At 41.2% G+C, this 143,188-nt stretch overlaps 4 protein-coding genes and 1 non-coding gene across 6 annotated transcripts; 2 read left to right on the forward strand and 3 right to left on the reverse strand.

The window, feature by feature from the left end:
• Nucleotides 1–16,891: 16,891 nt before the first annotated feature.
• Nucleotides 16,892–20,123, forward strand: LOC129116380 (Krueppel-like factor 2). The gene is made up of 3 exons (XM_054627297.1): nucleotides 16,892–17,383; nucleotides 17,724–18,792; nucleotides 19,037–20,123. Exons 1-3 carry the CDS (start codon nucleotides 17,306–17,308, stop codon nucleotides 19,210–19,212), a joined length of 1,323 nt encoding a protein of 440 aa, XP_054483272.1. The 5' UTR covers nucleotides 16,892–17,305; the 3' UTR covers nucleotides 19,213–20,123.
• Nucleotides 20,124–35,099: 14,976 nt separating this feature from the next.
• On the reverse strand, nucleotides 35,100–72,146 carry LOC129088784 (epidermal growth factor receptor substrate 15-like 1). The gene is given in 26 exon segments (XM_054596016.1): nucleotides 35,100–35,751; nucleotides 36,926–36,942; nucleotides 40,254–40,415; nucleotides 45,573–45,666; nucleotides 45,891–46,036; nucleotides 47,577–47,640; nucleotides 47,938–48,074; nucleotides 50,138–50,188; nucleotides 50,415–50,520; nucleotides 53,161–53,340; nucleotides 55,185–55,382; nucleotides 56,177–56,338; nucleotides 56,428–56,500; nucleotides 60,616–60,701; nucleotides 61,951–62,013; nucleotides 62,093–62,122; nucleotides 62,124–62,250; nucleotides 63,270–63,427; nucleotides 64,201–64,443; nucleotides 65,007–65,066; nucleotides 65,333–65,458; nucleotides 66,050–66,118; nucleotides 66,364–66,459; nucleotides 66,820–66,867; nucleotides 71,917–72,006; nucleotides 72,096–72,146. Coding segments are annotated over 26 exon segments (2,784 nt in total). The 3' UTR covers nucleotides 35,100–35,604.
• Nucleotides 72,147–73,719: 1,573 nt separating this feature from the next.
• Nucleotides 73,720–90,881, reverse strand: rad23ab (RAD23 homolog A, nucleotide excision repair protein b). 2 transcript variants are annotated; one of them, XM_054596360.1, is made up of 10 exons: nucleotides 90,692–90,881; nucleotides 88,875–88,956; nucleotides 88,094–88,173; nucleotides 84,948–85,393; nucleotides 84,448–84,494; nucleotides 82,688–82,815; nucleotides 82,490–82,607; nucleotides 80,532–80,713; nucleotides 78,926–79,072; nucleotides 73,720–76,279 (listed from the first exon to the last, which is right to left on the reverse strand). In XM_054596360.1, the coding sequence occupies exons 1-10, from the start codon at nucleotides 90,758–90,760 to the stop codon at nucleotides 76,166–76,168; spliced, it is 1,413 nt and encodes a 470-aa protein (XP_054452335.1). In that variant the 5' UTR covers nucleotides 90,761–90,881; the 3' UTR covers nucleotides 73,720–76,165. The 2 variants fall into 2 exon arrangements, with proteins under 2 accessions (XP_054452335.1, XP_054452334.1); XM_054596359.1 differs by having other exon boundaries at nucleotides 80,532–80,716.
• A 2,040-nt stretch (nucleotides 90,882–92,921) lies between these two features.
• LOC129089039 (calreticulin-like) lies at nucleotides 92,922–98,053 on the reverse strand. Its single transcript, XM_054596361.1, is given in 10 exon segments — nucleotides 92,922–93,130; nucleotides 93,133–93,261; nucleotides 94,222–94,314; nucleotides 94,445–94,588; nucleotides 94,774–94,887; nucleotides 95,688–95,897; nucleotides 96,001–96,095; nucleotides 96,284–96,487; nucleotides 96,955–97,056; nucleotides 97,852–98,053. Coding segments are annotated over 10 exon segments (1,311 nt in total). The 5' UTR covers nucleotides 97,946–98,053; the 3' UTR covers nucleotides 92,922–93,004.
• Nucleotides 98,054–98,769: 716 nt separating this feature from the next.
• trnah-gug (transfer RNA histidin (anticodon GUG)) lies at nucleotides 98,770–98,841 on the forward strand. The gene has a single exon. It is a non-coding gene; the product is annotated as a tRNA-His (tRNA).
• The last annotated feature ends 44,347 nt before the right edge of the window (nucleotides 98,842–143,188 follow it).

Raw genomic sequence — 143,188 nt, forward strand, 5'->3', positions numbered from 1 at the left:
TTTAAAAGTTGTTTATATGGGGAAAAGAGCAGGAGCTTGTGTGTACTGTATGTGTGTGGCCTTTTAAAAAGTTTTGCACAGGAAAAACTCAACACACCAATGATCCCAGGGAGATAAAGGTTAGAACACAGTCATTCAGAGTTTTCCTTTAAGGAAACTTTCTCAACACAGACACACACACACACACACACACACACACACACACACACACACACACACACACACACACACACACACACACACACACACACACACACACACACACACACACACACAGACACAGGGTATGTATGTGAAAATGAGAAACATGGCTTCCTTAGGAATCCCATTAGGAAATAATGGAAGATCCCAACCACTTTTTATACCTTCCAGACTCACAAATGCTTAGTAGGACTTAATAGTTTCACAAAATATTCTTACAAGGTAAAGGGTCAGTATAGTCCATCAGAAGTGCTTGTTGGATGCATTAATATCTTTGGAAACATGTGCGAGAGACAGCGGGAGAAAAAGAGTGAGACAAATGCTGCCCAGGTAAGGGGATGTGAGAAATTATAGGAAAATGAAGGCAAAGTAGTCACAATATTTCTCATTTTGCACCCCTGCACGTGATATTAATTTCTTAATAGCTTATGATAGTGGAATAGCCAGTGACATTAAAGAGCAAGTTCTCTCCACGCAGCCTAAATGTGTCAGAATTTGTCCAACGTTAAGTGCTGGAAGACCAAGTTATGTAGACTTAATGTTTCAGTTTTTATTTCTGAATTTAATGTTCGATTAAAAACTGTTTTTAGGCGAACCCTATTTTTTTTATTTCTGATTTTCCAATTTAATGATTCAGCAAGGCTGCCTTGGTTCCAATTAAACTGAATATATATATATATATATATATATATATATATATATATATATATATATATATATACATAAAATAAGAAGAAGAATTTACTTCAAATCTTTTATAATGATAATGAGGCAAAATTTAAAGTGCAGCGCAGGAATGCTTCAGTAATGTGTGGTATAATATATAAATACTCTGGGTCTGAGAATGCTAGAGAGCAGCACGGACAATGTTGGTACAGCCCGGAGTTCAAAGTGGGAGTACAGTGGCGAACCTGTCCTGCAGCCAGGACAGACTATTTGGACAGCTGGCACAGTTTAAGGAGACATGTTAGAGTGTGACTGAGTTTGTGGTTTAAGAGTTGCGCATGAAAATCCTGTGGGCCTAGCAATCTCTGTCTGTCTCCATCCTGATTTGTTTGATAGCTCCTCATTCTGTATTTCCCCGATTCCTCTTTTTCCTTTCTTTTTATCCGCACTCTTTTCTTCTCTTTGCCAAAAAAGACAGCCCTGCATTGTAAGCATTCACTCTGCAATTCCTGTCCGTCGTTTTTTTTAAAAAGGGAGCCTGGGTCTCTGGCAGGCCATCCCGACAGCAATCCTGTGGCTTTGGCATCTTCGGAAAGAGAGAGGGAATGAAAGGGTGGGAGAGAAGGAAGAAAGAAAGAGAAAGAGGGAGAGAGATTGTCTAGGATGTAAGAGTTTACCCAAATGCTTCCAACCGAGGTTCAGCTCCAGAAAAGTTCAACTCAACCTTATAATCACCTCTTCTAACAGCCTCTGGACACTGTTCCCTCCAGCTCTCCAACTCCACCGGTCTGCCCGGTACAATCAAAACCAGGCTCAGAAACTCTGTGTGTATATACTGCCTGTGTTACTGCCTTAGTGTTCAGCATAAGTCTTACTGTCTGTCTGTCCGTTTGGGTAGAGCCATAGACTGTATATAAGAAGTTTGGCCAAATTTCTCCATTGCCATCTTGGAATACGTCCATCGCCATGTTTTTTTTGCAACCAATGAACAAAATTTACCATATATGGAATGTGGAGGAGTGACGTAGAGACGGCGTATATGGCTCTGGTAGCGGCAGCGACCTGTCAATCACTGTGTAGCCCCGCCCTAAAGCATACCCTGCTTTATGGTCTTTTTTACTCTAAATGGACCATCATTTACTAAATGAACATCATGCTGTATTGAAGAAGACTTGAAACTAGAGATTGAGACCATAAACTCATGTAATGTAATGTAATGTAATAAACTCATGTTTACAATGTTTACTGAGGGAATAAATCAAGAGAGAAGTAGAGTCATTTTCTCATAGACTTCTATACAATCTGACTCCTTTTTGCAACTGGAGGATTCACACCCTGCTGGTCAGAATAAAGAATGCAAATTTTAAGACACTTCCGCATTATTCCTGTCTCCTGCATGCTCTAACTATTAAAGCATGCAGGAGACAGGAATAATGTAAAACACCCAGGTCATAAAGCCGATTGGCATAAACAATCTCAGAATCCCTCAGCTATCGGTCTGATGACGGATAAGCCTCTAGCACGGGGCTATATTTCTGGGGTTCTTGTGTTGCCAGCAGATGTTGGAGCCAAGACCTCCTTTACCATATGGTGTGTTATTGTTTACATTCCGAATAGCAACTTGAGATGTAAAATCGGAGTTGGAGTTGAGAGACAACATGGGGTTGAATCTGGACAGGGACCTTTGTTGAATCTCTTCTTTTTTCCTGTCATCCCTCCATGGTCATTCTCCTCTAAATCCCCCACAAAATATGTACGAATGACAAAGCATAACATTTATCAAAATAGTTCCCACAAGAATAATGGGACGGTTCAACCCAAAATCAAAAATATATTTTTTTCTATATGCTATATATATTTTTTTATATGTACTATGTATCAATCTAGATGTTTTGGCGTAAGTTACTTGGGAGACGACAGGTAAAATTGTCTGTCTTTGCTCTATTATAGTGGTACTAGGTGGCACTTGGCTTGGGGTGCTAAAAACGACCCAGAAAATTACATTTAAAAAAACTCAAAAGCAATGTCTCTTTCTAGAAATCAAAACCCAGATACTCAAGATAATCCACAGACCTTGTGAGCAATTTCATGTTGGAACTACAACCGCCAACTGTATCACCGCGTACAAAGAAATGGGAATTTAGTCAGCTAGCAAGCTTTACAGCTAAAAGGGGGAGGAAGCCATACAATTGTTTCCACACAAAACTGGTCAGAACAAGGATTATCTTGAGTAATCGGGTCATGATTTCTAGAAAGAGCCGTTGTTTTTCAAATGTGTTATTTCAAAGGTTTGAGCACACAAGCAGAGTGCCATATAATCCCATTATATCAGAGATAAGGTAGACATCCCTATTGTCAATGTCTCCAACGCTGGACAATTCACACCAGAACTATCTAGTGTGATAAATGGCACAAAAGGTAAACACATAATTAATTTTAGATTTTGGGGTGAAATGTAACTTTAACAATCAATTCTGCAGCACACTATTTCCATCCAATGACAACATTCCATGCTTTGGCAGGTAGTGGAGTTTGCTTCTCCACTACAAACTACAAAACTGACATATTCTCACTGAATTAAGTTGTCATAAGGAAAATGTCAGCGAACCTTACATCCAGCAGACACATTAGCATGGTTCGTGTTCCTCTCACCTGCCATCCCAATTCAAGAAGAGAGCACATGATTTCTACTGAGTGGCCCTGTATCACACAGTGACTCATTAAAGCCATTATGGCAAGGTGTGCTGCAATAGTTTGTTATCAAAAGATATTAAAAAAATAATTTATATTTTACTTATATAATAACTTATTATCATGAAACAACAGGTGCATATTGCACTCTAATGCAAAACAAGACAGCCATGTTAAATTTGCATGAATGTTTCTTTCCAAAAGTTTCTTCCACAATGCGGAGCTCTGTTTTAGTTACATGTTTTCATGCAACCAGAAGTAGTTGTTACTCATCTTTAGTTGAAAAATGAAAACATTCAGTTACACACAAACCTGCAGTATTATGGACTTTTGTAGAAAAAAAAGTTCCTTATAGAAATCTTGGGATTCGGGTCTTGGGCACGATGCCCCCGTTGCCCAGCTGGTAAATGCACACAAATATACAGATATGTTGAAACAGTATCCAGGTGATGTCGAGAGCCAAGAGCCTCTCTGCTGCTTACACAAACACACACGCTAATTATCAACTAGCTGTGTAGCAATGACCTCACAGCTTTTCACTGCCTTAAGTGCTTTCATTATTTCCCTCATAAAAACTCTTTTAAACGCATTATATTGTAAAACTCCCCTTTAACATGGCCACCAACTGCTACAAGAGGTGTTTGTGTAATTTTTTTAAGTGACTTCAGACTTCAAGAAGCAACTGATAATGACTAAGTTTACGGGTATTAAGGTCAGGTTAACTGTTGCTTTGAAGTGTTCCGCGCCGCTTCGTTTCAGACTTCAACACATTTGAACGCTAGTACAGCCAGTTTAGTTTATGAATACAGCTTTTATCAGTTAGTTGTAATTGGCTTATGGAACGCCCACAGCCATTAAAAGGCTAATCACAGACATATGAACAATATTGACTTTAATAAAAGCAAAACTCACGTTCATGCATGTCCTCAGAGCTAGAGGAATTATTGTGGTTATGGTTGAAAAACTGGTTAAGGTGTGATTAGATTAGAGGCAACTGGCACTAAATGCCAAAGAATGAATTACCATTTTTAGAGCAAGTCAAAGTCTCAAGTCTTTGGTCACAAGTCTAAGTCAAGTCTTAAGTCTTTGGGCACATGTCCAAGTCCAAGTCTTTCAGCTGGAGACCAAGTCCAAGTCTTAAGTCTTTGGGCACATGTCACATTCAAGTCATTGTATCTCTGCTCATAAGTCCAGGTCCAAGTCTTTGAGCTAGAGACCAAGTCCAAGACTCAAGTCTTTGGTCAGGAGTCAAGTCTCAAGTCTTTGAGCCAGAGTCCAACTCACAAGTCCCTTACGGTTGTGATAAGCGTTCCATCATCTGCTGAATGCCATCCAGTCTTCTTAGAACACTGCATAGCTATGTCTAAATAATTCAAAGCATGTGGGCAGTGACAGTAGTGAAATAAGATATAAAGGGGATGCACGTTTTACTGAACTCAGTCATTTCCCCCCTCAGGGTAAATTTAACTTTTCTAGTTTTAAATTGGAACATGACATCTCTCAGCCTTTTGACAGAACTTGGGTTTAGGAGTATCTAGTTATACACCATAAGATGCATTTTAATTGTTTTTATATATGGTTTTATTGTATGGGTATTTCTTATTTAATATTATTGTTATTACTATAGTCTCAATGTTTTTATGGATGAATAAATGGGATCTTCGCATAAATTTGTAAGAAATGTGTACTTTTTAGGATGATTTTTTTTACTTCAGCAAACCATCCTATTCTGTTCTTCAACTGAGCCATCTAAGACCCTGAAATTCAAACTAGACATTTGATTTATGGAGCTAGTTGGGTGCCAAATTCCACACTATTTTCCGTAGGCTAGGCTATGAATGCTTGGTAAGACCAGCCCGAACAATTATACATAACAAGCGTAAAGTCAACATTGGTTTTCAATTTTACACAGGACACGAACAGCGGTCTCCTGGGTGAAAGTCTTGTTTGTCTGCACACATTATCCTTCTGCTATAAGGGGATAAAAACTCGCTTATTTTAATTTTTTAAACCAATAACGAAGGCTTGGATGGCGCTAAGCATAGGATGCAGCATCCTGTGCCCACACCCACAGTGTGCTTGCAAAATGGATTGCACAGACAGGCTTATACCCACAGTCTACATCCAGTGAGCCAGACTAGGCTGCTCCTACAATAACCTGGTATGAGGGACTGATGTGTTTTCAGGTGTCAGTTTAAACACAGAAAACAGTAGTGTCAATATGCAGTTTCAACTTCATTTTGTTTTTAAAAGTATGCGTCTTTATAATTCTTTGTTTTTAACTGTACTGTTTTCTCCAGATTCCGTGCAAGCTCCGGCTCTCATTGTTACAGAAGTGCAGCTCGGTCCAACTAGGCCCACAGCTATGCATGGAATCCTCCCCCTTCTTTTCCAACCAGAGTTCTTCTGAACTCTGTTTTCTCATCCATTCCCTTTACAACTACAGATTCCACGCTCAGTCATCACTTGACATTCTGCTCACTTAAGGTGTTACAATCCTCCTTTAGGACTGTTTTATAATCATCTTAAGTACAATGGTGGAACATGTGAAAATGACAACAATGTCATGATACATCAGTATCAGATTCACGCACATTGTGCTATTCAGGCTTTATGCTGATGTGATTCAAGAAGTATGATGTAATAAAATGCAATAGTGTGCACTCTATGGCAAGGATGTGTTGCTTTATGGTGCATTGTGGGTGCACTTTACTTTTAATGTTGCCACAAAGGAAATAGTAGATATACATTGTAGCTAATGCAGAGTGCACCAGACACACACACACACGCACACACACACACACGCACACACACACACACACACACACACACACACACACACACACACACACACACACACACACACACACACACACAGAGCTGAAGACTGGGGTTGAACAGGCAGCTTCTCAGTGGATCATATGGATGTATGTGTATGTATTCAAAGCAGGGTGCTGCAGGAAAAGCAAGAAAGTGTTACATTATCATTTGTACTCTCATAAGCAAAGCTAATCAAAGGCGGAGATTGGGAGCGTTTCTATTGCCTCCAACAGCTCTGAACATGGGGACAGCTGAGCAGTAAACAGCGCTAACAGTGCAAACAACAGCAAAAGTGCTGACAATGCTAACACTGTATACCTGAGAGGGAACCCGGTGGTGGGCGCTACGCTTCCACGATGACGCCGACGGTCGTTACAGCATTATCACTGTATGAGCGCAGTGCAAAGTATCTGCCAGGGCCTAGCCAGTTGGGCACGCTCACATGCACTAAGATGCACTTAAAGGCACCTGCGGCCTCCATTTAACACTGGAAGGTGTAACTATAGTTCTGTATAATTAACTCACAAATCCCGTCTAATAATAAATAATAAATAAATAACCAAAATAGTGTTATTTTGCTTTCCAAAACATTTAATTAAAACATGGAACATTTATTTTTCAGTAATATTTGTCATGGTACATGTTAGTTCACGAAAAGACTTTCTCATTGTCAAGAACAATCCTGTCAATCTGCTGAATTCATCAGTCTGTAGAATTTAAGGAACTTTCTGTTGTCCTTTAAAGTCACCTTTAGCCAGCATTACAGGTATACATTAGAATAGGTTAAGAGATATTTCGCTTTCTAATAGCATAATTCAAGAATTGCAAAGAGAAAATAGTCAACATGAGCAGATATCTTAGCTTTCTCTCATTTACTTACCACATGAGTTGCAAAATGGGAAGTCTTTTGTGCCACATTTTGCAGATGATACCGTCCTATGTATGTCTGTTGAACTATGACGCTCAGGCCAAACAAGTTTAAATTTAAAGATAAAGCTGGAAGTATTCAACGTCAGCAAATCCCATGAAAGGACTAAAGGCAACAATGTGTTTTTCCGTCTCTCAATACTTTGATACAGTTTGTGTATATCATTGATATGTGTCTTATCATTTTTGGACATCAATTGAGCACCATTACACAGAGGAATTATGTTTTCATGGGGTTTTGCTAACAGCAAGAAAAATATAGGTTAAATTAATTCAACTACATCTATAAATATAAGAAGGCAATTTTATTTTGGGCATGGGTAAAAAAGACATTTACAAGCAAAATTGCTGTTTGTGTTTGTGACTGTTGAGATGATAGTGCAGCTACAATTGAAAAGTAATAAAAGTAATAATGAAAAAAAGAGCCCAAGTAAAAAAATAAATAAAGGAGGAAATACTACACATGGCAGAAAGGTATTTGATTATTTCATGTGCAAAGGTCCAGATATAGGCCAGAATTGTATTTTGGCTCCTTGTTACACAGGCAAATGGCTTCCTGAATAACAACGCTAATATCAAATATAATATCAGTGTCACAGGGGCAAAGACAAGACAGGGGTCTGTTCTTGGACCTATTTTATTTACCTTATATATGCTTCCCTTGGGGAATATTATCAGAAAACACTCAGTAAACTTTCATTGTTATGCAGATGATACCCAGTTATATCTATCAATTAAGCCAGACGAAACTAACCAGTTCTCTAAACTTCAAGCATGTCTTACGGACATAAAAACCTGGATGACCTGTAACTTCTTAATGTTAAACTCTGAAAAAACAGAAGTTATCCTACTAGGCCCAGATCACCTTCGAAATCAATTATCTAACGATATAGTTTCTCTAGATGGCATTGCTCTAGCATCCAGCACTACCGTTAGGAACCTTGGAGTTATCTTTGATCAGGATCTGTCTTTTAACTCTTATATAAAACAGATCTCAAGGACAGCCTTTTTTCATTTACGTAACATTACGAAAATCAGGCAAATCCTGTCTCAAAGCGATGCAGAAAAACTAGTTCATGCATTTGTTACCTCTAGACTAGATTACTGTAACTCCTTATTATCAGGCTGTTCTAATAGGTCTCTTAGATCTTTACAGTTGATCCAGAATGCTGCAGCACGTGTTCTAACAAAAACTAAGAAAAGAGATCATATTACTCCAGTATTAGCTTCTCTGCACTGGCTCCCTGTTAAATCAAGAATAGAATTTATAATTCTTTTACTTACCTACAAAGCTCTAACTGGCCAGGCACCGTCTTATCTTAAGGAACTTATAGTTCCATATTACCCAACTAGAAAGCTGCGCTCAATCAATGCAGGATTACTTGTGGTTCCTAGAGTATATAAAAGTAGGATGGGAGCCAGAGCCTTCAGTTATCAGGCTCCTCTTCTGTGGAACCAGGTTCCAGTTTCAGTCCGGGGGGCAGACACACTCACCACTTTCAAGAGCAGGCTTAAGACCTTCCTTTTTGATAGCGCTTATAGTTAGGGCTGGTTCAGGTTCGCCTTGGTCCAGCCCCTAGATATGCTGCTATATGCCTAGACAGCCGGGGACTACCTAGGATACGCTGAGCTCCTCTCTCCTCTTCTCTCCCTCCATCTTTATGTATTAATCTCCTATTTATGCACATTACTGATTTTGCTTCTTCCCCGGAGTTCTTGTGCTTTCTCGCCTCGCAGGTTCCCAGGAATCGGGGTTATATTTGGACTGTCATCATGCCACCTACTGAGGCCCTGCTGATACCCACTACTACGACCACTATCATTATTAGTCACATTACTATTATTATTGCCTGTACTATTACGCTTATTGACTTGCTTGTACCCTAGAGTCTTTGTGCTTTCTCGCTTCGCAGGCTTCTATAAATCGTGGCTGTACCTGGACCGTGGTCGTGCATCCTGCTACGGCCCTGCTGACACCGACTGCTACCACCATTATTATTACTAGTCACATTACTATTACTATTACCTGTACCATTAAGCATTTTAGCTTTACTTCCACCCTGAAGCCCTTTTGCTTTCTCGCTCTGCAGGTTTCCATGAATCGTTGGTACCTGGACCTTAGTCGTGCCTCCTGCTGTGAGCCGACTGACACCCATTGCTACTTCGATTATTATTATTAATCACATTACTATCCCTATTTTCATAATTATAATTCTACTGTAATAATTGCTGCTGTTATTATAAGTAGTCTTATTATATGAATCATTTATGTCATATACATTGAATGTGTTGTATCTCTGTTATGCTGTTCATTCTGTACACATGACATCTATTGCATTCTGTCCATCCTGGGAGAAGGATCCCTCCTCTGTCGTTCTCCCATAGGTTTCTTCCTTTTTTCTCCCTGTTAAAGGGATTTTTTAGGGGAGTTTTTCCTGTGCCGATGTGAGGGAAGGACAGAGGATGTCGCATGTGCACAGATTGTAAAGCCCTCTGAGGCAAATTTGTAATTTGTGATTCTGGGCTATACAAAATAAACTGAATTGAATTGAACAAGGTATATGAACCCAAATGGAATCAACAGGACCAAAAGGAACAGTTTACTGATTTATTGCAAAGATGAACGTATATAAACTTACTGGCATGTCCTTACAGAGGTAGTATAGAGTCCAGAAGATAGCAGGAATGTGGCAGCGAGAAGAGAGAAGCTGACGATCTGTCAGTGAGTGAATATGGACCTCTTATAAACTCCAGGTCTGACGAGGGAAAGTGCAAACAGGTGAGCAGGTGGACGAGGGATTCAGGTGACTGGGGCAGGTGGGAAACTCCTAGGGCATCTGGTGGTCCGGCGTAGAATGGCAATGAACGGGTTTGGGGATGTGGGAATGTGGCTGAAGGGGGAAGAGAGGTGGAATGTTAACTTTCTCTCAAAAAAACTGATGTCAGCAGGTTTGTCCAAAAATCTATAAATCAAGTCATTGTTTGGTAGATATCACTGCTTCACATCTCTGTCAGTGCTGACCTGTGTCTGTCTCTATGCGTTTCTCTCTTTGTGTTCATTGCTCTCTTGCTCTTTCTTTCTGAGGTATTCCAGCGGGACACTTTTTAACAAGGGCTGGAAGAGGCCCAGGCCTTCGCATGTCAGACTCTGAACAAATGCCAGCTTCCCCCCTCCCCCTTTCTCTCTCTCTCTCGCTCTTTCCCTGTTTTTATACGTCTCTCGTCCCCCCCAGAGCCTGACCCTCTCAGCGCTATCGCTCCCTCGGTTCCATCCGAGTCGGCACGGCGTGCCGGCAGGAAACTCGGCCAAGAGGGCTTCCTGAGCCGAGCGGGAGAGGAAGTACAGTAATAAGGAATAGAGGAAGGGGGTGTGGGGTTTAAAAATAACCGGCCTATATAAGCCGAGGCAGGAGCCCACTCTCTGTCTCAAACTCTCACTCTCCGCTCTAACACAGCTCTAACACAGGTCTGCTGCGGCCAGAGGCTGGCCTCCGCTCTCTCGTACTCTCGCACACACACACACACACACACAGGACATGGCTTTCCTGCCGTGCAGAGGAAAGTGGAGAAGTCAAAGCAGGTGTTTCCAAGAAGTTTAACAAAGACATAAACTATGTGTGCCGAGGAGAGCCACTTTATCCCCAAAACAGTCTGCAATAACTTTGACAGAGGGAGAAAGTCCCGTCTGTTTCCAATAAGAAATCGAGGGCAGAAACACATTACTCCAATAAGCCTCGGACAACTGATACTTTTCCCTCGGCCCAACGTAAGCCAGGCTGAATTGATTGCACGCTGATATTAGATTTGTACAGTGCTGTGTATGCAGCATGAAGTTTTAAGGTGTTTTAGCCCAGCTTAAAGACTTAAAGAGTGGTGTATCACTGCCTTCAGCATGTTTTAACCCCTTACAAAAGACCGGCTATGCACTCAATGTGAGGAACATTTATGGAGAATCTGAAAACTGATTATTTGCTCTTTGTGACTAGTGGATGATCTTGTTGTTACTGCTGAAACTATACTCAACACCATGGTTATTTGATTAAGTCAAGAACTTGTCTTATGTCTGATGCCGGCGCACAGGGCATCCTTTCACGTCTGTATGGGACGCATGGGACTTTCAACCAGGAAACTGGTGTTTGTGTCTCAAAGTGTTTGTAAGTTTGTGACGTGTTTTCTGTGCTTATGTTTCATTATTTACGTTTTATTTCGTTAACGTACTTATTTTAAGCCCAAACTTTATTTTACTAAATTTACAGATTTTTGTTTTGTTTCTTAAACCCTAATGTTCATTTTGTTCACTTTTAAATTGTTTCCGTAGTGTCAACATGTAACTTACATGCCCCTCAACACTTAATACGCTGTCAAGAGATCTTGGTCATTTCACATATTTCTGTAAAACCAGGCTGGAAAGCAGATTAATATGCCTATATTTAAATTAGAGAAATCAATAAAAAAAATGACAGGGAGCATGGCCCCGAAACCCGCTGGCAAGCTCAATTTTCAGACCTCTGTATCTCTAAAATCCTGTGTACAGCCCTTCTTGGAAGAATGCTTCGCACAGTTTGTTCTGCCATTCCATCACAAACTGTGTCAAAGCACAGATCCTGTCCCTAACTGCAGGGTACAGCCAGTCCTGTAGCACCTGCTGAGATCACATTACAAAGTTATTAGCTCCACCCGTTTAGTGTGTTGGCAGACAATACAGTCAAACGTGTTATAGCTAACATCATGAGACGCTGTCAATCAGAAAATATGATTTCAGAAAAATCAAGTATGTACTTGCTTTGCTGTTACCGATGCTGTAACAGGGCTGGAATGGTTTAGAATTTAAATAAAAGACAGCTAAAAGGCTTAAAATCCCTAATGGCACTCAGGTTGTGGTGCTCAAAGTGCCAAAATAAATGTCTTTGAAAAACTCTTTTTACAGAAATCATGACCTGGTTTCCTTCAGACAATCCACAGACCTTGTTGTAGTCATGACCCGGTTGCTGTTGAGTTTTTTAAAATATATTTATTTGGCGCTTTGAGCACTACAAGCCGAGTGCCATATAATCCCACTGTAATGGAGAGGAGGAGGAGGACCTCTCTAGGGGCTGATAACTCCAAAACTAGTCACTTAATCCATACAATTGAATGATATTTATCATGTTAGAGCAAATCATGATTAAAACCATAAATTTAAACCATAAACCTTTTGATACATATACATACAGTGGATCCCAGGATCAAGTCACATGACCACAGTACTTGCACCATTTCCCCAAACAATGTTTCCTAAACTAAAAATGAGAGACCTCAATTCACTGCAGCCTTTCAAATGTCTGCATCTATCAGTATATGCCAACTTGGAACTTAATGTTTTCATTTGGGAATGCGTCTCAAAGAGTCGCAATCTTTGTGTACAGCGAGGCTTGGACTCCTCTAAAGGTCACGTGTTTGAAGTCCATCAGCCTTTATTTTGCCCAAGCCCAAACAATGACACGGAGCCAGATGAGCACATGTGAGAAAACCTCTGAGCCTCGCACAGAGAAACACCCAGCCAGGCAGCCAGCCAGCCAGGACTCACTTCCACATGGAAATGTACACCATCATGGTGTGACAACAGGCCAACACACACACAGACTTAATCCTCTCGAACACAAATGTGTGCATACATTTCCATGTCAGATCTAATACCTTCGCCATGTGGAGTACAGCTGCCACTGGTGGCTGAGGGAGCGCAAACAACAAGCGGCACAGGTCCACTGTTTGCTGTTCACTTGTCAATTAAAGGGTCAGATTGCCTTAGGACCGTTGGAAAAAGCAACTGGGAGCAACGGAGTAAACAGTGCTGCCATGTGTATGCGTCCAATATTCATTGAGTTGTCGCCACGGTCACAGGTGACTCCAGGCCATGGCCCATCGGCAATCACTGAGCCATGAATCAAATGAAGTGGATGAGTCATTGGAGACGGGTAGGGTGGAGGACAATATAGAGACAAGCATCCAGCTGAGAGGAGAGCGCCAGAGCCGCTGCTTTACATCTGGTGAACAACTGTGGAGCGTGTAGCAGCATGCTATCATTATCAAAGTGAGAGCAGAGCGCTGTGCTGGCTGTGGCCTGCAGTGGCTTCTGGGGTGATGGGAGCAATTGGGCACCTTCTGTTCGTGAAAACGGCCTTGAGGGACACGGATATAAATCCTGAGGATGGGGTTTTGCATTGTTTGATATGAAAAACTTTTTATACAAAGCTGCAACACTTCAGATGCTTGCCAAAGAAACATTCTGACATTTCTGGTCATGATGCCCATAGGAGAGGAATGACATGTGTGTATCAAACAGAGGCTAGCTTTGGTGAGAGTGTAAAACACAGGAGGGTTCTGACTCCTTAAAGGAAAATTCCAGTATTTTTCAACCTGGGTCTCAGGTTGCATTGTTGTTAAACAATGATTTATAAGAATCGCAGGATCCCACATCAAATGAAAATCCATCTTCATCAGGCTTCAAATCATGCATGTGTCGAGTAAGACAGAGTGCGGATCAATCATCGTCCTGTGATTGTGGCTCCTGAAGAGGTTTGGCGTAATGCTGCAACAGCATCAGCTTTATCAGAAAAAGAACAACACTGAAGGCTTTCCTCCATGAACAAACTCTCTTCTCCCTACTGGCTTCTGTCAGAGTTTGATTGACAGATGGTTCATCCAATCAGCTGCAAATACATTTTTGCCTTCCCTTTATAGTTCCCAACAAATGCTTCTCAGATGGTTACGTGAATCAAACCATCTGGCTGGTCAGGTTAGACGATTGTAGCGCACTTATAACATTGAGACAAATATGAAAGAAAGAAAACAACAAGATCCTGTTAACTATAAAGTCTATAAATGCAATTGTTTGGTCTCATTTACAAAGTATTTAACATAAAGCAAAGTTGTAATTTATCAAATGTATTTATTTTTTTAAATGATTGGTTTACCTATTCAAGATAATATGAGGTGATGCTGAAACGGCTAAATATGTTTAGGAACGTTCACTTATGCTCAAATTTGTTCAAATTAGCTCAAATGAATAAATAAGTCCTATTGTGAATAGGGTAGCGATGGTTTGTTATTTTTAAAAACTGGGTCAACACAGGAAACACAGGATATAGATTTCACAAAGTGTTAAAGAGTTCTGAGAACTTATGCCAGTGGTTTCTCCAGTCTCATAAGAGCAGATCACAGATCAGCAGCTGGAGGGATGAATGGATCACAGGATCAAAAGGTCATATCTGACTCATCCTCTGCAGCACCATCAACACAATACTGGGAATTAACGCTGTCAATCATATTACTCACTGTGCTACTTGTTAAGCTCTGCCTCGGCTGCTCGTAATATGAATCACTGAATATTTTGTGCATTCAATTCCCATAAAGTAAATGCAATATATTTAGATAGTTTTGGTGCTACATACCACCAGCTGAATTTGGAAGTAAAAACCACAGAACAAGGAGTCTCGTAGTCAGCACTTCTAGTGTGAAAATCCGCCCAACTGTCTATCAGAAGTATTCAGACGCACACACTTTGCTAATGCACTCTCACACATACACGTACAGTATCATCCTGGAAAACATGACTAAGTGATTCACTCAGAATATGAAGGCTGGGTTACCATATTCACTTTTTCTCATTACATCCGATCAGGTGTGTCTAAATCAAGAAAATGCATCACATGGGAATGGTCCAAAGTCCAAAAAGTATTTTTCACCTGTTGTTTCTCAGGTGATAAATTCCTTTTATAAGGCGGATGTAAATGGAAATCTGTTTGTGGCTCTATTAGAGTTGAAAAACAGCATTTAAATAAAAAAATGCAGACCTTTCTGTAAAAACCTTTAATAAGGACTTTCTACTGAAGGGATCACCAATACCTGGAAACAGTAAAGGTGTGTACAGGGGCTCGCTTGGTTGGTAAATGAATCTTCCCTATGCAGTGCATGCACTCTGAGGAACTACAATGGAATGTCACCAGTCACAAAAGGCTGCCAAGCCTCCAAAAGTAACTGGCTGACTATCAAAGGCAAGTCAGCCTTTAATTAGCTTCTCAAATCTGTGTTCGCCAGTGAGCGAAACAATGTAAAAGTACAGTATGTTCATGTCTGCTGCCAACTGAGAAACACTGTCTGTTCTGGAATGATATGCAAATTAGCACATTTTTGATAGGTCATATCATATTTAAATATGATATGACCTAGGGTTTCTTCTCTTAATTCAACGATCAAACTAAAAATAAATACAGCAAGAAAAAATTAACAAATACTAATACAGCATCGGGCCTGAATTATTACCTATTTTTCCAACTGCGTCCAAATGTACATGCTGTATATCTTATGACAAAACTTACCACAGGTATAGAGGTCGGCCCCTCAGCTCTGTTTCCATGGGACCCTAGCTGGTTATTACAGTTATGGGGAGAGAATCAGAATGAGCAGCAAAAAACAAACTGGGTTCCTGTTCTCATATAGAACACAAAATAAGTCAACAGTACCTGGGTGATGGTGTCCAATATGTTTTTTTCTGCCACCTTATTTCGACAGCTGTGCAGTTATTATTATTTACGCTGTAGATTAAGATTTCAAAAACCTATGTGACACATGAAGGTCTGTTTGTTTGTATTTCTGCTTGTTTTATACATTCATTGACATTTTCAGTGTGCAGTTCTACCTGCAATAGAGTGTTTTTACATTGTGCTGATACATCTTTTGATTGGATGTGAACACTTATTCCACTACTGGGACAATCACAAACAGACACAATGAAATCTCAAATGTGCAGTCAAAACTCTGATGGTTTGATATTTTTGTGCCAGAGCCCCTTTTCATTGGCCAATGGGCGCAGTAACAGTCCCCCCGTGTTCAGATTGGAACCAGCAACTCTCACTGTTCACAAGTTCCGTGCTGTCAGATTACATATTAATGAATGGATGTAATGCCTTTTTATAATGTTATCGCCTGATTGATGCTTCCCTGTGAAGCGCTGTGAAGAAGAGGGAGAAGAGCCGTGGTGTAGCTGGCGCCTAGTGGCGGAAGCCTGCAGCACTTCCCCCCCCCCCCCGTGCTGCTTCGGGCATGACGGGGAAGAAGCGAGGAGTTCTTGGTGCGCATAGAGTCTCTCTCTTTCTGCTCATGTTCTGACAGAAACACGCTCCCCCTCTCTCTGACAAATATATTTGTCAAAATTTAAGAAAGATATATATATATATTTGGGGGGGACAAAGTGAACAGATACAGAGAGAAGCAAACCGTTTTGGAACATGACCATTGCCTCATTCTTTGTGCGCGTAAGAGCGCACCGTCCCCAGATGCGCACATTACGCATGGCACCTGTGGCGTTGCTCTCTGTGGAAAAAAAAACCCTGTGTGCCTGCTTTAGTGTCTGGGTTTTTCTGTTACTCTTTTTGACAACAACTTGTTAATTGCTTATTATTCTTTTAGCGGTGCACGGTCTAGGGGCGGTCTCGTTCTCTCTGCCCTGCCAGTTGTTGGCCAGGTTTGCTGGAGGAGGGCGGGTTCTTCCCTCAGGAGGTTAAGTAGCTGCCCGCAGCGGAGCAGAGAGAGCATTCCGCCTCAGTCCTCCTCCTCCTCCTCCTCCTCCTCCTCCGACTCTCTCGCCACCTCTCTGTGCCTGACTCGCAGGGAAACGCGGACTTTTATACCGTGGCTAAATTTAGGGGGCTTGGCCGGTTGCGCAGCTTCCCCATCCTGGACGCTCTTCCTTCCCGCGGCCTCGCATTGGTCCGACTTGTGCTGTGAAGAATATTTATAAGAAAAAGCTGCTCCCTCCAGACGGCACAGCTTGCACATGAGTGAAGAGAGCAGCAGCTCATCGGACCGCAGAAGAAGCAACGCGCTCTGAAGCCTTTTTTTTTTTCTTCTTCTTCTTCTTCTGGAGACTCATCGGACTCGGACTGGTGATTTACTTTAAAAACAGAGAAAGTGCATTTTCTCATTATTTAAGGACTTTTTAAACTTTTTGGTTTAACAACGCATGGAAATGGCCTTGAATGGGACCATTTTACCATCAATCTCTACATTTGCCAACCACAAGGAGAAATGTTGGGAAGATGTAAGTTGCGCTTTTTCTATATATTTCAGTCACAGAACTTAGTCCCTTTTTTTCAGTCTGTCATATCAGAAATCATACACGATATTTGATGGTTTTTGAAACTTTTTTTAAAAGTTTAGAATTATGCTTAAGTTTCCAGGCACTACAAAGTTAAATGAAAATATGTTTTTATACTGTGTCTTGGTATTATTCAGCCTTTTCCCTCTGCACTTGGTTGGCTTTTTTTCGAGCAACTTTATCGAGGTGAATGACCTGTCTGAAGGTGTGTGTGGGGGGTGGGGGGGAAGTTATGTTGTAAATTTGGAAACAAACTAATTATTCTCTTTACTCTTTGCTCCAGAGGTGGAAGTGTGACATGAGCGGCGTTGCGCTCAACATGGACAGCAGCTGCCTCGGCAGGAAAGACGAAGAGGAACTGGATAAGTTCTTGGATCTTGAGTTTATTCTCGCTAACACCACCGTCACCGACAGCGCGCCGGCCGCGGGGACGGGGGCAGAGTCCTATCGGCTCCAGGAGTCCGGGGTGTCCGTGTATCACCAGCAGCCAGGGCAGCAGCAGCAGCAGCAGCAGCAGCAGCACACCGGGATGCCCCAGCAGCCGGCCAACTACACCTCTGTCCCAGACATGAGCAGCCCTCCGCCGCCCTACAACAGCCTGATGGCAGAACTCCTTCGCTCTGACGTGGATGCCAGCTTCCTCCCCGGGAGCGGCCCCAGCATCCACGGGAGGTTCCTGATCAGCTCCGCGCCTTTCCCGACCACTCAGGATTTATTCCCCGAGCATCCGAACATTAAAGTGGAGCCCGCCTCCATGGACACTTACGGACCCGTCATGGGTCTGGTGCCGCAGAGCTGCGCCAAAGTCAAGCACGAGGGCAGCGTCTCGTGCATGATGTCGTACGAGCAGCAGCCGCGGCTGGCCAATTCCCCGCAGACCGCGCTGGGCAGCATGACGCCGCCTTTGAGTCCGGACGACCTGATGAGCTCCGAGTGCCACCAGCCCCAGATGTGCAACTCCGCCTCGCTGACGTTCCCGCAGAGCTTCCACCACGGGCAACAACGCTGCGCGTCAGGGGGGTTCCCTCACGGTCACGCTGGGGTGCAGATACCTTTCCCCATGGCGCAACACAGCCACCACCACCACCACCACCACCAGTTCCCCGGCATGTTCGGGGAGGACGCGGCCATGGGCATGCAGCAGCAGCAGCAGCAGCAGCAGCCGGTGGCCGGCCAGCGGGTCCTGCTCACCCCGCCGTCCTCACCGCTGGATATGATGGATGCCAAGCCGAAGAGGGGACGCCGGTCCTGGCCGAGGAAACGGACGGCGTCGCACACCTGCACGTTCGCCGGCTGTGGGAAGACCTACACCAAGAGCTCCCACCTGAAGGCGCATCACAGGACGCACACAGGTAAGAGCAGCACGTTGAATGTAGCGGACGATTGACATTTTTTTTTTTTTTTATTGTATTTATTTATTATTATTATTATTATTATTATTATTATTATTATTATATTTTTTTTAACCGATCTTCTGTTCGTTTTATTGACACTATTTAATACACAAAGAATTCAGGAAAACATCACATAAGACACGTGCACACGAAAATAAACTGTGACGTCACTCACGGCTGTTGTTGCTGTTGTTGTCCACAGGAGAGAAACCGTACCACTGCAGCTGGGAGGGCTGCGGCTGGAAGTTCGCCCGTTCCGACGAGCTCACGCGTCACTTCCGGAAGCACACCGGACACCGGCCGTTCCAGTGTCACTTGTGTGAGCGCGCCTTCTCCCGGTCCGACCACCTCGCCCTGCACATGAAGAGGCACATGTGAGGAAGGACAAGGACTGCTATGCACCGCATGGACCCGATTCAAAGAGCTATAATACTCCTATGATGAGTTATAGACGGATGCTGTGTATAGACCTCAACTATAGTGATACCACGACAGCATAAACTGCCATACAGCACGATGACTAAACTGTAATACCTATAGGAATATTATAGTGATTTTTTTATTGGGACAAAAGGAGCATCGAGATGAGATGCTCTGAAATTATATTTTGCAAAAAGATTTATTTAAATGTTTGGGTTTTTTTGAGACAAACAAACCACAAATCAACGAGGAAATACAGCCAGATATGACAGAAACAGATTAATTCTGTTCAATTTTTTTATGTAGCTGGTACTACTTTTTTTTTTGAATGGAATGCTGTTTATAGATACAACAAATTAAAGGAACATTCCACTGAACATGTCAGGCACATGTGCCACTGAAACAACTGGAAGCAGACAATCCTTTTAGAAGAACATTGATTTATATCTTTGTACCTTCACCTATAGTGCCTTTTATAACACGTTATTATACATCCTTACGAGTGCCATATTCTCCACTGGCTAAATAAGACAATCAAAGTCTGATCCTGTGTGTTATATCGTGAGTGTATAGGTGCGCGTGAGATGAGCTTTGAGACAATGTTTTGTTCTGAAACTGCCGTTCATTCTGTCCTCCCTGAAGGCTTGAATAGGACGTCACGTCTGTGAGTCAGTAGGAAGTCTCACAGAAGTGCGATGCCATCTCAGCGCCACCTGATTGACAAAGGGCTACCCAGTCTTTAGCAAAAAATACAAACCCAAAAAGACTTCTTTGTTTGTGTCTTGAAGAAATGTACTGCCTTGTAAATTGAATCTTTTTTTATATATAATGTAAATAGTTTATTTTAATGTACATATTAAACTAAATGAACATGATTTCTGAGTCCTGAGTGTGATTGTCAAAGATGATATAAAACGTGGTTTTTATGTGAATGAAGGCTACACAAAGCACAGATTTCCCTGAAAACAGTGGTTCCCAGCCTGGAGGTCTGGACCCCCTAAAGACAAAACCTAGCGGTCACAAGATGAGTTTTCTTTTCCTCTTCTCTTTCAAGATTAAAAACTATTAACACATCTGAGAATGGACCATAACGCTGGTTGAACTGTGATGCATTCTAATACGGGGGTCTGCCTCTCTGTAATGAGTAGCAAGCCTAAAACAAAGCTATGTCTACTACTGCTTGTGTCCACATCAACTTACAAATGATTCTATCCTGTATGATAGTTTTCACTTGAATAATTTTACATGCCTTCGAAAGTATGTAGAAAAAAAGACAAAAATTTGAACAAAACTTGACCGTATTGCAATAAAAAATAGTTTTTTAAATTTAAGTTAATTTGAAAATTCCACATACACCAACAGGTTGGGCTCAATTTTGTGGTGTGTTTATAAAATAATGGTTTAGAGGGTTAGCATCAGGTAGGCCATCCTCAGAAGCTGCTTCCATCCAGCGCCCCTAGACCAATGCTTCCCAGCTGGGCTGACAAAGTGGCTGCCAGAGCGCTGTGGCAGCCGCCTATAAATACAAACATTACATTGACATAATTACAGAGGCCCGATATAGATAGAGGCTGCATCGGGGCAATGCAGGCGAACCGCAATGAGTGGGAGGGATGGAGGGGTGAAAGGAAAAGAGAAAACCTTGTCTCAAATCAACCCAGAAGACCTGACTGGGACAAAGTGTTGTCAGGCCGCTCATGGGGATGAACGCTGGAGAGAATATGTTATCATCACTGCATGCAAAGGAGGATGTCCTATCCTGTCTTTATTGGAACAGTCACGGTTTGAGAGAATGAGTTTCATGGTGGCACACTGTCCTGTCTGCTGAGCAATCTATTAATTCCACGTGCATTTTTATATTTCAAAGAAAGACATAAAACATACTGATTCCTGCGAGTTGGCAGGTTTTTTTCTTTTCACCCTCCTAGAAAGCAGGTGTTTGGATGAATAGATAATGTCAGGGGCTGTGGGTTGGATCGCTGCTGTGTTACATCAGGATAGCCTCAATATGGAAATCATTTCTATGAAAATGACATCCAGCGGACCATGCAGAGGCAATCGAGGGGGGAGATAGAGAGTTTGATCAACAGCTGACTTTTCACCTCCACTATAATGTGGCCACTCAGCAAGTTGATGCATAGTTTTTGCTGTCATTCCTATCTGGCATAACAACAATCACATCACTCATGTTTAACTGATACAAATCATGGTCAAAATCAGGAAAGATCAAATTATAATAAACTTGAATGATCCTTTAAAATTGAGTTTGACCCATTATAAGTAGCATGAAGGTACAAAGAGTAGTTCATTGGTGTTGACAACTCATGAAACTCTTTCCCCACCTCGCCGTTTCACACTTGCACTGGTGCAGCAGTGTCTATTTTTGGGTTGTGAAAGGCCTCACATCTCGGAGCCATCTCCAGGGTGGCCCCATGCCAGCCCTGAGAAAAGAGGAACCCCCCTGCTGCTATCATTAGTACATTTACTCAAGTGAGAAATCAAGCATTTTCATTTCACTTTTTCTGCTGGGTATACAGGGTGGCTGCTGCAGCAGAGCGTGGGAAGCAAAACCTAGGGGAGGTCAGATGGTGGACATGTTGGCAGCTGGCAGTGTACGACGGCTCCGAAACACTCCTGTGCACTCTGGTCTGATGGTACGACCTGTTGTCTGGCTAAACCTTATTTTAAACTCGAGCAGAGACCCCAATGTTTCTGAAGATACTAAATATGTCCGGTTGAATTTGGAGTGCAAAATGCACAAGGCATCCAGAACATTTCCATTTGCAAGGAAAAGGTGCTTTTAATCAGTGAAGCATTGGAACAAGCTGTTAAATAGACCCTTTTTACAACCAACGCCATGATTATGTCACAGTTAGCAGTTTTCTGGAGGCAAAAACTATCTAGCCAGCTCTGGAGAGGGACAAGCTAACTAGCTAACTAGCCAGCTGTCCTCTCCGGGGCTCCTGTCATGCTTTCTTCCCGGCGAAGCGTTCTCCCAGCAGCGTAATGGTCAGCTGATGTGGTCCCTTTGGTCAAGGTTAAATAAAAAAACAAGCCTCGCTTGTAAGCATTTAGTATTCAGAGACTTGTTTCATCTAAATCACCCCAAAACATTTTTCTCATTAACTCCAATTGTATCTCAGCATGTAGAAAGTTTTTATGTCCAGGTTTTGACAGATGTCTTTCATATTTCTGCCTCCATTCAAACGCAATGGAAGTTCATAGAATGTCTAGAACCCGCTCCCTCACTTCAATGACACACAAAAACAGTTCGATGGGCTTTTATTTGATCTGTGAACCGTTTCGCACACGTTCAGCGACGGACACACCAAAAGCTCACCTCCGCCTTCGAGTCTATAAACCTGAGGGATAAAACTCAAACATGTGACATTCCTGCAGCATTCCTCCCTATCCCGATGACTGACTCTCCCACCCACCTCGCTATCCAATGCTAATATTTTCAGTTGGCAAGAGGCTGTAAACGAGCTCACAAGATCTTGTGCAACAGATTATCTCAGAGGAACTCCCCTCTGGAGTGTTTAATAGCATATTCTTCCCCAACTCCAACATAACAGACTCATAAAACCATAAGTGTGTGGACAAAACTGATACCAGAGATGTGGAGATAAACAGTGTTTTCCAGTCGGTGGGGTCAAAAGACCATGGAGGATTGCAGTAAAAACATTTCCAGTTAAATTCAGTGGATCAGGGAACTTTATCAGCTGTTTGAAAATAATCTTATCTGAATGGATTCACAGAGCGACTGGTGTCCGGCACCTTCTGAAGAAAAGTGGGAATTCTATTCATGGGAAGAGGATGCCATCTACTGGGACAGCAGCACCACTGTGAGAAGCAGGAAACACCTGCTGGAATCCAAGTCCCTGAACGCCTCCTCACACCTCTACTGACAGCAGCAATTTATCAGTATGCAGTAAGGTTCAGTAGGATTTTGGTTTTTCTGTTTTATCTACTCATTTCTCTCTGGTTGAGATGGTTGGGGAGGAGGGTTTGGAGGTCATTAGGGGGAGAAAGGAGTGAAATGGGGGTAGAGGGAACACAGTCAGAGGGAAGGTATATGGCGTCCGTCCCAGCTAAACTAGTTCATTAAGCACCCAGGGACATGACACTGAAAGAATGTTTTTGTTTTCAAATGAGTTTTTATTTTATTTTTAGCAGTTGAATAAACAAAGAGTATTATCTGTGTATGCGAATTACTTCATTTGATACATTTTAAATCCACTGAATTGTCTTGTTTTGTTAAGTCGGTAAATTAATATATATATGTAGATATATAGATAGATATTGATAGAAACACCTCTCCGGAAAACAAAATATATAATTCAACATCAGTGTTCCAAACTACCTAAAATGAACATAAAGTTGAATCACCAGAAACACTTTTGACTTAAACTTCCTTCATGAAGGTATTATTTATTTGTTTCAGGGCTGTTGGATGAGACTGACTTTGTGTAAAGTGTAAATTACCCTTCTTGCAGCATACCAATCTAAATTAGTTAAAACCTGTTGCTATATTGTGCAGAACTAGGATGCATTACTTAACATAACAGATCAGGTTTTTCTTTTACAAGTCTCAAGAATTAAGTAGACTATGATTTGTGATGTAGTGCTGTTGTCAGACAAACACAGCCTCAACTTCCACATGTAAACATCTCTGCAGATCTCAGTAGAAGGGGGTTATGGGTTATTGTTGGTAGCAGAGACTTGAAGACAATGACCTGGCCCATTGGGAGGAAAGCTGGAGTGGATATGCTGTGGAGTTGATGAGGAGACAGCTGACAGATGTGTGAGGAGCAGAGAGAGGTGACGAGCCGAGTGACAGCAGGTGTGCAGGTTGGAATGGGCCCAGGTGGACGGCAGGACGGGACTCACACACACGCACACACGCACACAGTGGCAAGCTGGGGACATGGAAGAAGACGGGTCACAAAAGCACGAGACACTTGGAGAAAAAACTAACAAAAACTAGCCTTGTCTCTAAATAACACCCATGCACATCTGCCTATGTACAGACAGAGAGGCGTCAAAAAGACGTCTGAGTCCTCTAGCTTTTTTTTGGTACTTTAATTGAGGCGAAGATCCTTTAAAGTAACGCCAAACATTGCAATAAAAATGTAGCTTTTCATTTGTACTTCAAAAAACCTCTATGAAGAAACGGAATATTGATTGCCAGAAATAAGCAAGCAGCTCAGAACACATGGAAAGAGTAATTCCACACACACACACCCCCTTCATTTTTGCATCCGTTGACTGTCCGTCAGTATATCCATCCTGCTCTCATGACGTCCCTCCCTCCAAGCGAAACACGTCCTCCAGGCTGCGATCCCAACTGCTTTCAATCAGCTCAAGTCAGGAAAGATTTCCTCCTGTTGCATTTGTGTGTGTGTGTGTGTGTGTGTGTGTGTGTGTGTGTGTGTGTGTGACTTCAGGTGAATACCCACCATCTAGTCTGGTTTCAGCTCACTTTACAAACTGGTTTCTTTCTGCATTTAAATTGCTAACAGACGTGTTGCTTCCAGCCAGTTCTGGTTCTTCTTGATACTGTAGGTTGTAACACACTCACACTCTCACACACACACACAACACACACACACACACACACACACACACACACACACACACACACACACACACACACACACACACACACACACACACACACACACACACACACACACACACACACACACACACACACACACCTTTTGGTGTGTGTGAAAATAAATTAGTTTTATGCAGCCTGCCCACGGAAAGGTTTTTATTCAGACTCTTGTTACAAAAACAGTGGGATTCAGATGAAATCAGATATTTTTCAAGTCAGATTTGCATGTTTCTCACAACTCAAACAGATCGACTATTTGGGCAGCTGATTTCTGTTTGGACAGCCAGATCGGATTTTCGCAGACTTTGCAGAGAAAAGCTAGACTACGTTAGAAAGAACAAGAGTCTGCAGCCATGCAAGCAGCTCTGTGAGGTAAATCCTAATGACAGAATGCTAACAAGCTCACGGGACAATGTTAACATGCTGAGCATTTAAAGGTACAAGGAGAGTATAAATTAAAGGTAAAGTCACCTTATACTAACAACTGAAAAACCTTTGACAAACACGTGTTTTTAATGATAGTATTTGTATTAAAATATTTGTCTACAGACTAAGACCTTTCTTTGTTAATAATGTAAAAAGGTTTATTTTGTTTTCTGTACAGAAAACACTATATGACCTCCATGGTCTAGTTCGATATAGATTATTGTCTGTATAGTGAATTCAAATTTAAAACTATCCACCACATTATTAGACGCTCTGATAAAATTCTCCAGGAATAAAGACCGAAAAAACCCACACAGGGAGGGAAGGGTTGGGGATGGCTCAAACAAACCCTGGACTTTCAACCAGGAGACAAGTGTTCATGCCCCCAAAGTGTTTTGAAGTGTCTTGTTTTCCGTTCTTATGTTGCCTTGTTACGTTTCACTTTCAAGTCCTATCATAATGTTTCTCCAAAACATAACAGGACTAGTTTTAACTTGGGGACCTATAGGGATTTGTTATATTTGCTAAAGAGGTCTGTGATCTTAATCTTGCGTGATTTGACATCATTTGTCAAGAAAAATTATTCCATATTTCCCCAAACACTATGGTCACGTGATGATATTAGTGCTGTGCGAGTTGGCAGTTTTTTTTTTTTTTTGGGGGGGGGGGGGATTGTTTGCAAAGTGTTTTGTTTCTCCGTGCCTTTTTACTAAGGCTGTATTGAATGTCAATTTTTTGCATTGGGTAATTTGATTGAAGTTTACGAATGAAGCTTTGAATGTCTGTTGGGTGAAATATGATTTTGTATCATCGTGGTTTTAACTATATTTTAAGCTGCTGTTAGATTGCTGCTAGACTGCCCAGTTAATACAGGTGCGTAAGTTATTAATATTAATAAAATGTGTTACATAACATTACAATATCACACCAGAAAGGTGCACTCAGAGTGGCAGACCACCACTTGTGTATTATGGGTGTGAATAAATACAACTCACAGTTGGCTAACCCTCCATCTAGTCACCAATGGCTTGTAAGACATCATAAAACATACTTCATTCAAACTTAAAACAAGCATTGATGAATGCAGTAAATGGGGCACACAAAATATCATGCAGTTTGCTGCAGCAGAATGCGACAATAGCCATGGAAAAACAAAGAGATGCACACTCACTCATAGACACAGAGATGCAAGGGATCTATCGCACGATCTTTCCGGCAGAGATACAACAAACATAAGATGTAATGCATGCAACTCAAAACACTGCAACCCAAAAGATAACTACAATAAATTCACCCCTTTTTGACACCCAGCGCTGCAGCACCTGAGCTCATGTTCAGCTGTGAGGTTTTTTGGGGGATGAGTTCACTGAATATGTGAGCTCACATGACTGCTGGTGGCTGATTCATGACAAACACAGGCTAACTAACTGCTCTACAGCTGGCATTACTTTCAGTCGTGCGTGCATGTTCCTGGTCCTCAGGCAGTAAGGGATATCCCACTACTTCCAGGAATTCCCCTTTCACAATTTATGTGTTTTCAAGTTGAAAATAATGGAGCAAGAAATTGTAGCAGTGCTGATGAGGCTGAAAAAGTGAAAGCACACTGGTCAGAGGATAGAAGCAGAAGAGAGATACAGAACTATTGTGAGGGAAAACCAACATTTATCCTCTAATTCTCTCTGACCCACATTCCCGGTTAAAAGCCAATAGGCTTTTCATTTCCTCCTCTCCATTACCATAGGGTAAACACAAACCGAGCGAGGAATTTCCTGTTATTCCATACGGAGACAGTTAGCATTCGCTAACATAGCAGATTGCTTGGGTTTCAGCTAATATGTCCAGAAATGGCCGCTGTGTTTGCACAGCATTCATTTCACACTACACAGCTGTATCCTTGAAAATGTAGCTGAGCGTAATTCACTGCACATTGTGGCCGTCTGGGAGCGACGGAGTTGTTACTGCAGGTGGTGTTTGAGATCTTTGCAAGGCCCTTTCTGCAAGGAGTCTGCCAGAGAACAAATAAATACAATGTTAAGTTGCAAAATGGAGTTAAAAGTAATAAAAAAAAAAAGCACATTTAAAAACTAACCAATAACTTTGGAAATGAAAGCATGTGTGGATGTGTGAAGCAAATAGAACAGCAGCCATGTCAGCAAAGTAAAACTCAGTGAGAAGGTGGTGAGCTTTTATAACAGGGACAACCACGACTGAACCAGGTGTGGCTCATCAGCTGATGACCCAGATCCTGCTAGACAAAGAGCAGCCAGGTCAAAGACAGAGACCCCAAGTGGATTGGAGGGGGTCCTCACAGTAAGCACAAGGAACATCAAGACAGTGCCTAATATTAGGTGATTAAGTACCATCTACATGGACGCCTATTCATGCCAGTTAATACTGTTCTTTAATGATGCATGTGCACAAACAAATTTATATTTAAAGCTACTATGAGGCACTTTAATTTTGTGTTGATTTTGGTAGACCCTGTGGACAAAAGCGGTATTGTTCCCCAGCGCCAGATTCCTTTTAGAAAACCTCTCATTTTACTGCAGCAGGGGTTCTGACGGTCTGCCCCGTCAAGTCCTGGTTCTGGTTCTCCCGTGCCTCCTTTCGCTCCAGCGCGTCCAGCAATACGGACTGGAAATCCAGCAGCGTGGTCATTTTGACATAGTTATCTTGAGGGCTGTGGTCAAGATCAAGTTAAGACCCAGAAAGACATGCTGAGCTGGAAAAAAAGGCATGAATGAAGCAGGGGAACCGGATTGCTTTGTGGCACAAAACAGGAATGGGAACTGGTCCAGAGCAAAGGCTTTAAGAGTTTCTTGGAATGACAGATACAGGGGGGAGTGTATGGACCTTACTAAAGTAAAGAGTTTAACTGTGGGACACACTTGCCATCATAAGTATAATCTATAAAATCCTAAAAAAACAAACTAACTACTTCAGCCATCATTCATTTGATTAGTTACACCTGTACTTTTCCTCCTGTGACATGTCAGTATTGTCAATCGACAGTTAAGAAGTGCAGGTAGTCACCGTGACATCCCTCATTGGCTGCTTCACCCCCGGTGTGTGAAGGAGAGGTACCGCAGGTCCTTCCTTCCTGCTGCTGTCAGGTTGCACAACCAGCTCTGCTCCCAGCAGACCACATGACACATGACAATAAAAACCTGTGCAATACATTACACTGTGCAATAATAGTTAAAATAGTTAGTTCTGTCTGTAAATATAATATTTCAGTTATTGTTGATTTTCTACTGTTTTTTTATTGCTTATTTATAATACGTTTTTTTTATTTTTATCTTGTCTTTCTTCTACTATGTCTCTTGTGTGCACTTTACTCTATGCTGCTGTAAGCCTGCAAATTTCCCCGCTGCGGGACTAATAAAGGATTATCTTATCTTATCTTATCTTATCTTTGTGGACTGCAACTTTGAAGCCTCCAGTTTGGCATTTTGTTAAAGTTGTATGACAAAAACAGGGACAAATACAAGACCGGACAACATAGTGGGTGCAAACTGTCAATCACGGGGTAGCCCCGCCCTAAAGCATACCCTGCTTTATGGTCTATTTGACTCTAAATGGACCATAATTTACTAAATGAACATCATGCTGTATTGAAGAAGACTTGAAACTAGAGATTGAGACCATAAACTCATGTTTACAATGTTTACTGAGGAAATAAATCAAGTGACTTCTATACAATCTGACTTCTTTTAGCAACCAGAGGAGTCGCCCCCTTCTGGCCTGTTTACTGAGATTTTAATGCACTTTACCATTGGCTTCAGTCTTCCGACCCAGAGGTTGATACCTGGTACTGTCACAGTTAAAAAGTCCTACAGGGTTGTTAAAAAGGGGCACTCCACCAACTTTACATAAATAGTTTACTGGTCACTGTTGTTACCCATCTTCTGAAAACAGTTGCTCTGAAAGTAGCTTTGTCAAATATTAGAAAAATAACCCTGATGATGCTTTTGGAGACTCCCACAACTTATAGAAGTGAAATATTGAATTACAGAAGTACTTGACTCAAAATCTTTCACTCTTTTAAAGTTGAGCCCTGCTGGTCTTACAGTCTCAAACTTGTCACCTGTAACAAATCAAGCAGCAGTCCATTCTGATTTAACTGAAATGTTTTATTCTAGTAAACAGCACAGACCATGTGGAGAGGATCACTGTTCAGAACAAACCAGCGTCTGGTCTCTCCACAGCTATTAGTGTAACTGTAAGCAATCCTCCCAATGGTTCCTCATCAAGTTTACTTTTTCTTCTTCATCTTCACTTTTTTATAAGACAAATATAACAGACATGATACTATACACACTGTATACACATCGTATGCATCTTGATAAAGACAGCTCAGAGTAGTTCGCCTACATTGGAGGAAGGGCAGTTGAAGGCAGAAAAAAAAATCCACCAAATCCATCAAAATCTGTTTGTGCTGCTTACTATCAAGCATCAGTCAGACAGAATTCAAAGGATTATTGACCTAAAGGAAATCTCCACACTTTGGAGAGAGAAAAAAAAATTAGTATTAAAACTGGGGAATAATTAAGTTGTACATTTTTACATTTCCTTAGCCGTCATCCTATAAATACTTATTTTCTTAAACACTAAAATTGCTGTTATTCAAACATATTGAGTCAGGAACATTGCATGACCATTTTCTTTCCCCAAAATAGATAAAAAGTTTTTTGAACTGAAAGGTTTGTAGATTGCAATCAAAGCAGGAACTTCCTCCACAAAGTGGGGGCAGAGGAGTGGGCGTTGCCTGGTGCATAAATAATCATAATAAAAACATACGCTACGTATCAAAAGAAAAGAAAAAAATCATCAGACTGGTTTCACAGGATACACAAAAACAACAATAAAAAATAAACATCATCTATTGCACAATGGAGGTATCAGACGACAGTTTAAATGACAGTACCGGTCTGGAATTTGCCACTCTAAGCAGTACACAGCAGACGGGCTGAGGTCAGAGGGAGGTCGGACAAAAATAACACATGAAGAACAGATGGAGGGTCACAGTTCGCGGTGGGCTGAGTGTCAAGTATCAATAGTTTGGTACCAACTGAAATGTGCAAGTGTGGAATAAAAGTACCGTGAGCTGGCATCAAATATCTGGTCAGATTTGTAAAATTGTAACTTACTCTTTGATTATAAAAAAGTACAAATTTACATTTGTACATACATTTACCATTTCAGAGCTTTGTCTTTTGTCTGGAGTAATGTTTTGGTGTTCATACCGAGACTCGGGTATCTTATCGCCACTAGAATCAAAAAGGTCCAAATGACATCCAGCACTAGTTCTCAGTGAGTGTTGAGCATTGAGGTCACTCTTGAACTTGGAAACAGTAGTTTGACAACAAAAGTATTAAAAATAAATTCTTGAACTTACAAACGTGAGTTGTGGTTGAAAGCTCCAGAAAAGCCAGCAAGTCCATCTTGAATTAATAGTATGTTTTCTAATATTCAAGTATTGTTCCTTGCTACTAGAAGGTAGGCAGCATTTGCCATTTTTACATGAGGACCGCCACATTTTCTATGCAGCCCTCTGCTTCCTGGATGTTGCTATTTATACCATGTGAGAATATCACATCGGGGCCTGTTGATGCATATAGAAATAGCCACTACCACAGAATGTCACAGTTGACACAGAATAGCCCTATATCTCCTCCCAGAGCAGTGGGCACCATTGCATACTGTGACACTCTGATCTTTTCTACATTATAGATTTCTTTTCTCCCAAAAATGCAGCTGAGCCATTTATCTGTGACCAAAAGACCACAGACACCAAATTTTAAGGGGACACTTTTGAATATTAGTCTTCTTTTTTTGCAGTGCAAGTTTCACGTCACACTGTTGTGAAGTTTAGACCTCTGAAACCCGCGTTGTTAGCCGTGTACAGCTTAGAGAAGCTCACTATCCAGGGACACTGCTATCCTATGGGTACACACACTGTAACAGCTACAGCAAAGAAAACATTCATGATATGTAAACAAGACAAAAAATGGCAGGGCAGAGGCAGTTCACATTTCTATCTGGCAGAATCAGTGGCTGCACATTAACATTTCTGTCCAATTTGGGTAATTTCACATTATAACCATTTTTAGCCCCCAGAAAGGTAGTTCAACACATGTATCATATTTCAGGGATTTAACCCCCCCCCCCCAAAAAAACCAGTTGTTTGATATTTCAGTCATACTATTGACCTTCCATCATCTTGTTCAATGTGCTGACTGGAGAGGTAAATGTAACACTGAATATCGTGGGGTTATCTCGTTGTACCAGTCAGTGCAAAGCCATCTTCGGAGGCTGCTTCGACCCGACACCAAGACTAATTTGACATAATATCTAAGTAGTTACAAATTATGTTTCATCCCAATGCACTTGTTGGATTAAAAATGACTTAGTTTGTCCCGGAGATCCATTAAAAATACAGCTTGTTAACATTATACAGAGAACCTAGCCCTGAGGACCATCGTATTACGTATCACAGTTGATTCCCAATTAGACATTCATTAAGTTAGCTATGGGAAGAATATTGAAATTACAAACTCCGCCTAACATCTGGCAATCAATTCAGCGTAATTTAAAGGAACAGTGTGTAGCATTTAGAAGGGAAAAGCTAGCTAAGAATGAGCTGTATTTTTATCTCCTTCACGGAGCTGACTGCCATGTTTCTAAGGTAGCCCAGAACAGACAATATAGATAGGGCCATTCACGCTTTGGCGTTACATTCTTGGCACGCAGTAGAAGTTTCAGTTAGTTTGCAATCTGCAACCTTGCAGCTAGATGCCGCCAGATCCTACACACTGCATCTTTAAGGCAAAATACAATGAAGTTGACAGGTGGTGAATAAAGAAAAAAACTGCAAAGGAAAGAGGTTAACGTCCTTTAAAGTCAATTCAAACTGTAATTCTGCGGATACGGCAGGAATCTACTCAGCGGCAGCACGCTCAGTGCTGCCAATGGTGGTGAGAAGCTATATTAAATAAGACGAGTGACTAAAATAATAGTATATTCGCACTGAGTGCACTTCTGTTGGATTCAACAAAATGCTATCACCTTTAGAAATCATTAAGGGGAGTTTATATTTCAAAATTCTTCCATTCCTAAAAATTTAAATAAACTGATTGAAATGTTCGAGTTCCATCAGAAGACATCCAGCACTGTATTACAACGGTCCTAAAACCAAGTTACTGCTCGTGGTTACAACTGGTCTCAACATTGTACTCTAACAATCTCAACAAGCTATGCTTTAACTAAGATCTCTTTCTCCCTTTGTTTGAAAAGTTATGGTAATGAAAAATGAAAAATCCCATATGTCATCCCTTAAAGTTAACGTTTAGGATAACGTAAGTGCTCTGAGCAGAGTCCGACTGCTGGGCACGCAAGCATATGACTGGTCATGGACCAATACAGACTGGCATAAATATATATTTATGAAACACAACGTGATATTTGAAGCTACAACGGAGGAGCTCTGAGTGAGACAGAAAGTCTTCAGTGACTCAGTACAGCAGAATCTGTTCTAGGTTAAAAGTTAACTTCCGCCCGTCTCACTCAAACACGAGTCACCGCTTCAAGTAAAAGGGACAACTCAGAGCAAAACAGAGTGAGTGGCTAAGCCCACGATGAAACATCAAACTATGACACATCTGAAATAGCAAATAGTTTTCAATTCCCAGCCTAATGACACCTGATTAGACCCACTTTCACACCTTTCCAAAACACTCTGCAGCTTGTGCTCACCGGTCTGTGGAGCACTGGAGTGACAAAACATTTTTTCATTTGGATGTTCTTTTAAAACAAAAACACGTCAAAATAATAATCCGGCTCGCAAAAACTGTGTTAAAAATCCTCAATCTCTAAAAAGAAAACAAGGTCAAACATAGAAAAAAAAAGTGATTCCCTCATCTTGTCTTTCCTGTGTTGAATGTGGTGTGACATCACAGCATTGGGATCGAGAGTACAGCATAGTTAGATCTGTTAATATAATATATACACTGGACAGAGGTGGAGGTGAGGGTGGGGGTGGGGAGTACTGCGGCGTAGTCACAGCAAACTCCACACAGTACAGTCTCATACTCACAGACAAAGAAAATAGATCTGTACAATTTGTTTCTGTCACTCAAAAGAATATGTTGACATTTGAAGCTGTTAATTTCATTCGTCAGGGATTTGTCACATTAGAGGGAAACAGTGTAATGGATCTTTATCAGGTATTTTATATATATATATATATGCAGTTGCTTTTTCTTTCCTCCCATTATGTGAAATGACTGAAATTGTTGGTTAAAAGTTTTCCCTTTTCCCTCACAGGAGGACCCACTGAGCCAGAGAAGGGAGTCTCTCTCCTGAAAGAGAAAAGCATATGTACTGGACTAGAGACCCAGATTAACCCACTAGGGGTCTTCAGGGCAAAAAGCAGGCTTCCCCCCCCCCCAAGTTTGTGGTTAATTGTATAACAACACATTTATTTAGGAATATGCACTACGTAAACACAATATGAACCGGAAAGATGCACTAAGTTGAGCGTGGATCTACGTGGGTTGTGTCTGCGACGACCACAGCTGTATTGTTTGATTGAATGAATCAACAACACACAATTGTCTAGTTTTGTTAACTCTTAGCTGCGGCGATGCAATCAGCAATATGTGTTCTGGTAGTTCCGTTAGTCGTTAGCCAAACACACCGTCCAAAACAGAAAAACTGTTTCCCCACTATGTCTCACTTGGGGCCCCGTTACAGGAGTCTACAGTTAATTAACGGCAGGTTCAAATTGGCAATAAAAGGTATTATGAGTAATCCGAGTCACTGCAACCACGAGAGGTCCCTGAGCATGCAGCCATAATCTGCTGACCACAATATTATGCAGTTTGCTGCAGCAGAATGCGAGGTAAAATGTGGACAGACTCAGAGAAAGGCGGGCACACACTCACTCACGGACAATCTCATTATCTCCTGGCAGAGATAATAGAAAATAATAGAGGCCTTAAAAGAACATAGTCACGCTCAGTATTGCCTCCCATATCATATCAGCGTATATTGGTAGGTGCATATTCCTTAACAAATGTGCGATTAAATAAATGACCAACCTCTAAGTGCCACACAGTGAACCTGGGAGTTGGTCGTAATCCAGCCTCGTCTGGACTTGAGGCCAGTTTTCATAGTAGATCCCAGTGTAGTATCAAATAAAAAGGAAAACTGATATTTGGAGAAATATGCTTCAACCCAACCAGCGTCATGATGAGATCAAAATCAATCATCATTTCTGTACATCCAGTACAGAGTTTAGCCTATCTCAGCACAAAGCAGGGGGGCATGTTAAGCCTCCAGCGGAAGTGAAAAAACTATACTAATCATGGAGCTCTTCACTTCTCAACTCAGTCCGGCTTAGTGACAGAATTTCCTGAGAGAAAAAATATGTGAGAAAAGAGAGAAATTGAGGCGCGTCAAATCCAGTCTTCTCTCTAGAAACAAATACTTATGTAACACCGCATCCCGTAGCGTTTCCATACCGGCAACACATCCGTGTTGCCCCTACATATCTATACATATCTATATATATATATAGATATATATATAGATATATATGTAGGGGCAACACGGATTTATCATCAAGCTACTGATGGTATAAACCGTGTCTGCGTTTAGTGTTGAGTTGTGTTGCCGGTATGGAAACGCTACGGGATGCGGTGTTACATAAGTCAGGAAAAAATAAAATCCCTTTAAGAAAACACCCTAAATAGTTATTTTTCCATACAGCTGCTACTGATATTAGCCATATGCCCACATTGTGAGAGAAGCTGGAGGAGGAAAAACAACAAGCTGAAAAATTCAAACCGTCAGGGTGTTCTGTCAGCAATAGTCTGCTGGGGCCAAGTGAATGGATCCGTCTCATCACTGTCCAGCCACTTTAGTGCATAAACACAGTGCATCTGTTTGTTTCCATCAGGCCCCTCTTTCTCCTTCATCCTTCAGTTCTCTGTCTCTTCATGTCATCAGGAGAGATTTTAATATTAAATGCAGGGTCAGTGTCCAGACTTGCCTGGAAGTTCTTTCTGTTCCATTCATTGAGTCATTGCGCGTGGGGGGAATGTAAAATAGTGGAGGTGCAGGTCCTGTGTATGTGTGTGGACCACAGTTTGTATGAACACTTGGGAGAGTTAGTCCAGTGAGTTGCTTTGTGTCTGCATGTTTAGATAGTCAGTCATGTTAGCTTGTCTATGCGCTGTGTGTGTGTGTGTGTGTGTGTGTGTGTGTGTGTGTGTGTGTGTAAGTGCGGTCTGGGTTCCAGGTCATGCGTTGGACATCTCGGCCTTGCTGAGGGCGATGGCCAGCTCCAGGTCTTCCTGCTCCTGCTGCCTGAGCCTCTTCAGCCGCTCGCGCTCGGCTCGCTCGCTCTCTCTCTTGGCCCACTCCAGCTGCTGAGCCTCGTTCCCAAACTACAGAGAGAAAGAGAAACAGAGAAACATGTTGAATAAATGTCCAAAATTGTCTTTATTCACATAAAATATCACCTGCTGCGTGAGAGGGAGCACAAAACCCCCCTTCTTCCCAGTGTTGATTTCGTTAAGGAAAAAGATGCCGACATTATGTTCATCGACCTATTGTTCCCTTGACTAAGACAAACAGAACTTACGTCATTAAACGCTAATGCTGACCATATCAGACATGCAATATGGTAGATGGAAAATGACTAAAATGTAGTTTGAAAAATAAAACTTTCTTGCCTGAGCTCTCATTTCCTGACACTGTATTTTATAGTTGGCGGTTTGCATTACAGGTGGTTTATTAACACGTGTTGCATGTTGGGGCGGGTCGGCTCTCATAACGGGCCAATGGGCTCGACTGAACCGAGCATCACTAATGAGAACAGTGAGGAGTAAAGTTTCAATCTGAATCCTTTAGCCTGATAAGATAAACTCTAATGTGAAATAACTTAAAATGCAACTAAAATGCAAAACGATTGGTTTGGTTACACTAGAGTGACTAAAATAAACAATATAATCTGAGGACTAAAAAAGGGTATTTCACACAGGACTAAGAATAGATAAAAAGAATAGCTGAACAAAATTAAGAGAAATTTGTTTTTGTCGTGACTAGAACGAGACTAAATCTATAAAGGAAGGATAAAAATGATTAAAAAAAGTTTTTGGTCTGAATCTAAAATAGCTGCTTCCTACTTACCACAATGACAACAGTGATGAACAGCAGTGAGTTGGAAAATAATATCAAATGTTGGATCTTAAATGTAATTTGCAGTTGAAGAGCTACACAGATGCATTTAATATCAATGTATAGACTCTGTGGCCTCTTTATTAAGTAAACATAGGATTTCCCGTATCCATACAGATTCAGATTTATAAACATATTGTTAATATATCTTTATGTGTAACTTCTTAAACATTTTCCTCTATAATGTTGATGACTGTTAAGAAGGATGAGCAGGAGAAAAAACAAATAGAATTACCACCGCTAAGCTTCATTTCCATTTTTTAAGCAACACATGATGGAATCTATCAAACAAATGTTTCAACCTTCATCTAAATTGCTCTGCCTTCACAATCATTCATTAACATCAGTTAAGTGAAGTTCACCGTGTGTTCGATCTCTTACCTTGACTTTGTCCGGTCCTGTCAGAGAGGTGGATTACAGAACAGAGGTATTATAAACCAGATGTCCCTGAACTAGCCTACTGTATAGGACATCACACCACAGCACACAGACACTGTGAAGGGATACCGGCACTGTTTCTGCTCCGTCCACTTTTTATTGTGAAACAAGTGATTCTGCTAGCTTCAAACTGCAGCCTCGTTAGTGTTATTGAAGTGACTAACAATGCTCAAACGTTACTGAAGTTGAAGTTGAAATTTAGTGTCAGAGATGAGACAAATGGACTGAGGGTAAACAGATGTCAGTGATCCCTTCACTTAGTGACAAACAACACTGGGAGTTAAAGGAAAGAGCAGCTACACAACAACAGGAGATGTGACATGCAGAGAAAAGATATCATTGAAATGTAGTATGAATGAAGAGTTAAATAAGGAATCCTATTCAATCTGACTACTCAAGGATAAGCCTTGTTTTCCTACTTAATGTCATTAGGACAATAGATTGTGCTCATAGCTGATGGAATTACTGTTTCATCAAAGCTATTGAAATATTTATTTTACTGTAGTGGGATTAATGTTGGACTGAACTGACAATGGAGCCTAGATCTACATTTTAAAATGTCACATAATTTCACCATGAATAGGTTCACATTATGTCAAGTCAGTTTTGGATTTTGTCCCCATCAATTCCACTGGAAGCCATTATATTTACCAAATCTCAGTGTGTTCAGACGGTCAAAGACCATGAGCTTAAAATAATCAAATGTATGTTTGTGTGAGTTAGATTCAGCAGCTTGTGTGCGTAGTGTAGTAAATGTATTATTAAATAATAATTGTAAAAGCTGCAAGAGCCTTAAACTGGTGACGCAGGACGTTAAGGGGCTTTATGGCTCAAAGGACGTCTCTGAATGGCTGACATATATGTTCTAAAAGACATGCTTCATCATTATTATGAATAATTAGAAATAAGGGTTTCAAAAGGGTTGTTCCTGAAGGGCTGAGGTTCTACCCAGAACCACTTCTGAAGAACCATTTTCTAAAGAAAGTGTTTTTGGGAGGTCTTTGTGACACTTAGGGTTCCATTAAGAACCTTTTCATAAAAAAAATAAAAAAAACATTTTGAAAGAAAAAGTTCTTTAAGTATTGTGGAAAGCAGTGGTGTTAAAAGATGGTGGAGAAAGAGCTATGGGATTAAAGGGCTCTCGGGAAAACCCCTTTGGTGGGTTCTGAATGGAACCACTACACTACAGGAGGGTTCTCTGGAGAACTTTTCATTGGGGGTTCTGGGTGGAACCTTCCAAATACAACCCTTTATGTTGAGTTCTAGGTGCAACGATCTGAAAGGTTCCGGCTGGAACCTTTATAAAAGGTTCTGCCCGGAACCTACCGTGAGAACAATTTGAAGAACCCTATTTGGTTCTAGCTTGCACCTTAATTTCTAAGAGTGTGGTGGTGAGAAAATGCAAACTACAGAAACTTAATAAGACATGCAGATTAAGAACAGACAGCAAGTTAAACACCGATCAAAGAACAACAGCAAATGAACATCACACACACACACACACACACACACACACACACACACACACACACACACACACACACACACACACACACACACACACACACACACACACACACACACACACACACACACAGGTCATGCAGGGCAGACAGACTCAAGAGCTGAGAGTTGAGTAGTGATACTGTTGTGTCTCATGTTAATATAATCAGACTAATAGTCGGACCAGGGAAACCCTGACAAATTTTTGATATTCTTCCCAACAAAATCAAAAAATGTACAGCTCGGGTTATCTACCCAGCTTTAATAAAAGGTCATTTCAAGGCTCCAGGAAACTATGCAGTCACAGCACCAGGCTGTTGTACTCTTGTAGCAAGAATTCCCTGTGTCAGAGCTGTGATGGGGTATTTACAGTGTGAAATGTGTGTTATTAACAAACAGGGGAGCTTGTTAGCATGGAGAACAGAGAATCATTAGAGAATCTAAAGCAGAGAGTGCCTTAGCTGTGTGTTGTCCTGCCTTGTTCACTACCTCCATTGTTAAACTCATATTGTAGCTCAGTGAACGGAGCTGTGTGAGCGTAATGTATTATATTATTATTTTTTTAACTTTACCACAACAGATGATGTATCCATTCTTGTGCTGTGTTATGAATACAGAATTAAACGCAGCTTACTGCATTGAACACAGGGCTGAACTGTATGGCTGAGAGCAATATAACAGTGTTAACTGTCTAACATACATACATATATATATATGTATATATATATATATATATATATATATATATACACATATACACACATATATATACATATATATATATATACACACATATATATACATATATATATATATATATATACATATATATATATATATATATATATACATATATATACATATATATATATATATATATATATATATAGCTATAGCAAAACTGATTCAGTTCAATGACTTGTGTTCCACTGTTATGGGTTCCAAACACTTGTCCTGTGTAGCGCAAAAATCTTATTATAGTTTATAATCACAGTTTGTTTGCCATCATTAATTCAGGCAATATGATTCTGTAAAAGTAAGTCAATTATATATTCATAATGTCACAAAATGATTTGATGAACATTCAATATTCAGTATTATTATGTAATTACCCAGCCTTTTCTGTGTAAATAAATAAGTGTGTTTTCTAGAAAACATCTAGCAACAAGGTACTATTTGCACTTGGTATCAGCTGGTATTAATGCAAGCTGTATCTGGATAAATTATCTTCAATTGAATAAAATTAATGCATTAAGTCAATAAAATGAGCTGATTATTAGAACATTATTTGGCATAATTTATTTGGCATTTAAGTAGGCAAAAAAATAAATATTTTCTGGTTAGTTTAAGAAAATAAGTAATTAATCCTGAGTAAAGATCGATAAATAAAACAATTGATAGTTGCAGCAATATTCTGGATATCTGATCCTCTGTATGTGTAAATAAGCACAGGACCATGTGGTTCTGCCCACATTGGGATCAGATATCAATATGCAAACAACAAACATGCCTTTCTTAACTGATCCAGATACCAAGTGGAGATGAGGTCACGGTTGTAAAATCAGCATTCATACTACTGATGCATCCCATGAGCACTGTCAGCACTTGTGGCATGCTAAGTTCACTAGAACTTATATCTGAACCGTGCTGGTGTCTGTGCTTAGCGGCGGGGCCTGGTCTAGACACTGACAGTTTTAACAGTATCACCCATCTCAACTTACAGAACTGAAGTCTGCGAAACCCGAGGCGGGCTCTTTGGGGTCTTTACTTGATGCCGAGGACGGGGCGAAGGGATCTTTGCCGCTGAACGGGTCTCCCAGGGCCTTTTTACTCTGAAACGGGTCGATGGCTTCGCCGCCGAACGGTTGGAAGGGGTCGCATGGTTTGGAAGGGTCCGCTGTGCCAGACGTGCTCACTGGTGTGCTCTTACCTGAGGACATAAGAGAAAAAAGGTAAGCATCGTCCCAGGGGAAGAGTTTTCATGCGTTTTTGTTTTTTTTCCCAACCAATAAAACAGTAACATGTTCAGAGCACTTATGTGACAAACCAATCGAAAACAAGACTAAAATCGTAAAAGCTACCGGGCTGTTAAATTTATTTTGCGCCCCGAAAATCCATTGTTGTCAATGCATACGTGTGGAAGATGCTCTCAAAACAGAGGGAGACACCTTAAAAGGTGTGCAATTGTTCCCATGCGCCTATTATTTAATAGCACATCATCATAATCACAGCGTGCAGGTTTCAGTTGCTTGGTCACCGCAAGCAGCGTAGCCTCCCAAGCATCTTTGATTAAATTATTAAAAGTGGCACGGCTGGTGTTTTCCATGCGTTTTAACGTGTGGAGATGTTTCTTAAAAAGATCTTTGGAGGGAATAAGGACACACAGAAAAGGTGCTTATGGTAATAGTAGAGAAATATTCTGCTTTGCGGTGAGGAGGACATGCTGAGAAAAAAAGAAAAACAAGTCATATCACAGGCTTCAGGTCTCACATATCTCAAGAGGAGGAAGTAAAGTAAGTAAAAAGCATGTGTTCACTGATAGCTGAGAGATATAATGACTCAGCTCTACAGCCTGCATGAACAATTCTCACCTTACTGAACTATGTTGATAACACAGGACCTGATTTGATCTGTTCTGGATTAAACACTCACACAAACATTACATGTTTTAGTTCTCACAGCTGTGCCCACGCCCTGCTTCCCCTCCGCTGTTACCTCAAAGATAGCTCCCAGCTTTTGAAAGCCACACAAGTTTCACCTCCACCCGCGGCAATACCAAAGCAATTCACATCAAGTTCCAACACGACGTCTTTCACATGCGGTGCTGACCTCCTCCGCAGGCGGAGGAAATAACACAGAGAAAGAAAGCAGCCAGAGGACCCGAAACAAAAAACATACCCCACAAACCCACGGAGCCACTCTCAACGGTTTCCTCGTGAAACACTTGGTTGGGTTACTGCCCACACTACCAACCGTTGGTTCACCAGTATACCAACTAGACAAACACTTATGTTGTTCATGATCTTAGACCACACATTAACATTCATGGTAAAAGTCCACGTAGATTTATCAATGCTTTATTTGTAATGGTATATGTCAGGATTTATGCATTTAAAACTAGGGCCTGCAATTCACGGTTTGGTCATTAGAAAATAAAAAAGATAAATGACAATCACAGTTTCCCCACACCTCAAAGCGACCCCAAACCCCTAAATATTCCTTTTACAATTTAAAAAAACAAGAAAAGCAGGAATTTCTCAGTGGAGATGATAGAACCCGAGACTGTTCAGCTTTTGGTTTGAGAAATGACACAAACAATGAATTCATTATCAAAATAGTTGCTGATTTGTCAATCAACTAATTGCTTCAGCTCTATATAAAACATTTTTGGATCAACTCTTTTCAGTGTAAAGAGAGAAAGATTTTTTTGTAAAAGCTATTTCTCGACTTGGAATTAATTTGTCACATTTTAGGATATCTTATAATGCATTTAAGACTCTTATAGAGGCAATTCTAAAACAAAACATTATCATGTTATCACTGGTAATGGTAGTTTCTGTCATTAACAGGGAGTTGAAGCTGGCCATGGCAGAGGATCGTGGGAAAGTTAAGAGCACACCATGTTATGTTGTATAGGTGTGAAAAACCACAGTACCAGTCAAGCCGTTGTCATACAACACACACATACATATTTAGTTCTATTACCCAGATACCTCGGCTGATCGGGGTGAGCAGTTCATTTCACACTCCACGCCGAGCAAAACTGCATGCCTGGCAATCAGTTTTTTCCTTTCCGTAAACTGCTCGCACACACACACCGATACACACACACACTGATACACACACGCTCACACTTGAGAAACCACAAACGAGCTCCACCCTGTTCTAAAATAATCCACTACATCAGTGGCATGAAATTTTAATGTCTATCTCAGGATTGTATATGCATTATTTCAGCTGCTGAAAAACAATACAGCTACAGCAATGTGCCTTTTATTATGACTTTTATTTATTTGTAGCACTGTGACTGCAGCCGCGACCCACTCACACCCCGTCAGGTGATGGGGAAAAAGTGACAGAGCATGCATATATATGTACATGTGCGTGTGAAGAAGAGTAAAATAAAAGACAGAGAATATAGTTGAATAAATGAAAAGAAGGACTATTGCTACAGTGGTTACAATGCTGGCATTGGCCCGCTGCACACAGCCTGCAGCCTGACCTTCTCTGAACCACTCAGCCTTGTAAAAACACACAAACACACATGCACACAAAGGGAAGAGAGAGGAAGCAAGTTAGGGTGTGTCTGCAAACAACAGGCCAAGCAAACCGCACATCATCGCTCTTACAACATCACCTTCACGTGTGCCCACACACAAACATCTGAGCAGCGCTTTGTGAACAATCATGATATGAAAATCCATATAAAAACATTTGAAAAAGAATCAACATGAATTTGAGCCGTTCCCGTGAGAACAGTGGAGATGAACTGTCACCTGAGTGACAGTTGCTGGAGTTTAACTGGCATCAACACTGTAACAGACTACTCTCTACTTTCTGACTCAGCAAAACGTGTGGGGTAGTGTAGTGGCAGCAGGCGTGAACACAGTTTAGGTTCAAACACAGAGAAGGGGATTGTGTCGTGCTGTCCCCAAAAATACTTTTTGATCCTTTGTGGTCATGGCGTCCATTCGTAAAGGATTCAGCACAGATGGAAGCATTAAATCCAAAAAGTTCCCTCAAAGCCCCGCTGTTTGGTAGATCTTTCCTCTTTAGCCTCTGTAGTAAAAAGGGGGGTTGTCTTTTGCATTGGTAGCTTGTTTGGGATAATCATAGCAAGAACTGAGTGTTTGGCAATGGCAGTGTTAGCCACCGTGGCTGAAGAAACAAAGAAAAAAAACTAAAATCACCGCCTCACGGTTGTATCCCTCTGCCAATTAGTCAAGTTGCAGTTCACATCCACGTCTTTTCAAAATGTCATCACGTGATCATTTCCTCCCATCATAAAAACATATATTCCCCCCCTCCCCCGTGAATGGGGGTGGAGCATGAAGATGGGCATGCCAATGTCTTTTGCCTAATCAAGAATGCAGACTTCCATACCGAAACAGTTGAGGCCGGGTATACCAACTAGATAGAAACTGATGGTCGCCGACGACAAACGGGAACAGACGAAAGAAAAAATTATTATCATCTTAATTCTTGACCTGTTTTGTGAAGTCACAGTGACCTTTGACCACCAAAATCTAATCATCCTTTAGACCAGGTGGATGTTTGCCCCAAATCTGAAGAAATTCCCTCCAGGCAACTCTGAGATGTCGTATTAATGAGAACCGGACGGACGTCGTTAGCTACCGTGTATTTTATATGTTTTTAATGTGTTGTGTCGTGTGTATTGTATGTACCTTGCTTTCCGCTGAGGTAGACAAATAAAGTCAGTGAATCTATCTAAATATAACTTGTGAAGGAAATGAAGTGATGCGATAGTTGATTAAAGTCAAAAACACCATCTGACTTGAGAGAAATGCAAACTTCAAAACTCACAAGAGTCACTAAAGTCAGTATTACAGGATATAACAGCCTCAAGAAGACATGCCACAGTGTGCTGCTGGTTGAAGAAAGAGTATACATGGCTTTTATCTTCTCTGTGCCCATAATGGGTCTTTCCTGTTTACAGAGTACAGCACGGTTGGAAACTGTGCTTCCCGTGTTGGAGGAAAAAAAATATTTTCTATGGTTACAGAAAAGGCCACACTATACACTACATTAAAGTGTCCATTCAAAAAGGTATTTTACTCTTGGTGGAGATTGTTTTTTTTGTATTTAGTCTTGCCTTTTGCATTGGGTTATCAAACTTGTTTCAAGATTAGTGGGTTTTTTTCATAGTGAGATATCTATTTTTTCATATCTGAAAAGAAACAAATAAAATAAAAACTAAACTAATTTCCTAGATATCCGTTAAAGGCACAGTGAGTAGGGGTTTCCTAGAAGACAATATACAGATATGAAGTACAAACAAAAGTCAACTTTGAATGTTGTGTTCACAAACCGCAACTCTCCTCGTTCCTTTAAAGGTCCCATATTGTAAAAAGTGAGATTTTCATTTCTTTTTAATCATAAAGCAGGTCTAAGTGCTATATATAATGTGAAAGTGTTGAAACATGAAATTGAACACCAAACCAGGTAAAGATGTATAAACCTCATTTTGTTGAATCACAAGAAAAAAAATTTACATCTAAGGAAGCAGAATATATCTTATTTTGAATTGAAACTTATTCTATCAATATTTTTGTGTCACCCTGAACTCATAGAGAGAATTATCACAAATTCCACCAAGTATTACATTTTAACTGTTTTCTCCCCACCCCATCTTTTATTTCATTAGTTTTACTATTTATTTTAGACGTTCTTGTCATTTCTACCCAAGTCTTTTATTCATTATGGTTTTTTTTCTGCTTACAGTCCATGAACACACACACACACACACACCACACACACACACACGCACACGCACACATGCACGCACGCACAAACACCCTTCCTCTTCAGCATTATTGTAAAACCCAGCAGGGCGGTGACTATGGGCAAGAAAGTGATGTGGTAATTAGACACATAAAAAAATCATGTATGTTGCTTTTTCATGAAACCAATGATCCACTTCCTTTTTCCACTAGCCTTTGGATCACACGAGTCGGAAACAAATTAAATTCTACACATAGTCTATTGCAAATAATATTAGTATGGCATGATCTCTATTTGCAAATGGGCAGAAATGAACAGAATGTTTTGAGTTAGAGTGAGGACAAAAAAATATATCTTTTTTAAAGTTGATGTATAGATAAATATATGTAATATATGTATAGATATAATCTATCCAGCGAGTGTGTTATTATGATTTTAGTTATACATTTTTTTTTTTTAATTTTTACTACCTCAGACAAAATCTGGAGCACCCCCTGTAATCTTTGGGGTGCCCAGACCCCAAGTTTGGAACCACCGTACTAGACAATGTAATACCAAAGACAGTCTAAGTGGAAAACCTCATTATTTCAGAAAGGTTCAAACGCCTGTAGAGTGTGACACTCACCACTGGGTGGTTTGGGTCTTGGGGGAACACTTTTCTTCGGAGGCAGAGCTGGCGTGTCGTTCTTCCTGCTGAATGGGTCGTCCACAAACACCGACTGAAAAGAAAGAGGGAGAGGAGGAACGTGTGGGTGATAAGCAGTGAGCTGTAATTTTAATATACTAGAATCTGACAGTCAGTGACGCAACTGAAGAAATGATGGCATCAGGAAACACTTTAACTTATTTGTTTTGTTAAAAAGAAAGTGTGTGCCAATACAGATTTTTACAGTACATATCTGCCCCTGAAAGTGTTTTTAAGATGAATGTCGGACTTTGGTACCTTCTGGTAGTCTGGCAGCCAGCTGGCCCTCCCTTCAAAAGGGTCTCTGGGCTTCGACATGATGCTGAAATCTGCAAATCCAGCAGAGCTGTTGCTGCTGCTGTTGAACGAGCTGCTGCCGAACGGGTCCAATGTGCCAAACAGGTCTGAAAAAAGAACAAGCACATTTACACTTAGTGAGCACAATTACTAGCCAACTTAAAATGTTCAATATTGTTGAGTCTACTTCTCTTCTAAATGCAACATTTTAAGAAATTCCCTCCAGGCACGAGCATTGGACGGAGGTGAGGTCACAGTGACCTTTGACCAACAAAATCTAATCAATTCATCCTCGAGTCCAGGTGGACGTTTGAGCCACAGTTGCAGAAGTCCCCCCCAGGCGTTCCTGAGATATAGCGTTCACGAGAATGGACCGGACGGACGTGGACTGACAACCTGAACAAATAATGCATGTGGCCACGGCAGAAAAAAAATGGGGTATCTTTTTAGCCAAACTAACAATGTGGCTCTAAAAATGGGGATTTTGGTCAGTCAAGCCACAACTTTGGTCCAGATTTGACTATCTCAACAACGACTGAATGATATGAACATTTTATACAGATATTAATGGTTCCCATTTAATGAAACTTACTTAATTTGGTGAATCACTGACTTTTGTTCTCAACAATTATTGGACAGATTGCCATGAGTTGTGGTACACCTCAGGAATTAGCAAATGTTGGCATGGAAACACACTAAACTAAGATGGTGAGCATTGTAAACATTAATCCTGCTCAACCTCAGCTTGTTAACATTGTCATAGTGGGCATGCTAGCATCTGTAATTGGCATTTAGCTCTTCCTTTAGCATTTAAAATAATGTTTCTTATCCATTTGTTATGATGGTGTTTCTGTAAGCAGCAACCAGCCTGCTCACAGAATATACAAAATAAGATGCTATGTTACTGTTCTGATTTTAATAAGGAATTTAAGTAAGAAACATTTAGATTATTTGGTCCTAAATGACAGACCAAACCATAGCCAGTGTGGGTGATTTGCAGCTGTATGGACATTCTGAGTGGGAAAGTGAGTAAGCAAACGTAACACCTTCCCTCTCCAGACACGGTTTTAATAGGCAAACCAACACGGTAACCTCAGGCTGAGCAAACAGAGGCCCACGCTGTGGTGACAGGCTCCGGTTTCCTCCAATCACTGAGGCATTCAAGCCGTCCCACAGTGTGTATGTGTTTGTACGGGCTACATTGATATCTTGGAGGAAATGAAAGCGCTTTTCTCCTGCCGAGGTGAACAAACAGCTGAGCGAAGGGCTCCGATGCACTGACTGACGGCAGGTATTCATTCGTTTAAGAGTTATGCCACCACAAAACCAACTAAACCGCTGCCAGAGACAGAATGGAAGATGTCATTGAACTGACTCCAATCTAACCTCAAAATAGGGTTTTGAAAATGTTCAGTTATCTAAACTGCTGTACCAAGGTTTACCAAGGTCACTATAGCTTTAATATCTATGCTTGCATTAAGCCATTGCAGGAAATGCTGTAAAACAATAAGCATGACTGTTTTATGGCAATATTAGATATTGGAGAGCACAAAGAGTGACAGATTCCATTCATTTTTTGAATTTCAAAGAAAACTCATGATGTCCACAGCCACTGTAGATGTGAGGGAATACAGAATGAAACCATACCTGGTCCTTTGGGTTTTGGGTTGCTTGAAGAGAATGGGTCATTGCTTGTGAAGTGACCGCTTTGCTGCTGGAAGCATAAGAAGAGTGAACAAATCAAATTATAAATTCAGAAATTATGTCTTGAGTGTGTTTTTATCAACTATGTTAAATCTTAGATTTCCCACATTTAGATTTTATACTGTTTGAGTGAACTGCAGAATAAGCGGTACCAGAAATGAATCCAAAGAAAGAACAAAACTCAGCAGTTTTGTTGGTGATTCAAAGGGGCCAACAATCAGCAGTCATCTTAAAATACATGGGGATTTAATATAATTGTATATATTCAATTTCCATGTTCTGGCCTTTGATCTTGAACAAGTACCTTGGAAGGTAATGTGGCACTTTTACTGAAGGGGTCCGGTGTGGAGAAGGGATCCATCTTTGTGGTCTTCTTGAAGAAATCTTCTGACGAGGTCTTGAACGGATCGGTCTCTTTAAACGGGTCTCCTCCGAAAGGATCTGCAACGGAAAATGATGGACAACTTCAGCTATTGGAGAGTCTCACTGCAGCTTTTCTTAAACCTTTCATTCACCTGAAAACAGGACCAGGCATTGCAAAGGCATTTTCAAGGCCAGATGCCAGTTTATAAAACGCTTTGTGACAGTGTGAGCCAAGATAAATACTGAAGCAGCTCTACAAAGAGCGCTGGACACAGCTTGGATGTTACGCCTTAATTTAGCTCTGGGTCCAACCTTGTGATGAGCTCAGCTTACACTGCTGAATATATGTAGAGGCATTGTTTTCAAAGTCTAGGTTGATATCCACCTATGAATTGTGGAAGATTTGATTGAATGAGAAGTAACCAATTTAAAATTCTCAGCAGCACTTAATAACTAAAGATTTTATTCCAGTGACAGCTCGAGCACACAAAAGTGACTTTTTTGGGGGTTTTTTGTACAGTGAGTTTAAAAATGAGTATCATGAAATGTAAAACTTGTTTATCTGCTGATGTTACGGATCTGTTTTGGAATGCACTTGTGCATGCATCAGTTGTCTGCACACCTCCCTTTGATATCTAGTCTTAAAATATCTGACGGTCTATTCTTTGCAGTATTGCAATCATAACAAAATAAGTAATTTGGTCAGAGCTTTTCTATGGAACTTAATAGATGATTATGATAAGAGGCACCCTGTAGGTCATGAACCCGGAGGAGAGCACACTCGGGTGGGTTGTGCGTTTGGGCTGCGGGGGGAGGGATGCTGTAAAAAAAAAAAAAAAAAAAAAAAAAAGGAAAAAACAAGTAATGACTGTATACTGTGGAGTAGTTTCACTGCTGTGTGAAAAAGGGTGATTTATATCACGGATCTCCCTCTATGGAGCAGAGAAGTGAAACTCCAAAATATCGTCGAAGTGGGAAGTGTGACAGAAGTCACGGTTACACACACCGTCGTTTCACATATGTGGATGGAGGTCGGCTAAAGACAAGGCTGCCACCACGAGCAGGGGCCACTATTGTGTTGTGTATGAGTGTTATTTGAGGGTTAAGGCACCATTTATTAAGGAACTGTACTGTTTGTGTGTATTTCTTTTAGTGGACCTTCGGAATATTTGTTGTTTTCTAAGCTTAAATGATTTACTGATTTAACTCATCAAAAAAGCATCATCATATCATAACCCGTACAAAATCTAACAACATATATTGTATTATCTGTTTGAATTGATCTTATTCCCTTCACATTAACCAACATGTGAGCGCTGACTGAGAAAACTCCCGCTGAATATATTTATTTTCAAAGGGCAGGGGGGGATTGTTGCACTGGTGCTTTATTAAACCATATTTTAGCAACAATATTGACATTTTGTTCCAGTCATTTTAAAGTCTCAGACTCAGGTACGTGCTTTTCTATATGTTAAAGCAGTGGTTCTCAACCTTTTTTCAGTGATGTACCCCCTGTGAAATATTTTTTCAGCCAAGTACCCCCTAACCAGTGCAAAGCATTTTTGGTTGAAAAAAAGATGTAATACACAGCGCTCTGCCATCAGTGTCTGATTTATTAAACTGTCAACACTGAAGATTGCATTGTTGCATTGAATTCAGTTTATGAACTTACACTTATATTTTATTGAATATTTATTAAATAACTATCTTTAAAGGATTTTTGAATGGATGCCAATTTAAATATATATTTTTAAAATCTCACGTACCCCCTGGAGTGCCTTCACGTACCCCCAGGGGTACACGTACCCCCATTTGAGAACCACTGTGTTAAAGCACCGACATGTATTAAAAAAAGTGGACTGGTGGAGCATAATACTTTGTGTCAATAAAGGTAATTTCTGGAATACTAATACAATACATATTATGCATTGAACCCTGTTTGCAGCAGCAGACAACACTTACTGTTCCGTTTATGTGCGACAATATAATCTTAACTCAAGGGCCACTTACTAGCTTTACTTTGCCCGAGTGAGTCAACAGGCTGACTGCAATGATTCCATTGAAATGAACAGATTTTTTAAATACTGGTGTGAGCGCGTTTTAAAGCAAGAAATCTGAGCTCCTTTTCCCAAGGTAAATACCTGTAGATGTCGGTGGCTGCTTTGCAAAAGGGTCATGTTGGAAAGGGTCACCTACAGGAGAGGAATGCAGCAGAGAGGAAAGAGCAGGAGGACAACAAAGAGGAAAACACAAGAAGACAGTCAGAGAGCAGCTCAAGCTAAAACAATATAAGATGCCCGGAGGAAAGAGAACTGAAGACAAACGGAGCGGTAAACACAGGACGAAGGAGCGCAGAATAAATGAAGGATGGAGAGTCAAGAAAGAGAAGAGAAGATTATTTTGAAGGGGAATGATCACCTTTAAAGGGGTCTGTTTTGAAGGGGTCTTCAGAGTGGAAGGGGTCAGTGTGGAGCTCCTGAGGCTGGCTGTTGAACACAGATGGCTTCACTTTGAATGGATCCTCCTGTGGTGAGGAGAACGAGGAGGGAAGAAACAGACATTTTACTCAGCCTTATAAAACACACACATACACAAAACATCATTCAGTAATGATCAAGTTGCGTTCACACAGGGCCAGATTCTCTAAGACTTCTGTACCTGTTTAAAGGCATGCTTCCTCAAAGACGTGCTTTATCAAACAGGAGTAGCAGTGTCGATTTAGTGACTATTTGCTCTTTATTGCATAAGCGTGCTGCATTAAGAGTGAGTTCGGGCTTTTAGGGAGCAGTGCTTCCCACAGGGTTTTGTGCGCCGGTGGTGTGTGGAGCTTGAACCCTACTAAAAGTGTCCCGGGGAGCGCTCCACCAAAAGAAAGTTTTGTACATTTCAAAGTTAAACGCATCTAGTGATGAGCTCACACTATGAGCACACAGGGGGTCTGGTGGACAGCTGTGCACACTGAAGGCCCCTTGGCGTTTAACTTCCTTTGGAAGTCTTGGGTACAAGTCCTGAGGTTTGGAGGCCACCGAGGCCCCGGAGCACTGGCCCCAGGTCAGGTAGGATTCATGCAGAAAGTGTTGTGTTAGCCAGCATTAGCTGTAGCGAGGTGTAAAGACCTAATAAATTAGATGGAGAACAGATCCTTAGACATATAAATTAAGTAATAATTATTATTAGAATATGCATAAAATCACAACATAAAATGGGGTTTCTTATGGTTTGTGTACTGGACTGATTTTGAGCTTGACGATAAGTAAACTGTCAAATCAACGTCTTCTATATTTGACAACATCTCAACAGAAAACGTTTGGGTGCATGTAGCTCAGTATTCTAGTATTCTACCCCTCTCATTGACTTGAGTGATACACCGCCACGGCTTTAGTGTAATGACGTCCCTATGCACAGTTCTGGGATCAAATACTATGTTATCATAACTTGTACATATAATATGGACTCGACTATAAGTCGACCCAGGTTGTAAAAAAACACAACATTTTCTTTAATAATTTTCCACTTATAGCCAGAAGTGCAGGAATCAACCTCAAGAGCCCTTTATAAGAATGTCTAGCGAGAGCCCTAATTACACCACATGACAGCACACACAGCACACACACACACACACACACACACACACACACACACACACACACACACACAGTGCACACACACACACACACACACACACACACACACGCACACACACACACACACACACACACACACACACACACACACACACTTTCCCCAAAGATTAAATTTCACTTTAAAAACAGAGGCAATTTTCTTTTTTTGCAGTTTCTCTGTGTGCACTCTGCTACTCTGACTGAAAGACTTGTGGAGAGGACGCCCAAGTCTGGACTGAAACATTCCTCAGAGTGTGAGGGTGTGTTTTGATACATTTCTTCACGTGCCATCCCGACTCAGCGCACGCTCTACCTTGTTATGGTTCATTAGAAAACCTGCACCAGCGATTTCGTAGGTAAACCCTGAGTCTGATCCAGCCGCTGATCCCTAGAGCTATCTGCCAGGTGTGAGCGGGACGGAGCCGAGGTCATTGTGTTATTATAAGTAAAGTGAATGGATTCTGGGATTGGATCAGTGCAGTCTCCAGGGAACATGGTGGAGAGTCAGGGAGAACAAAATAATAACCAAGGTTTTAGCAAAAACACGGTTCAAATGACAGAAATGACGGCTAAGATCTGGGCGTGTTGCGGTTTGCAGACTGCTGCTAATCTCTAGTCTAGATGATAATAGGCCTGGACAAAGAGGAGGATGAGGCAGAGGAGGATTAGGAAAGAGGAATAATGGACCCCTAAAAAAGCCTGAAATCAAATTTGGAGAAGGAAATTTTACTCTTTTAGTATTCTAAGTAAACTAACACTGTTGGCTGACATAAATAGTTTGACAGACTAGAATTACCGTCTGCCAGTTGTATCCCCCCCGCCAACCAGTCAGGTTGCAGTTTACATTCATGTCCATCCAAACTGTCATCATTATTTTATCATGCGAGACATTTGTGTCAACATTTTCATAATTAGTACATGTTTTCTTGAGTTATGGTCCAAAATGTGTTTTAAATTCAAATGAAATATAAAGATTGCATTCTTAGTTATAGAACCGATCTTGGTGTTAGAAGATTTAATTACAATCTGTTTAGAGCTAGTGTTAGGAAGTTAAACAGGTAGTTATTCCCTTGTTTTAAATGTATTTGTATAATGCTGTGAACTGTATTCAAGTATGGATTATGGATCAGCTACGCTCCGATACACCTCTACCCCTTACAGTCACTTTTTGGTGGCACGCTTTGCAAAGTGGATATCCATCTTCTACAAACAACTCCCTGGTCATTTTGCACATATCCAAAATGCTCACACTGCAGATTCAAGACAATTGTTTGGCAGATATGAGGCTGGAATGTCCGTTAACTGTGACATTTTTTTTAAAGCTCTTCTTCACATGCTTCAGGGATAGGAGATTCTCACACTCACGCACACGCGCACATGCACGCACGCGATTTCTTTTCACAGGGCAACGACGCAGGAATCATGACTTCATAGATGGATGCTATTTAATTAAACTGTTGAAAGCGGTTGGAGTCAGTTGGAGGCCTGTGCCATCAGACCACGCTGGTGGGGTGAAAGCAGCGCTCTCTGGAGATCCTGACCTGTGGCGCTCTCACCATGGCCGGGAATCCCCCGTTCTCTCTGTCGCCGAAGCCCTCGCTCATGTCGGCCAGGTTGGTCATGCTTCCTCCGTGGGTTCCGTTCAAGGTGCTGTTGTACTGCTCGATGCTTTTGGACACTTCCTGTTGGCTGTCCTGAATCTGGGACAACTTGCTACGAGCCTGAGGGAACACACACACACACACACGAACAGTTCAGGGACAGCGGGGCGTTTGGATACTACGCTGCATGGTCTTCATTGTGGCAGCTTGCTTCTTAAACACCTGCTGGAGTTAAACTTCAGTTTTTCATTTAATTTAATTAATTGAATAATAAGTTTAAAAAGCCAACCAGCACATACTTGGTGGGAGGTGAATGCTGAAGTCTGTTCTAATTTTAGTCTATATTATAAATACAGGGCCATTTTAATTCTTTGCAGCAATCAATTTAAAGGACAAACACTACAGGTGAATAGGGTACAAATGATAACTAATATATATCATCATGAAACTCCTGATTGCTTACATTAAGGTTATTATTTTTTGTGTTACAAGTTTTCTGAGATTTTATGTTGAATTATGGAAATTATTTATTTATTTTGTTGACATATTGGACAAAAAAGGTTTTTATAGAGGGGATTTTGGATATCTCTTTGAATCACTCCATAAATCAGGAAATACTGTCAATAGCCATAAATAAATACATTTTCGCCATGTTTTTAAAAATAAAATGTTGTATAAATCAGGCTATGAATGATATATGAACAAACCACTCTGTAAAAACCCTCAGAATACAGATAGGAATGGAACTGGAACGTTTGGTGTATGTAAGTGCTACTGAAGTGGGGATTTCTTTGTAAAAATGACATACATTTTGAAGTAACTAATAGATATCACCATGAAACTTCTCCAGTTAATTACTTACATTACTCATTTCCAAAAGTTTTATGTTTAAATATGCAAATTAGGCTTTGTCTAATGGTAACTTTTGATGAATTTAGGAGAAATCTACAGAAGCAAATAGACACAGTAGTAAAATAAACACCAGAATGTGCATCTTGGATGTTTTCTTTCCTCTAGTCTGAAAAGAAATGCATGAAAACAATGCTTCTGCATGCATCATCTCACCTTAAAAACAACTAATTTGGTAATTTAACAATGAGCCCAATTTCTCATTCACCTCTCAGTGACGACTTCTTTTTGGGAAAATGATTAACCTGTAGTCTAAAATTGCAATTATCTGCAGAAAACAATTGTCCATATGGTTATCTTGATTGTCCTGAGTACAGTGTCACACAGTGTCTTGAAAGAAAAAAACAAGTTTTCAGTTCTGTGAGCAGCACAGATAAATTTCCTTTCACCCTTTACCATTTTTTTTTTCTTTGCTACTTCATTCAGTGGCTTCCACTATAAACACAGGACATTTTGAACATGCACTACTCATTCTGAACTGATGAATACCAACATTTGGCCTTAATGTGAGGCATAATAAATGGCAGAGCATGAATGATTTTTTGGGGGGGTTATGACATGATCTGCTGGTACTTCCCTGGGCGGCAGACTGCATGTGGGGTTTTATGAAAACTAAAAAGGGGACTGTCATTAAAACCAACATGACTGTTCCCAGAAGCAATAACTGAGTATTATTGCAGGGCGGTGAGAGGAAATGATCAACTGCTGAGACATCTTTTACTCTCTGTGTGACCTTCTGACTAGAGGAGGGAGCAGCGGCAGAGAACAGGTGACACAGCGCAGCAGCTGAGGTTAAATGAAACACCAGTTCCTCTAGTGGTACAAGAGGGACCAAGTACTTGCTTTAGTGGTAATACAGAAGTAGATTATACAGTGCAACGATGCCCCCTGCTGACACTTCTCTCTCACACTCACACACACACACACACACACACACACACACACACACACACACACACACACACACACACACACACACACACACACACACACACACACACACACACACACACACACACACACACACACACACACACACACACACAGTTTCCTACCTGGTTGATCTCATCCTGCGTGGCCTTCAGGGACTTGATGATGGTCTCCAGTTGGATCTTGCCGGCCGCCAGGCTCTGCTCCAGCTGGTTCTCCTCTTGCTGCAGCCGGCCCAGGTCGGCCTTCGCCCGGCTCAGCTCCTCCTCCTGGCTCTGCAGGTCCGACTCCTGCGAGTGGATCTGACTCTGGAGGGTCGAGATCTGGAGGCGGAGGAGAGCGAAATGAACGAGTGACAGTGGCCCAGCACAAATCCATTCTGTGTCTGGTGACTTATTGAAAACTGCACACCACACTTGAACACTGTAGCAACACTACCGCAATGTGTCACACGGCTGGAAACTTCCACCTTATTTTCAGTTGCTCCTGCATCCCCAAGTTCTTCCTCCTCACGTGCTTTTTGAGGTACACCTATTGTATTAAACGGATGAACGCACAGCAGGTCGGAGTCTGAGACGCCTACGTTTTATTACGTATTAAGAAGAAGAAGAGAAAAAGAAGAACAAGAAGAATAGCCTACTGCTGTCGCTCTTACAGGTTGAAATGACAAACGTCGCCTTCTGTAGGTTACATCAGCTGGAACTACTTATCCTAAATTCTGTTTGTAACTTGATGACCGGTTTGTTTGCTCTCTGCAGGACAGTGTATGTACTCATGAACAACCAAAGATTGTTTATGAGGCAAGAGAAGCTTCTCTCTTTAAATTGTAGAATTGCGATTGGATTCAACAGTTGTCATGCAGTCTTGATACAATAAGTGATGCATTATCCATCTAGCAGGTCTTGTGGCATCAATTCCACATTATTTGGTTAAAGTTACATCTATCTTATCTAATTTACAGTTAAGAACAAGGATCTTCATTATTTGGATCTAGTTAAAAAAACATTGCCTAAATACTGATCTTTTTATAAAGGTTGGCATCTTAAATCTGATCCCCGCAGTGCGCCATTGGAGCATCAGTTGACGTGCTTTCAGTGCGTTGGGGACCTTCACTCACCATCTGAGACTCTTCCTGGCACTTTATCCGGACTTCGTTCAGCATGTCCTCTAGTTTGTGTTTCTGCTGGTCCATCTCTTCCAGGCGGTCCTGGGCATCTTGTTTCTGAGCCTCCAGCTCCTGCAGGCTGGCTGTCTCTCTATCCAGATCATTCTGCATCTCCTGAGGGGACATGAATAAAAATAATTAAAACCTACGAGTGACAAGCAAGTATCATGTGCTATGCTTTACCAATGAGCAAATGCCCTCACCTGAACCTCTGCACTCTTATGTCTGATGGCCTCCTCTGTGTCTCTGATGTCCTGCTCCAGAGTATACTTCTCCCTGACACACACACACACACACACACACACACACACACACACACACACACACACACACACACACACACACACACACACACACACACACACACACACACACACACACACACACACACACACACACACACACACACACACACACACACGTAATTAGAACAGAGACAGAATCATGAACAACCAGCCTCCTGCTGTGTACACACATGGACATGTAAAGAGTGATGAGACACTGGACTGCGTTTCTATCAAATCCACCATGTCAGAGAATAAAAGACCGACGAGCTGTTGGGGACTGTGTGATTGCGTGTGTGTGTGTGTGTGTGTGTGTGTGTGTGTGTGTGTGTGTGTGTGTGTGTGTGTGTGTGTGAGAACTTATAAAGAAATGAGACTCCCTTTCTAAAAAAACTTAAATCATTTGTAAATGAAAGTGGCAAAGGGCTATTTTAAAAAGGAAAAGGCGAACGCATATCCTGTGTGTGTGTGTATATATATATATATCATTATTTTTAGGACAATCCAGTGTACAATATTTTTTGTTATGACTCAGTAAAATGACCTAAGATCCATCCAACCATCCTCTACACACACGTTCAAGCTGGATTTTATATTTTTTTTGGGTGTCAGATGGATTTATGTTATGAAGTTTGTCTAAAAACTAAAAAGATAATCAGGTGCTGAATATATTATTTTGAGACAGGATTTGCTTGCTGTAATCATTGCTGCTCCTTTTTTATATTGGATATTTAAAGACTTCCAATATAAGGGATGGGGGATAATAAGTCATAATCCTCCTTCTGTGCAAAAATTCATAACAAACCATGTACTTGATTTCAAATAAACTGTGGGATATTTGCACAGAACAAGGACCGCAGATTTTGTGCCCCATCACTAACATTCAAATTGATTTGGGAACTGATCTTGTTTGGTGCCAGCATGGAAATCAGGAATGATTACAGCAAGTCAATTTTGTTTCATCCTGGTGATACAAATCTGAATGCATGTGAATCCCACTGATAACTGCTATGCAAATACAAAAGTAGGAGGCGGAGCCTGTGCTCCTTTTGAGTGTGTGTCACAGTAGATTAGACAGAAGGCCAGCCCAGTAGCTGAGGTGTTTACCTGAGAGTATTCCACTGGGTAAAGGCAAGAGTGCTGACGCAGCATGGAGGATAAGTGGTGAACAAACAAAAAGTTGATAAAATACACACATTAAAAGAAGAGTGGGCGGTGTGCTGGATGGATGGATGGATGGATGGATGGATGGATGACGAGAGCAGTAGGATGAGACAAAGCCAAGATGAGTAGTGAAGCTCATACATGGGGTGGGCGATATGATTTCAAATGTATATTACGGTAATTCCTTTTCTTTGAATGCAGTGACAGTATTATAACACGGTATCACAAAATTAAAGAGGGATACTCTCTAAACATGAATCTCAATCAATGTTCACACTATGGGCAATGTAAGGGAACATATATTAGGTAGAAAAAAAATGTTTAAGAAAAACAGATGTGTTTGTTGGCTCCAAACAAAAATGAAAATGAGGTTTAGACCTACACGTGTTTTTGGAGGAGGAGCGTTCCCCATGATCTAAATGTCATGTGATTTATTAATAACAGCCATGCTGTTGTTTGGAGTTGTGACTGCAGATCACAACAAAAAAGAATATTGGTGAAAAACTATTTTCATTCCACCTATTTTCACCACAACCCAAATGGAAAGTATATTACACTTAATAGAATCTTTGAAGAAAACAAAAGTCTGACATTTTCTTTTTCTTTATGTGAAGAGTTTTTCTGAGATAACGTCTACGTAACCATGGACAGTATAAACTGTGTGGGTGTGACGTAGTTCATAGGGAACTATGTCACACCTCCCTCGTCCTCGTGTGTGTGTGCTAAAACCAAAACGTGTGTTCATCACGGTAAAGACAGTATTGCAAAAATCCAGGTCATGACCGAGCGTGACCCCCAGTGCCGGTGATGATCCAGTATACCGCCCACTCCTAGCTCATCAGCACTTGATGCCGCATGAGTCTTTTTCAAGTGTGCATTTTATCCCAGTAAAACGGTTCGACCATAGGTCATACAGAGTAACTTCTGCAGCTGTGTCCACCATCTTTGCATGCTGACACCCTTTTTTAAAGGGACATTCCACTTAAATGCAAACACTAATCCATCAGTCTACTTAGTGTAACAGACAGTGAGATTCCTACTCAAGTTACACTGGGACGTGCTTTGCTAATGAGGCCATCCTGACAATAAAAACCTGTGCAATACATTACACTGTGCAATAATAGTTCAAATAGTTTTTTTCTGTCTGTAAATATAATATTTCAGTTATTGTTGATTTTCTACTGTTTTTTATTGCTTATTTATAATACTTGTTTTTTTTATTTTCACTTTTTATTTTTATCTTGTCTTTCTTCTACTATGTCTCTTGTGTGCACTTTACTCTACGCTGCTGTAAGCCTGCAAATTCCCCGCTGCGGGACTAATAAAGGATTATCTTATCTTATCTTATCTTATCCCACAGCTAGCGCTAATACACAGCTCAGTGGAGCTCGGATAATTGGTTCGTTGGATTTCTACTTAAAAAACTAAGTAGGATCAACCATACAGCATTACAGTAAAATCAAAAGCCATTTATGAGCTACATAAATACAATTATTACGGCAATTAGATCAAGTCTTCTAAAGCAGGCAGGGCTACTCTGCTTAAAAGAGACATGACACGATTTTTTGAGTGGTCGATTTTGATGGTCTTTATCAGTCTCTTTGAGAAGGACAGATTTGAAATCTCTTGCCTTTATTGCATTGAGTTTGTACATATTAACATGACAATGAGATGGTGCATCTCAAGCAGCTAATGCTGAAAACAATACTTGTGTTCAGTTAAAGACTGAAGCTGACATTTCTTCTTCGTGTCTTCTTTTGTCAGTGGTACAGCCAGGTTACAGGTGCTGTACTGCCAACAGCTGGACTTGTGTGGCACATTAGGGCGTAACGAATTTTGGGATAAACTTACCAGGATTTAGGTAAAAATGTGCATTAAGTGTGGTTTACGTATACTGGGTGTTGAAGTTAATGAGATTTCAAATGAACACATTTTAAAAGACTCTGAGACACTGAAATGTAGCTGTTTTACAAACAAACAACTTCATAATGAAAAAAAGGCTGAGGGGTAACAGTTTTCTGTTACACTGAAGTTAAGGACTGGCAATGACATCCACCTTTTACGGCTATGTCAAGTCTTGGAGGTGTAACGCAACATGGGAAGCTCTCATTTTATAAAACGTACGGACAACGATAGTAAATTTAAAAAGCTGACTAAATAGACACATAGTTCGACCATAGTTGCACTTTGTGTTTACCCACCTTAGTGGACGACTTCAGTAGGATTCTTATCTCGGCATGATAAGCCCCTATTGAAAGAGTACGGTACTGCCCAAGTAAAAAAAAAAAGTGCTGTGGTAGTTTGTTTTAAAAGAGAGCGCAGAGGCAGAATAGCAAAGTAAGTTTGCCCTGTAGTTTTGGTTATTGGATTTTCAAATGCTTTTTAAGGTTGACTAATCTTCCTTATTTAATGATTCTCTAGATAATATAAGAGCTTTAATATATAATATATATGTAAAGATATGGTGATGTAACAAAGAAGATTCAGGGTGCAATAAACCAGGATCATAGTAGTTAAGATGATGTGGTCTGTGTCTTAATATTACTGTGGAAAGTGATAAGAAAAGCCTGGACGTGGATGAAGACAATGGATTAGAGAGAAAGTTTATGTTAAGAGGTTAACAGAGAATGTGAGTTGACAGTTTTGGCAAAACTCAAAGCTTTGACACAGACCAAAAGCATTCATCATAGTGAAACAAAAATGAAACTGCATCTTGTAAATGTCGAGGCAATTACTATTTGATAAAAAACATGGAAAGGCCTACACTGTTGCTATGGTTACTGCATTAAGTATTCGCTTAATGAGGTGTTCTACAAAATATAAGCTTTACTTAAAGAAAAGCGTTACTCTGATGCTTAAAATAAACCAGTTTTCGTGTTTATCATCCATTTTCTATTTAAGTAACAGGGTTTGTTATCAAGGCGGTGCCAGCCATATTGTTACCTCTGCAGCTGTGCTATCTCCTGGCTGATGTCATCCAGCTCCTTGATGCCAGTGAACTCCCCTGAACCCACTGAACTGGAGCTGTCCTGTAGAGAGAGAGACAGAGAGAGGGAAGACAAAAAATAAAAAGGGTTAAGGTTGGCAAAGTTACCTTAATTTGGTGGGAAAAGTGAAGTGGGATAATGAAATGGTACCAACTGAGCCACGGCAGAACCAGGCTGAAGGTAAGGAGGAGGAAAAGGAGGAAAAGAGAGGATAGGAGAGAAACCAGTGCTGGATGAGAGGGCAGGGTCAGTCATCAACATGTGGGGAGGGGAGGAACTGCCGAGTAGAGGAAAGATTCCGGATTTTGCTATTTTATGTATAAAATTAAGCCGTCTGAGAACATAGAAAAATAAATTCATGAAGGTGGTTTTCAACGAAGTTCCAGTTTTTTGTTCATGCTCACATGTTGTTGAAGCTATCCAAAGTGTATGGAGATTAAAAAAAAACAAAAAAAACTTAAAGGCTATTCCTTTATCAAACAGAAACTGTTATGATTTGAAAAGAATCTACAAGTGAGCGATCTCGAATCTTCCCTTGATCAGCAGACGGTTGACAGGGTGAGACAATGTCACTGCACTGGAATGGAGAGAAAAGTCAAATGCTTTCCAGGGACCAGGGTTAGCCACTGAAAGCATTTAATAGTTAATACCCTGTAGGTCCATGTTACCTACCCACAACTTCAACATTATGGCCTAAGAGAGGAGGAGGAAGAGGGGGAGTTAGAGACATTAGCAGTAAAAGAGTTGGAGAGAAGAAGAAGAAGAGTGGGCGGTAAATATCTTTGATACAGGGACTTGCAAATGTTTTTACTCCCCTTTGGTGTTCTTCCTGATTTGTTGCATTACAATGTGGAATTTAAATGGATTTATATTTGGATTTTATTCGATGGACCTACACAAAATAGTCGAAATTGGTGAAGTGAATAAAAATAAAAGCTTTAAAAATAAAAAATACAATACATATGCACACACCACTTTTGAATATTCTGTGTAGGTCCATTAAATAAATTCCAGCTTGTAAAGCAGCTAAACATGAAAATCTCTAAGAGGGTTGAATACATTTGCAAAGCACTGTATAATAAATTCCCCTCAGCTCAAATTTCACATTTACATATCTTTGTGGGTCACACTTTCAAGGTGTCTTCGCCAAAATAAGCAGATTTTTGCAGTTTGGGAAATTGGTAACACTTAAGGATCAGGACGTCCTGCAGACAAATCTGAACAACTTTTTGCGCAAATATGCCGAGAGCAGGAGAAATGTGAGAGGAGGAGAGGAGGCGTGTTGACTCACCCGTCTCATCTCGGACAGAGCCGCCATCTCTGATCCCACTGGGGTCATGTATCCTGACAAACTCTGTAGCCACAGAAAAATGACTTAGTCAATGACGATGATGATAAAACCAGTTTCAATTCATGTCAAAAGAGACACCTACAGGTACAGGAGTGCCTCTCTCTGAGGGGGGGGATCATGTCGGCGGTCAGGGCCTGTGGGGGGTCGACGCCCTTGCTGACTTTCTGCTGGATGAGATACATGGCGAGGGCGAACTGCTCCCTGGTCAGCTTGCCTATCTGCCTGGTGTCTGCCAGAGCCCTGTGGGGAGGAGCAGACATTCAGCAGACGCACATTCAGTAAACGCGGATACCCTGAGCAGCACGGGACGATGATCGAGAGAGAGAAAAAAGAAGAAGAAATTACTCCTCAAGAAATCATTTGCAAGAAATCAATTAAAACATGCAGACATTTTTGGGCTGAAATATGTTGCACACCAAAGTTTACCACAACTGTTGCTTACTTGTATTTGAAAGAATATCCTGTATGCAAGCAATCAAAACCCAACTTGCTTGTTCAAATTCACCTTGGGAACTTTTTTTTGTCTGATTTTCTAGTTGCATTTCCCCGATTTGCTCCCAGTAACATCCCTAAAAATGGATTGTTCCTGAATGAACAGAACGGCAGACCAGAGAAACAGTTCTCCTGAGCTACAGAGGAGAACCACAAGCCAACATGAACGATCCGGACAGGCTGTATCAATGTGAAAAGCCATTTTGGTTAAAGAAATATGACCTGGCCTCTTTCGTTTGAAGAACGGCCACTGGTTAGCAGACACATTTCCATTAAGCACTTGACAGGCTGAGAGTTGTGCTCAGGATGAGTGCCATCTGTTGTAAACTGACAGGGTGTTAAATTTGACCTCTGACCTGTTAAAAATCTGAAGCACTTTTCTGCCATTGGTAGATCTAATGGTACCACCTTCTTAAGAGGCCCGCTTTATAACCAGCGTCTTTATCAATAACTAATTTGCTCAGTTTTATCGCTATGTTTTAAGCCATTAATTAGAAATAATTTTGGGTTGCCAGGTTGTGAAAATCCCTTAAACTGACTGGACCAAATTTCCAATTACTTTCTGCAGTAAAAGGGCTGCAGAGGATCTGGAACAAATCATTGGTTTATAACTGATCGATGTCTTATCACCCACTAATAAAGCCATTAGTTACAACTCATGAGCCCTAAATGAAGACTCATTAGAGAGTGGTACCAAGCCAATAATGAATTTAGTCGAGAAATAAATAGCATTAACTGTCTAGCGTGAAACATGAGTAGGAGCCTACCATATGTGGGCCAGGAGGTTCTGAGAGAGTCCAGACTGCATGAAGATCTCCTTCACTTCATGTCCGCTGACAAAACCGTCCAGATCAGCGTCGGTCTTCAGGAAGATGTCGTCATAGCGACCGCGGTCTGACACTGGGACCACCCAGTTCAGCGAGTGCTGAGATAGAGGCAGATCATGTGTTTCTCTCTTGATAAAACCTTTGGTTGCTTGTGTTCTACAAAAGGTTTCTCTACAGAGATCGATTCCGTTACTAGTCAAGTGGTTCTTCTCAGGAGATCATTTTTCAAGGTTAAGATCACACCTCAGAGAAATCCCCCTCACTGAAAATTGAGAGCTCCACTTCTTCAAGAAATCCTTTTTCTGGATATTTTCAGACATTTTTTTTTACTGTGGAAGTCAAAAAGGCCTTGGGCGTGCTTCTTTAAAATACATTGGTCAGTGTCTTTTTGTAACATGAAGCAATTCAGTTCATAAAAATGAGTACCGCCACATTGCTAGGTAGATGGCACCGTCTTTATGGGTTCAATTTTTTTCTAATATGTGAATCACTCAATCAAATCAAACGGTCTCCATTTGTTATTTACCCAAAATGTAAAATAACAGTTCTAACAAGAGTTCTCACACCTTCCAGCTATAATGTGTATAGTGTGTCTTATCTGCCCACACTTAAGTATATTATTAATATAATTATTCAAATTATTATGGTGTATATAACCTGGTAAACATGTCCGGATAAGGGCGAGCTCTGGCTGGAAACTTTTAGCCTTACACAGTTAGCAACATAAATCAGGTTTTACAAAAAACAATATTGATGGATAACTAGTCTTTAAAACATTATACAATGTATTTGCTCCAGTGTGATTCCTAGTTATGGATTATTCTGCGTTCTACAGACTGTAGTATATGTATATATCAATGCGGTGTATTACCTGTCCAGACTTCAGTGTGTGTTTGGGCGACAGGCTGCCGGTGCTGTTCAGGGAGTTCATGCTGCCGTGGGAGGGCGTGGAGCGTAGCGAGTCTTTTGGCGGTGGGGGGCTCGCGGGGAGTCCGGGCATTGAGCCGGCCACCGAGCCCAGACTCTTCTTCCTCTTAGACGGAGGGATGAGAGAAGAGGGGAGGAGTGGGGGAACAGGCTCCTTCTCCAGGGCCCGGTACACCAGGTGCATGGCCTAGGGGAGAACATCCTGCTGTTAATGCACACTGGCTGCATATACTGTAGAGCGCTGGATGGTTTGAGTATCTCAGGAACTACTGATCTCCTGGGATTTTCGCACACAATCTCTCTGGAGAGTTGACAAAGAAAGGTGGGAAGGAACAAGAACAAGCGGGGAAGGACAGGAGCTGTTCTGTGTTAACCCTCAGAACCCTAAAACCCACCAACGGGATGGAAAAGCATGTTTTCTTAAAACAATTGCCAAAACTACACAGTTTATCACAGCCAGAAGCAGTAAAAAACGATTTTCATCTATCCGACTGTCCTTAAACACATCATGTGTGACGAACACTTCCCTCAGAAAATCTATCATGTAAACATAGAGCAGAATCTCTAAGGAATGTCTCCAGCACATTATTGAATCCATGCCAAGAACAATTCAGGATGTTCTGAGGGCAAAGAAGGGGTCCTACCCATTGTTAAGATGGTGTACCTAATAAAAGTGTACATTTATCCACAGTTATGTCAGCTTTAGAGATTAAAAGGACATATGGTAACAAGGAAAAAGATAACACTTACCACTGCAAACTCATCTCTGTCCAGATGGCCATCTTTATCTATGTCACTCAGGTCCCAAACCTAACAGACAGAAATACACATGAGGCCAGTCATAGAAATTAAATGAGGGACTGAACTATTGCAGATTTTATTTCATTACCACAAACCCACTTTGGAAAAAAACATGTTCACTCACATCCATTGCTAAATATAACGTTTTACATGCCACCATTTCATTTTTGTGAAACAGAACACGTCTTTCTGGCTTGAGTAGTTACATCTTCAATCATGGAACCAACAAGCCTTATTGAAGACCAAATAATAGCGACCAAAAGTCAAGTCAATACCTTCCCAAGGACGTCCAGAGGTAGCTTGGAGTTGATGAGGACTGGTTTGACCTTGTCTCCTGACAGCAGGCCATTGACTGGAGCCAAACTCTCGAAAATCCCATCAAATTTACTCTTCTCCTCGTGCTACCAAGGAAAACACACAGTATTAATGTCAAAAGCCTGATTTCTAAATGTTAGACTGTCTGAGCCTGACTGTCTGTCTTTTAACCTAAAGGAAGAGCTCAAGCTTATTCACAAATGGTATGGTTTACTAAAAACATTTCATATAGTGAGTGTGACATTCTGCAGTGTAAAAAATTAAGTTGTCAGTGCTTTTGTTTGGACTTACTAATATAATAATATAGTACTAATATAATTATGTGTTTTTTAGGCTCTATGCAATGTCTCTGTTTATATGTTTGCATCAATGTCTATTAAAAGGGGGAGTACATACATTTGTATTTGAATAAATAACAAATATCAATGGCCAATGTCATCTGGAAATATCCAGTCAGTGCAGTAATTGTAAAAATGGTGTTTTGGAGTCTCAAAACTAAACAGAGCTTGGGAAACTGAATTTATTTCTCCTTTGTCTTTCTGAGTCCATAAGAAACATCTATAATGACTGTTTAAGCCTACTGTGTGTGTGTGTGTGTGTGTGTGTGTGTGTGTGTGTGTGTGTGTGTGTGTGTGTGTGTGTGTGTGTGTGTGTGTGTGTTATGTGTGTTAACACACCCTGACAGCCCAGTGCGATTCGCCGGAGGCAGATGCTGTGCTGCTTAGAGACGGACTGCTGGTGTCCTTCTGAAATCAGACAAACCACAGAACTGTCACATGATCCATTCGCTGGACTAAACCCAAAGCTTCTCTCATAATGAGCTTTTTATACAAGGTTTAATAACATTGTAACATGACATGAGTATAATTATATAAAGTATTAAAAAAAAAAATGTCTGCAGGATTGATATTAATTCCATATATTCTGAAATACAAAATATTTTATAAAAATAATTTGTGGATTTGACTTTTCATGATGAGGTCATACTCACAAACTTGGGGGGAGGGACTGTGAGGTTGAGGCTGGACAGACTGACTTCCTGACCGCTCTGGGCACAGGCCACCAGCCGCAGAGCTACGTAAAACCCCTGAGAGAGAAAACGCACAGTATCAGCCCTCAATAACCAACACTGATGTAGCACCCCAAAGACATACGTTATTACTGGGAAACTATAAAAAGAAAATTTAGGACAATGTTTACATAAATAAATATCTATCTTTGCCCGGAGAGGACAATGTTTGCTGGTTTCCACTTGTTTGAATTTGAACTGTTAGCATTAGCTCATTTTGGGGCATTATTACAACTGGGTTTATCTTATTAGATGGACCCTCACTTTTTTTTTGGTCAATAGGTCACTTTGCATAATTTTATCCATTGTTGTTTTAACTTCTCTCTGTGGAGTACATTCAGTACATCATCAAAGACAGAGCACTGTTCTGATCCCTACCTGTTTGTCCAGATAGCCTTTGCCATCGGGATCGGCCAAATCCCAGATCTGAAACACAAGAAACAAACGCACAGCATTAAAGACACAGTGAAATCTAATCCAAGCCCTGTGTTAATTGATCATATATCTGTTTTAACATGCTTAATATGTCCAAAAATAACTTGCTTTTTTATATCAAAATGCCTCTCTTTTCTTTTCCTGTAAAACAGCAAAAAGATTTTTCCGATGACTCATCTTGAACTCAGGGCTGGTTTCATAAATGTATCCCATCAAATGTGACTTGTGGTTAAGTGTAGACAGATGCAGCTACAGCTGCTCTACAGGACTGTTGCAAATGTAGAGAATGGCACATGATCAGGGATGCCGCCACCCAGGAGAACCACATCCGTCTGAAGGAACATACGTCAACAGTGACATCAGCAGATGAGATAATGATGTGGAGATTACAAAGACAATAAAATCGTTCCCCAATAAGAAACTTGAATGAATGGAGAGGTGATGGATCCAGAGCCCCCCAAAAAAGTTGCCTTTAAGTCAGGTGACAAGGAGTCATACGGCAGCGCGAGGGCAGACTGAGAGCTTGTATCAAGGAGGCGTAAGAAGAGACTGGAGAGAGACCTCAACTATACCATCACTAAAGACATGTGGCAGGCGATCCAGAATGTCAGAGGATACACAGGCAGGAGAGCCCGGCTGACACTTGTGTACCGACAACCATTCACGCTCATGTCTTTGGACTGTGGGAGGAAGCTGGATCATGCAGAGAGAGCCACGCTGACACAGGGGAGAACATGCTAACTCCACACAGGGAACGGGATCACACCTCTTGCCTTGAGACGTAGTGCTAGCCACCACACCCCTGTGCAGCCCCATAAAAACACATTAATACTGGAAAAGTGTTAATAACCAATTATGGTTTTTAAAAAAAAAAAACAGCACATGCCCTCATCGCTTCCTGGTTTATGTGTTGTGTGTGAGAGTGTGAAAATAGTAAGATGTCATGGGGCTACTTAGTTCCAACCACTTCCTGTGGAGCATTTATCTTTTATGGGTTCTTTACGCCCACTGAGCGACAATGGTGAGGACCTCATTCACCCATGTTTCTTCTGTTTGAACTCATTCAACAATCGTGTTTTATAATAAGAAATAATCATGTCGACATTCTTTAAAGATACAGCAGAAAATCTAAAAGGCAGTGAGCACGTCATACAGTAAGACATACCCGATAGTTGACCAAATAATTAAGCTAAATGTTCTGATTATTTTTGCCAGAGACACACATCTGATCCATTTGATTAACGTCGCTGAAAGGTTTTCACTGACGAGCACATTTACATTTGCTCAAAATAGCAAACGTATCCAAAAGGAAAGCCACAGGAAGAAAGTCTAAATGCAATGTAAATGGTATCTTTTTGAGTTTTTGACTGCAACTGGCGCTGTACAGAGATGTGTGTGTATCTCGTAAAACACAGCACCACAAGAGCATAGCCATACACACGTTTTATGAATGCAGAGGCAGGAATGGATATTTATGGAGGCAGTAATGTTCACTAAGAGGAAAAATGAGGAAGACTGAAATCCAATGTAATCTATGCGGTAGAACTGCAATGATCAGTCATTGAAAGAATTATCTTTAGATGTGAAATTGTCCCATTGTTCTTGTCAATAAATTATAGTTAATTGAACATTGTAGGGTTTTGGGTATGTTAGTTGGACAAAACAAGACATCTGATGACATCACCATGTGCCCTCAAATGATGTGATGGCCATTTCTCAACTGTTTTCTTATGTTATATAGAATTGAGAAAATAGTCTGCAAATTAATTCATAATGAAATAATCATTAGTTTCAGACCCACAATTCACGTTTCATCTATTACAGAAAGGCTTTGAAGTATTAATGGAGGAAGGGAAAGCATTTTGCATGCTTAAGTCCAGCTGGAATTAAATTGCATTATGTCTGCCAAAACATACATATCTCATTTGTAGATCACTTATCCTTTGAAAAAAAAGAAAAAGAAACCAAAATTTAGAAATGGAAATGTATTCAAGTAACCGCCTACGTAGATGATAAAGGGCTTTTGTTTCAAACCGTATTTGAATAAATCAGTAAAGTCAGAGTCTGCAAAATAATTTGCTATACATTTTTAAATTGTGCTGTGTCATAAAAAAGGGCATGTCTACAAATGGGGACCATTTGCGCCCAGTATTAAAAGCAAATTGTGACCATTACTCCCTGGCATCAGAGTATAAATGGTAGTATTGCATAGGCTTTATCGGTGTTAGGATTATGAGCCGGTCTTTGGTAAATCTTCTCCGCTGTAAGGGTTCCCTGGACCCAAAAAATTTGAGAACCAGGTACTACATAACACAAGAGATACATTCTCTGTCCTGCTAATAAAGTCCTCCTCCTTATCTAATTTACAAACACGAACACACCTCCTGTGCAAAAGTGCAGTTTGCAGGCTACACTGCAATTAGCTGCTCGCCCTGCAAGCTGCTGTCATCACACACAATACTGACATGCCCCTCCATCTGGCTGAGCCTAATAAGAGAATGTCTGACCCAAATATCTTATTTATTCCTTTAAATTACAAAAAAAACAACAACACTGCATTCAAAAGCATGTTGACATTCATTTTGACTACAAAAGGGGATGACTGGATGTGATTTCAGTTGGACTTTAAGCTTTAAAAAGGGAAAGTTTACTCCAAAATACATATGTGTCCTCTTACCTATAGTGCTATTGCTCAAACTTAACAGTTTTGCTGTGTGTTTTGCCCTAGTTTTGGAGATATCGGCTGTAGAGATGTCTGCTTTCTCTCCAATATAATGGGACTGCATGGCATTCAGCTTGTGGTGCTCAAAGCCCCAATAATATACATTTGAAGAACTCAAAACATCCCAAAAACCAACAAAATGTCAACAAACAATTGATATACTGAGCTAGCTCCTCAAACAGTCAGGCTAGCTAGCTAGCTAGCATCGTTTACCTCCAGAATGCCAGATCCTTCCTATAACTTTTCAGTCACACCAAAAAATTATATTTTTTTGCTTCACCATTGTCTCTTAAAGTGATGCCTGTGCCCACACGCATGTGCAGCCCTGTCTGAATGTGGTTCGGACTGTAACAGCGGTATTTAAAAATCACTGATGCAGCAAATATTTAAAAAATATTTTAATTGGAGTTCCAATTCGCTGTCCTTAGTTTTTATATGTTAAAAAGTGGTTGCCGCTGATGGCTAACTAAGGCCAAAAATTAGCTGCCAATATAAAAAAAAAGGTTGCCAATGGTAACATGGCACCCCTTACTGTCGAGCCCTGTACAGTCCATTGGTAATGGTAGCAATGTCACTGTAACTGCATCAACATTAATCTGTTTATCTTGTCCAAAGAGCAATATACAACAACCGCAGCAGTTAGTGCTTATAGCTGTTACAAACCAAAGCTTGTGAGATGCTAATTATGAAATGGGTCCAAAGATGCAAACACAGGTCTGTCCACAGTGAGTAAAACAACAGTAAAAATGCACAGCTGAAACCTCAGTTACCAGGCACACAAGACTGAAGATAAAAAAAACCAAAGATGATACAAACATTCATATTCAAACAGCACCCACTCAGGTTAAGTCCAAGATCTACTACTATTTTAGTTTTTACACTTAAAAGGACAAATAAATCTCAGTGACTAAAGCTGCCAGTCAACCCCGTCATCTCAATTTAAGATCAACAGTAACACAATGAACTCAATACCTCCCAAAGGTAAACAGTGAGGAAGAAGAGAGGATGCTGCTGCTTCTACCTGCCAACTCTCTCTGAAAGCATGCCAGGAAGGTTTGCTCTGATCACCCACACACATTACATTGCACACAAACACTACAGGAAGTCCGTAAAGAAAGGCGAGAAAAAAAGAAAGAAAATCAGCACCTGCATAATTGGACCTCAGGATGCAAATTCGACAACCATAGACGTCATACACAGTGAATTAGCAGATGTTTAGAGGTGTGAGCGGTAACGTTTTACATATTCAACATGAATGCATGACTACATTCGAAGAGAGACTGAATGAAAGTGTGCTCTACTATTTAGAGTTAAAAACACAATAAATAGTTTTCACTCCACTAGCGATGCATTGGTTTAAACAACAACAAAGATGTGGACACTTGATAACTTCTGATTGGATTTATTGGTCGAATCTATGCTGACATACTGCATATATCATTTTACACTCTAACACACCTATAGGTCAATGTGTAAAATAGCCATGGGAAATACATACACACAATTATACACTATACGGTCAGTATTATCTGTCCAATTGGTTTTGTCCTGGTTCTGTTTTGTCTACTCATTTTCTGGCTGTCCCTGGTTAAATTTAAAAGCCTAACCAGAAAAGGTCGAGCCATAGTAGATTTTTTAAATGCTGATATAATAATGATTGTTTGGAGCGGGAAAAGACCAACTTAAGTGAGATAAAACACGGGCCCCTCAATCATTTGAATAAGGCCAGTCTGGCTGGGCATGGGTGCAGTAACAAAGCAAAAGACGATGGTTAAAAAAAAAAGAAAAAGGTACAATTCATAACAAGATTATTTGCACCAGCGATGGATTGGCCTAAACCATGGCTAAATAACTTTCCTGGACCTTACTGCACGTATTATACAAACATTGCAGCAAAACAAGCTGTAAACACAAAGTTGTCTATTTTTCATGAAGAAATACAGATGCAGCTTCAAAATTCTTGTTCGAGATAACAAACACGCTCAGCATTCAAAAAAAATATGATTAATCCGATGCATTTAAGGTCTGCAAATAAATCAGAGATGAGCTCTGTAAAAAATAAGCACACATCCCTTTTAAGGTATTAATAGTGTGCTGATAAAACATGCTTTAATTGATACGGTCACTTTTTACTGATACGATTATTGCAAAGTTTATTCTTCTGAAGAGTTTGAAACAACGTTGGCTGCAGACCTGCTACTACTCAGTCCACTATAAACGCAGTAAAACATGTATGAAACCAGCTCTATGTGAAGTAATGAACCATCATCAGCTGGTACAGAGTAAAAGAGAACAGTGTCGCTTTTGCCACGACCTACCTTTCCAAGTGTAATGTCAGGGAGTCCAGACTTTTTTAAGAACAAGGCAGCTTCTGTTGGTCCCACTCTCCCTGTGTTCCCGGGGTCCACCTTGGAGCAAACAAACACACAGTCTGAGTGTATTAGAATATTTGCATCATTCATGTTTCATTGTCGTCATTAACAATAAAGAAACGTACCTGTCTGTAATAGTTCTCATATACAGGGTTCCCACTCGACAGCTGTAGCATGGAGACAAAATGTCATTGCACTATAAAAATCAACCCACATCCACTTCTCTCCACAAGTGAGGTTCCTTCTAGAAGCACTTGAAATAACCTGCATAATTCACCAAAATAAGCCCTGTGTGAACTGCACTGACTCAGGCGTCCAGCTAAGCCTGAACTTATAGTTCTTATTGAAATGCTCGTTTACCGTCGGCCCTGCCCCACAGTTCACAACAAGGCATCACAACCCAACTGCATTACCATATTATGTGACTGTTGCGCAACCACAGCCGACAAAAAGCGCGACCGTGAGTGCTTTTCAGCCTCGACATGAACCCGGGTCACCGGTGAACATGGAGACTATAGAGAGCCAGCTCACCGTAGCGGCATTAACCGAGGCTTAGCCCGGGGTTAGCCTACTGTATAGCCTGCCCGTCTAGCCTCACGAGCGTGTTTATCTCCATCCTCTCACTGCTCGGCATCCAAGGCTAGGCTAACTATGCGTTTGCTAGCTAAAGGACTGACCGTTATAATGGTTTCCAGTGTTTTTCTTAAATATCCGCGCGCGTGCCAGCCTGTTCCTCACTCTGTGTACAGTGCACACGATGCTTGTTAAGTTTAAATGTATAATTAGTAAGTTAACTGTATGTTATTTCGTAGCTTAATAGCTACACGGTTAGCTTTCCTCCAGCTGAGGCTAACAAGCCCGCTACCTAACGGTACTGCAAATAGGCCTGAATCGACCAGCTGACTGCTTTATTTCTAGCAGCATTTCAAAGCGAGCTTGTGTTGGGTTCAAACTCATATTTACATACAATGACACGTGTAAGACAAACTGTGCCGTGCTATAGAATGGCTTAGCCTTGAGGTGAAGTGTGGAGTCGTAAATCGCTGCATCTTTACCTGGGTGAGAGATGTGAGAGCTGCCATCTTCCCTGTTGCTGCGGGAACGCGCCCACCCTCCTCCTCCTCCTCCTCTCTCCAAGGCAACACTCCCCTTAGCGGACAAACCCATGCCTCACATACCGGGAAGGGAATGTGGTCGAAACTCCATTGAAGAATTGCTCATTTTACGTTGCCTACGTTGTTCTGCAAAATTGTGAATTCCTTCGTTAAATAAAAACGGACTTTTGTTTTATCGCCAGGGCAAGCTCTTTAATTCGGCAGATATACTTTATATGCAACAATTGCAGGTTACATTTGTTTGTTTTTAATGAATGCTGTGCTGGAATCACATTGCGGTCTGTAGAATTACAAATCCATATTTTTGGCGTTGGTGTGTGGTGCCCCCCCCAATAAATCGTGCATTTAAAAATATGTAATAATAACAATAAATACATCAAATGTTTTGATAAAAGTTGCAAGAGAACTTTTAAAAAATGTTGTATTCATGGCTTGCACGACTGCTGTTAAGATGTCTCATGTTTATGATACATACTGTTGCATGTAAAATAATACACCAGTAAATATGACGCTCATCCTCAGTTCTAAACTAACCTTATATGTGTACCCAACAGTGAAATAGGTGAGGCTTGCATTCACTTAGATGAATCATGATAAAACACCACATTTTCTCACCTACTTTGTAAAAGCCATTTATTTTTACACAGTGCTTTAACAAAAGTTTTTCACAACAATTAGGCAAAACCTTAACTGGTGTATTTAAAGTAGTAATCTATGTTTTTTTTTTTATAAATCCAAAAGAAAGAAAGGGGGTAAAACAAGAGAGCAAAACCACACGGGTGGTTTCATCATTCCAACCCACTGCCATGCTATAAATAACTCCGTAACAATTGCATGCAACCAACAACCCCTCACAGCTAAAGAACAGCATTTGTAACAGTAAAGTGCCCTTTTTCACCCCAAAGTGTGTATACCACATTTACATTATAATACAAAACTTCCAGTAATTTCCAGTTCAAACACAATAAGGCTAAAGTAAAAGCAGAGACAGCAAAGTACATGCTAAAAGCTGAAAAAAACATATATATATCTATATATATATATTTATTTTTTTTGGCTTCAAGCACTTTTTCAAATTCCCTTTAAACCACTTTTGAAATAATAACTGATTCATTATCAATACATAAAACAGTAATGGTGATCACCAATCCTAGAACACTTTATTGTAAACTATAACTCCATTTGTGAAATGAAAAGCGTTCAAGTCTTTGACAATCATAAGGCATGAAGGAGCAATGGCTCAAAGTCTGACAGCTTTAAGATGCATAGAAGATGTGACATGAGACAAATGGTACAGAAACAGATTGTCTGAAAGTAGGAAGTGTTTGATCGTTCCAGCTAACTCAATATTAAGAAAAAATACAATTCTTTTGTTTTTTAAAGTCAAATGTTTGGCTCAAAGTACATGCTATGTGGCACTTCATAATCATCCTTCAATTCCTTCATCTGCTAAATAAACAAACAAACAAACCCTCCACAGTGAAAGACCATGATGACAATTCACATGCTGCATCCAGGTCCTCTTCTAATACATAAATATAACACCACAGCACACACACCATTTTGAAAGCCAGTGATCATAATGCATGATGCTCGACTGCACAACTAAGTCATCGGATGTAGGAAAATAAAGTGCAAGGTGTTGTGATGAATTCTACCAAAATTTGAACATCTGCAATTGGAAGCCCATTTCTGCCATTGAAAAAAAAAAGTGTAGATAAACAAAAAAGTTAAGAATAGTAAAAAATAAAATACTTCCAAAATCACAGTCTAAATTCTAAGATAAACTAATTAAAAATTACCATCTCAAACATTTATATTTTTTTCATGCACTGGCCAATGTAGCCCTAAATCTCTACTTTGACCAAAGCATGAAAAAACAATGTTTTTGCCTAGGGGTACTTCTCCTTAGGTCAAAATAATGACACGAAGACAAAAAAAACAAGTCAAAATGAGAGGTCAAAATTAGGAGTTATTATCTTAACATTCTGACTTTCCATTCCTAACATTTCATCTTGCTTTTCTCTTGTTCTGGCAGAAATGGGCAATACAGTTTCAAATACTCCAGCTGCATTTTCAGTCACCTTGCAGATGTCCTTTTCCTCGGATAGAACCACACAGAAACACATCAGCGCCGTTAATGAAAGGTCAAAACACCAGCAGCATTTTTGGCATGTGTTAGCTAAGCATTTTTTTCACAAGAATAAAAGAAGCAGAATAATAAAAAACTATCCGACCTGAACTTTGATATAGAGCAATGCTAGCTCTCAAACAGCAAAGTCAACAGTTTGCATCACATTTTGAGGTGAACCCAACATGGAGGGGTTTGTAAATGCACGTTTTTATCGTGTATTTATACACGACGGATATATTCTGGAGTACAGTCTAAGTTCAACACAAGTTCTACAGGCAGCGTGTGTGAGCTGACTGCAGAGGAAACCCTCTAAACCTAAGCCGTTCGGCCTGTAAATACAGAATCCCATTACCGCAAGTAGAAGAAAAAATGTAAAGTCGTAATATTAACTTTTTATCTCATAATTTAGACTTTTAATTTCATAGCTATGACTTTGTATCTCATTATTTGGTTTTCATCTCATAATTGTGACTTTTTCATCTTATAACTGACATATTTATCTCATATCTATAATAATGACTCCTTATGTCATAATTATGCCTCTTTTTCTCACAAATTTGACCTTTTATCTCAGTATTACTTACCACGGGGTATCTATATTATCAAGGCTAGGTTTCTTCTTATTTTTTTTATTTTACTGGCAGCAATGGGCTATCTTATGTTAAGGTGATGCAGACTGTTGGCGTCGTACCGGCTTCACTTCTCTCAGTGTGATCACTCGGCACAAGCGGCGGCGGTAATGATAGCAGGAGTGAGACGCAGCCCGAGCTGCTGTGACGATCATCACGGCTCTATGGAGGGGAGGTAGAGCAGCAAACTCCATCACCCACAGCATCCGACGCACAGTCACATGGCGTGAAAAACATTGTTCCTCCCCCGGTGGACCTTGCCTAGTCACCTGCTCTGCGGCCCTCTGGTGAACGGCGACCTGTCAGGTGATGCTCGGCTACTCGTCGTCCCATGATTGCTGCAGCAGGAAGTTAGCAGCTAGGTTCTCGTTCTTCTCGCAGGCGAAGTAGGCCTGGATGACTAACCCTTCAGGGAAGCCCAGCGCTTTTAACTGGAAGACAACACACATGTTCACGTTACAACACACACACCCGTGCAGCTCCGCCGAGATACAAAAAATAAGTATTGAACACGTCACCATTTTTCTCAGTAAATATATTTCTAAAGGTGCTATTGACATGACATTTTCACCAGATGTCGGTAACAACCCAAGTAATCCATACATACAAAGAAAACCAAACAAATGAGTTCAGAAATTAAGTTATGTGTAATAAAATGGAATGACACAGGTAAAAAGTATTGAACACATGAAGAAAGGGAGGTGCAAAAAGGCATGGAAAGCCAAGACACCAGCTGAAATCTATCAGTAATTAGAAAGCAATCCTGCCCCTTGTCAGTGCAAATTAATATCAGCTGGTTCAGTCCCAACTGATGGCCTATAAAAAGGTGTCTCATTACCAAGGTGTCACACAAGAAACATCTCATGATGGGTAAAAGCAAAGAGCTCTCTCAAGACCTTCACAACCTTATTGTTGCAAAACATACTGATGGCATTGGTTACAGAAGGATTTCTAAACTTCTGAATGTTCCAGTGAGCACTGTTGGGGCCATAATCCGGAAGTGGAAAGAACATCATTTCACCATAAACCGGCCACGACCAGGTGCTCCTCGCAAGATTTCTGACAGAGGAGTGAAAATAATTATCAGAAGAGTTGTCCAAGAGCCAATGACCACTTGTGCAGAGCTTCAGAAAGACCTGGAATTAGCAGGTACAATTGTTTCAAAGAAAACAATAAGTAATGCACTCAACCGCCGTGGCCTGTATGCACGCTCACCACGCAAGACTCCATTGCTGAAGAAAAAGCATGTTGAAGCTCGTTTAAAGTTTGCTGCACAACATTTAGACAAGCCTGTGAAATACTGGGAGAATATAGTCTGGTCAGATGAGACCAAAATTGAACTCTTTGGATGCCGTAATACACACCATGTTTGGAGGTCAAATGGCACTGCACATCACCCCAAAAACACCATACCAACAGTGAAGTTTGGAGGTGGGAACATCATGGTGTGGGGCTGTTTTTCAGCATACGGCACTGGCAAACTTCATATAACTGAAGGAAGGATGAATGGAAAAATGGACCGAGACATTCTTGATAAAAATCTGCTGCCATCTACCAGGATGATGAAGATGAAACAAGGGTGGACATTTCAGCAAGACAATGATCCCAAACACACAGCCAAGGAAACTCTCAATTGGTTTCAGAGAAAGAAAATAAAGCTGCTAGAATGGCCCAGCCAATCACCTGACTTGAATCCAATAGAAAATCTATGGAAAGAACTAAAGATCAGAGTTCATAGAAGAAGCCCACGGAACCTTCAAGATTTGAAGGCTGTTTGTGTGGAAGAATGGGCCAAAATCACACCTGAGCAATGCATGCGACTAGTTTCTCCATACAGGAGGCGTCTTGAAGCTGTCATTACCAACAAAGGCTTTTGTACAAAGTATTAAATAAATTTCAGTGAGCGTGTTCAATACTTTTTCCCTGTGTCATTCCATTTTATTACACATCACCTAATTTCTGAACTTATTTGTTTTGTTTTCTTTGTATGTATGGATTACTTGGGTTGTTACTGACATCTGGTGAAAATTTCATGTCAATAGCACCTTTAGAAATATATTTACTGAGAAAAATGGTGACGTGTTCAATACTTATTTTACCCGCTGTAGTTGACCCAGAGCAGCGTCCAGCAGTCTGTCTGAGGTAGCCTAAAGCTACTGTAAGCTACTTTATTGAGTTTACCTTTAGCCAAATGCTAAATGTGAATTTGAGTTCCCTTCGGTAAACAGTTGGGCAGTGGATATGTCTAGGGTTTTTTATTGTGAAAGGTAAGAACAGAAGGAGTGGATTTGGTCTGGGCTGCCTTTGTCAAGGTTGAAAGGAGTGAAAAAGTGTGACATCTTGGTTCAGACCAGGTGGCAACCTCCGATTTTGAAAAGTGAAGCCAATGCAGAAGTGTCTTAAACTTTCATTCTCTCTCCTGACCACCAGGAGGCAACTCCTCTGGCTGCGATAATAAGTCAGATTGTATAGAACTCTATGAGAAAATGACTCTACTTCTCTCTTGATTTATTACCTCAGTAAACATTGTAAACATGAGTTTATGCTCTCAATCTTTAGTTCCAAGTCTTCTTCAATACATGATGTAAATTTAGTAAATGATGGTCCCTTTAGAGTCTAATAGACCATAGAGCAGGGTATGCTTTAGGGAGGGGCTACTGTGATTGACAGGTCTCTACCAGAGCAGTATGCGTCGTCTCTACGACACTCCTCCGCAGTCCAAATATGGTCACTTCTGCTCACCGGTTGCAAAAAAACAAGATGGCGCCACTCAAAATGCTGGAGGCTTCAAAACCGCATTCCACAAACCAATGGGTGGCCACGTCCACTATATATGTACTACACCTCCTTGTTGTTGTTTTACACTATAGTGTACGGTTGAATAGGTCCGTTCCGCACAACGTGATTGGTGGTGCGCAAGTTCAGAACAATTAACCTCGTTACATTCATGTAAACATGACACAACAAGATACAGGAATACACAACATTAAAAAAAACAGTTCATTCATTGTGCTTATGTTATGTGTCAAGCTCCATGACGGCACACCATACACTTAGACTAAAATAGAAAAACTGACCCTCTCAATGGCCTCCTTCTCCTGTGGGGTGACCTGGATGTAGTTTGTCTGTGGGGTTCCCTGGGCCTCGGCCCCCTCCCCTGCAGTGTCTCCACCTCGTGGCTCATTAAGCATCTGCACAAAACGCTCCTGGTGCTGCGTGATTTGCTGTAAGTCAAACGTACATACATTTGTAGTAAATACTACAAATAGCTGATATACAGGTTACCAATCCCTACACAGTTGGGATACACACGTTTACTTCTGATGATCCTTTTTTTTGACGAAAGGGTTGTTCAAGGGTTCTTAGTAAGACTAAGGGTTCCACAAAGAACCCTTTTCATTCAAGAGTTTTGAAAGGATTGTTGAAAGCATAAGTGTTAAGAGGTAATGCCCACAATACATCCCACACCCCTCCAAAAACTGTGATTGGGAACCATGATTGTTGTTGTTAGGATTCTCAGAAGAACCCTCTAGATTCAACCCCTAGAATAAAGCAAGGTATTCTGTACAACCGCTGGGTAGATTCCAGATGCAACCCATAGACTATTGCAAGGTTCTTTGTAGAACCCCTGGAGGGATTCTAGATGCTACCGTTGGAATATAGAAGAGTTCTTGGTAGAACCCCTGGGTGTATTCTATATGCAACCTTTGGAATATAAAAAAAGGGTTCTCGTTAGAGCCCCGTGAGTGGGTTCTCAGTAGAACCTCCTAAATTGGTTCTTTTTAGCATGCTTAGAATGTGGAAAGGTTCTGAATAGAACCTCCTGAGAGGGTTCTCGGTGCAACCATAACACCATAGAAGGTTCCACCATTGTGATACCTTTCACAGATGGTTCTAGGTACAACCCATTCTGTTGGGTTCTAGATAGAGCCCTTTGAAAGGGTTACTGGTGGAACCTTTATAAAAGGTTCACCAGGAACCAAATAGGATTATCCTATGAGGATTAGGAACCCTACATGGTTCTGATAAGCGCCTTTATTTCTAAGAATGTAGCACAAATGATACAGAACAGCTGATTATCATTAGCGATCAACTAACCATTCAAACAGTAGACATGGTTAAGACATGGTGACATCATTTTGTCAGATGTATTGGATCAGACTTCTGCAGGGGTGGAAATAGTATGGAGGTCCTTTACTGAAGTAAAAGTATGAATACCACACAGTGAAAATACTCCACAACTATTAAAAGAAAGTAAAAGTATGCAGTTATAATGCCGTAAAATGTTCCCTGTAAGTGTTTTACAACTATACATGATGTTTCTGGATTAATATTACTACTACATTTATATTAATGTGTCTTTTCAACTCCTTTATATCCTGTTGGCTGGTTTAATAAACAGCAATGCATCATGTTCTATAAGATCATCATATGTTTGTAGCGTCGCTGTCCTGTGAGAACCACGTATCTCTAAAAAGAAGAACAGCCTGTTTTTAGCTCTGTGACGATGCATTTTCCAGCTGATCCAAGAGGCTTTTTAAAATAGTTTATTTAGCTTAAGATAAGGGAGGACTTTCTGAAGTGCCTCAAATTTGAACTTAACTGCAAAATATCATTTAAATATATTCTTGGTTGTTATGTATTTAGATTAATAAGATATTGGTGAGCGTGCCGGTGGGGTACCTGCAGCAGCTGCGGGTTGTCTCTGCCCAGCTGCTGCAGAAGGGCCGGTAGAAGGGCCGGGTTCTGCTGGATGATCTGTCTCATCTGCTGGAACTGAGGCTGGTTCCTCAAGAACTCCAGAGGGTTCCCTGCTGAGACGGAGACTCCACCAGCAGGGGGAGGCTGACTGCCGGGCGCTGGCCCTGCTGGAGAGGAAAACGCGCTGGTTACTGCCACTGTTGTAGTGTGGTAGAGTGCATTAACATGGAAACCATTTGTAAACAAACAGCTCAGTGTATTAAATAAAAATCCACTCTTGCTATGAAGATGTCCTGCTCACTGATGTGCAACAGTACCCACAATTGGGAATGGTCCAACTGCAGCTATCTCTTGTGGGTAAGTGAGTTCTGGGAGCCAATAAGAAGAGCCTACATTCCCTTGAAGGGATGTGCATTACTTCTTTAAGCAGCCTTTTTTAAAAAAAAAAAAAAGCTTAATGTAAAAAAATATCCAGGTAGCAGCCACGCCTAACTAAATATTGTTGGTCCAGGGCAATCAAAAATTATATATATACATTTACACTGCAAGCCTTACTGCTCACGTATCACTATCAGATTGTTATTGTTTGGCTGGTAACACTTTTTTCTCTTTTTTTTTTTAAGTGGCCAATATTAGATTCCAGTGTCAACTTGTCACAGTTCTGAACTGACTCGCATGCGTAAAAGAACAACAAAAAGTACATGATACGCAGCGCTGACTTACTGAAGAAAACATGGGAGGCCATGGGAGTCAGTGTTAATGGACTCATTTTTAATTGTGGCTTTTTGTGGAGCAAGCTGCTACTTCTATACGCAGGTGTGTGTGTGTGTGTGTGTGTGTGTGTGTGTGTGTGTGTGTGTGTGTGTGTGTGTGTGTGTGTGTGTGTGTGTGTGTGTGTGTGTGTGTGTGGATAAAGAGTGGGAGCCAGGAGCAGTGGAACCGTGATTGCAATCTAGATTGACATAACAGTCGCATGAATTCCAATATGACTGTTTAGACTGAAAAATCTGACCTTTGTCTGATTTAGGAAACATATGAAAAGTGGCCAAAAACAGAATTGAAAAGATCAGATGCCATGTGATTTTGGTTGTTCACACTGTTGTGAAAAAAGAGTCATATGTGAGTTGAAAAAAACAAATTTGGTCAACCACAGTGGGAAAGTAGTGTTGTAAACGTCAGTTCAAAACCTGTTTTTCTTTTGCAAACTATGAAGAGAAGTTAGCCGTAGCATTAACGACAAAAAACGAAAACACCACATTCTACTCCTCACTGGCCTGTTGTCTCTTTAACGCTTCACTATTGTTTAATAACCATTAAGTTATATTTGCTCAGTAGTAATTTAAAATCCTGTTTTCTGTCTGGCTATCTACCCATTGGTTGTTATCAATCACAGCATGCATTGTCCAACTAATGTTACTGTACTTTTCATCCAAACACATAATATCATTTTCAACCAAATTGGTCGCAGGAACCAAACGTCCATTTTGTCCATTTTGTGTTCCAACCACATCTGAGGAACCAACACAGAGTCAGTCATGTTGTTTGTCAAACTGTGAAAAGAGCCAACTCAAACACAAGTCCACTGCAAACTCCACCCTAACAGTTCCTGGACCATGTGCGAGTACTTGCCCCCAGAGCAGGGGCCCATGTGGCTGAGTAGGGATGGGTATCGGTAGGTTTTAATCGATACTATTACTCTTATCAGTACTCTTTTCGGTTATCCCCCCCCCGAAAAGGATTAGAATTTATTTATATTCTAAATCTAACTTTTTGGCAGCGACCGAAATGTTTACAACAGCAAAGTCACCATTTAAAGTTAATAATATCTCACAGGAAACAAATCTAAAAATACAAATAAAATAAACTATATTCCTGAGTAGAGTGAAGTTAATCAGTCATATATATCTGCATAACTAGAGGTGATAAGTGTGTGCTCTTACTGTTTGAGGTTGCTGGGGGCTGTCGTGGTTCTTGTGTAGCAGGGGCGACGGGGTTGGGCGGAGCTCTGGGTCCAACTGGCTCCTGAGGTGGTGGATCACTGGTCTCCACTGGAATACCCTGCAGTTCATAAACATTCACTTCACACTCTGGAATACAGAAGGAATGGAACCCCCAACCCGGGCTGGTTAAATCCTCACCGTGAGTAGGTACTCCACTGCTCGGTCTGGGTTGTTGTAGCTGGCTCTGAGCGCGGCCACTACCTGCTCCCGCTCGTAACCCATAGACATGATCTCTGACACCAGGTTCTCATAGGCTGGACCCGTCACTATGGAAACCAAGGGAGAGGGAAGAGCAGAGACGAATGAGGTCAAACTAGTAAGAAACGTCTTTCTATATTATGGCATTGCATATCCCATAAGGCTATGCAAACAGTTAGTTCACTTGAGCCCTGTTTTTTATTCACTATTAGATAACATTTTGGTGAGAGACTGAGGTCTTTTGGAGTGCAGGGAGCACTCCTGAGGACCTTTTTCGACTCTGTGGTGGCATCAGCCATTTTTTATGCAGTGGTCTGCTGGAGCAGCAGCATTTCAACAGCTGACAAGAAGAGACTAAATAAACTTGTCAGGAAGAACAGCAGTGTGCTGGGGTGTCCACTGGATACGGTGGAGGTGGTGGGAGACAGGAGGATGATGGCTAAGCTATCATCACTGATGGACAACACCTCCCACCCCATGCAGGACACCCTGGCGGCTCTGTACAGCTCCTTCAGCAACCGGCTGCTTCACCCCGCGGTGGGTGAAGGAGAGGTATCGCAGGTCCTTCCTTCCTGCTGCTGTCAGGTTGCACAACCAGCTCTGCTCCCAGTAGACCACATGACACATGAAATACAATATACAATACACTGTGCAATTATAGCTATAATAGTTTTTGTCTGTACATATAATATTTAAGTTATTGTGGATTTTTTACTGTTTTTATTGCTTATTTATAATACTTGTTTTTATTTCATTTTATTTTTATCTTGTCTTTCTTCTATGTCTCTTGTGTGCACTTTACCCTATGCTGCTGTAATCCTGCAAATTTCCCCGCTGTAGGACTAATAAAGGATTATCTTATCTTATCTTATCTTAAATGTCTGAATCTGAATTTATATAATTGGCATAAACACACACTTAAGTTACCAGGTTAATCAGATAAATCAGGTTATGCTGGTCAAAGAACACATCTACACGCACTGTACCAACCTGCTTACTGTAGGGCCCCATATACATGCCACACATCAGTAATCAGGGTCACCCATTACCATAAACCAACCCCCTCTGGGCCACGGCCAACGCTTTTTAACGGCACGTGATAGAAGATGCTGCTGTGTGTGTGTGTGTGTGTGTGTGTGTGTGTGTGTGTGTGTGTGTGTGTGTGTGTGTGTGTGTGTGTGTGTGTGTGTGTGTGTCAAAAAAAGACTATGGCAGGAAAGAAAGAGCTCAGTTTTTCACCGTCGCAAATGTGTCTGAATTTCACAATCAGTCAAAGTTCAGCAGCGGACCTCGTGTCGGATCTTGAATGGAATTGCTTTAAATGCGTGGATGTAATTATGTTTCCTTTCATTCGGCTGCTCTGCTGTCCCTCTCTGCTCACGTTAAAAAAAAGAAGGCAATTTAAAAAGGCTCACATGTTGTACACACATGGGCAAGAAATCCGCATTGTCCGACAGAAATCTAGATGGAGAATTCACGTTTCACTAATCCTCTACCCCATTTTAAAAAAAAACATCTGCATGACACCTCCCTTGTCCTTGTCTTTCCATGTGGTTGGATGACACATCATACTGGCAAGTTCATTCACACTCTTTCAACCGGGCACTAAGGTTCAAAACTAAAAGCAAATACAAAACATAACCCATACACTGGTATTTTTTCAGTTAAGACAGAAGGACATAAAATCCTAGATGTATTACCCAGAATAGACGCTGCCTCTTCAAGGAGACCCAGTTCTTCGACGAGGCTTTGAGAGAAATAAGACACAAACAATTAGAGTGAGCATCCAACAACAACACAAGAAGTCGAGCTAGCTCCATGAGGCTGCTAAATGCTAAACACGCTGACAGTGGCAATGCTCACATGCTGTTGTTTAGCTTTGGCTGCATTGGAATCAAACAAAAAGTACAGCTGAGCCTGATGGGAATGTTATTAGTTTTGTAGGTGTTTGGTCAGAACCCAAGTATTGGTTTATGACCAAATTATAAATAATTAAATAATTATCCATTTAAGACACACACTGATCCTGACTCTGTTGAAAGCTGCAGTCAAGTCTTTTCATGCCATTAGAACTTGTTCAAAAGAAATTGAACCATCTAAACCAGGTTGCTGTGATCACAATACGAGCTTTCCGAGCTACTCTAGGCCATTTCTCGGACTACCAGAGGAATATTGTACTTAAACATGGGTTTCCTCCGACCTGGCAGCAGTGGAAAGGACTTCTGAAGTAGCAGATGGTTCGTTCTCGGGGTCATCCCTCGGCTTTTCTTCTGGCTGGGTGGTAGGGGTTGGGGGGTCCGCGGGGGCCGGGGCCGTCTGCGCAGCCTCGGGAGCTGGGGCCGGCGCAGATGCCGGAGTGGCAGCTGAAGCCGAGGCTGGGGCCGGGTCTGGGGCTGAGTCCGGGGCAGAGTCTGTGGGGGAGTTCGAGTCAAGGGCTGCTGCTGCTGCTGCTTCGACAGAACCAACAGGTGTGTGGTCTGGGACTGGGGATGTGGATTCAGAGCCAGGGATAGACTGTAGGGCAGGCGTGGGTGCAGACACTGCGTGGGTCGCTGTGGAGGGCACTTGTGTTGAGGGTGGTGCTGGAGCTGCAGGCGGAGGGGGCGTTGGCTGTGGGGCTGCTTGAGGAGGAGGGGCTGGTTTAGGCTGAAAAGACATTTTAGAGATGATCATTGTAGTGTGGATGTGATGACCTAAGGTGGCAGCACTGCATTGTTTATTTCACTCAATTAGACCAGGCTATTAAGTTTGTAAATTGCCAAGTATTGGTAAGATATTTCCATATCAGTACTGTCGTAAGTTAAAAAAAGCTAGTATTCAAATACCGGTTGAGCAAAAAGGCTGGTCGCTCATAAGGTCAGCTAAAAAATTGCAATTACGTGTATTTATCATGTATTTATGGTTTATTTAATAGAAACGGTTACAATATACGTACACACTGTAAACAGCAATCATATGCAAGTATCATAGTGTTTTTCTAGATGCTTGTTTGCAACATCCGTCCCTAGAAGGGCTTTTATGAAGCTAGGAGAAGTGCTATGTTACCTCAAGTAGTAAATTCAGTGCTAAGTACATTTCTATATTCCATTTCTAAGTACATATAATATATTCCATATTGTCACAGTCACAGGTTTGCGTTTGTAATTTTGAGGGGGGCGGGACTGTAGAGAATGGAGCTCTTGGGTTAATAGCCTGACACTCATCCTGAGACCGTGATGGACAATATGTGCTAACCCTGGTCCCTTTAGTATTTTGGTTTCATTATTGTATGTATGACATACGGTATTTCAGAGGCTGGAGCAGGCTCAGTTTTGTCCCTGTCATGGAAAAGGTTAGGAGGAAAGGAGTCAAAATAACGAAAAACTTGCATCGCTATTTTCAAAGGGATCCCGTAACTTCCCCCCCTCCAGATAAGTGAATGAAAACTGGTTCCATGGGAACCCACGAGCCTCCCATTTACAGACATTTCCACTTTATGTCAATCCAACACAGTTTTGGGCAACAAGTCATGACAATATGACATGACTTCAGATGAATGGAAAGGAACAGCTCCTTCCTATCTTTAAGTTTTCAAGCCCTGCACCCCCGCCCCGCCCGACCACTTCGCTCTGCTGCCTCAGGGCGATTGGTTGCCCCGTCGCTCAGAGGTCCCTGCGGCCGATCCACCCGGTCACAGCTTTTTTCTGTCCTGGCCCCTCAGTGGTGGAATGAACTCCCCACTGACGTCAGGACAGCAGAGTCGCTGCCCATCTTTAGGCGCAGGCTGAAAACTCACCTCTTCATGAAGTACTACCCTGAGCCTTCCTCGTAGCACTTATTGCATTCGTATCAGTTCGCTGCACTTATAATAATAATTAAGCCTTTATTAGTCCCACAATGGGGAAATTATTTCTCTGCATTTAACCCATCCCGGAGGAGCAGTGGGCTGCAATGAAGCGCCCGGGGAGCAACTTGGGGTTAGGTGTCTTGCTCAAGGACACCTTGGCATGTTGCCGGTAGAGGGGTTTGAACCACCAACCTTGTGGTTACGGGACAAGCGCTCTACCTCATGTGCCACAGCTGCCTCGCCTTATTGCATTCGTATCAGTTTGTTGCACTTATTGTATTCATATTCGTTTATTGCACTTATCCTATTCGTATTAGTTTGTAGCACCTATTGTATTCGTATTAGTTTGTTGCATTACATTACATTACATTACATTACAGTCATTAGCAGACGCTTTTATCCAAAGCGACTTACAGGAAGTGTATTCAACATAGGTATTCAAGAGAACTACTAGTCACCAGAAGTCATAAGTGCATCTCCTTTCTTAAACAAGCATCTCAAAGCATAAACCAGAGCAAAGGTATAGTGCAGAGGCAAATTACTACGAAAAAAAATAATTGCAACAGACGAATCCGAATATAGTAAGTGCTACAAACTACTACGAATAGGATAAGTGCAGTAAACAAATACAAATTCAATAAGTGCAGCAACTAATACAGTAAGTGCAATAAGTGCTACGAGGAAGGCTCAGGGTAGTACTTCTTGAAGAGGTGAGTTTTCAGCCTGCGCCTAAAGATGGGCAGCGACTCTGCTGTCCTGACGTCAGTGGGGAGTTCATTCCACCACTGAGGGGCCAGGACAGAAAAAAGCTGTGACCGGGTGGATCGGCCGCAATTATTGTTTTCGTAGTAATTTGCCTCTGCACTATACTTTTGCTCTGGTTTATGCTTTTAGATGCTTGTTTAAGAAAGGAGATGCACTTATGACTTCTGGTGACTAGTAGTTCTCTTGAATACCTATGTTGAATACACTTCCTGTAAGTCGCTTTGGATAAAAGCGTCTGCTAAATGACTGTAATGTAATGTAATGTAACAAAAAAAAAAGTGTAATAAATGGTTCAACCCCAAAAATTGGGTGGTTTTGGGAGGGGGGTATGCAACAGGAAATCAACTGGGACACTTTACGTTTTCAGCTTTGAAATGGCCTCTAAATTGTGATCCGTGGGTAAAGACGTAATTCAATCTCCTGCTAAATATTTTACAAGTACTACAAATACTACCTGTGCTGTGACAATATTCACCACTGTGTTTTTTTATTTAAACACAAACACTGTTTTAATTCCCTAATTGTTTTTTTTATTTTTGCAACCGTTGTTAAGATGCTGTTGTAGAAACTCCTGTACTTCCTGTAGTGTTTCAAGTAGAATGGGATGTCTGTTTGAGCTGCTGGGCGGCTTTTAATGTGAAATGTCTACGGAAGAAGTCTTGAGCACCATTGACGTTATCTTAATAGAAACCATAAACAGAAAAGTAAGAGACTGGACTAATCAGTGAATAGAAACAATCCAAAGAGACACTTACCTTGGTAACCATGACCACGACAAAGTTCTTCTCATCGATTTTGTACTCCTTCAGCGGGGTGTCATCGTTTAAGATTTTGCCTGTGACATTCAAGGAGGAATCCCAAAAGAGAAAAGGCACAATTTTTTAATGAGAAGCTATGATAGTCCTTCATATGGGAAAAAATGACGATATGAAGGGCTCATTCTAAAGTAACGAAGACACAAAAAATGTAAGTTTCAGGGTATTATCCACTAATGAAAACATAGTTATAAATATAGTCCATTTCTGCAAATAAATTCCCCTAAATCCTACATACTGAACCTCTATGTGGTGCAATGACTTGAATGGTGTTTACTATAATGCACAACCTTGACAACAAATGTAACACATATTAATAACCATCTAATAGTGCAGTGAGTATTCCCAACAAGAAAAAAATCATTGTGTTTACCAGTCCATCATTTTCTACATGTGGACACCTGAGAGTGCGTTTAGGCTCTTACACCAGGGCAACATTCATTTATTTTTGTGTGTTTGAAGTCATTTTGACCCATGGATGGCCTAGTTTCACAACTGAGGGGGATTCTTAGTGCCGCTGCTATGGCAACAAATAAATAAATACCTTGAGCAATGCTTTTGGACGGTAAAAGTAAAAGTGTAAAAGTTAAAAGAAATGTGTGTTGTGTTGTCCCAATAAAACAATTTATCAAACTTTGTGGGGCCCTGCTGTAACAGAATATAATAATTAAATATTATTAGTTTTTGTCTGTATCTCTTTCAAAGTCATCCTCCGGCTCACCTGCATAGATTAGTTTTTGTCCTGCAGCAGGAAATGCATCTTTTCCTCTGTCCTTCTCTATTTTCTCCTTCAGGGCATTCACCTGACAAACATCAACAGAAGAAACATTGATATTAACGTAGCTGTTGGCAAAAAGGTGATATTAATAGAGAGAAGACTAAGACTAATATATATATATATATATTTATATAACTGATTTAAGTTTAAATCAGTTTGTCTGCATACTAATTGTTTTTGTTTTGTGAAACCATTTGTGTCCATTTGAGTTGCCTGACTAAATAGAACATTTTATTTTCACTTTGTATGTATTTTTTGTTTTGTTTGTAATTTGCTTTGTTATTTATATATATATACACACACACATATATGTACAAATATATACATAAAATAAACATATATATGTATGTTTTATGTATATAGGTCAATACACCTAATATCAAGCACTCCATGTTATTTACAATATGCTAAGAAAATTCCAAAAAGTCTTAGCTCTTTTCTCCCAAAAAATATGAACTAACCGGCATTACCATAACTACAGAAAGGAGGTTTAAAATATTGCATCGTCATTCATGGTGAGGCTGAAAGAAATCAAACACTGTCAAGCTCAAAGAAAGCACACAGCACATTTCCGGTCGGTGTTTTCAACATAAACCCTCCATGCCGCTCATTCGTCATAAAATCCCCCGAGGAACACTAATAAGCAAAGTCTAAGCAACCAGTGGAATGCGGACTATATATTTTACTGTATTGTTTAGCAAATGAAAACATAACTTTGGTTACTATGTTCTTTCTAGAGAGTGTATGGTGTGCTTTGATATATTAAACAATAAACTGGACTGGACACACAACACTGACGCCCTATACAGGAAAGGACAGAGCAGGCTGTTCTTCCTGAGGAGGCTGAGGTCCTTCAATGTGTGCAATAAACTGCTCAAGGCATTCTACCAGTCTGTGGTAGCCAGCGCCCTCTTCTTTGCTGTGGTGTGCTGGGGTGGTGGCATCAGGACTGGAGATGCCAACAAGCTCAACAAGCTGGTGAGGAAAGCCAGCTCTGTGGTGGGTCTGGAGCTGGACAGTCTGGAGTCAGTGGGTGAGAGGAGGATGAAGGCCAAACTCGGAGCCATCCTGGACAATCCCTCTCACCCTCTCCATGAGGAACTGTGGCAGCTGGGCAGCTCTTTCAGCCATCGGCTGATTCTACCAAAGAGCAGGACGGAGCGCTTCAGACGCTCATTTGTGCCCACTGCCATCAGACTGTACAACAACAGCGGAGACCACAGTCTGTCATCATGCTGACCAGCTCCCCCCCCCCCCCCCCCCCCATGTGGATATACTGTACATTTTTTATTTGTATTCTTATTTTTTATTTTATTCTATTTTTATTTTATTGTATAATATGTGTATTTATTATCTGTTTCTGTGTAGTTGAGCTGCTGCAACACTTGAATTTCCCCCATGGGGATCAATAAAGGAATATAATAATTACAGGTGTTACGCTTTTACTTTGAAGGGAAAACTTGCTCAATTCCGATCTTGCACGAGCTAACTCTGGCTACATTGCCTCACGTGAACTCCGTTACTGTGAGACCCTGCACAAACGCTTACTTCTCTGAACACCACACATTTGTGTCACAAATACCTAATGTCACTCTTAAAAATAAGCTAAATAACTCTTTAAAGAGTTGAGAAGCCTTTGCCGCGGCTATTGTTATATTTTAATATTAGCTAACATCCCCCGTATGCTACAGTCTCTATTGCAGCCGTCCCCGGCCTCACCGTGTTTACTTCAGCCCCCGGTAACTTCTAACGGTACTCACCGTCAATTCTGGGTCTATTTCTATTTTGAATGTCTGCTGCTGGAGGGTCTTCAGTGTTACCGTCAACATCTTTCGCCGCAGTGTCAGAGGCAGCTGGGGTCAAATAATGAGTGTACTGACAGCAATTTCTCGCCTGTAGTCGCTCTTTTTTCGCACCAGAACTGAATCAAATGTATGTGTGACTCAGCTGTCTCAGAGACGCGGAGCTGACCTGGGGAGGGGAGGCACGGGCGCCATCTACAGGCGGAAGCGAGGCACGACACACACTGCCGCCTTCGAGTGCTGTCGGAATTATCCCTACGAAGAGTTCGGGGGAGATACATTTGCAAATAAAACAATGTCGTAACCTTTTTTTCTGTTTTTATCATAATGCAACCATTAACATCTTTTCATCAGATTCATATTTTTTCCACTAGTACTGACCATGGCGTATGAAGTGACATTTATATTATAATCAATTGATTTTCCATTAATGGATCAGATTAATCAATTTGTTGTGAAATATTGGTGAACAGAAGTGCTGATGAAAAAAAATCAGACAAAGTATTTTCATCATAGACGTGTGCTAAGTGGCAAAGCCAAGCATTTAAGAGGCACTCTAGGAAATACACCATCCAAGACTGGGAAGTACAGAAATGCTTCTTTTCTGTGTGTCTGCGTCATGAATTAATTAATTCATACAAAGAGAACCATTTTCTCATATCGGTCTTTGTGTCATCAACTTCAACAACCAGTGTGACTTGTTTTTTGGCTTCATATTAAACTTTTGTCGCACTCCACAGACTTGATGCTTTACTTTATCTCGTGCAGCATAAAGTAGCAAAAAGTGAAAGAACATTTATATCTATTACTTGGACAGATTTGGAGGGTTGCGTACTTGTTCTTGGAAACTTCTGACTTTTATGGGAAAAGTTGTTTTTTTCCCCCCAACAGATATGCTTACACAGTTTGGCAAACTGACAGTGCTGACAGAGCTAACAGAGTTTACCTAAGGGGACTTTATCCTCTGCTCAGGTAGACATTACTACGCTGTAGCTTTACATAGGTAATAGAGGTTTCATTTTATTATACAACGCTCTGGATCTCGTATATTGCAACTTTAAATGAAGAACAAGGTTTAAGTCAGTGGACGGTCACATCCAACAGGGAGAAACCATCCTTCATAGAGACAGGTTACCACCTTCCCCCATACAAAAATCACCTGTTATCATGTGACCGACATTCCAAACTTGGGTCATGTGATGACAACCAAATTGATCTCTGAGGAAGGGTGTGGGATGTTGCTGGAAGTCCCAAGGTGACAAATAAATGTATATAAGGGTAAACAAGTGGTTTACATTAAATTAACCCGAAATAAGGTATTAAAATATATTGTTTAGGTTGTTTCGGTGTACTGAAAGGTATCATGTGGTACAGAAACTGAAAGTGTAAAAACAAGGGTGGCTACTGTTTATTTTCTTTTGGTCACCATTCTATCACCTGTGAAATATTTACTTTGCAAAAAACACTACCATTGAAAACAGACGTCAGCTTGTAGAGAGGCTTCAATTTATTCAATGAAATTGAGCAGTGTGCACCCACAGGACAGTCACTCATTCAGAACAATGAGAAAAAAATGGCGATTGTAAGAATCACAGTTTTTTTTTAATGCAGTCTCACTCTCTCTCTCTCTCGCACACTTACACACACACACACACACACACACACACACACACACACACACACACACACACACACAAACAAACAGAGTTGCAGGAAGGACGTATGCCCTGAATCAGAGCTTTAGAAACTGACATGTGTTCAGGGAATCAATGTTATGATTGAATAAATTATAAAGGGGGTCATTTAAAAAAAAAAAAAAAAAAAAAAAAAAAAAAAGAAAAGAGGTACTACATCACACAGGAGGAATAAAAGTGCATGAAATCAGACATCACAGACCCTCAATTAACTGGATATTCCAACAGAGAAAATAAGAATGAACTGGCTCTGTGAGGAACTGCAGAATGCACACACACCGTGAGACCGTTCAGTGAGTCGCATTAAATTAGAACATTCTCGACAAAGCAGACACACACAAACAGAATGAAATAAACAACACGTAAACCCTTCTCTCTTCTCTAATTTGAAAGCTAAAAAAAAAACAAGGGAATCAATAAAAAAAGAAATCTGACCTGACCCCACCTTCCACCCCTCCCCCGCCCCTACACCTGAATAAAAGGCTGCTGTATGAAAGGCCAGAGTCCGTAGGGCTTTCGCCGGTTTCCTGTCGTTGGTTTAGAAGCACACAGCAGTCCGTCAAACAGCTCCTCTCCTCTACAACTCGTCCTTCTCTTTGGCGTCGCTGTTCTCCTCGTCGGTATCGGCGTCCTCGTCCTTGTCCTCGTCGTGCTCGCCATCTTCCTCCGCTTCCGCTTCCTCATCCTCCTCCTCCTCGTCTTCGTCTCCTCCTCCTCCTCCTCCTCCTCCTCCTCATCGCCTCCTTCAGTGTCCTTCTTCTTGCTCTTCTCCTCCTCCTCCCTCAGTTTCCTCTCAATGTCCTCCTGCTCATCCTTCATCTTCTTCTCTGGTCCCTGGTGGGTAAAGCAGACAAGTTGCCATGATAATGCTGAACCCGCTAGGAGCTATTCTGTGACCTTCACTAGCAGCCAGTTCTGTGAGCTAGGACTAGCTTCACCCGCTTAGGGGCTTGCCTGTGAGCTACGACTAGTTTAACTTGTTACGCTAGGAGGCCATCACGTCTCTGAAATCAGAGCAATTTCCAAGATATTTTGCCATATCCGCAAATCAGTCGTAGGATGAAAATTACTACACAATCTGTAAAAAGCCTTTATTCTTTTTTTTAATTTATATTTTTTAAATCGCCTTTTGACAAAATCTGGAATGTCAATCCCATACATATGGCTCTCCTTGTCACTGCTTCCTGATGTGCTTTACCAGGCAACCCTGATCAACAGGTACAAGTTGGTAGGGCAGAACCAACCAAGCAGGAAGTAGTGCTACTGGGAAACAAACCCACAAATTTCCTTTATGCTTACAGTACACACAACAGCTTCCCACAAAAGGGTATTGACAATAGGTCAATTTCAACATACTACTTCCTCATACCTTGAACAGTGACCCTCTTGCCTGTTGGGTCAGAGTAGCCAGAAAAGCCCGATGGATTCAGTTGGGACATCCTGGTATTTTTGGCGTACTACATTTAACATACTATGTATTGGGGAAATACTAAATCTTTCTCTGGCATACTAAACAATATGCTGGTATGAGTATTGGAACACAGCCCAGTGCGAGAACTTTGGACTGCTTTTTTCCCCTTTTCATTGGAATAGCTCCAGGTACTTACAATGAGTCATTGGTTTTATAAGCATTTGTCATTATTTTTGACCTTTTAAAAACTAAAGCACATAAGCTATTTATTTCAACAAAAATCAAGAGATGAATTGTTAATGAAAAGGTTGTTTCGTTTGGTCGAGAATACACAGCATTGATGTATTGTAGGCTCTACATACAGCATTGTTATACAGTCCTACCGTAGTAGCTCCCCAGGTTTCCTTCCCGAAATCCTCTGCCTCTTTGACATCGTCAGCGATCAGGAAGTTGTCAAAGATGGTGCCAGATTTAACCTGAACAAAGAAGCCCATCATATGAGCGTCAATTCCTCAACGAGTCCAGAATATGAAACATGTCTTTATGTGTAGAAACGTTCGGTAACTCTACTAATACAGCTCTCATTGAATGAATATTAATCATTACCTGCCACAGATCCAGGCCCAGTATGCCAATGTTATCGAACTTGTACATCGTGGCGTCCTGAGTGTACTCTGGGTTGTCGATCTCAGGGTGGACCCAGGCTCCTTTGTAGTCAGGGTTGTCAATCTGCTTGGGTTTCCACTCGCCCTGTAAAGGCGACACAAGAGAAGTTAGGACGAGTGATGGTACAGGTTATTAGAACAATTCCATGATAGAAGCAATGTCTTCACTTAACCAAAGTCTAAAAACAAAAAAAACAGGTAAAATAATTTTAAATGATGATCAATCATTTTGTCTATAAAAGCTCCGGCCTCTGCAATAAAAAGCCGCACCTTGTACTCTGGGTTTGTGATCATGGGAGGTTCCCACTCTCCGTCCATGTCCTCGTCCCAGTCGCTAGGCTTCTTGGCATCGGGGTCAGGGATGGTCTCTGGCTTGTCCCATTCCTAGAAGACAGCAGAAATACAGTTACCACTGAAGTCCTAAAGTTTAAAAACACAATGCTATAACAATATGCACATCATGAAGCAGGGATGTGACCTGGGCCCTGTCAATGAAAAGCTAAATTAGCGTGATTTGATTGTTGATTATTTGACACAAGCCTAGATTTCTCAGCTCTTCAAATCTGGCTTTAAATGTTTCATCCCTCAGCCAATCATTTGAGTGCTGATCATGGTTTTGCCCTTCTACTCAAGTTGCCTTTTTTTCTCAAAATAAGGGCACACTTTTATCTGAGATTAACAACTGTGTTTTCTGTATGTATACAGATTGTAAAGCCTTCTGAGGCAAATTTGTGATTTTGGGCTGTACAAAATAAATTGAATTGTGTTCAAAGAACCAAAGAAAATTGGCACTTCTAGAATAATTGCTACTTAAATTCTCTCACTATACAATATGCACAGTCACTAATTCATTGCGACAGCTAGCTAGCTTGTCAATCTCCAGAGCTGGCTAGTTAGCTAGCTAGTCTACTGAGCTACCGCCTTCTTTCCTCCGCAAAGTAGTCTCCTAGCAGCAAGGAATGAAGCACAGGGACCATGGACCGAGCCTGAAAAAGCCTATCCATTCTGGCACATAGCAACCCAGCAAAATTGCATTTTTTCGAAGTGTTACTTTATCCCACTACCCTGAGGAGATTCATGTTAGTTGGGTCTGATAACCAAGGGGCCTGTTCTAAGAATCTGGTTTACGGAGATATCTGGATAACCTTTAAGCCCCCCCCTTTCAAGGAACGGGGATCTCCTACCTCAGGCTGGGTGTCGTTGGGGTCGTCGATCTTGGCCCTGTCGTCCCAGTCGCTGGGTTTCTTGGCTTCTGGGTCCTTGATCTTCTTCGCGGGCAGCATGTCCCAGTCTTCCTCCAGTGAGCCGGACTCCACCTTCTCATTGTCGATCCTCACCTCGTACGTCTGGTCCGGATTCAGGATAAGAGTGTACAGGTGGGTCAGCTCGTCATCCTGGAGAAAGCGGGTAGAGGGAATTTAGGAGAGAGCAAGAATCTCTAAATTCATGTTTGCAAGAATCTAAAACTTTAAAAACAGGCTTTTAGGCGGTAGCTACCTTGCACTTGATGTCTTTCTTGATGAGGTGGTTCTGGCCCTTGTAGTTGAAGATCACGTGGACCTTCTTGGTGCTGTATCCACAGATGTCAGGCCCTGTAGACAATAAGATTGTTATTTAATTCCTTTATTCAACATTAGCTCAGTCATTTCAAAAGAGCTGAATGTGAAAATAACTCATCAAGGGAAAATGCATCAAGCATCTTTCTAAGAGCTCTCTTTTTTCAAACACTTGTGTTCTGTGGTGGGGGCCTTGGTGCCTCTACAAGACCGGCGTGACTCACCAAACATGATGTAATACTGAGAGTCTCCGTGCATGTTGCTCTGGTCGAGGTCAGCGGGGAAGATCTTGACGTAGCCACCTCCACAGTCAATCTTCTGCTCATGCTTGATGGTGAACTGGATGACCACTGTCTTCCCCTCGTTGCTGAAGGGCTCGAAGCGGCCCGACATGGCATAAAAGCGGGCGTCCTGGCTGGTCTGGAGACCTGGAAAAATAGCAGCAAACAGCCGTTAGCGACAAGCGGTCAAAGATTTTCACATTTATTCTGATTAAAATGAAACAATAAATGTTGTATGCCAGATACTCTGTGACTTACTGTAGTGCTTAAGGGCATAGCCAAGAATGTATCAGGAGGCCAAAAAGTTCCAGGATTACTTTGCCAAATTTGTGTGTTTAATTAGATTACCTAGGGCCAGGAAACATGGTCCAATGCATAAAGAGCCGGGGGTGTTACTAGGTGGCCCGGTGACCAGGGGCCACCCTTATAGGTTATTCCAGTTCTGGATCTAATCTAGGCACATACTTTAGAATTCCTTCTCTCTGTAGTGGCTGTACTTAGGGCAGGTCATAGACACAAACCTCTTTTGCCTACATTTGCATAATAACACCCCATCGGCTATTACGTGAGATATGGATCTGTTGTCTGTGTGACAGATTAAAAGAAATAATTACCTTTATCAGCCTCGGCATCCCCATAGAACTTCCCAGCAGACAGTTTCCACTGGCCGTAGTCAGACTTGTGCTTGGACTCGGCCCACCGGCTCTTCCATCCATCTGAAAACACAGCAATCCCACTCAACGGGTTACTGACTGACTGCCTCTTCCTGTTAGACGCTGCAATACTACAATATACATCTGTTATACTGCTTGTCCCAGACACATACTGGCTCTACTGAGTTTCACAATAAAAGCACAAATTTACAACAAATACAATTTGAAATCTACATTTTCACAGTTTATATTATTCAAAAAATGTTGGGGGTAAACACCAGGGCTAATGGCTTGTGGATTTTTTTTTTTTGTACTTTTTCCATCTAAGTTCTGCTTTTATTCGAACTGTTTCGACACATTCAAGACAATTACTAAGTAAAGTTTCGTTAATTTGAACAGAAAAGCCCCCAAAAAACCGCACTACAACGGAATTGAATTTCTTATAAATGCCCTCAATACAGTTGAGAGCGATATCAAAAGTGAAAGAATACTTGGACTCACATACGAGGGTGACAGCTAATGCAATCCTTTGGTATTCCAAATCCATTTGAAAAACATATTACAACATTTACGGTGCTGTTTTGTGGTAATGTTATTTTAGATAACGATAGTTGTATTTTAGCTAGCATAACCTCTCAGTTGACTATTAGACATAACTTGGCCTAGCTTTTTGTAACGGGTTAAATTAATGCAGTGAGATCATTTTCCAAGAAACGTTTTCTTTAAAAAATAAAAAAGGCCAGATATTTAAGATACACTACCGACCGATACTGTTTAAGGGCAGTTGAGGCAGCCACTTTTACAACACAGCCATGCATACATAGGGAAAGTAGACGTGTAATTGTGAATTTAACGCACCTCCGTCCAGAAACTGTTCCTTGAAGTACACGGTAGCATCAATGGTGACAGCTATCGATGCAAAAACTGCGAGAATGGCCGCTGACAGCTTCATGTTGGCAGCTTCTCACAGGCACTCAGGAGGTTGAAGAGAGAGCAGGTTTGAGGGTGAAATCGGCTAATAAAGCCTCGAGGAGACGTAACCTGAGAATTTCAACGGTGACAAGCCCTGCACAGATGGCCGCGGCTCATTGGACGAGCGTCTCGCCAATGAAATGAGACCACGAGTTACTTTTCGGAGAGGCTCGGCTTGCGTCGGACGGAGATCGGAGAAGGGGCGGAGACCAGAGACGACTTGGCTCGACCGCTGCGTTCAGGAAAAAACAAAAAAAAGTGTTATTATTTCCTACCTGGAAATAGCAACGTCCGTACAGCAAATAGGCTACAGAGGTAAAAGTACATCGCTAGACTGTATGCTGGTAGCCTAAATACTTTATAACAAAGACAGTATCGGTTTTATAATGAGGCACAGGTACTAACAGTGTTTGGCATTGCCTGCAGTTATAAGAACATGTTATTATTATTCTAATGTAAATATAAATATTATTTTTATTTCATTTTAAAGGCTGGTATTATTAGTTTGACTCATAGTTAATTAGTTAAGGTTTTGGAGGACAGTTAAAAAGCCATCCTCTGAATGGTAGGTGGTTTGATAATCGAGTTAGCCTACCGGTGCCCAAATGCACCAAACAAAATTATTTTTAATTAATTAAAACATTTTTAAATGCATTGCCGATTGTATTCTTGTTTTCAGGTGCATCATTAATGATTGGCCTTATTATTCATTTTGACTTTTTAATGATTTTGCATTAGCTCAATGGCTGTTTACTATTTTGTTGAACAAATTGATGCGTCACGTTTCATCCCGAGGGATAACTCGCCGTGATCGTATAGTGGTTAGTACTCTGCGTTGTGGCCGCAGCAACCCCGGTTCGAATCCGGGTCACGGCACTTTTACACAATGTAGTTGCGTATGAAGAATGGATAGTATCGGTGCAGAAAATACATTGTAACTTTAAACATCGGTAAAACTAATAAAGGACTCCAAAATGCCCTGAAACGAAGAAAATATATCTGGGCTGTGAGCTCAACGCACTGCAAATGAAGAAAACACAAGCAAATAGGCAAAATACAAAAAAAATTAAGAAAATATCTTTGACATTACATCTACAGAAAAACAAGACAAAATACAGAAACTTTTCAGAACCCATAGTAAGGACAAGTAATCTACATGAAGGTGTTGCTGTCGTGACAAATCAAATGAAATAACTTTGTTTAATTTGCTCAATAACCTTTTGATTGTTTACAATTAAGTAACATTCTCGTCCCACTTAAGTCCTGTTCCACCATTGACAATTTAAAGACCAACCTTTTTTTTAAGCCTGCAAATTTCCCCGCTGCTGGACTAATAAAGGATTATCTTATCTTATCTTATCTTTTCCTGGCTTTTGTCAAGTCACCTCTTGACTTATTTCTTTAACGTCTTGTTACTGGTTTTTAATCTGCGGTTTGTTTTATTCAATTTCTCCCAACTTCTTATTTCTTCTTAATTTACTTTTCCTTTAATTGTTTTATTGTATTGCATTATGTATTGTTGCCTTTTATGCACCCTTTCATGGCTTTAATTGAGTTTAACTGTATTGAGGAACATCCTTACCCCATTACCCTCTACTGGAAAGCCCTTTGGGTCAACTTATAAGACACATTTTTATTAAATGTGTCTTATAAATATACTGAGTTGACTCTACCGTAGCTGGCGAAGTTAGCATGTAATTTTGACTTCTGTTGAATTCTTTAATCAAAGTTCTGAAAGCAACTATTAGCTTATGTTATACCCATCAAACATAACCTAAGATTTAGATTGTGTGGTTAATAATAGGCAACAGGCTGATGCTATAGGTCAAAATCATATATCTGCAATAATATCTGAATCATGTAGTCACAACATCAAACAACCCCCCCCCCCCAAAACAAAAGAAAGAAATCTGTCTCCATCCTAAAGATTAGCTCCCAAAACAGCAGTTTTAGTGCAAACTGTGTATTTGATCATATTTACAATGTAAGATTGTAAATATGATCAAATACACAGGGTTTGTGGTAAAATATTATTGAAGCTGCAGAAGTTTTCCCAAGTAGTAGTACCACCAGGGGCCACAGAGAGGACCCAAAGTCTTTGTGACACAGGCTAGAGTGGCTTCATGATAATTGAACACATCACTATTCCCTGCAAGGAAACTCTCATGAATAACTTATCATCAGCACATTATATTTCGTCTGTTAAATTACAAAGTTCATTTTAAGGTTAATGTCAAAGGTAAGTTTGGCCTTGTATAAGATCATATTTAGACATACTGTATGACTTATGCCACGAGTTACTCTGTATTCCACACAGTACACTGTATCATTGTGCATATGGGAGGACTATGAGACAATGGGCCCCTGGGCAAAGACATGCGAAGGGCCCCACCACTCAAACACATAAGCAAGACACACAGACTTCTAAGATGTTTAGCCTCTTTTTGTTGTCGTTTCATATTCACTGCACATCTCTTTGTATATATATATACAGTTTGTATATATATATAGTTTATATATATTCAGTATATATATATATACAGTTTGTTTATATATATATATATATATATATATATATACAGTATATATATGTTGACATTTGTGGTTAATATCACTTAACATTACACGTATTATAGATTGTTATGACAGGGCTATGGAAAGTAGAGTTTACCTGCAGATTGAAAGCTTCTATTGCTGCGGTTCTTGTTTTTCTACATCTTTATTTAACATCCAGATTCATATTACCAGTCCAGAGATCAAACCTTCAAAGTCAAGTGACGGATGTAATAGCAGACAGTTGCGATGGTCGATGATGATGAAGTTAAGGGACTAAAAAGAAGTTGGTGACACACACATGGTTACAGAGCTCTATAATAACAGATCTCTGTGGAGAAAGTAATTAGCTGCCAAACTCCGAAGCACTGCACAATACAAGTACGAGAAATTGTTAATAGCTAAGTAAACAAAATACCAGTTTAAATACATAGTAAAATATTTGTTTTTTTAAATTAGGCTCAAATAAAATAACATGACTTGAATCCCATGTCAAATGCTGAGCTGGAACAGGCAGCAGAAGTTCTGCTCAATGTCCACTTGGGGCCGCAATCAGCACAGACAAACACACACGCACACACATACACACAGACACAAACGCACACACACACACACACACACACACACACACACACACACACACACACACACACAAACACACACACACACACACACATACACGCAGACACAAACGCACACACACACACACACACACACGCACGCACACACATACACAAACGCACACACACACACACACACACACACACACACACACACACGCAGACACAAACGCACGCACACGCACACACACGCACACATATACACAAACGCACACACACACGTACACACAACACACACACACACACACACACACACACACACACACACACACACACACACACACACACAAGAACTTCTCAGAAACCTGTTCCCTCTATGTTAAACATGGAGAGATGGTTGTGTGTGTTGTTTGAGTGTTTTTATGCTGATAAAAAAAAAAAGCATTGACATTAGCATTAGCTCGAACAGGAATAAGTTGTTTCTTGCTAAATGAGTGGCTAACTAACTAACTTACTAACTAACTTATCAAACAATAAAAATAAAAAGATTACACACAGTCATTTGGGGGGTCAAAGGAGACAAGATCGTTGTTGTTGTTGTTTTTTGTTTTTTTGTCTTTCCGCACCTCTAAAAACCAGGACCAGTTCCTCTATTAATAACGATTTATTAAGAAATGTAAACTAGGGCTTAGAATGCAGGTTAGGACAAAGCTGTGAGTCATGATTCTAGGGCATGGTGAGAGACAAACAGAACGACGAACGATTTGGCAATATTATTCATAATTTGGAAAAGAAAAGAATGTGACAATTATTTGATGATGACAATCAGCAGTTTGTCTAACTGATTCGGTTTAAATGACTGTGGTGGTGAAAAAGGTTTAACTTTGTTTATTTAACTTTATATCTGATTTGCTACAGTACAGCTATTTTCATTTCAACCATTGGTCCGGGGGCCCATTGGTGGCCCCTAAGAGCACCATAGAGGGTCGCCAAAGGTTTGGCAAAAAAATATATATATATATATATATATATATATATATATATATATATGTTATTTATAATTGACAAAGCTAGTTTTTTTAACATCTAAATATGCTCAAGGATCCACATAGACAAACAAGTTTTGCCATTCCTTTTGATGCAGATACAAAATGGATCCGTTTTTTTTTTTTTAAATGAAAAAAGTAATGGGGAAGACAACTCTGCCCAACACAAAAACTCCAGTGTGTGTGGTGAAGAGATCTGACCCTGAATACATTAGGCTTGGCTTAACGCTGGCAGGCAGTGATGGTAAGGGTATGCACGGTATTTGTTTTGGTCATTAGAACTGGCAGCGGGGTATTGCACTTTCACGACCCAGCATATTCCGATTACATTTTCCTCGTTTATTTAAGACAGATTTCCTTGCAATTTTAATAATTACTAATTGAGGGACTTTAAACCAGTCACAGGTTTGATATTTAATCGCAGGTAATATCTAATTCCATCCATCAAGATGTTTGACTCCTGGTTTGTTGTGGGTTCAAATGCTTTCTCTCTGTTCTCATGGGTTTCATCCCACAGTCACATGGGTGGATGTCTCCTCTCCAAGTAGTTCTTAAGTGTGGTTTAAATGGGAGTGTCTGTGTTTCTGTGGTAGCTCTTCGATGCGCTGTGAAGACATGTCCAGCTCGTGCCCCAGAGCATGCTGGGACCGGCTGCCATCTCCATGAAACCCTGACAAAGTCGGACAAATGAAGCCCTCCACCTGATGTCTTTGATCAGCAACACATAACAACAACCCCACATAAAGGTTACTTTTAATTTGAACATGAATGCATCGCCACTTGAAACGAGCAGTGCGCGTTCTCTTTTGCGTTAAGCTAGCTAAAATGAGCACGATTCATAACGGAAGTTATTGAATGATAACTTCAGTAGAAAATAGCATATGTGAACATTTTGTCGTGTTTTTAATGCATTTTAACCACTGCCGACTGACCCTTTACCCTCTGACCCGACAGTGTAAACAAAGCATTCACGGGGCTGTTGTGAGAGGAACAATATTAAGATTTGAGCGTTTTTTGAAATTATTTCATAGTACACATGACATCAATGCTAACATCAAGAAATGTTGTATTAGACTATGTAAATAGACGCTCTTTTAAGAATAAAATGCTTCCCATTAAATGTATAACAATATGAAAGATATTTCCATAAAATGTTATTGAGGATTTCCAAGGTACTCATTTGTTATTTGTGTGTGGTTCATAATGTCACATTTGGTATCTATCCTGTACATAGCCTACGGACCATGAGCGCTTGACATTTCAACAGTATAGGCTTACTTTTATGGTTTAAGTATTGTATGCCGTTTTTTTTTTATTATTCACACCCATATTTCCAAAATAGGTGCCAGATCAGCGCTATCGAGCGAGAAGCCTTTAGTGTGAAGGTGACTACCGGAAGCGGTGTTCGTCACCATTGCCAGCTCGACACTGGTCTGGGAGGAGTGACTCGTTGACTGCGGCGACCGCAATTTCGGCAACATGGGAGCCGCTGTGGGATTTATTCTAAAGGGATTTTAAAGAACCGTCGGGGCAAAATGGCAGAGAGGTGAGTCCAAACCACGAACACGCGTTATCCTTTCCCTCCCGCTCGGTCTCCCATTCGATGCCTCGTCTCCCCCCCAGAGCAGGAGGGGAGGCAGCCGACCCAGCGACGAGGCTAACAGCGGTCCCTCCGGTCGCCGCGCCGCTGAAGCCAGCGTTAGCTAGCTCGCCACTTATTCGCTCGCACGATCCAACAATTATTTTTTTTTAAATCACGAAATCCCACATTCTGGTTTGTTCCTCCGTGTCCGTTCACCGGAAGGTTGTGTGTTGGCATGGGGGGGCTTTTTAAATGTGGCTGTATTTGTCAAGGTGGAAGGAGCGGGTAGAGAGGGAGGCTGAGCACGGCTGGATGGGGATGATGATGATGATGATGATGATGATGCTGCTGCTGCTGCTGTTGCACCTGTCGGTCTAAATCGCCGTCTCTTTGCTGGAATGCAGCTAAACCTGCTCCTCCAGCGGGATGCTAGCAGCAGAGACACCCGTGCTCCCGAGCGCCAGTGTGGGCTGAGGCTCGGCTAGCCAGGTCCTCCGGGCTCGCAGCATCCGTCCTCTCCTTCGCGGTGGATGGAGGCGCCTCCCATGGGAGGAGGCGCTGGGAATTGGGAGAAGCGTGGCAACATCCGAACACAAACGTTACCTCGTTTTTAAACACCGTCACAGTCAGCCCTTTTGGGTGTCAAGACGCGGAGATATAGTCCTGGGTTTACCAGTCTGTGCCCCTAAATGGGTGGCAATAAGGGGGTAATATGTCATAACACTTAGCTTAACAGCCGTACTTTAACAGCAGTAGGTTTTTCTTCCCCGCGGGAAATTCACCCACACAATCCATCAATGAAGGAAGAAACTAGCCATCATTAGTATACTGCCCCATTGTAAGAGCTGCTCCTCGCTGTAATCTCGCACTGATGGCGTAGAGGTGACGACCACAAGTCCAAACTTGTAACGCTCCTGGATTTAGAGTTGCTCTGCATAAAAAAAAAAAAAAAAACACAATTAAAACATCCGGAATTTGGATTGAGTCTGGCGTGAAAGCAGAGGGAGAGAACTCCCGACTCCCAAAACGATGACTCTTTTTATTCCGCTAGTTGCTTTTTAAAGTGAGGGGTGTGGGCCCGCATCTTCAATATAGACAATGGCAGTTCCTCCCCAGCAGCAAGCAAGCTCATTAATAAGGCCGAGTTAATAATTGATGGATGTTAAATTTCGTGTCAAGGCGTGTTTGTCAGGAGTCCTAGCAGAGGCTTAGACCACTAGGCCTATTGATCCCGTCAAAATGCACCATCATCACTCACAAGTGCACGTGGCATAATTCATGACATAGCATTCGGAATTGTGGTCAGATGTCGTAGATGTGGGTCAAGGCATCATCAGCATTTCAGGACTTGGGAGAAGCCTGTTTGGGTTCTCGGTGACACAGACTGAACCACACGTGTCAATCAAAGCATCACGCCAGACACCACCTGCCTCATACAGGGAGGTTATTATATATATATATATATGGGAGAGAACAGAGAATAGGGAAGCATTCTGAGGTCAGCCAGTCTAACCGTGACCACGCTGACGTCGTGGTTGAGGTTGGGTGATAGTGTGTGTTTACATTGTTGTATTGACCGGCTGTGGTTTTGGTGGCTTAGGTTAAAGGACGGTGTGTTTGAGACACAGCCATGATGATTTTCATTAGTTTAAAGGTACAATGGATGTTTGTTTGGGTTTAAGTGGAACTCATTTTTCTGACAGCAAAGACACCTCACAACTCCAAAGTTATTTGCATCTTTTGGTTTGCAAGAAACAACAAAGAGACACATTTTTTTTGTGCGGAAATTACCATAGACTGTATATAAGAAGTGGACGTAGTCATCGGGACGACACCCATTGGTTTGTGGACTGATGTTATGAAGCCTCAAGTTGGGAGATTTCGCCGTCACCATTTTGGATTACCGCTGTTGCCATGTTGTTTTTTTCACAATTTGTAAATTTTGAATTTAATAAATGAACAAGAGATCAAGAGCATAAACTCATGTTTATAATGTTTACTGAGGTAATAAATCAAGAGAGAAGTAGAGTCATTATCTAATCGACTTCGTTACAATCAGCCCCCTGCTGGTCAGGCGAGACAACGCAAGTTTCTGCATTGGCTTCACTCAGCAGAACTGGGGTTGCTGCCTGCCAATTACATATATTTTTCTTAATATAAATTATCAAATTTTTTAGTGACTCCCACTTTTCTGATCCTCGATTATGGTCATTTTCCAGATTGCATTTCAACAGTCTTCAGTGAATTGTTTTTATTTTCACTCAAGTTGGAAATATGCATATAGATACATTGTATGTGTTGTATGGATCGACTGTTATTTCAGTTTCTAAACCGATTATTAGTTATCAAGTAGGGCGACAACAACTGAAGTTAACTTTGCAACTTCCGCGTAGAGGATTGCGATGTTTAACATCAGCATTATCTGCTGCAGCACCACAAGTACTAGCCTTTGCCAGGCTAGTACTTGTGACGAGTAACCAATCAGAGAATGCTGTGGGTGGGACATTGAGTGAGACTGCAGACAGAGACAGGCAGCTGCATCAGAGCCAAAGTAGCACATTTTAAAAGGTATTTATTTTAGTGGCAATTGAATAATAAAAATCCAATAATGGTAAAAATACTGATATAGCAGCCGCTAATCGGACAGGCTGGTGATCGGTCTACCCCTATAGGTTAATGTACTGCAAGTCTGATTGCAGCTGCTGCCCAAACTCTAAACTCACCATGTGTTGTGGTTGCATTGCACTCCTGTCTGTTGAGCTTCTGTGAATGGAGAAATAAGGTGCACTCCTCCTGTGAGTTTTCCGCACAGCATGAGGCCCCTAATTAACAGCTCTTAATGAAGCTGTTAATAGGAATACTTATTCAGCTCTTTGTGATTGCAGCAGAAATATGTTGGCCCTTTACTCACAAGATTAGCAAAAAGCCAGGGGAGTAAGTCAAAGAAGAAAGAAGGTACATCAGCAGCTATTTAAAAAAAAAAAAAATCTTTCTCTTCCTAGTTCCTCAATCGGTCAGTGCTGAACTTGAGACCGTCCTTATAAAAAATGTTGTTGACAGATGTAACAACATCCGTCAAACCCCACATGACGGCTCCACTCTGCACGTGTCTGCGTGTCTGTCAGCCAGCTTGACATTTGATCCCAGCAGCAGGGTGGGGCAGCGAGCTTATGTGTTGTGCTGGCAGCACATGGTTGAAATATTCACATCGGCACGCTCAAGCCGCTAAGCTGCCGCCGTATCCGTCACATACGCTTGTGTTGTCTCCTGCATCCCCGGCCACGGGACGTAAAGAGGGGTAATAACTGATGGGAAAAATCCAGCCTCCATCAGTACTTTGACTGAACACTGTTGTCCCTCCCTCAGCCCCGTAGTTCGTAACAAGCTGATGCACAACCTGAAATAGTTACAGTGCAATAAACAACACAATGTTTCATTGAGATCTTTCTTTGTCATCAGTATTATTGGAAACACTGTGATGTGACGCAATATAAAGCATGACTTTCCACTTTTAACCCTCCTTGCGTCAAACAAAAGACTTATGAGTATGATGGGAAATGTATTATCCAGCGCTTTTGAACATTGACCCTCACAAGGGACTAGAATCAGGATAAATGGTCCTTTGCTACATCTGGTTTAGCGATGCACCGATTGATCGGCCACAGGTCGAAACCAACCTGGTTGTCAGCTGATCGGCCTGTGAGACCGGCGATTGAAACCACTTTTCACTTTTTGGCAATTTTCTGGCTCTACAGCTGTTTTCCCCCGCTGCTTCTCTGATGTCTGACCTACCACTCGCTCCTCTCCTGATATTTTCACGCCTAACTCGGCCAATTAATACAATAATTAAGGTTCATTTCGAACAAACTAGAGTTGGTTATTCTTGAAGAAGTGGAAAGTTGAACCATATATCATTCCAAACTCCCTGGTCTATGTTTAACCAGGAACAACTTCAAATCCACTAAACCAGCCTGAAAATAGAGCTAGTAGTCGTACCCTGGTTGGACCTGGACTATTGATTGGCCAGGGTGCGTTCCATGGCCGGGACTTAGCAAAGGGTAAATCTATGATACTTTCTCATCTCTTAATTTTAATACACAATATACTACGTTGTTATGAATAGTTATATAAATAAATAGAAGGCTTCAAATAGACACTGACATTGTGGATCCGTGATTGGCTGACACTGCTTCCAGCGATCATTGATGGACCCCAAAAATCAGAGCACCCTTAGAGAACGATCGTATACAAAAGAAAATTTAAGCAATAAAAATAGTGATGTTTCTTTATAATGAAAACTAACTAACTCCAGCATCACTGTTCATCAGTCATTTTGCACTCCTCAGTTGTTCCTCTCCAGTTTATTTCCTCCACATCTGTTTGTGTATGTGTGTGTTTTAATGGTGGCACTAAACACCCACATGTGCGCGCTGTATGAAAAGGCATTAAGCAGCACACCAGGCTGTCGGATTAATAAAACGTTGATACGCACCTCAGGGTGGTTGAGTTTCGCTCTCCTGGGCTCCATCTTTGTCCTGCTCCCTCCCCCCTTACCCCCCTCATCACCCGACACAAGAGAATCAACAAACTACTCACTTCCCGCCAATGTCGCGACACGTAAGGACAGCAGTTTGTAAGAGGCCGCAGCCCGAGCCGTTTAAGTGTTCCCCCGCAGGGAGCAGAGTGGTTGTAAGAGGACACATCAGTGAGTCAGTGGTTCTACCTGTCTTTATTGTCCTCAACCAAAGACGGGGCCAAAAGCCTGACAATTAATCTCTCCCTTTTCATAACTAATCTCATAGCCATTCCACATGTACATTCATGTTCTCTCTGGCTCATCAAAAAACCAATCGAGAGCAATCATTTTGAATCACTTAGATATTTTAGCCTCTTGTGAAAATGGCTATAAAAATGAAACCTTTTAAACAGCGCTAATATAGATTGGATCCTAACAAAATGACCCGCTCTGTCCCTTCATCTATTCTACCGTTTCCTAATGTTGTGGGCGTCCTCAGGATTGTAACATCTCTTTGATTGTAACATCTCTTCTGTCCTTAGGACAAGCAACACAAAACACAAGAGTTTCTGCTTTGCGGCCTTCACAGGGGGTCATCATAAAACACATCACAGAGAACATTAACATTTTATCTAAACGTTTAAATGGAGTTCTGAACCATTGAATCCTCATTGAATCATATGGGAGATGGATGACCTTTACTGTCTAATAGCCTGTGTTCATTCAACAAAAAGTCTGTTTCACTAAACGTTGATTTCCCTACACTGCTCAAACTGCAGCACGCCACTGCAGACACTTCAAACATGCCAGCAGCACGTCACTTTTCATCCGTCACAGCCTAGAATCATTTGCCGAAGTGGTTGCAGCTCTAATCTTTTTCGCCGTTAGCTCGCCTGTGCATTGGCGGAGAGCCAAGATGGGGGGGGGTGGACAGAGGAGGCAGAGGAAACAAAGCTATGAGGGGATATTGACAGGGTGTACGGCGGGCGCCTCACAAGCGAGAACAGCGCGTCGCCTCCACTGCGGAGAACGACTCCCACACATCTGTTGAGCTGTCCGACGATATCGTCCAACACTGATGGCTGCAGCAAGGCCCCGTTTAAATTAGAATAGGAAAAAGTGAGCAGAGATAGCAGCATATTGACTGGCATTGACAGTGGATGGAGGGGAGGGGGGAGGGGCAGGCGACATAGAGGAAGTATCGACGGATGAAGAGAGCGAGAGAGAGGCAGAGCACTTTCTCTCTCTAATAGGATTATTGTGTAAATGTGTTTGTCTGAAGGGCTGCCCCCAGAGGATCCAAACGTGTGTGTGTGTTTGTGTGTGTGTGTGTGTGTGTGCGTGTGTTTGTGTGTGTGTGGGCTGAGTGGTAGAGCTCTGCTTTAGTCCGCAGAGCTGGGCGGTATGGCCTAAGATTTCTATAACGGTATAACTTTTCAAAAAACGTATTTTATTCAAATGTCAATATACATGCTGCTGAAGGGCTGGAGCATTGGTATGGCAACTGTACAGCATAATTTAAACCCACCCAAAGTCAGTGTAAAATGTCTATTTAAATACTAAATAAGTATTTTTGATTATTTTATTTAAATACTTAAACAGGTCATAATTCCCTCTCTAATACAGTACCAGTCAAAAGTTTGGACACACCTTCTCATTCACCTACTTTGAAGAATACAAAATATAAAACATATTCTGGTTTGTTGAGCATTTGTTTGTTTACCACATAATTCCATATGTGTTCCTTCATAGTTTGGATGTCTTCAATATTAATCTACAATGTAGAAAAAATAAATAAAGAAAAACCATTGAATGAGAAGGTGTGTCCAAACTTTTGACTGGTACTGTATATGCTATGTAGCTGTGAAAACATCATGGCTGTTCAGCTGAAATCTGGCTACTGTCGGTATCAGTCTGAGCCCTTTGTCAGTGCTGCTGCTCACAGTAAGCTCTGCCTGTTAGCCTGTCTGCTCACATTCAACACAATCCACTCACACATATATTTTAATAAAGAGCGCTGCACATATGCCATCCTTCATATTCCAAATGGAATTATTTCTAACGAACACTTAATGCCAGAGTCAGTGTTAGCCTGAATGTCTGCGGAGCTGGTTTACATGGTAGAATTACCGCTGTAGGATGTAACTGTCAGGTTACAGCTGCAAGTATGTTTTGGGATTGGCAGTAATTGTATTATGTTGTCCACCTGATTTACATACTCTATATGCAAATATAGATAAATATTAGTACCTTTTTATTGACGGCTAAATTATGTGCAATAAAAACATTCAATACATCACAAAAATAGCCCATAACAAGGAATTTGTTCCTATGTAGGCCTGTAAACACATGAATAGATAAATAAACTGTAGGCTATTTACACTAAAAGAAAAGACCTGGTTTTTGGGGGACTTTCTGTCTTAATAATCTCCTCTGCTGTGTTTCAGCACCGGGGACAGCGCCGCTCACAACCAGAGCTGTCCCTCTGAGAATAACTCATGATTATTCATGTTGACGCTTAATGAATAATTATTTTTTGATGTAAAGCATAAAAAAAAAGGTTGGACATTACAGTGCAAAGTTTTTATTTTCTGGTCTGTCAGCGCAGGGTAAATGTAGGTAAATATACAGGTATACGTGGTGCTGCAGACGAATCATCCGTTAGAGGAATCAGGGGCAGAAACGGGGCTATGATCAGCCTTACTTCTTTCCATTAACACCACAGTGATCCTGCGCTATCATTGGATGGATATTGATTAGTTCTGTTGGTGGGCGATGATGTGTGGAGGAAGAGTGGCTGCAGTGTGACCTCTGCTGCAGCTAACGGCTCCATTGAGTTTGACACATGCGAGCCATACACACGCACACACACTTAGATTGTTAAATACTTTAGATTATAGTATTCAGACATACTTCTCAAAGGATGACAGAGGTTTTAAAGGTCAATAAGTGAATAAGTCTTTTCTGCTGGGAGGCTGCTTCGCTGGGTAGAGGGTGAATTTATGTTTCTTAATTCCCCAAAATAAAAACTATCAACATGCCGTACAGCTTCCAGTGAGTATTTATGTCAATGGTGAACACGTGTAGCCATTTAGGGCATGTGTTCTGATGTTGGCTCGTGTCTTGTGTTTTAGGCAAAGATCAATTAATCACGAATCAGCGAAGCCTGCACTCCGGCAGCCTCCGAGCTTTACTTTGGAGCCGAGCGGTGGGAGGGTGGGGCCGTTAACAAGCAGGAGGCAGTTTTAATTAGCCACGCTGCTGCTGGAGAACAAATGAAACACCCACCCGTCAGGCACCACCGTTGTAGGGGGGGAGTGCGTGGGGGTGAATGCAGCGCAGTGAGACGGGGAAGTCGGAGCGGGACACTTTGATTCCTACACAATGAACACACGCAGTTTTTTTATCTAGCCCTTAACCCCCCCCCCATCCGTCTTTCATGGTGTGGGAATGGATGGCCCTTATTGATGTAATGATACATTTGCAAAAACATTATATGAATGGTAGTGTATGTTGAAGTACGTGGGATTTAATGGTTTGTTTTGTTGACGCAGATAATCGTGGATTTTCCCCTCTGTTGATATTGATTAAAGTAGATTGATTGTATCGCGAAAGTGGTCGTTCCACCAGAGAAGGTAGGCGGAGCTAAAGCAACAGACTCCCTCTTCAACTCTATTATCTCTAATATCTATTTTATCATGCTGTGAAAAACGTCTCCTTCAAACAGCTGGATTTATTTAAGTTCCTCACCAAATCACACAAAGACATGTTGTGTGTGTGTGTGTGCTGCTGTGACGTTAATGTGCGGTCCATATCAGAATGAAGCCGCACTGAACATTAATGTAAACGTCCCCTTACGTCCGCCTTATGAGACACAGAGCCAACACCTTGAAAAGACAGTCGGAGCCACCAATGTTCACGTATTTCATGTCTAGAAAAAGGGCTCTAGTGAAATGTCCCCCGGACACCTGGTCCTCCTGCGGGGCCTCTTAATGGAGCCCGTCCAGGTCGTGGCCCTCTTTCCTTCCCGCTAATGGTTCACACGGTGCAGGCAGAGAAGGTTCACTGGGGTCAAAGACACACAGACGTAAGTGTTCTGCTTAGTATTCAAGAAGTACAAGGCCACTCCAGATCGCCCCCCGAGATCGATAGAGTGGGGAGGAAAAGTAGCTCACTATTAAAATGTGCAAGGGCTGTGTGTGCTGCTGGTAAAATAAATATCATACTACCATACTGACTATTGATTGACTCAACCTCAGACTTGTTTTATTTGTTCAGCCACTTTCTAATCAAATCACATACTATATCCAGCCTCTCCAACAATTTGCCTATTTGCTGAATGTGAATAAAGTGTCTCCTAATCAAGACTATTGAAATATATATATATATTTTTTTTTAACTGATTTGGACAAATACATCAAAGTTTTATATTTATTTTGCCTAGCTGGCATTAAAGCCATAACGACTTGCTCAAAAATCTGCATTTCCTGTCAAGTTATTGTTTCTGTCACAACTATTTCACTTTTTAATTGATTACTTAGCATCATTTAGGCCTTGATGTCTGGAGGTTGGCAAGTGTGCTTATCAAACATGCCTTTTGATCATTGACCATGATTATTGATTTGGCTTTTCATCTATAAATGCTTTATAATTGTGATTTGGGCCGCAAAACTATTTAAGGAGTGACGATCGGAAGAAAAAGAATAGGAGTAGAACTGATTATGAGCTCTTTTCTTTGGTTACTTGACTTGACCGATTGTTGTTAGTTGTTATGCTTGACGACACAGGTCAGTAGGGCTGTGAAGAGTGGTTGCAGCTCGCCGGGAAGAGAGCGGTCGTAGCTCCGGATGGCTGGTTAGTTAGCTAGTTAGCTAGGTAGCTTGTTCTTCACCAGAGTGACAGGGAGTGAGGCAGAGGGTCAACAGCCTGGTGCTCAGCCCGTTTTCTGTAACCAGTGTAGCATTAAAGCATGGTGGAATCAGCAAGCTTGCATTGTAGCCAGATAGTTAGCTGGTAAGCTTACTGATTCCACCATGCTTTACTGCTACACTGGTTACAGAGCAGAGTTGTCACTCATCTGTTGATAACAATGTGCTTTCCCACGCCGTGACAAGATCGTGTGATGCTAAGCTGCTAAGCTAGCTAGCGACACGGTCAGCGACTGTATCTTTACATACAGTCTATGGTTGGAGTTATTTTGTCCGTAGCAGGTATTCAGTTTCCAGACACACCACCCATGTGCACCATCCAAGGGTCATGGAATTGCGAAAGCTATGGTTGCTAGGAGACCGCCTCTCCACGCTCTAGTGTTCAAGAGCCTCCAGCATAAACTACAGCATCACACCTACAGACACAAACACACACACACACATCACGGAGCAGACAAAATATACACACACAAGAATGTTTTTATTTCTCTGTATTTGGGGGCACACACACACACACACACACACACACACACACACACACACACACACACACACACACACACACACACACACACACACACATAGATGCACAGTAGAGTGTGTATGAACAGACAACACAGACAGATGACTGCAGACCGTGATGAGTTATGAGCTGGGGATGTTTTTGGTTTCCCCGTCTCATGTTTATAACAGTAGCAAGGATCATTATAATTTATGTTAGATCTCTTAAATATGACTTAATCATTAGATCTGTAAGGACAGCAGCTAACAATTATCTTCACTATTGATTATTCTGCTAATCATGTTCCTGACGGATGCAGTAAATGTTTGAAATGGGTGGAAACATGGAAGACAAAGAAAAGCAGTAGATCCTCATAATTGAGCAGCCGAAACCGAGGAACATTTGGTGGTTAAACGATTGATCATCAAAATATTTGAATAATTTCCTGTGGGCCAACTAATCAATTGATCATCTAATTGTTTTAGCTCACATGGGCTATGTAATTGTATTTCACTGTAGCATTTACTACAGCAATCCAACCACTATTAAGATTAGTTAGTTTTCATTTGATAATTTAATAATTAAATTCAAAATGAGTAGTGTCCTATAACACATCTACATAAACCTGATTTCCCCAAAATGTTGTCCTGTTTTAAGCACCGAAATGACAATTTTAAATGTTAATAGCACAACGCTAATCATACATTAAACCGACATAGTTTGTGTAGAAAGGGTGTGTAGGTGTAAATATTACCAAAGTGCGTCATTAATAGAAACATGGCAGCATTTTTTGAAATGGGATGTGTTGGTATTGTTGGGATCAGCTGATCTGATGGGTCAGTAGTTCTGAGGCCGGGGTCAAGAGACAGCAGACTTAAAGCCTAACAAACACGTTCACCTTGTAATGCTACGGGGTAAAATCTGTTCCCAGAGCTGCTGTTGGGAGGCTGTCTGCCTTCAGTATGTGAGCACACTGCTGCTCCTGCTGCTGCTGCTGCTATTTTTAGTGTGTGGGTGTTGAGAGGTCCAGATCAGCCTAGCGGATCATGGAAGCTCCGCCGAGATCGCCCCACCGCAAACTGGTGCAGTACACACACACACACACACACACACACACACACACACACACACACACACACACACACACACACACACACACACACACACACTCACAGGGAGCACTATGTAACAGTATGGGTGGGGGGGCGTTGTTAAGAAATGTAAATCTGAGGATATGAGACTAAATAGCGGCACGGCAAGCTCTCATCATGCAGAAGCCTATCTGACCCCTCCATCAGGCAGAGGGGAGGGGGGGGGACTGCTGCAGAAATCAGAGAGGAGCAATGCTGCTCATGCCGCCGTTTACTGACTGATTGTGGATCGTGACTGATCTGGAAACAGCCGTGAATACTTTCATAACGTCATTTTTTTAAATAAATGTGGTAACTAGAGCTTGGTCCAAAGTTGGAGGTTTGGCAGAGTATTGAGTTAATAGTTTATTTAAATGTAAACTTTTGTTTTCCCCTGGGGGAGGGAGTTAGGGAGGGGGGAGAGAGAGAGAGAGAGAGTAGACGTGATTAAAAAAATGGACTGATGTTATGAATCCTTGAGTTTGCCATTTTGAAAGGAGCCATCTTTTTTTTGCAACCAGTGAAAGGATGTGATCAGATTTGGACTGCGAAGGAGTGACATAGTGACGCTGACACTGCTCTGGTAGAGACCTGTCAATCACAAGGTAGCCCCGCCCTAAAGCACACTCTGCTTTATGTTCTATCTGAGTCTAAATGGACCATAATTTACTAAATGAACATCATGCTGTATTGAAGAAGACTTGAAACTAGAGATTGAGACCATGAACTCATGTTTACAATGTTTACTGAGGGAATAAATCAAGAGAGAAGTAGAGTCATTTTCTCATAGACTTCTATACAATCAGAGGAGTCGCCCCCTGATGGTCAGTAGAGAGAATGCAACTTTTAAGACACTTTCGCATTGGCTTTACCAGGCAGAATTGGAGGTGTCCTACACACACTCATTATGCAATATACAAGATTTCAAGTGCGCGAGCCAAGGCAACTATATTGTTGACAATAAGGCCACTCACACAACTACACAACGCAACAACTACACCCTGTATCAGAAACACGCAGCACACTCCCCTCTCTCTCTCCAACCTGACAATCATGGAAGCGCTCGAACCCGACACGCAGACCTCGGCTCGGCCTCTTCTCATTGTCGTCCTGGTATCCAAGAAGAGGAGAGACAATGTCCCACTATAATTCCAGGTTCTCACAAAAGGCACTGGATCAAATCTGTCCAATGCTGAATAAAGCAGCCAGGCCGATAAATCTGCCATCTCTTTACCTGCCGAGAAAAACGCAACCAGGCACGACAGTTAGGGTCGGTCCTTTTCCTGTAAACTACCGACTCCACGTATTGACAGGCAGGAGCATTCAGCATGAAGACAAAGGGTTAAATGCAATGTAAAACTACAGGAAATAGCTAGGTCCTCTAAATTTGTGCCGAGTCAGGGATAATGTCTTGTAAGACTGTTTTCTAGGAGCATTGCTTAAAACTCTTACTTTTTGCAAAGCCAAAACAAAATCCAGCAAAATAAAATATCTATCTATCATTATCGAGAAAGGTTAAGTATAAATCTAGTAATAAAATGTTTTTAAAAAAGCAACCTGCAAGTTGCTCTTTAAGCACTGCAAGAACTAATTATGTGATCAGCATCTCACGGGACAACTTTTTGTGTCTAGTAACTGAAGATTCATCGTCAGAGTAGTAGCTTGTTTTAGAGCCAGTTGTGGGATTTCAATTACTCTCTTCCCCGTCAGTGTCGTGCCTCGTAATGATGCTGTCACGTGTGACCTGAAGTAATTACAACCTCGCAGCAGAGGGAAACCCCAGAAGACGTTCACACTCGACTCCGCGTCCATCCTCCCGGGTCCAAACCCACTGCACCTCTTTTAAGTCATTGGGTTTTCACAGCTGGCTGCCACAGGGAATACTTAGCAGAGACGATATATGATGGTGATGATGATGATCATGAGGAAGAGTCTGAATTGACAGACAGGCGAGCATGTGCTAGCATGCAACACACAGACCGATGCAAGATGTCTCCAAGCTGCCAGTGTGAGTGTCCAGCCGGGCTGCAGGTCAGAGGACAGCTGCTGGCCTCAGTGTCACAAGCAGTGCTTATTCTTTGTATCATAACACTGGGAGAACAACATAATGTTCACCCAAAACTTATTAAATGGAATTGATAAATAGGGTGTGATCTAGTGAGCCTGAACAAACTAGGGGAGTTTTTTTTCATTGAGATAGAATGAATAGAAAGTAATTTATTTCCAAGGTTGTGAAATGGCTTCTTTATGATGTCTTTGATATCAAATCTAAACTGAAGTTAGTATATGATCCTGTTGAATCTTATGATGTAAATGTTAGAAAATGTAAAAATTCTTAAAATATCATAGTCAAAACCAAACATTTATGTGTCTTTTCTAGTTACCAAATATAGCATGTAAAACATGGCATACCATCTAAAAGGTTAGATGGTCACATTTCTTTTTAAACTTGTCAATTGTTGAAAATTGCACCTCCCTCGACTCTGCACATCATTGGGTTCACATCAATACACCCGCCAAGTGTGAAGGAGATCCGATGAGCGGTACTCGAGATGTGCAAAGGACTAACACACATACAGAGGTTCTCGTTCGAGCCGAGCTGAGACAAGAAGATGGCAATTACCTCTGTGATGAATGCCTGTGATGCATCTTCATAAACAGGCCTCACTTGTATTGCAATTAAACCCTATTCTCCTAAATTGCAACCAAGACAGAAAAACAAAGCCAAGAACAAAACCTTTTTTACGGAACGATGAACCAGTGTGTGATCCCTGCATGTAGGGTCGCCTCATGAAAGTCCATGAGCTGAATCGGCGTTTTCTAGGCTAGATCTTTGGTGGATGTTGTGCTCTTGTAAATAATTTATTCATAAACAAACAGGTTGTACACATATGAAAAAGTTAAACCAACAGAGCATGGTCGAGGTCCGAGGTGCGAGGTCCGCGTTTCAAGACGGGTCGGGTGGGTTGCCGACATGACCCAATGAGTCTCAACCCACAGGCAGACTGCGCAGACCCCACCCGCTGAGAAGTGTAGATATATAATCAGTTAATGATGAAACTGTGGCAGAGGCGCATTCAGAATCACCACCGAAAAGGATGCCGGTTGAATTTCGGATCGCCAGATAATCTATGTGGAAAAAATCAAACCTTCTGTTTGACAAGACACATCTGTTGTATTGGGTAACAGCCCTACTGTAGTTGCATTCTTTTTGGAGAGTATTTGAAAGATGTGGGGATCGGGTGGAGGTTCAATCATGCAATCTCGCAGGCCGTGGTGAGGTCCGTGCTGTGGAGAGGTCAGCCATGATCGCTAATATTAAGATAAGTGACGGAGGGTGCGGTTGGGAAAGTGAAAGAGCGGCCCATGCATTTAACATGAGGCAGCTTGAAACTGGACAGAGCAGCCATGAATGTTTCATCAGATCACATTTATTACGTGTGTGTGTGTGTGCGTGTGCGTGTGACTGAGGGAGCAGAGGGGTGTGTAGCTTCAGCAACGATAAGGTGGAGGTACTGTGACATTGCACAACATCTTGCCATTCTCTTCCCGTTCCCCTATCACCCTGTCTCTGGTGGTGCAATCTGCAGCGTAGCAGATGTCCCACTGTGGCCTGTCTGTGTGTGTGTGTGTGCGTGTGCATGTGCGTGTGTGTGTGCGTGTGTGCACAGCTGCCTAAGAGATGCCTCTACATTTGTAGTGTACATTGTACTGTAAGCCACCAGACACAATGTTTAGAGAAAGTTTTTTTCCTAGGCATTCGGACCAAAAAACATAACAAAAACAAAATAGCAAGAGTTGCTCAGACTGTTGTTTCACGTAACCGTAAGATGATGAAATACAATCCAGGAAGTCCATTTTGGGTAATAGATCCATGCAGGCTGGTCTCATCCATTCCATATGACGTTACCAACAGCGAGCCAGGAGACTGTGTGTAACGAAAAGTCTATATTGATGAATTCATCAGTAAGTTGCGTACGTCAGTAACGGCACTTCTGTAGTTATTTTTACCCAAATAACATCTTTTCCTCAACCTAACCGAGTGGTTTTGTTGCCTAAACCTAAATAAGTATTTAACGATATTTTACGTTGAGTATGAGGGTGTTTGGAGAGAAACGTAATGCAGTCTGCGATCTGAAAACATTTACAATAAGACAAAAAGGACAAATCATAGAACCGGGATACTTAAGTCACTATCCAATCTTTTTGCGATTTTAAACACTATGCTACATGCTGAGTATTGCGAAACTTTTCAACTGAAAATGCTGCAGTTTGTCAATATCTGTTTTATCCAAGACCATACGTCGAGCAGACAACCAACACTCCATCTTTGATTCTACCAACTTCCTGCCAATCCGGCTGAGTTAAACCATGACCGAACCGGAGCAAACTCAGCACCAGTAGACTGAAAAAGCTATTGTTGGCAAAATATTAAAACTTGTACCTGCTGTATTATTACTTTATAGAATAAAAGATCGATACATGATGTCCATGTACCGATACAATGTCGCCAGGCAAAGTAACGTGATAATATAGGTCGCCCCCCCACACACACACACAGATAGCAAAACGTCTCTTCAGAAAAAGTCTTAAGTGAAAGTAAACAGCGCGTGTAGCTGCAGCTTTTCTACTTCCTGCAGCCGACCAGCTGGTTGAGTCGGGGAGCAGGTGGTCTTAAAGGAAGGGTGTCACACCTTCAGAGCCCTGGGGTGCTGCTCTGCACTATAAATGTGGGTTTGGTATGTGCACATGCGTGTGTTCGTTAGCAGCTGAGGACAGGGTTCTTTACAACTAGGGAAATATCAGGTTATTTCATGTTATATTGAAAACTTCCATCTTGAAGCAAATACTGTATTGCTAACAGGTTCAATTATTGGTTTAGTTGTACAGAGCCAGACCCAGTTTGAACACCCAGATAACTCTGCTGCAGCTGAAGATTATTTCCATCAATCTGTCGTTTGTTATTGTCTTGAATAATGGATCAATCGTTTGGTCTACGAAACATCAGAGAATGGTAAAAAATGCCAAAACCCAAAGGTGGCATCTTCAACAGTACACAATCTTCACTTTAGTATCATTAAAGACTCAGGAAACCAGTAAATATTCACATTTGAGATGTGAAAGCAGATAATTCTATGTTCTTATATATATATATATAGCATTAGACGTGTAGTCCAAACTGGCTCAGGATCTCAGCTAGGATTTGGGGAGGAATTCAAGGAATTCACGGAGGAGATTCTTCTGTATGTAGACCGATGGTAACTAGGAATGTCTGCTGTTCGGCGGCGACGCAGAGCAGATGGAAGGGGGAGGGGTTTCTGTCACGTCATTGAAAACCTTGTCCTAACCAAAAGGGATGGCATCCTCTAGCCATTTCCATCCAGATCCTTTAACACCTCCCGTCTCCTCCTCCTCCCTTCCTCACCCCTCCAGCATCAGGCCTGAGGGCCCTCACAGGGACACGATTAAGCCAATTGAGGGCAGATGAAGTGAAACAAAGGGCCGAGTGAAAGGAAAGGCCCCCGAGTCGGACTAATGCTCAGTGGAGTGTGGATGGGGTCTAGACCCCATGCCTCCTGATCCATGTGGGGTAAAGCTCCATCTGCTAAACTCCTATCAAATAAAGCTGTTCTTGTTAATTTGGCCCCTTCAGTCATACCCACTTAAAGGAATTAACACCGTGTTGGATGCACATCTGTTACATCATTATGGTTTTTGTAAAGTTATTAAAGTACAATTACCATGGCAATAATAATTTTGGTCAACGGCATTACAGCCTGATCAACGGTAGATTTTTGAGGTATATGGCTGCCAATATTTGAAAGTTTTGAAGGTCTGATATACACCAGCTAATATTCATTTTGTTTACGCCATCTCACAGATACACACGTGTAATTTACACTTCCTATTTCGATTTGTGCGCCAATCTCAAGCAGACCCGTTCAAGATGAGGTGTTTCCTCAGTGCATAGACCTCTTTGACCGTCTCGTTTTGGTAGAAAGAGGAGGCAGAGCGCTCGTCCACCAATCAGGAGGTCGGCGGTTCGACCCCCTTGCTCCTACAGTTGAAGCTACCCTGGGGCAAGATTCTGAATTCCAAATTGTTCGACGTGTGAGTGTGAGTGTTTATCGCTCCCGGTGAGCAGGTGGCACCCTGCTTGTCAGCCTGTTCCACCAGTGTGTGGATGGTTGAATGTCTGAATCAGTAAATGCTGGCTTGGTTTGTAAAGAGCTTTGAGTATGGCGCTTTATAAATGCAGTCCATTTAAAGTATATACCATTTAAGTGAATCCAGGAGACTAGAAAGGGCTTTGTTTCTGTCGGAGGGGATCGGAGCGGAGCAGAGAAGAAAATTAGCAGTTGAGTTGTCGAGTGGTAGTAAATAAACTGTGTAGCTTTCAGTTTGCTTCCTAACTGCTGGGTAAAGTGAAGCCTCTACTTCAGCCCTGGAGGTTAAATAAAGTCTCTCCTGTTCCTCCCGGTAAGGTCTGGAAGCTGAATCAGGAAAGTCCCCATATGGTGATTTATAAAACCTACATTTGAGGATTTTGGCATGTTTATAATTGACATTGAATGCAACCTAGTTAACCCTCTGAAACCCAAGTACGTTAGGGGTGTTTTTATTGCTCCTGTTACAATTTAGTCTGTGGCCTTGATTTCCACTGCAATATAAAAGTCCTGCTCCTCAATGGAAACAGAACAATCATGGCTAAAGGTATAGGGAACTATACTTTAAAAGTATAGGGAATACTTTTAGCCAAAGAATTTCTTCTTTGCAAAATAACACAGTTACCATGCCATGAATCATAAAAAAGAAAAAACTGCAAGTTGAATTTCTTTGAAAAAAAGATGGAGGCTATACGTGCTTTATACATTGAGCATTTCATATTTTTACATTTACTTCCTGCCTCTCCTCACCTCTCTGTTCAGCAGCCTGCAGTTCAGTTCAAGTTTCACTGAATATTTGTCTGGTTGTTGGTCTCAGGTTGGTCAATCATGGCTTCCTAGTTGCTCTGAGTGGGACAGAATCTAATGTTTTAAATTAAGGCATGTAAAATGAAATGTTTTTGATGAAATATCTCTATTTTAAGCTTTGTTTTAGTTGCCTTTACTGATGGAACAGTTCGAGCACCAATCCACATATATTGCCAAATAATATTTGTTCCTCAGAATGAGTGTAGTGTAGTCTAACAGCTGGCTCAGGATCACAGCTGACATTCAAGGAGGAATTCAGGGAATTCACTGAGGAGATTCTTCTGTATAGCAGTTGCAGTTTTTTAGCCAATCAGCATGCTGGGAAGTCTGCCGGCTGATCCAGTCACACGTCTGCTGATCCTCCTATGCAAAACACTATGTATGTGGTCATAATACTGCTGCTGGTCACATGGCCACATTGCATCAGGGTTAGGTGTCTTCTATACTCCTAGACACACAGACACACTCACACAAATCTACACAAATGCAAATTGGACACGAGGCTGCAGATGCGTGAGGCCAGAGAATGTCCGTCCTCTATTGTCTTTCATTTCACTCCCACCTCTCTGTCCATTATCCTGCCGGCTGCTTCATTCATCTGCAAATAGGAGCTTCCTCCCCCTCCATCCCCATTCTTCTCCACCAGCTATCTCTACCTTTAACTCCCTCTCCTCCTCCTCATCACGGCCTCTTCTTCCTGTTGCTTTCTTCCCACACTTGGGAAGGTTATTTTTGAAATGCAACAGGTTACAGATAACTAGCTAGCCTGTTAAAAGTGTAATAAGTAATGTAACTTTAAGTACTTCATCAAAGTAACAGAACTTTGATGACTCTAAGATATACATCTTTCCGACGGTTCTTGAACACATCATGTGTGAAGAAGAAATAGCAACCAATAGGGAGCTTAAAAATAGTGATATCTCATCGTAAACTATTTATTCTACATGTGTCGTTTAAAATCTCTCCACAAATAAACCGATTGAAGTAACAGATCCTGTAAAAAACATTAAATTCTGCACCACTCAGCACAATTAGGTAGCTATGATTGACTCGGCTGAGACCAACATTCATGTTACAAACAAACTGTGAACCGTAGACTGAACTGCAGGCTACTGAACACAGAGCATAGAGGAGAGGACGGCAGAGGTTGTAAGTGGAGGTTGTAAAAATTGTAATAATTTAATTATTATGTAAAGCGTCCATTTTTCTTTTCCAACATTGGTAACACTTATGGATACCTGAAGATTTTTGGTAAGATCACAAGTTATTCATTCTAAAAGTTAAATCACAGCTACACAATCACCACAGGAATGCCAGTGGTTAGATGACCCAGAGGTACAGAAGGGAGAAAGCATGGATCAATGTGATTGTTAGGGGATTAAAGTCTCCAAATAATTTTTCTATTTTGATACCCTATTTAAAACGATCAATGCATTTTTACATGACAAAGGCAATCCAGGTCTTTGTTATGTAAAAAGATGCCCTAAAAATATATATATGTTTTCTTTATTATATTGTTTTTTTTGTATAATATATGACAGTTCTTTTATGATTAAGATTATCCATTACTTAGCATTTTAAAATCTTTGATATTGGTGCCACTAGGATTTTTGATACCTTATTAGGTGGAATATGAACGGCTGTACTGCTTCTTTTTCATTAATAAAAACACAAAAATAAGAAATTGTCCTAAAAACACATAGTCTAGAGTTATAAGGTTGCTTCTTAAGTTAGCATGCTAATATTAGCACACTAATGAGCAATCTCTCACTGTGTCAGGGTCGAGGTATGGCAGAAGGTGTTGGATCTCACAGTGAAAACACCTGAGCGGTCGACTCCACACAGAGAGATTTCCCTCGACATCTCTTGTTGCCCATGGTTACACTCAACATCAGCATTAACTCAGTGCTATTTGTGATGTACAGCTCCTCTGTGGACCAGATCCTAATCCTGAAAACCTGGTAGTTTCTCACTCTCTCTCTGACGCCGCAGACAGAACAGAAGGCCGCTCTCCAGTGAGCAGGTGATGAGACTGATGTGGGTCAATGGCATTAGATGCTCCTGGCTGATGTGTGTTAAGCTGGAGGTGTGTCTGTTCCCAAGACAGTCGGGGGATCCGATCTGTCAACGGACCCCCATCAGGCGGATCTGCCCTCAGCCTCTCTGCCAAGACTAAAATACCTTAAATCGTCCCTGAGAGAGAGACGGGACAGCAGGATGATGGTGATAAGATGGAGTGTGAACAGGCAGCTAGAGCAGGACAGCACAGTGGGGAAATGTTACCTTAGCTGATCGAAATAAGATGAATAGCCGATTATCTTGTTATTTGATTAATATTTGATTATATTTTTTAAAGTGAAACTTTGTGCTGATATAATGATGGGGATGGAGTGCAAGCACAGTCAGTGTTGATCTTACTGCTGTTAATTTGTTTGTGCTGCTCCACAGTTTGCTCTGTTACAATGCTGCACAAGCTACAGTGGTTTTAAAACGGGCCAATGGCACAGGGGGAATACAGTACAAAAATGTTATCCTTGCCAGAAATAACCCCAAAAATCAGAGCAAAAGTGTAGAGAAAAAAGTTATCTTTTAGTTGCATAACGACATCCTTTCCGGTCAATTGGCATCTGACTAGAGAATTAGCACCATTAGCTATTTATCTCAATGACCACTAGTCATATTATTCAAATAACAATAGTGGATGTAAACAAAAATTAGTTCACATTTTCTTTCGCCAATTTTTCTGGAAAACAAATCCGTTTAACTTCAGACGGAGCCAGGCTAAGCTAAGCTAAGCTAGTCTAACCACGTCCTGCTCTGTACTTAACACAAAGACATGAGATGGACAATATGAATCTATCATAAAGAAATAGAATAAAGGCATTCTTTAATTGCTTCACGTAATTTTGATGGTAGGAAACGGCTGAGGTGATGGATGCTGTCATTTTCACGCCAAACCACTGTGTTCATTCACACACATCAAAGTGTTCAGAGGAGATGGTGAGGGAGGAGCTTCTTTTGGGTCAGAGGACATGGTTCCCTCCTTCTCACTCTCCACGGGATGAATGGGACTCCCTGCACCCTCACCCCTGCCGCCTCACCTCCCCCACCTCCTCACAGGAGCACCAGGGTCAAAGGTCATCTGCTGCAGCCAGTCACTGATGTGTATTTGTGTGTGTTGAAAAGGAGCAGCTTATGGGCAAAGGAGCAGAGAAGAGCAAACTTGAGATAGATGGCCCCTCATTTTCTGCTGTGAGCTCATTTTAATGCATTTATTTATGCAGGCTCCACATTGACTTTTAAAGCTGCCCAAACTGTAAATATGGTTGCCATGTTTAGTGACTCATCACCTAAATTAACTTACATTTCGAGTTATTAAGATGCTATTCAGACAGTTTTAAGTGGACTTGATAATGAATATCATGAGAGTGTTTCTGTAGGATGAGCTGCCTCTAACTAGTGATTGCTGTGTCACACATCGGGGTGTATGTTGAACATGCTTTGCGGTGTACTTTTACGTCCAGTTCAAAGATGGCGGAATGCTTCCCCCCCCCAAGAGTTCACACATTTCCTTCTCGTTTGTTCGTTCAATCTGGTTCTTCAATTGGCACATTTGTTTGTGACATTGATGGGTTGAACTTAATTGACTGTGTGGGACTGTAAGCGACACAGCAAACAGGCTCCAAGCCGTTATCAGCCGATGACCGGATACTACGAACTAACGGCAGACACTTGACCGCTACAACACAAAGTTGAGCTGGTCTTAACTTTCTGAAGACAAATTTCTGAAATGACGCGGGGTGTCAACCAATCATGTGTCTTTGTTTCATCATGTTATGTTCCGTCCTAAACAAAATGCCTTTAGCCAGTTCCCACTGCTATCAATGACATTAAAAAGCTGTTTTGTGTGTTTTTTCGCCTGTAGTGTGACGTGCAGACGTACAAATGAAGAAATGTTTGTACGCCAAAGCATATTCAGATTTATAAAACCTGTACACCGGCCAGTTTGAAATTCCCTTTAATAAATCCCGAAACAACCTGTGGATCTGCCTCACATCCCGCCCTCTACACGCCAGCATTCAACCTTAAACGGTCAATGCAGAGCATTTTGTTAATGTTGATGCATAGAAATGAGCTGCTGATCAATGGCTGGCAGTCCTAACAGTTCCAGGTCATCACGAGTGTCACCGCAGTATTTATATTACAGCATTTCTACAGTCTGGCTTCAATTCAAATTAAATAAAAAACGTCTAATTGACTAAAGAAAATGTATAAGTAGGCCGATCGACCAACAAGGGTCATCCCTCCAAGCCAGTTAACGTACCAACATACCAGTGATGGGAATTGACAAGGTGTTATTGATACCGAGGCGATCCGAATCCTTATTGATTCCCTTATTGGCTCCTGATAAATATTTCTGTGTGTCAGGCATTTTCTCGATTCCCATTCCTACACCACACATGCAGCGTTGTCCGGTCCTGGTTCTTAATGTAATTGCAATATTTAAATATCACTAATGCAACAAATATTACAAATATTACTCATTTTGGTTGACATTTTTTGCTGTTGCTCTCTCTTTTTTTTTACAAAAGTAGTTACCACTGACCACTAGTTGACAATTTCTCAAAATTGTTGCCAATGGCAACATGGCAACTTTTAATAGCGAGCCCTAATTAAGCTGCTGCTAACACCTTTACAATGGAGGTGGTGACAGTAACATTTGCAAAGTGCTATTTAAGTTTATTTCCTGCCCTCTGTCGGGAAGCCATTTGGACACAATGCATGAACAAAGTAACTTTACATTTGATTACATATATATTGTTAGTAAACGAGTGATATAACATCTTATCAGTAACAAACTTTTAGTAAGTGGAGTTAAAGAGAATCACTATAGAGCAGCTATGAAAGAAGAATATAGCAGGTTGTGTTTGGTTGTGAGAAAGCGATGTTCATTTAAAGTGTTTCAGTTCTTTTTGTGTTTTTGTCCACATGATTGCTGTCAGTCTAAAATGTATTCTCATTTACTCAAATTTACTCTCATTTGGTCTACACCAACTCATGATAAGAAAAAGCCTCTTAAGCTGCTAAAATGCTCCACTCTTTATATATTTTTATAAAAGAAAAAACAATAATAGCACGGTTAGGGTAATAATAAAACTAAAAGTAAACTCCCCACCAATGAGGGGAAATCAGACAACACACTGTTCACTGTCTGAATGTCCCACCTCTCAGAGCCCAGACACATACTCTCACACCGATTACACTATTTCATCTTGATTAGAATCACCGAGTCTGAATGCTGCTTAGCAGAGCAGAAAGAGAGACGGAGGAAAGGAGGACAAGGGCAAAGAGACGAAGCTCTGTGGTACAACAGAAGAACAGCAGGAACACAGAGGGAACAAAGGGAGTAGGTGAAGAAATCAAAATCGATATGTAAAAGATAACAAGATACAGGCGGCCTAAATAAGTTCGTTACATTTATGAAAGAACATGTCGCACAGAATTTCATGTCTATTAAATAAGTTTTAAAGGTACTCTCTGTTTAATCTCATTGTCATAATATCATCTTTTAAATTATTTTGAAGGCACATGCAAAAAAAAGGCTGTCAGGAGTTTTCTGAAATCCTACACATGTTTATAGCTTTAACCACTTCGCTCAAATAGACCTAAATAAGGAACACATGATTTATATTCTGTCATGTGTTTTAACTCACTGTTCAAAAGGGAAAAAAACATTTTAGTTATTTCTCACATAAAATATAATAGGTAACAGACATTTCTATGCAAATAAACGTAGCAGGATGGTCAAAGTGGCCGCCATTTTGAAGTGTACCATTGCCATGGCGACCTTTGTAGCGGGCTTACTTCTGTATAAACTTACATCAAGTCACAGACTCACTGAGGTGAGGTTTTAGAAACGACTAAAACAAGCAGTGGAATAGTAACTTTACAAAAACCCACAGACAGAATTAATAAGTAAAACAGAACAACCAAATTTTTGGCTCATTTTCTGTACACAGTATAGCATCAAGGCATGGTGGAATTAACAAGCTAGCTAGCTAACTAACAGACAGCTGACTAGTTAGCTAGCTTGCTAATTCCGCCATACTTTAATGCTAAGCTGGTTACAGAAAATGAGCCACACAGCGGGCTGGTGGTCAGCTGCAGCACTGCGTCCAACAGCCCCTCCGCCTTACTTCTTTTCCCTCTGGACACAGAGCAGCTACCTAGCTAACTAGCCAGCCTGGCGGGTCGCTACTTAATACTGTGTCCGAATGCATTTTCCCGTCACTCTGCTAACGTGTTGCTTTAGCTCCGTTGGCTTTTAGGAACAACACTACCGGCTGCGGATGTGTAAACAAATCTGCGTACAGAGCTCTCAGGAGGCTAAAAGCAAATTGCTATGAACAAGCTAAAATTATTTTTGATTTAGCCTAATATGCACCATTTTTTTCCAATTTAGCAAATTGTTGTATATTTTGAGTCTGAGACCTACCAGTCCAGTGCAGTGCAATATCTTCATGTTGTTCTGTTCAAGGTAATCAAAATGAACTGACAGCAGCATAGATAAACTACAGAACTAATAAGCAATAACCAGAGTAGTGTCACCATGAACAAAATCCTAGACATTTCATACCTCCGCACATGAGATGAGTCACGCCGGCTGCTGTTAGAGACTCTCCACAGCCGTAATGAGCTGGGACTGAAGCCAAGAGACACACAGGAGCCCACACTGCACACTGAAGGGGTCCCAGGAGACGCAGTAGCACTTTCTCCTTTATACTGACCGGACATGTTTGTGGAGCTCATTCTGAGTGGAAGTGTGAGTGGAATAGTGTTGCATTTACTGAAACCTGCATTTTTTTTCTTGCCTGCCTGAATTCTTGCTCTTACAAAAAAAAGTGAATTTATTTCCATTAAATCAGAGACATTTTGACATTTTAACTGCGTTTAGCCAGACTGTTGTCTTTAGTGTTACAACTAGAGGTAGGTATCGTTAGAATTTGATTGGTTCTAGTCCTCTTTTCATAATGCTTATCTGTTCGGTTCTTTATCAATACTCTTTTCCTTTTGATATTTTTTTGTGAGAAAAAAAAGACAATTAATTACATAAAGATTTAACATTGCTTTATTATTCTTGTATGTATAGAAATAGTCTTCCTTGAGCAGCAATACAAGATTTGGAGAGATTTAGAGTCAAATAGACCATAAAGCAGAGTATGCTACTGTGATTGACGGGTCCCTGCTGCTACCAGAGCCATATACAGCGTCTCTACGTCACTCCTCCACTTTCCAAATATGGTCCCTTCTGTAAATTGGTTGCCAAAAAAACCAACATTGCGACGGCTGTAATCCAAGATGGCGACGCCGAACTCAAGGCTTCATAACAGCAGTCCACAAACCAATGGGTGACCTCACAGTGACTTTGTCCACTTCTTTTATAAAGTCTATGGTCAGTATGTGTTAGACTGAGCTTATCTGTTCCAGCAGTAAATGAGATGAGGAACTGGAGCCCCCCATCAAATTCCACAGATAATCAGATAGAGTAAAGGAAACTTCATCAGGGAAACTGATTTACTTTGTGTTTGGAACCATGTACTGGCAAGTTAACTAGGATGGAATAAGATCTAGCTTAGTGTTTGAGAAATGATTTATCAGTGATCAAGTCTAGTTACTGATCACACCTTCTGTGCATGAAAGCTCTAAGAGATGCGGCCGTACCTCAAACGCAACAGGATTAACGTGATTTTACACAGAGAGAAATAGCTTGATGTATATGAATTTACAACAAGGCGAGAATAATTAAGCATTTGTTGTAGACAGCGTTGCACTAAGTTTATTAAGTTTCTCCTTACTCGACATCATAGCAACTCACAAAACTGCACAATTTTTAAAGGCAGTCTTGGGACATTTTTCATTAGCTCCACGACAAGGTGACGACACCCTGGTTAGGCTTTGTCTTTTCAACGCCACTTCTGTTCCGAGATCTGATCATTCTCACATTGCTCGGTTTCATGATTTGGCCGCTTCAAAATAAAAGCTTCAATATAACAAAATTACAGGGGACTTTGATCGTGAACAGATTATAGGTAAATGCGTTTATCACGGAATTAGCAGAGCTTTGTTAGCAGCTAACAAAACAACAATACCAATACTGCAGAGCTGAAGAGTAAGTATCATCTGCTTAGACTTGTTGAGACAGGTGTGGCTATGCAATACTAATAATAAATGAGAAAAAAAAATTAAACGTGGTCTTCACTCAATGCAGAAATACAGGAGAAGTACAATACATCCCAGTTTAATACATTACCAGCTGGGATCTGAATCCCAGTCGGCTGCCAACCAAAGAGCCTCCAGCTGGTAGTGGCAATATTAGAAGACAGTGTTCACACCCAATGCCTCCAATTACCTCTAACAAGGAGTTTACAACAAGCAATTGTGTTGCAGAGATGTCACCATGTTCTCAGATCTAAGTAATTAAGTTGGCTTATACATAAACAAACAGAGCTGTTAGAAGTGACGGGCAAGAGTACAAAAGTTTGACCCAAGTTATAACAAACCATAAGTCTAAGATTCAAGAAATATTAAGACTTTACATTTTTAGGAATACACGTCACGTACTGTGCAAAGCATCTGATGTTACAGAAAATATCAAATAATGACAATGATTATTCATGGCCGGACGCATTATGCGTTCTAGATGTCTGTCCCGATCTCGTAATATTTAAATAATGCCTTGAGAAAATGTCATCAAATTTGGCAGAACACCCACCTCGTCTAAAGAATTAATTTATACGATTTTGGTCGTCCAAGGTCAAGTTCACCGTGATCTCACGAATTAGGCAGAAACACCAGCCTAACTCAAGGATTTAACTGATTCGATTTTGGTGGTGATAGGTCACAAAATATTTTTTTTGCCATAACCTAAGAATTAATATGCTAATTATGACAATATCACAAAAATGTCTAAGAGGATAAAATGATGAAGTGGTGACATTTTGGTCAGATATGGGTGTTAAGTGCATCAGGACTGGTTGGTGGAGTGAGCCAACCATTAGCCAGTCATTCATATTTTTGTCAGATTTAACACATATGGCAGCGTGTTCTTTATACTGTGTTAGTTTCCCTAAATTCGCAGTTTACCTCCTTGCGTATCGCAATACATTGAATCGTGGAGCCTATATCATGATACGTAACGTATCGCCAGATTCTTTCAATACACACCCTGAGTGTTTGGTTTGTTTTCAGCCGCATCAATCAGGTGTTTTTCCTCTATCACCCCATTTCCACTGAGCCACTTCATACATACTGCACCGGGCCGATTGGACAGCTATCCAAAAACAGCCAAATGCAACAGAGAACCTTTAGAGACGGATGAATTCCACCTCACATGGTCCTCAGACCACCCGAGGGGGTTCCCCTAACCGTTCCCGGAGACATGACTCTTGACATGTGATATGAGCATGGGGGGCGCCGTGAGGCAGAGACGCTCCCATCCATCATATGTGTCTGCCAGCGTCATCACTAACATAATCAGAGAAAGGCAGAAGCAGGAGGGTCCGTTGAGATAGAGACCACCATTTAAATGGAAAGCCTTCGCACGGCACACTGAACTCCATACCTTCCCCCAGACGGAGCGAGCTACATTACCAATGCATTCTCTGTCTCTGAGGAGAGAGTGCTCTATAAACTCTTTTTCCCTCACGTGATGGCCACAGGAAGGAATGCTAATGTGTTATTCCGTACATACATTATAAGATAATGCGTGCATGTGCATTAGTTGTACTTCCCCAGAGGGCCCAGCGTGCTTATCTTTTTCTGCACGGAACAAGAAGGAGGTGTTCCCCAGCACATTGTTCCTTTTCATTTGCATAATAAATTGTTGTTCGTTTGTTCTTATGCAGCAATGTCGCTCTTTATCTGGATTCTAAATTAAAGGTGAGGGTTGTCTGTATGAGGGTCGAGGTGCAGCACGCTGTTTAAAGAGACAGATCGTCTAACATGGAACGATATGTTTGAGGTTCATACTGAAATACAGGGCTGATTAAATATCGGATATTGACTAATCTTTTTTATTTTTGTGTTGATTTTTTAATCCAATATTTGAATATATTTTGGATATTATATCTTCCTTTTATGTTGTGACTGATGGATTTGGTTCATTATCATCTTCAAATTTCCATCAGGATAATAGTAATAAGGTTACCACATACATTTCATTGTTTTAGTCTACTCATTACTGTTCTACTCACACACTTTACATTCAATACAACACAGCTGCATTGACAGAATAATGAAGAAGTCAAACATTAGAAACAGCATACAATTATTATTGTCATGTGGGGCTGATATATTAGAGAAGACCTCCTAGATGGCAGCAGCTCAAACTGATCACACAGTTGGCGTTGTGGTGGAGCCCAAATCCTTGAGCTGGTTCTGAGGTTTCCCAGTGATTTTACTGGGCTGTGTTGACACACTCTTACAAACTTACCCAACTGCTATGCTTAAGTGCACTTTCTACCACTGCTTTATAGACAATTTCCACAATATTGGGGCTAATACCAAATTAAAGACATTACCATATTAGACATTCTGAGGAGTATTTTTTATAAGATAAGATAAGATAAGATAATCCTTTATTAGTCCCGCAGCGGGGAAATTTGCAGGCTTACAGCAGCGTAGAGTAAAGTGCACACAAGAGACATAGTAAAGAAAGACAAGATAAAAATAAAAAAATGAAAAATAAAAAATAAAAAAAACCAAGTATTATAAATAAGCAATAAAAAACAGTAGAAAAACACAATAACTGAAATATAATATTTACAGACAGAAAAAAGACGTGGAAAGTCTAATTAGGGCTTAACTAGGTAAACACGCTGCGTGCATTTATCAATGGTATGAATGATATTGTCAGTAAAACTCAAACATTTCCATTCAAATATATGCCTAGCTATGTCAAGCTATCAACAACAGATTTCACCAACACACGGATGGTGTCACATCCTGTTCGGCAGCACTGATGCTAATTCTTTAATACTACGCACCACCACTCCACCGTTCTCTTAGGGCTGCAACATATTTTATAAAGTCTCCTTCACCCAATAAACTCTTTATAAGCCACCAATGTTGTTTAGAACGAAGAGTCGCCACCCTTTGTCGCGTAACACACACCTAAGCCACGCCCCCCTAGCTGCCAGTAGCTCCTCACAGGATGCCGAAAAACGCATCACCTGAAGCCTGACGAGATGGATTTTCGTGGCGAGAATCCAGCGGCCGTGCAAGATTCCCGTTGTGGTGGGAAGCCTGGACATCCAGGACCGTCAGCCATAAGCTGAGGTTTGCGTGTGTGTTAGAAGTGTTGGAAACTGAGAGAAAAACAAGCATGGCACACGGTGGAAAAGGTGGATGCTCAGGAGGAACTCCTTCCACTCTCTCAATTGAAATGGTTGTGAGCAAGTGTGCATTACCAAGCTGTTAACATTTCACTCAAAACTAAATCCCAAACTGACACAGAAGCTGTCACAACAAAGTGTGTTTGTGTTGCAGTGTGTTACTGTGGTAGTGTACTGTGCTGTAAAAGGTGTTCCTTTGACAATGAAATATGACTGATACACTCTATGTTAGGATTTCTGAAACATGAAGACATGAAAGTTTCCTGAAGAGTAGCTTCTCCGTACTGGTTGTATGGTTTAATGGTTGTGTTGGTTTCACACCAAATGCACAAGAGCAAATAGTTTGCGCAATAACTGTGCATATTGAAGAGAAGCACATAATCCCACAAAGAAGCTTAGGATGCCACAGACTATTTAAAGAAAGGCAATATTGTTTTTCTAACCTCTCCTCTTTGGGGGTTTTCTGCCGAGATTGTTAAACTCAAGTCCAAGTAAGATCGGAGAGAATGCTTATATACAGTAACTTCAGTTATTCACAGATATACTAGATTCACTTTTCACCTACTGTGGAATTATCTCTGTCATCACATCTGCCTCCCATCAATGCCAGAATCCTATTGGATCCACTCTCTAGAGTGTGATGGGTCAGCGTATTTGGGTCAAAGCCCGAAAGTTATTGATTATAGGCACAAAATGTCACCCGTCACATGCTTCAGTTCAATATACATCCAGTATGTTAACAAGCACCGAAGAAAGCAGGCAGACATATTTAAATGCATTCTACTGATCTGGTTACTGTCAACCAGTACTGATCATGTAGGAGAACAGTAATCAGTTTTCTCTGATACACTCTTAGAAATAAAGGTGCTAACTAGAACCATATAGGGTTTTGGGTTTTTGGTTCCTGTTCCTGTTAGAACCACTTGGAACGCTTTCTGAGGGTTATACTTACAACCCAACATAAAGGGTTATACCTAGAACCATTTGTGAAAGGTTCCAACCGGAACCTCCAATGAGAGGTCTACAGAGAACACTTATATTGTGTATTCGATCCACCCAGAACTCTCTTTGGACATTCTGTCCAGAAACTTTCCGGCCTCTAAGGGTGCTCACAAGAACCCAACCATAGGGGCGCTACTGAGAACCCTTTCATATTCCTAGGGTTTCATATAGAACCGACCCAGGGGGTGCTACCTAAAACCCTTTTCATATTCCGAGGGTTTCATCTAGAACCGACCCAGGGGGTGCTAGCTAGAACCCTTTCCATATTCCGAGGGCTTCATCTAGAACCAATCCAGGGTCCCTCATGAGTCCCCGTAGGATGTGATGCAGCGAACGATGATTAGGAATCTAGGTTCCCTATCCCAGTTTTTGGGGGGTTGTGGGTTTCATTGTTGGCGTTCCTTTTTAACACCCATGCTTTCAACAATCATTGAAGAACTCTTTCTTTTAAAAGGGGTTCTTTGGATGAAAAGGATTCTTAATGAAACATTAAGTCTCACAACAAACCCTTAAGATAAACCTTTCTTACAAAAAGGGTTCTTCAGAAGCAAATGGTTCTGGGTAGAACATCAACCCGTCTGGAAGAATCTTTTTTGGAACCCTTATTTCGAAGAGTTTGGCTTACAGCTTTTCAGTGTATGGTACAAGCTGTGATATTCTGCTTCCTAGTTTGACAGCGACGGTTGTCGAGGCTCTGCAGGGCAGCTTTCTCTTACATCCAAAAAGTGTTCTACACAGTACTGAAGCCGGCGTCTAATTCTTATTTTGTGTTGTTTTGTCTGACCATCAGTCAGTGACCAAAAAAAAGTCCAATTTCTATCACGTATGACAACAAAAAGCAGCAAATTCCTACAATTGAGAAGCCAGAACCAGAGAACGTTTAGCTTTTCAGCTTAAAAAACGTGAAGTTTTAGTTAGTTTTAGCTCTTATCTTGAATGCAAGATTGCATCTCATGCACGTATCTTCAAAGTCTACTCATCAGTTGAACACAACAGCATTCCTGCTACCTTTATTACAGACATATCAAGAGTGTATCTGCTAAACTAGGAGGAGAATTACTAAAAATAGATATTAGGTGCTAAAAATGGATTTCAATGGTCACATGCCAAAGAAAGGTGTTTGACTGTGACAGTAGCAGCATGTAAACGATTATATGTGTGTGTGTGTGTGTTTGTGTGTGAATACAGTATGTGTTCACTGCAGATGTAATCATGCTACCAGCTGGTGCATCATGCTGAATGAACTCACATCCTCAATATCAAAGGCTGCAGTGTGTGTGTGTGTGTGTGTGTGTGTGTGTGTGTGTGTGTGTGTGTGTGTGTGTGTGTGTGTGTGTGTGTGTGTGTGTGTGTGTGTGTGTGTGTGTGTGTGTGTGTGTGTGTGTGTGTGGATGTGCAGGAGCAGTGTGTGTGTTTTCTGAATCAAATAGATTTTCAGTGGCTTAGCTCTTTTATTGAAGCTGTGAGGGAGCGTCAAGCTAAATTTTCCCAAGAATCTCTGAAGTTAAAGCGTAGCAGAGCTTTTGGCCGCGGTCTGAACTAAAACTGCTGAGAATCGGTAGGTGACATTACATTACATTACATTACAGTCATTTGGCAGACGCTTTTATCCAAAGCGACTTACAGGAAGTGTATTCAACATAGGTATTCAAGAGAACTACTAGTCACCAGAAGTCATAAGTGCATCTCCTTTCTTAAACAATCATCTTAAAGCGTAAACCAGAGCAAAAGTATAGTGCAGAAGCAAATTACTACGAAAACAATAATTGCAACAGACTAATACGAATACAATAAGTGCTACAAACTACTACGAATAGGATAAGTGCAGTAAACGAATACAAATACAGTAAGTGCAACAAACTAATACGAATGCAATAAGTGCTACGAGGAAGGCTCAGGGTAGTACTTCTTGAAGAGGTGAGTTTTCAGCCTGCGCCGAAACGTCGTGACGTCACCTCAATAACACGGACATGGTGTGTGTGTGGAGCCGGTAGAAGCACTTCCTTATGATGGTGACATCATGTACCAATCCTTGGACCGATTACTAGGACGTCTCTGCTGCAGGAAAAACAGACACTGATGGGAAGGTGGCAGAGGGTGAGGACAGAGAGGAATCAAGGACATGCATGTCAACAAACACTCACTGTTTGATTATATTAAAATGCTGTCTGTACTGTAGCATTTTAAGTGTTTGGATTTTTCAGCATTTCATGTGACCATTGAAATCTATTTTCAGAACCCAATATGTCATTTTAGTAATTCTCTGCTCTTGATATTGCTCTAATACAGAAACATGTACATTAGTGCCAGACAGGTGGATATCTCTATGGTAGTAATGTGCATGATTGTCCATGGATGTTAGAATAAAATGTGAATTGATAGTCGAAAAATAAAATATACATAAGCAATAGGCAAACATGGAGAAAGTGTTAAGTTTATATTCACTGCGAATGAAAACAGAAGCAGATCATAAAAACAGTGAGGCTTCTGATCAGAATATAACATAAAGTCATGAAACATCTGTAAGGAGCCGCTTCAAATAAGGTTCATTCTCGGTTCTCATTTTCGATGTGTAACTTTCATCATGTACTGGATTTGTCATAACGTTTTTTTTTAATAGGAGGTTAATTAGACTTACCTCTCTGTCTGCCTCTCTATTCCCACCGCCTCCAGTCTGTCCATCTGTCATTGACCCAGACCCCTCATCCCATTCAACTCCCAACGTGTCAATTAAGGCTACGTCCACACTTATAAGTTTTATAAGTTTTTTGCGTCCAGACTAGCTTGAGTTATTTTTCAAACTTAGTTACAACGCCTCAGTCTTGCTCTATCTCTCTCACACACACATCAAATTTATTTTATTAAATAGTTATTAAACAAAAAATAACAAAAACATAACAAAAAAATAACAAATTAGCAATATATTTGGTCAACACACGTCTCTCACTCGTTTCCTCAGTTTTGTTGTCTGTTCTCTCACTTGTAGTTCTTCCGGTGGCTCAAGTCTCTGTCGTTCTGGAGACCATTTATGCTTTTGTTCCTTGTCAGTTATTTGAGATGTTCACAATAGCATGGCTATAATTCTACTGTAATAATTGCTGCTGTTATTATAAGTAGTCTTATTATATGAATCATTTATGTCATATACATTGAATGTGTTGTATCTAAGAACTGTTATGCTGCTCATTCTGTACACATGACATCTATTGCATTCTGTCCATCCTGGGAGAAGGATCCCTCCTCTGTCGTTCTCCCATAGGTTTCTTCCTTTTTTCTCCCTGTTAAAGGGGTTTTTAGGGGAGTTGTTCCTGTGCCGATGTGAGGGAAGGACAGAGGATGTCGCATGTGCACAGATTGTAAAGCCCTCTGAGGCAAATTTGTAATTTGTGATTCTGGGCTATACAAAATAAACTGAATTGAATTGAATTGAATTGAATAGTTGTGGAGAACAAAATGAGCATTAATCAACGCCCTCCTCAATCAGAGGATCGGCGGTTCGATCCCTGGCAGTCCATGTCGATGTGTCCTTGGGCAAGACACTTAACCCTGAGTTGCTCCCAAAGGCTGTGCCATGGGTGTGAATGGGTGATTGATTAGTAATGTAAAAGCACTTTGAGTGGTCGGAAGACTAAAAAAAAAAAGCGCTATACAAGTACAGTCCATTTACCATTTACAATATATAGCCTAGCGTTAGCGATCAAGTCCCTGTGCTGGATCAGTGGAGGTCTCACAGCGGATCGAACCTCTTGTGATATTGAACCAAAGTTTGTTCTTTTTGTTTTTATGGTCAAGTACAACCTGAATTCAATTTTACTGCATTATTTTCTAGTTTTACACTAGACATGGGGGCAAACACTTTTCCGGAAACAACTAATGCAGGAATTAACTGTTTGATAAACCCATGATGCACAGCACTTCCTTCAGTAGACTGAGATAAAGCATACTGACTGAAAGCAGCCTCAGACTGATTCTCACAGGGGTCATCAGAGCTTAAGGGCTCATGGAGCTGAATGTTTGCATGTGTGTGTGCTCGGGCCGGGCTCCCCGGAGGAACCTCAGGCCAACAGCACTGAACACCACAGGACACATGTCCAATCAGCAGGACGCCCCCAGATCAGATCAGATCAGAGAGCAGGGTGTGGATGTTTGGCAGAGCTGTGTGTCGTCTGAAATGAGCAGGGACAATGTTTGTGCAGCGTCTGGTTTGATGGATGAGAGCAAACAGAGCCATGTGAAGTTCTTTTAAGATGAAAGGCGAGATGAATGAATGTGACATTAGAGTTGAACTCAACTCCTGCTGCTTTTTTTCTGTTTCTCCGTTTTGCATTTAATGTGGGACATTATGATGTCATGTTAGCATCCATCATATCACTCAAAAACAATTCATGCTGGAAACAGTTTCCCTCACAGTTTATCATCTGGTTGTTCTTTTAACTAGTACAAACATTTTTTGAGGTGGGACTGTGTGAAATACAGATGGGTATCGACCTAAGCGACAAGCACTCTGACAGTTTCATACTTTCATTATTTATGTATTTATTTCCGTCTGGTAGTTTTTTCCCAGTGCAGTGGACTTTGATACAAATGAGTCAGCACAAAGTGAGATGTCAGTATCTGGGTTATAAGGACGTAGTTATTTGATGATTATTGTGTGTGTACCATGTGTGACAACTAAATAATCATGCTTAAAAATATAAGTTTATAGATTAAACAAATGAGAAATAACGTGTTAATCGGTGGAGAAATAGGGGAGTCTCTTCTTTGTGCTAAGCTAAGCTAATTTAACATAATTTCCGCTACATGCCGATTTGCACTATTGTATACTTCAGGTTATCTTTTGAATGGTGTGTTGTGTAATGTACCTTGTGTACTTATATAATATGGCTACATTTCCATTGAGGTGGACTATTAAGTCAGTCTGATCTAATGAAACCAGCTGCTGGCTGTAGTTTCATATTTACTCCACAGATACAAGTGATATAACACTTCTCAGTAATGCTGTCTAAAAAGTGTATTTTCCAAACTCTTGATGTATCTTAGGTCTTGTTTTGCTGTGGCTTTTTGGTGGTTGTTGTTGTTATAATGTTAAAGAAACACATTCTCACTTGGTCAGTGACCCTAAGCTTCAAACTTTGACACTCTACGTACCCCTCTAGCGTCGGTTTTGGACGTTTCAGTTAAGGTGTGTCAATATGTTCTCGTTACATGCAAGTGTCTTTTTCAAAATAAACTTCCGTCTTCACAGGAAGTAAGATTCAGGCAACAAAACTACTTACATTTAGGAAAAAGTGAGAAGAAGTTAGTTAAAGTAATAGACTGTCTATAGAAGTTGACGTAGTCATCCTTACGTCACCCATTGGTTTGTGGACTGATGTTTTGAATCCTTGAGTTTGCCATTGGGTCCTCGCCATCTTGGTTTTTGCAACCGGTGAACCACTGACTTCTTTTTTGCAGCCAGAGGAGTCGCCCCCTGCTGGCCATAGAAAGATTGCAGGTTTAAGAATCTTCAGCATTAAGTTCACTTCCTGGTCAAAGATAGTTTTTGTTTCTGTGTGTGTTGAATAAAGGTTGAAAGAATGAACTCAAACACTTATAGTGTAGCAGGATTCTAGTTTCCTGATACCACACCACAGAGGTAATAATACTAGAGACCATCTTGTGATGGCCAGGGACTTGAAGTCTTCTTGTACTTCTCAAGCCCTTTTTTCGGACCATGCCCATCTTCAAACTCTACCTCATTTTGATCTCAAATACACACCTGTAAAGTTTCATGACTGAATCTTGAACGGCTGTGATGCCATCACGGTTACCGTATACCAAAATGTCTGTAAAAAAGGGTACCAATGTCTTTAAACCTCTTTTGTCCTTCAACATAGAAGTATAGATTCTTAAAGCCCTGCTTTGAGATTCCTCGACACGATGTGTTTGTAAACCCCCTTTAGAGTTTTCAGTCCCCATTAGTATCTTTCAGAGTGTAATGCTAACGGTGCACAGAGCCCCGTCTCTGCAGGCTCAGGGAGGAGGGTCACCAGCTAAACTGGGTCACTTGGAACACCAACACGTCGAGCAATTATGGCCAATTAATCCTGCTATCTCCGCTCTGGATCTCTCTATTTAACCCGGCCCGTTCTGCTCCGTTTGACGAGCATTCGCCGCGACAGCCGATGTGCCATTTCTTTCTCTCGTCTTTCTCCCCCCTCCTCTCACACAGCAGCTAGCGCTAACTGCGGCTGCCTCAATGCTCGGTGGGGCTTTAAGAGCAGAGACGATGTTCGCTACAGGGTGAATGGAAAGTCTGGAATCCCCAAGAAACCGCCAATAAAACCAATAAAAAACATGGTTGTCATAAGTTCGTCCGCAGGCATTTTGGGTATTTTTTTAACAAGGACATGCTAACGAGGACAAGCAACAATTTTAAACATAAAGTCTTACAGGATCAGGTGCATCATGGGTATTGACTCATCTGGCTGCGGTTGCACTTCAGTCTCCTGTCAGCTGTCAGGACTGTGGTCTGAAGAGGAGAGGATGCAGCCGTTAAGCAGGGCTGTCAGAGCCGCTCGGGTCCGAGTGGATCATCGGATTCAGAGGATCCTCAGTCACCAGTTCAGGCTGCGGAATGAACGGCTCAGCAGCTGTGGTGTGTGTGTGTGTGTGTGTGTGTGTGTGTGTGTGTGTGTGTGTGTGTGTGTGTGTGTGTGTGTGTGTGTGTGTGTGTGTGTGTGTGTGTGTGTGTGTGTGTGTGTGTGTGTGTGTGTGTGTGTGTGTGTGTGTGTGTGTGTGTGTGTGTGTGTTCAGTAGGGATTGATTGTCCGTGTCTGTGAATCTATATGAAGCCCGCATGTGTCAGATAAATGGCCAGATTGTGTTGATATCTGGAGTAAGGCCGCGTTCAAACTGACTTTAGCTCGGCTTCAAGACATGCAGCCAGTCCAGCGGTGCAGCAGGGTCTACAGAAAAACACTGCACTCATAGTGAGGACATTTTGAGCCGAAATCCATTGCTTTTTTTATCAAATTAACTGCCAGTAACTTATTTTTTTGTGACTTTTGTGAAGGGAACTACCGTGTATACGTTGTATTTTGAGAATTTCATGTGTAGTATTAAGGGATTTATTTCTGTCAGTGGACTTATTCTGTTGCTATTTCTTTATGGATGTGACCACTGTATGTAGCGAGTTAACTTTTAAGATGATGTCCCCATTCTTAGACCCGACTACAAAGCTCCAATTATTGTGTTCTTTGGCAGTGGAACACCACTTTACAGTCATGGCAAAGCCAGCAATATGCTGTGTGGCAACCCTTCAAAACATTCAGTGAACGCCAATTCAAGATTCCCAAATGCCAAGTCCTAGTCGAGCCCTCGGTCATAAGTTGAGTCTCAAGTCTCTCAGTGTGTGACAGTTCAAGATGTAAACTGGAGTCCTCATCTCTGTCTGATGGTGGATTTTAAGAGAGACCACATGCAAACTGTCTGTTGTTCTCATAGACTGTAAATTTGAATTCTAACAGTTTAGCTGTCAATTCTCTGTTAAAATGAAGCCCAAATACACAGATTGACTGTGTGCATGTTTAATTAAGATAATTCAACCATAGTTCTCATAACAAAGAAACCTGATCCTGTCTTTGTTGTCCCACATTACTGTGCAGTGTCTCCAAAGATGTCTAGCTCCTTGATGCTCTAAATGTTCTCCTCACAGTCTACATTTCTGAGCATTAATAATCACCTTGAATGATAGATTTGGATTTTTTTTTTGAAAAGGTCTGCCAGAAAAATTCACTCATATCTTACATTCATTAATAAAAGAACCTCCTTTACTTAGTCACAATTCTCCTCCTTGTGATATTATTTTTTCAAAATGTTGCATCTATTAGTGTTGCTGAGCGGCCGACATTGTCTGAGCTTCCCACCAGCGCAGGAGATAGTTAAAGCACAAGGTTGGCGTTATTTAATATTATTATTATTGTTAATAAATCCCATGGAAAGACCAAAATCAACAACATGTCTGACTTCCTGTCTGTGGTTCTCAGCCCATTGCTTCCTACTGAAGAAGATCACGTAGTTTCATTTTTAAAAAAGGCTCAGTAATGTATATCACTGCAACAGCTGGTGTCTTCATTTAATTATTATCTAAAAAATCGGAGTTGGCATTTTTGTGAGAATGAACCACAGATCTGTCTCCAGACTCCCGTCCAATGACAGGTGCTGAAGTCCTGAGGTCAGCACCACCTCATCCTCCCCCTCTGTTACGTAAACTCAGCTGGACCGGCATGCCGGTATCCACCCACTCTCCGCCTGCCAACACTTATCGATCCCCCTCTTATCTGCCAACAACCGAACTGACGACTTCCACCAAGAAGCGTGTGTGAAGCCCAACACGCTGATGGTGTGGTTTTAAAAAACACTGTTCGAGTGTGTATTTATAAACTGCATGTGTGTTCCCAGTGTGTGTGTGTGTATGTGTGTGTGTGTGTGTGTGTGTGTGTGTGTGTGTGTGTGTGTGTGTGTGTGTGTGTGTGTGTGTGTGTGTGTGTGTGTGTGTGTGTGTGTGTGTGTGTGTGTGTGTGTGTGTATGGGCATATGTAAGAGCAGACTGCTACGTGCAGATCTATGTGAGTGGGATTCTCTTTTTTTATTCATAATACCTTATGTGTGTTATCCCTTTGCAGTTTTGTAATGTAGCTCATTTACAACCTGCTGCACACTTTTATCTTCTGCTGCTGCTGTTACTGAACAACACATGTATAACTGTTACATTCATACTGGCCTGAAACAAGTATAGTTCTAATATGCCACTGAGAGTCGTGGCCTCAAGGATGAACTGATTAGAATTTGGTGGTCAAAGGTCACTGTGACCTCAAGAATGAACTGATTAGAATTTGGTGGTCAAAGGTCACTGTGACCTCAAGAAAATGGCCATTACTCAAGAATTCATATGCTAATTATGACATTTCACATAAATGTCTTAACAGGATAAAATGATGAGGTGACGAAGTGACATTTTTGGACAGACATGGATGTAAACTGCAACTTGACTGGT

The sequence above is a fragment of the Anoplopoma fimbria genome, chromosome 3, assembly GCF_027596085.1.
Source record: "Anoplopoma fimbria isolate UVic2021 breed Golden Eagle Sablefish chromosome 3, Afim_UVic_2022, whole genome shotgun sequence".
Taxonomy (NCBI): domain Eukaryota; kingdom Metazoa; phylum Chordata; class Actinopteri; order Perciformes; family Anoplopomatidae; genus Anoplopoma; species Anoplopoma fimbria.

Coding starts and splice junctions, on each gene's coding strand:
- LOC129116380 (XM_054627297.1), top strand. CDS start 17,306: ATGGAAATGGCCTTGAATGGGACCATTTTACCATCAATCTCTACATTT. Junction 17,384..17,723: donor AGGAGAAATGTTGGGAAGAT/GTAAGTTGCGCT, acceptor TCTTTGCTCCAG/AGGTGGAAGTGTGACATGAG. Junction 18,793..19,036: donor GCATCACAGGACGCACACAG/GTAAGAGCAGCA, acceptor TGTTGTCCACAG/GAGAGAAACCGTACCACTGC.
- rad23ab (XM_054596359.1), bottom strand. CDS start 90,760: ATGTTGACGGTAACACTGAAGACCCTCCAGCAGCAGACATTCAAAATA. Junction 88,174..88,874: donor ACAAAAACTAATCTATGCAG/GTGAGCCGGAGG, acceptor TGAATGTCACAG/GCAAAATCTTAAACGATGAC. Junction 82,816..84,447: donor AGAGGCAGCGTCTATTCTGG/GTAATACATCTA, acceptor TGGTTTCCATAG/TGACGGGTCCAGCCTATGAG.